General features: G+C 40.4%; 2 protein-coding genes across 5 annotated transcripts in view; one reads left to right on the top strand and one right to left on the bottom strand.

The window, feature by feature from the left end:
- Positions 1 to 29,483: 29,483 nt before the first annotated feature.
- tmem120b (transmembrane protein 120B) lies at positions 29,484 to 91,994 on the top strand. Of its 3 annotated transcripts, XM_069933287.1 has the most exons (12): positions 29,484 to 29,572; positions 45,656 to 45,774; positions 46,654 to 46,770; positions 55,774 to 55,833; positions 57,991 to 58,083; positions 67,096 to 67,185; positions 75,403 to 75,468; positions 76,548 to 76,609; positions 79,271 to 79,363; positions 79,766 to 79,830; positions 87,882 to 87,950; positions 89,505 to 91,994. In XM_069933287.1, the coding sequence occupies exons 1-12, from the start codon at positions 29,510 to 29,512 to the stop codon at positions 89,616 to 89,618; spliced, it is 1,011 nt and encodes a 336-aa protein (XP_069789388.1). In that variant the 5' UTR covers positions 29,484 to 29,509; the 3' UTR covers positions 89,619 to 91,994. The 3 variants fall into 3 exon arrangements, with proteins under 3 accessions (XP_069789388.1, XP_069789389.1, XP_069789390.1); XM_069933288.1 differs by lacking the exon at positions 55,774 to 55,833; XM_069933289.1 differs by lacking the exons at positions 87,882 to 87,950; positions 89,505 to 91,994 and adding an exon at positions 81,878 to 82,256.
- A 19,380-nt stretch (positions 91,995 to 111,374) lies between these two features.
- rhof (ras homolog family member F) overlaps positions 111,375 to 120,583 on the bottom strand; it is a 58,930-nt gene continuing 49,721 nt past the window's right edge. Inside the window, exons 6-7 of one of the 2 annotated variants that reach the window (XR_011356269.1) lie at positions 115,517 to 119,880; positions 114,626 to 114,707 (exon numbers count right to left, since the gene is read on the bottom strand). Coding sequence is in view for 1 of the 2 variants with exons in the window: in XM_069933286.1 (XP_069789387.1) it covers positions 114,537 to 114,707 (171 nt within the window). In the remaining variant the exon portion in view is untranslated. Of the gene's footprint in view, positions 114,708 to 115,516; positions 119,881 to 120,583 lie in introns of both variants that reach the window. The other variant, XM_069933286.1, reaches the window with a different exon arrangement.

Raw genomic sequence — 120,583 nt, 5'->3', positions numbered from 1 at the left:
AGTACCTTTAAAGAAATTGCTCGAGACAAAAATTGAGAACAAAGAACATTTATTACTACAACAATGCAAAGTTGGGTGCTTCCCCTTACCCTGGGAATACACACACATACTGGGGCTCACCCAACTTTTATACAGTCAATTTCAGTATCAGAATGCCCTCCCCCTTACATTCTTCTGCCCCCTGGATGGGTTTGGCATAGGTAATTCTTCCTGCCTACGTGCAGTTTCAGTACACTTGGAGGACCAGGGGGTATCCTGTGGGTGTCCCATCATGTCATTGTCCTTATTCACACCTTCCTGATTCTCTGGGCTACAGTCTCTTGATATGCAGAGTTGACTCATTCTATCTAGGGTTGGCTAATTTCATATGTATAAATCTGTGTATGGTTAGCTAATTAGAAATGTATGACTTGGTACTTCTGTCCAGGGCTAGGAGACCCTTATCTGATCCAGACTACCTCAACTTCCTACATTCTATTGTACCTTACCATTCCTTATCTTAGTCCTATGGTCTTGTCACAAAGGATAGAAGATTCTTATGTTAATCGTGCTGACTCTGCTTTCCTGCATCCTAAGCCCCAAACTTATCCTGTTTGAACTGGTTTCAGCCATTTTACTGATGAACTTTAGTTTCTTCCATGTTCATAATTTTAGGTCAATTTTCCCATCTCTCACAATCCTCACTTTTCTTTTAGATCAGTAATACTGATCTTTCACCATGATCAGTGTTACTGATCTTTGGTTACTAGTGTCAGTGTGACTGATCCCCCCCCCCCCCCCCTCCTCACTTTTCTTTTAGATCAGTAACACTGATCTTTCAAGTGTAAGGTGTAGTTTTACCCAGCTGGTCAATAACCGAATTGTAATGTCTGTGTAAAGTCTTTAGGTAGGGGAGCACCATGAAGGTCAGGGGAGTGAGTCCAGCTGCTTATTAGGGTTTGGAGTATCAGGCTCCAGTTCTCAGTAAAAAGTCTAGTCCATCCCATACGTTGAAATATTGAAGCAGTGTCTTTGAAGCACACGACCTTTGTAAGTGTTGTCCCGACGAAGTCTATGAGAAGCGCTGCCTTCAGCAGCGAACGAGTCGCAGTCTATGAGAAGCGCTGCCTTCAGCAGCGAACGAGTCGCAGTCTATGAGAAGCGCTGCCTTCAGCAGCGAACGAGTCGCAGTCTATGAGAAGCGCTGCCTTCAGCAGCGAACGAGTCGCAGTCTATGAGAAGCGCTGCCTTCAGCAGCGAACGAGTCGCAGTCTATGAGAAGCGCTGCCTTCAGCAGCGAACGAGTAGCAGTAGTCAGGCGGTTCCGTTTGATTGTGGCTAGTATCTGATGTCCTCTTCAGCCCCGAACCCTAGGGCCACCGATCTCCGAAGGCTGTTTGGAGCCTGATATTAAAGTGTCAAGCAGCTCACGTTGTTGGAAACTGGTGCTCCCTTTCATGGGGTGATGAAAAGAGACCAAGCTGGGGGGGGATTGTTTCTTGTGATTTAACTGTGTGTTGCAGCTTGTCTGCTAACATTAGCATATGTGTCAACTCTCTCTCTCTCTGCTACATGTACAATCCTGACTACCATTCTGTCTGTCTTTGTCCCACCATGTCCTTTGTGAGGATTTTGACACCCTGCACTCTACTTCGCTCCTTTCCACGTTATATAACCACCAGATGAGCAGCAGCTCCCTGAAAACAGGTGTTCCCCTTCAGGGATGATCAGAGAGAGAGAGCCAGGTGGGGGATTATGTGTCTCGTGGTTGTGTGAAGTGTCTGTTTGTTTTGCGGTTAGCTTGTTAGTTTCCCCCTTTGTGTGAAATGTACATTGTTTGTTTTGCGGTTAGTCTGTGTACACAGGTGCCTCACTGTGTGACTGCCTATCCCCACTGTGTTTCCCTGATCCGTATTCTAAATACCTTGCCTCTATGCCCTCTCTAGCCTGTAAAACAGTACAATCTGTAACCTCTGCTACCCCTTCTCCAGAAGTACTTAAAACATCGAGAGTACTCCACTAAAGCTGTTTAATTCCCCTGGTCCGTATTGGGATCCCTTATATCCCATTATGACTATACATTAAATCTATGCCCTGTCTACATTCTAAAGGAGCTGAATTGTAACCTCTGCTGCCCCTATTCCAGGGGGGCTTAAAACATTAACGAACAATATTCCAAAGAAATTAGTAAACAACAATGAAGAATACATGTAAGCTCATTAAAATACAATAAGAACTTAATAAAACACAAAAAATGTAAAGCTCATTGAAAACTGCAATAAAATGCAAGAAGAACTGAATAAAACCACAATAAATGTAAAGCTCATTGAAAACTGCAATAAAATGCAAGAAGAACTGAATAAAACCACAATAAATGTAAAGCTCATTGAAAACAGCAATAAAATACACAAAACTGAATAAACCACGATAAATGTAAAGCTCATTGAAAACAGCAATAAAATACACAAAACTGAATAAACCACGATAAATGTAAAGCTCATTGAAAACAGCAATAAAATACACAAAACTGAATAAACCACGATAAATGTAAAGCTCATTGAAAACAGCAATAAAATACACAAAACTGAATAAACCACGATAAATGTAAAGCTCATTGAAAACAGCAATAAAATACACAAAACTGAATAAACCACGATAAATGTAAAGCTCATTGAAAACAGCAATAAAATACACAAAACTGAATAAACCACGATAAATGTAAAGCTCATTGAAAACAGCAATAAAATACACAAAACTGAATAAACCATTAAAAAAAACGAATAAAATTGTAACATTATGGCACTTTGTCATTAATTCTTTGAATGTGGGTCCAGCCTTTCTCTCTTGTTCTTACTGCGGTGTCTGTAATTAAAAGTACACAGAAGGGACCATCCCAGGCAGGTTTTAGTTGATCCTCTTGCCATGCTTTTACATATAACCAATCACTAGATTTTAATAAAATGAATAACAATCTGACTTTCCTTTGTGTTAGTGTAAAAATTGTAAAATGAAACACAAACCATATTTGCATGGGTTTTGAATATGTTAGACCTTATTAAAATGCAGTTGGAGCTGCTTGTCTGTATGGGGCACAACCCTCCAATTTGTTAGAGTGAGTACATAACAGACATTGCAGCACAAGAGCCCCTGCAAGAGAACTTGAAACATATTCAACCTTTAGTTCTGCCTTAAGTAAAATGCCTTGTGCCACAGCTCACAGGAGCTGGCCTTATTTAAAACAGTCTGTAAAACAGGCACCAAAAAAAGTTAAAAGATGTTCTTATGAGGATTGCACACACAATAATTTAAGTACAGGCTAGTTTCTATTATATTCCACTTAAAAGTTCTGCTGCATGAATCCTGGAGCTTGTGGAGTCATTATTGAATCAAGAAATATTGGTACCATGCCAATCTCATTCTAACATGCCAATTTCTCCAGTCCTTAAGTCAAGATGTACTGAATAGCATCTGGTACAAGATCTGTGAGTTCTCAATGATATTATTATTCTTATGCACCCAATTGTTCTGAACTATGCCACCAATTTAAATCATATTCCACCTATTGCAGTACTCACACAGCACCATAGACCAGTTCGCAGGTTTATTTCTCCATTAAGCTGAATCCAGTTGCGCAGGGTTTACCTCCGTGATTATTTACAATGTAACTTCCGCACTACCGGATTTAAATATAAACCTGATGAATGGGGGAAAGTTATCATGAATTAAATAACAGCGGCAATACAGAGAAATTGTGCTGAGGCATTAATTTCACTCCGGAGGAAAATGCACCAGAGAAATGAATGATTAAACTTATAGGAATCCCCATAGGAATCCCCAGAGGTATCTTTATTCTCCAGAGGTGGGTGATCTTTAAACTCACGGACCTTGACTGCTGAATGTGTAGAAGAAATGTATTAAATGTGTTGATAGGGCTCCATACCTCTAACTGCAAGACAAGAGCCTGAAGCCTCAATTTCAAGTGCCACAGTGCACTTAAAGGGACATGCACACTCCCCCTTCAACTGGCTGATCCAGCCACTTTACACATCAGATCCTTTCTTTATCTCACATACACTTAAAGTTAAGATGTATAGAACTCACCCTATTGGCGCAAACATTTCTCCCTGTAAATGTTATAACATCACTCAACTCTCAGGTACTCCCTGTGCAAAATCACATTTAAATACAAATTTATTTTTCAAACAAATAAAAAAAAAAAAAAAAAAAAAGAAAAAAAATAACAAAAAATAAATTGGAATTAACTGGTAGTTAAATTCGCTAATTCTACAGTATTGAAAAACGATCATTTATGACATTTAATTTTTAGCATGAATTTTAATCAATATTGGTCAGTGACTGAAGTGGGAAGTCGTGATTTATGAAATTATCTCTGGTCTCTACTCTCCCACTCCCTGCACTTCTCCCAACATTCAGGAGCTGGCACACAGTCCCTGCCTTTTTTTTTTCATGTTACTCATCTACTATTCCTTTAACTGCTTGCATCAGAATGTTAGCCTTTGCTTTCTGCTTATCCTCAGATGTCTGGACAAATGCTTTTTGTGTGATCTGTAGAAGCTGGGTTATTCCCTGCTCATGCCAATTTTCTGTCTTTTGTAATTTTCTCTTAATGTCTGGGGCTGAGTTGGTAACAAAACCTGTTAGTACCAATTGTTCCCCTGCTGGGGATTCTATGTCGAGACCCCCATATTGTATATATATATATGGTCCCAAAAATTGGTCTAACTGTTCGGCACATCCCTGGGGATCTTCTATCAGGGAGGTCAGTTCTTTCTTAAAGTTACACACTTCAGTACTGGTCAGGGGCACATTTACGAAACCGAGACCCTCTCCCATGGGAACTTCCCGCAGTGGTCTCATCCAATTGGTTTCTGGCTTATTAGGTCTGGGTTCCTGCTCCCTGGGAAATGAATCAAAGGGTTCTGCCCTTTCTTCCTGAAGAGTCTCACGCTGTTCTGAATTAAAGTTACCTCTCTCTCCTGCCAACAGAGGTGGTAATCGAGTGCTTTGTGAGCAAGTTATCATACCACTCCTGCTCTCTTCTCTCTTCTCTAGTGGTGGGGGAGGTGGGGAAGGTGCAGAAGGGTAGGTCATAGGAGGGGAAGGAAAGATAGGAGCCGGCATAGGAGGAACATAGGGTGGAGGGAGGGAATGTAACACATCCCAACCCTGTGATTCAGGGACAAGAGGTTCCTCCTCTCTCTTATCCCTGGATTCTTTCTCATTCAAAACCAGCTGTTCAATGGATCCCTTGAGCCAGCAGGCTGCATATTCCCTGCTCTCAACATTGTCTGGCTGGTTTTGATAGAGCCATAAGTTCAAAGCTTCACACATCCATTCATCCTCGGATCCGAATTTTGGCCAGTACACGGAGCTCCCTTTAACCGGGTATCCCACCCATTCATTACAACAATATCTGACCGTCGTCAGTTTGTCTTTACCGCGGGTCTTTCCTGTGCCCCACTCAGATAACATCATCCCAAGCGGGCTGTACGTAGCTATCTGGTGGTCACGTCCTGTGTCAGGACTCTCATCTCTACTGCCCGCTAGTTTGTCTTTACCGCGGGTCTTTCCTGTGCCCCACTCAGATAACATCATCCCAAGCGGGCTGTACGTAGCTATCTGGTGGTCACGTCCTGTGTCAGGACTCTCATCTCTACTGCCCGCTATTCCCATACTTAGGAACAAGTAAAATACTCTTACCGAGTTCTGGCAGTACTGCTCTAGCGCGCGTCCTTCCGCCGTTTGTTCTCAATGCCTCTTCTCGGATATCACTCGCTTCTTCCACTGACCAGCCACCCGTCGCCCGTGAGTCCAGCTGAATCAGCCGGGGTGCACCTACTCTCGTCGTCGGGGTACTCTGTCAGTGGAGGGAGTGTGATCCCGGACGAGCCCCCATTTGTTAGGAATTAAAGTACCTTTAAAGAAATTGCTCGAGACAAAAATTGAGAACAAAGAACATTTATTACTACAACAATGCAAAGTTGGGTGCTTCCCCTTACCCTGGGAATACACACACATACTGGGGCTCACCCAACTTTTATACAGTCAATTTCAGTATCAGAATGCCCTCCCCCTTACATTCTTCTGCCCCCTGGATGGGTTTGGCATAGGTAATTCTTCCTGCCTACGTGCAGTTTCAGTACACTTGGAGGACCAGGGGGTATCCTGTGGGTGTCCCATCATGTCATTGTCCTTATTCACACCTTCCTGATTCTCTGGGCTACAGTCTCTTGATATGCAGAGTTGACTCATTCTATCTAGGGTTGGCTAATTTCATATGTATAAATCTGTGTATGGTTAGCTAATTAGAAATGTATGACTTGGTACTTCTGTCCAGGGCTAGGAGACCCTTATCTGATCCAGACTACCTCAACTTCCTACATTCTATTGTACCTTACCATTCCTTATCTTAGTCCTATGGTCTTGTCACAAAGGATAGAAGATTCTTATGTTAATCGTGCTGACTCTGCTTTCCTGCATCCTAAGCCCCAAACTTATCCTGTTTGAACTGGTTTCAGCCATTTTACTGATGAACTTTAGTTTCTTCCATGTTCATAATTTTAGGTCAATTTTCCCATCTCTCACAGTTACTAGTGTCAGTGTGACTGATCCCCCCCCCCCCCCCCCTTCCTCACTTTTCTTTTAGATCAGTAATACTGATCTTTCAAGTGTTAGGTGTAGTTTTACCCAGCTGGTCAATAACCGAAATGTAACACCTGTGTAAAGTCTTTAGGTAGGGGAGCACCATGAAGGTCAGAGTAGCAAGTCCAGCTGCTTATTAGGGTTGTGAGTATCAGGCTCCAGTTCTCAGTAAAGAGTCTAGTCCATCCCACATCAGTCCGAAGTTGCCACGTCTGAACATGGGCATGGGCAGATTCACGTTGAAACATTGAAGCAGTGTCTTTTAACCACCCGACTTTTGTAAGCATTGTCCTGACGAAGTCTGTGAGAGACGCTGCCTTCAGCAGCAACAAGTAGCAGTCTGTGAGAAACGCTGCCTTCAGCAGCGAACGAGTAGCAGTAGTCAGGCGGTTCCGTTGAATTGTGGCTAGTATCTGATGTCCTCTTCAGCCCCGAACCCTAGGGCCACCGATCTCCGAAGGCTGTTTGGAGCCTGATATTAAAGTGTCAAGCAGCTCACGTTGTTGGAAACTGGTGCTCCCCTTCACGGGGTGATGAAAAGTGACCAAGCTGGGGAAGGATTGTTTCTTGTGATTTAACTGTGTGTTGCAGCTTGTCTGCTAACATTAGCATATGTATCATTGAACTTGTGAGTTGCAGCCTGTCTGTGTACATTAGCATATGTATTAACTCTCTCTCTCTCTGCTACATGTACAATCCTGACTACCATTCTGTCTGTCTTTGTCCCACCATGTCCTTTGTGCTATCGCTTCAAAACTCCTGTCTTTAATACCTGTGTAGGCTAAGATACAAATTAGATGTACTCCACTAAAGCTGTTCAGTTCCCCTGGTCCGTATTGGAATCCCTTGTTAACCCATATTCCACTATGACTATACATTAAATCCATGCCCTGTCTACATTCTAAAGGAGCACAATTGTAACCTCTGCTGCCCCTATTCCAGGGGGACTTAAAACATAGCGAGTACTGAAGTGACATATCCATTTAACGAACAATATTCCAAAAAAATGAATAAACAACAATAAAAGTAAAACCCATTGAAAACAGCAATAAAATACAACAATAACTGAATAAACAACGATAAATGTAAAACCCATTAAAATACGGCAATAAAAATACAACAATAACTGTATAAACCATTAAAATACGACAATAAAAAATACAACAATAACTGTATAAACCATTAAAATACGACAATAAAAAATACAATAACTGTATAAACCATTAAAATACGACAATAAAAAATACAACAATAACTGTATAAACCATTAAAATACGACAATAAAAAATACAACAATAACTGTATAAACCATTAAAATACAACAATAAAAAATACAACAATAACTGTATAAACCATTAAAATAGGACAATAAATGTAACATTACGGCACTTTGTCACGGCGCAGTGTAAGTTTCAGGTCTGAAGGATGAGGGACTGCACGCCAGGTTGGGGGTTGAATCTGTGTGTCGTGATGTTGTGGTTCAGAAGCTGGTTTAATTCTTTGAATGTGGGTCCAGCCTTTCTCTCTTGTTCTTACTGCGGTGTCTGTAATTAAAAGTACACAGAAGGGACCATCCCAGGCAGGTTTTAGTTGATCCTCTTGCCATGCTTTTACATATAACCAATCACTAGATTTTAATAAAATGAATAACAATCTGACTTTCCTTTGTGTTAGTGTAAAAATTGTAAAATATAACACAAACCATATTTGCATGGGTTTTGAATATGTTAGACCTTATTAAAATGCAGTTGGAGCTGCTTGTCTGTATGGGGCACAACCCTCCAATTTGTTAGAGTGAGTACATAACAGACATTGCAGCACAAGAGCCCCTGCAAGAGAACTTGAAACATATTCAACCTTTAGTTCTGCCTTAAGTAAAATGCCTTGTGCCACAGCTCACAGGAGCTGGCCTTATTTAAAACAGTCTGTAAAACAGGCACCAAAAAAAGTTAAAAGATGTTCTTATGAAGATTGCACACACAATAATTTAAGTACAGGCTAGTTTCTATTATATTCCACTTAAAAGTTCTGCTGCATGAATCCTGGAGCTTGTGGAGTCATTACTGAATCAAGAAATATTGGTACCATGCCAATCTCATTCTAACATGCCAATTTCTCCAGTCCTTAAGTCAAGATGTACTGAATAGCATCTGGTACAAGATCTGTGAGTTCTTAATGATATTATTATTCTTATGCACCCAATTGTTCTGAACTATGCCACCAATTTAAATCATATTCCACCTATTGCAGTACTCACACAGCACCATAGACCAGTTCGCAGGTTTATTTCTCCATTAAGCTGAATCCAGTTGCGCAGGGTTTACCTCCGTGATTATTTACAATGTAACTTCCGCACTACCGGATTTAAATATAAACCTGATGAATGGGGGAAAGTTATCATGAATTAAATAACAGCGGCAATACAGAGAAATTGTGCTGAGGCATTAATTTCACTCCGGAGGAAAATGCACCAGAGAAATGAATGATTAAACTTATAGGAATCCCCATAGGAATCCCCAGAGGTTTCTTTATTCTTCAGAGGTGGGTGATCTTTAAACTCACGGACCTTGACTGCTGAATGTGTAGAAGAAATGTACTAAATGTATTGATAGGACTCCATACCTCTAACTGCAAGACAAGAGCCTGAAGCCTCAATTTCAAGTGCCACAGTGCACTTAAAAGGACATGCACACTCCCCCTTCAACTGGCTGATCCAGCCACTTTACACATCAGATCCTTTCTTTATCTCACATACACTTAAAGTTAAGATGTATAGAACTCACCCTATTTGCGCAAACATTTCTCCCTGCAAATGTTATAACATCACTCAACTCTCAGGTACTCCCTGTGCAAAATCACATTTGAATACAATTTATTTCATAAATTGGAATTAACTGGTAGTTAAATTCACTAATTCTACAGTATTGAAAAACGATCATTTATGACATTTAATTTTTAGCATGAATTTTAATCAATATTGGTCAGTGACTGAAGTGGGAAGTCGTGATTTATGAAATTATCTCTGGTCTCTACTCTCCCACTCCCGACGCTTCTCCCAACATTCAGGAGCTGGCACACAGTCCCTGCCTTTTTCATGTTACTCATCTACTATTACTTTAACTGCTTGCATCAAAATGTTAGCCTTTGCTTTCTGCTTATCCTCAGATGTCTGGACAAATGCTTTTTGTGTGATCTGTAGAAGCTGGGTTATTCCCTGCTCATGCCAATTTTCTGTCTTTTGTAATTTTCTCCTAATGTCTGGGGCTGAGTTGGTAACAAAACCTGTTAGTACCAATTGTTCCCCTGCTGGGGATTCTATGTCGAGACCCCCATATTGTATATATATTTGGTCCCAAAAATAGGTCTAACTGTTCGGCACATCCCTGGGGATCTTCTATCAGGGAGGTCAGTTCTTTCTTAAAGTTACGCACTTCAGTACTGGTCAGGGGCACATTTACGAAACCGAGACCCTCTCCCATGGGAACTTCCCGCAGTGGTCTCATCCAATTGGTTTCTAGCTTATTAGGTCTGGGTTCCTGCTCCCTGGGAAATGAATCAAAGGGTTCTGCCCTTTCTTCCTGAAGAGTCTCACGCTGTTCTGAATTAAAGTTACCTCTCCCTCCTGCCAACAGAGGTGGTAATCGAGTGCTTTGTGAGCAAGTTATCATACCACTCCTGCTCTCTTCTCTCTTCTCTAGTGGTGGGGGAGGTGGGGAAGGTGCAGAAGGGTAGGTCATAGGAGGGGAAGGAAAGATAGGAGCCGGCATAGGAGGAACATAGGGTGGAGCGAGGGAATGTAACACATCCCAACCCTGTGATTCAGGGACAAAAGGTTCCTCCTCTCTCTTATCCCTGAATTCTTTCTCATTCAAAACCAGCTGTTCAATGGATCCCTTGAGCCAGCAGGCTGCATATTCCCTGCTCTCAACATTGTCTTTCTGGTTTTGATAGAGCCATAGGTTCAAAGCTTTACACATCCATTCATCCTCGGATCCGAATTTTGGCCAGTACACGGAGCTCCCTTTAACCGGGTATTTAACCCATTCAATACAACAATACCTGACCATCGTCAGTTTCTCTTTACCACGGGTCTTTCCTGTGCCCCACTCAGATAACATCAACCCAAGCGGGCTGTACGTAGCTATCTGGTGTTCACATCCTGTACCAGGACTCTCCTCTTTGCTACCCATTATTCCCATGCTTATAAACAAGTAAAATACTCTTACCGAGTTCTAGTAGTACTGCTCTAGTGCGCTTCCTTCCGTCGTTTGTTCTCAATGCCTCTTCTCGGATATCACTCGCTTCTTCCACTGACCAGCCACCCGTCGCCCGTGAGTCCAGCTGAATCAGCCGGGGTGCACCTACTCTCGTCGTCGGGGTACTCTGTCAGTGGAGGGAGTGTGATCCCGGACGAGCCCCCATTTGTTAGAAATTAAAGTACCTTTAAAGAAATTGCTCGAGACAAAAATTGAGAACAAAAAACATTTATTACTACAACAATGCAAAGTTGGGTGCTTCCCCTTACCCTGGGAATACACACATACACTGGGGCTCACCCAACTTTTATACAGTCAATTTCAGTATCAGAGTGCCCTCCCCCTTACATTCTTCTGCCCCCTGGATGGGTTTGGCATAGGCAATCCTTCCTGCCTACGTGCAGTTTCAGTACACTTGGAGGACCAGGGGGTATCATGTCATTGTCCTTATTCACACCTTCCTGATTCTCGGGGCTACAGTCTCTTGATATGCAGAGTTGACTCATTCTATCTTGGGTTGGCTAATTTCATATGTATAAATCTGTGTATGGTTAGCTAATTAGAAATGTATGACTTGGTACTTCTGTCCAGGGCTAGGAGACCCTTATCTGATCCAGACTACCTCAACTTCCTACATTCTATTGTACCTTACCATTCCTTATCTTAGTCTTATGGTCTTGTCACAAAGACTAGAAGATTCTTATGTTAATCGTGCTGACTCTGCTTTCCTGTATCCTAAGCCCCAAGCTTATCCTGTTTGAACTGGTTACAGCCATTTACTGATGAACTTTAGTTTCTTCCATGTTCATAATTTTAGATCAATTTTCCCATCTCTCACAACCCTGTCCAAAGAAGGTCATCTGAAAACGACCCATGGTAGATACACCTTGATGAAGGGCTCCAGACAGAAAGGTCTCTTCAACTGTGCTACATAAAGGCACTGTTTGACCTGCTGAGTTTCTCCAGCATTTGTTTGTTGTTTTTTTTCACTTAACCACGATGTCAACAGAATCCTGTGTTTTACCTCCCATGGTAGGTATGTACAGGTAATTGAATGTGAAATATCGGATGGCAACTTTCAACTCATCTTTTGTACACTCACCGTAATTCCAAATGAAACATTTAAAGGTATGAGTAGCTATAGAGTTTAGATCCTTTAGATTTATGGTGTTATTTTTTAATGCTGAACTGTTTTCGTGGATAAAAGTTACGCTTCACTTATTAATCTCATTGAATTTTACATATGAAGCCAAGAAATTGTCAAATTTTTGGAGATTGACACAACAGCTAAATGAAGACTAGAAACATCTGAGATGTTAAATGTCCATGGATCATATAAATATTTGCATTGAAGAAAATAGAAGGTTGTGGGTGTGATAGATTATGTTATATTTTATATTGTTCATAGATATGTTTTAAAGGAGATAAATTGTGGCAGGGTTTTTTCCAGTTTAGGTCACATACAAACACTTCAAAACAGATCTCATTTAAAATGCTGGAGCTCTGCTCAAGTCAGAGAGTTCAGGCTTCAAGTGCCTTTGCACAAACTTTGAAGATTGCCTATAAGGACTTCACAATGCTGTGGAGTAATGGATTTTTGTTTTGGAAAGCCACAGATGAACGAACTCGGAAGATTGGGTCCGGATTGGGTCTGAGTGCAGTTGGCTGTACTAAGAGGGTCATGTGGTTTTCTCTGAGTGAGAGAGAGACACACATACAGAGGATTCAGTTCTACAGTTCAGCATCAGCAGCAGCTGGGACTGGAACAGGACAAGCTGGCAAGCTTGTGGAAAACCCCATTTTGAAGATGGGTTGTGAGTTTTTAGTTCAGCCTGGTCAAAGCCCTTGTGGTCTGTTATATAGAGAATTTAGGTTAAAATGACTTAAGTTAAAATGTGATGATTAATCATAAAAAGGGAAGCCAGAACGGACAGGGAGCTTACTAGCAGCCAAGGACAAAAGGTTCAGCTGGATATGTTTTTTTTAAACCTATCTTTTCATGGTCATAGTGAGAGACATGCAGGAGACAAAAGATTGATAAGAAGGGTGAGAAACAGAATTTAGTGTATGTAGAGTTCACAGCGTACGTAACGAACGTGATAATTAAAAATGCAGTTATACTTAGAATGCTTTTGCAATACTAACCAATTAAAACAGTATTAATAAGAAGGGGAAGGGCAAACAATAAGGGTATAAAAATCAATGCACTGTATGTATCGGGGCTTAACTGGTGAGAAGCCAGTTGAGTCCAACTCTGCAGACTTGTAAATAAAGCTTGTCGTGTCATCAGTTTTAAAGAGACTCATGTGTGAGAAGTTTTATTTCTGACAAATGGGGGCTCGTCCGGGATCTACACTCCGGCCGTGAGGGGAGGCGAGAAGAGGGACATCGGAGGCGGTGCACCCCGCTGAGTTCAGCGGCTCCTAGTCCCTTGCTCGTCGCTTCGGGCGGCTTGAGCGAGTGGTATCCGGACAAGGTGACACGACAAGACGGAGAGGAGAAGGGTGACGGTTCAATCCCCGGGAAGACACCGATAAATGACGACTTACGATTGTGGTGTGGGGATTGGGTAACAGGTGTAACGGGATACACCTGTTTGGATAAAAAACCTAACGTAATAGATCAGGTATAGAGCTTTTGTCGTGGCGTGAGGACCCTGTCGTGGGACTCTAGGATAGACCCCAGGGAAACCTCGGCGGTAACCGAAGGAGGGACAGCACCTCCGACGAAGTGCCGAGAAGAGAGGGGTCAACCCCAGGGAAACCTCAGCGGTAACCGAAGGAGGGACAGTACCTCCGACGAGGCGTCTGAGAAGAAGGGAATAGGGTCCAGAACGAGAGGGTCCTCAGCAACGATAAACAGATCTAGGTGGGAAAATGGGGGGATCAAAATCTAAGGGCTCATCTGAAAATTCAGGACAATTCCTGGGAGTTCCCCTTGACAGCCCTTTGGGGAGAATGTTTGAAAATTGGGATAGTAAAAGATATCGAGACAAAAACAAGAAAAAGATGGTCCAATATTGTCTCCTTTGGTCGAAACAACCTATTAAAGGTTCCTCGGTCTGGTGGCCGAAATTTGGATCTGATGAGGATTGGGTTAGACAAGCATTAAACATATATGTAAATTCGAGACCAAAGGTGAATCAAGAAGAGTCAGCATATGCATTTTGTTGGGTTCCCTGGCCAGGATCCTTAACAAAATGTTTTAAATTGAGGGTAGCGGGAGAAAAGAAATGGGAACCTCTGGACAACCTTCCCCCTCCTTATATTCCCCCGGTGCCTACTGCGCCCGAGGAAATCTCATTACCGGAGGGGAAAGGTGATGAATCTGATTGCCCCGAAAGGGGCTGGGAAAAAAAGGATGAATTAAGGGAGTCGGACCCTAAACTTCCACCGGTAAACCGACCCTGGACAAGATCCCAGACTGGTCCAGGACCATCAAAGTTTTCAATAAGCCTAAATCCCCTGAGGGAAGTTCCTATGGGAGGACCGGGAGGGGGAACGGGATATGTGAATGTTCCCCTAACTAGTACAGAGGTGCGGGGATTTAAGAAAGAAATGAAAAAGTTATTGGAAGATCCTATAGGACTGGCTGAACAGCTCGACCAATTCCTGGGACCAAACACATATACGTGGGAAGAGATGCAGGCAATAATGGGAACATTATTCTCACCCCAGGAGAGGCAGATGATTCGACGGGCTGCCCTCCTCATGTGGGAATATGAACAACCTGGGGACCCCAGACCCCATGAACAAAAATATCCCTTAAATAAACCCAGGTGGGACAAACGAACACCCGAGGGATTGGCAAGTATGAGACAATATAGAGAGTGGACAATTAAAGGGATACGGGAGGCTGTGCCAAAGGGTCACAATTTCACCAAGGCATTTGGGAACCACCAGGGGAAAGACGAGTCCCCTACTGATTTTTTGGAGAGGGTGAGAAAGAATGTCCAACAGTATGCGGGCGTGGACCCTAGTACATCAATGGGTGAACAGCTTATTCGAATTGAATTTGTTTCCAAATCATGGCAGGACATTAGAAAGAAACTAGAAAAGGAGGAGGACTGGAGCGAAAAACCCCTAAGTGACCTGTTAAAAAAGGCGCAAAAAGTATATGTGCAGAGAGAAGAAGAAGATCAAAAGAGGGCGACAAAGGTTATGGTACAGACTATCCGACAGATGAATGCTGAATCCAGAGGGGAAAGAAAACAAAACCTTCCTCTAAACAATCCAAGATATCCAAGAGAGGGAAGACCCCGGAGGTTCGTTAAGTGCTATTACTGCAATGAGGAAGGACACTTTAAGAGGGAATGCCCCCGATACAAGAGGGAATTGCGTGCCCTCGAACTTATGGAAGAAGATTAGGGGTGTCAGGGGTTCCAAATGTTAGGGACCAAGTATAAGAGGGAACCCCTGGTAAAACTAAAAATTGGTCCCAAGGGAGAAGAGGTGGTGTTTATGGTGGACACAGGAGCGGAACGAAGTAGTGTAATAACTGTGCCAATCGGAACTGAGCCTGTAAAAAGTAATTTGACAATTTCTGGGATAGAAGGGGCTCCCAGAATGGTATCAATAATTCCCCAAGTAACAGTGAAACTGGAAGAAAGAGAAGGGGTACAAGACCTCTTGTTGTTACCGTCAGCTGGATTTAACCTCCTAGGAAGGGACTTACAGGCTCTCCTAGGTTTGGGTGCTCTCCCTGTGGACGGAGAAGTGCGAGTCCACCTCTGCGCTTTAAAGGAAGAGGATGAACGGCAGATTGACGAGAGAGTCTGGTATAAGGAGGGAAATCGAGGAGGTCTGGACATCCCACCTTTACATGTCACATTAATACCAGGTCATCAGCCGGTAAGGAAACGTCAGTATCCTATTTCTTTGGAAGGGAGAAAAGGGCTACAGCCGGTAATTGAGACTCTAATACGAGACGGACTATTAGAAGAATGCATGTCACCTTATAACACCCCTATACTCCCAGTGAAAAAGTCAGATGGATCCTATCGCCTAGTTCAGGATCTAAGAAGTTTGAATGCTATTGTTCAGACCCGCCACCCAGTGGTGCCTAATCCCTATACTATTATGAGTCGGATTCCCCCAGACCATGAGTGGTTTAGTGTTATCGACTTGAAGGATGCCTTCTGGATGTGTCCATTAGAAGAGGAAAGTAGAGATATGTTTGCGTTTGAATGGGAAAATCCATGGACAGGTAGACGGAGACAGCTTCGGTGGACTGTATTGCCCCAAGGGTTCACTGAATCTCCGAACCTGTTTGGACAAATGCTAGAACAAATCCTGGCGGACTATCCACAATCTGATGATTCCCAACTAATGCAGTATGTGGACGATTTACTATTATCAGGACCCAAGGAACAAGAAATGAGGGGAGATACAATTAGACTCTTGAATTATCTGGGGAAAAAGGGTCTACGGGTGTCCAGCAACAAGTTACAGTTCGTTGAGAGAACTGTGGTATATCTGGGACACCAGATAAGTAAAGGACAGAAACGGATTACCCCTGAACGGATTGCGGGAATCACTAGAATGCCGTTACCCCGTAATAAGAAGGAAATAAGACAATTCCTGGGACTCTTAGGTTACTGTAGGTTATGGATAGAGGACTACTCAGCTTTGGTGAAGTTTATGTATGAAAAGCTGACAAATGAAAATGAATATCCATTGAAATGGACCCAGGAGGAGGAGGGATGGTTTGAGGACTTGAAGCATCGCCTGACACGAGCCCCAGTACTCACTCTGCCCTCTTTAAAACAGCCCTTCCAGCTATTTGTCACTTATAACCAAGGAACAGCTGTGGGAGTTTTAACACAGGAAAAAGGCGGTCAGCGACACCCAGTGGCTTTCCTTTCCAAAATGATGGACCCAGTGTCTCGCGGATGGCCGACGTGTATCCAGGGAGTAGCGGCTGCTGCTCTGTTGGTAGAGGAAGCACGTAAACTTACTTTTGGAGGAAAGATGACTGTGTACACCTCCCATTCTGTGAGTGTTTTATTAACACAAACTGCCCATCGATGGCTGACTGATTCTCGCATATTAAAGTATGAAACCATTTTAATGGTCGGAGAAGATCTACAGTTTGCAAAGATTAATAGCTGCAACCCAGCTCAGTTTTTATACGGCAGTGAAACAGAGAGAGGTGGAGCACGACTGTGTCGAGTTGACAGATCTTCAGACCAAGACCCGAGAAGACCTTTGCGATACTCCGCTGGGAGAAGGATATGAATTCTACATTGACGGCTCCGCCAGATGTGTTGACAGAATGAGAAGAAGTGGATATGCTATAATAGAAGGAAATACTTGGAAAGTAGTAGAATCCACGAGACTACCCGGAAGGTGGTCAGCACAATCCTGTGAACTATATGCCTTGCAGAGAGCCCTCAGAATACTGGCAAAGAAAATTGGAATGATTTACACTGATTCCAAATACGCATACGGGGTAGTGCATACCTTTGGTAAGATCTGGAAGGAGCGTGGTCTAATTACATCAAGAGGAAAGGAATTGGCACACGAACAGATGATTACTCTGACTTTAGAAGCCTTGACATTACCCCAGGAAATAGCAGTGGTCTACATACCAGGCCATCAGAGGGGAGATACCCCGACAGCAATTGGAAACAGACTGGCTGATGAAGAAGCCAAAAGGGCAGCCATGCAACAAGAAGTTCGTTTGCTGACCTTAATCCCAATAAGACAAGGCATAAAGAAGGCTCCCATTTTCACTGCTAAGGAAGAAAAGGACATGGCTCAGCTGGGCGCAAGCCAGCTGCCTGATGGAACATGGAAGACACCAGATGGAAGAATGGTTCTAAATAAAGAAATAACTCGCAATATTTTAAAACACCTGCATCATCAGAGCCACTGGGGCACCCAAGCCTTATGTGACACAGTGCTTCGAGAATATGTGTGTAAGGGAATCTACACCTTGGCCCAACAGGAGGTGCAGAATTGTCACCTATGCACAAAAATTAATAAGAAGGTAATGAGGACAGGGACCATGGGAGGTCAACCATTAGCCATACGCCCTTTTCAACGTATCCAGATCGACTTCACAGAGTTACCTCAAGTCCAAAGATGGAAATATCTGTTGGTGATAATAGATCACTTTACCCGATGGGTGGAAGCCTTCCCAACAATAAATACTACAGCCTCTACAGTAGCTCGCCTCCTCCTAGAGCAGATAATCCCCAGATATGGTATAATGGATTCTATAGACTCAGACAGGGGTCCACATTTTTCTTCAAAAATCCAGCAATTGATTTGTAATGCATTACAGGTTTCTTGGAAATTACATACCCCTTGGCATCCACAAAGCTCAGGGAGGGTTGAACGTATGAATGGAACCCTAAAAATGCAATTGACAAAATTAATGGTGGAAACTAAAATGCCTTGGATAAAGTGTCTGCCCCTGGCTTTATTGAGAATTCGTACTGCCCCACGAAAAGATGTAGGGTTGTCCCCTTATGAAATGATGTTTGGGCTTCCCTTCTGGAGTACAGTTGAGGGGTGTCCCACCTTGGGGGAAGGGGATATATTTGTTAGGAACTATTTACAGGCACTATCACGCTCTCTTGCAGATTTACGAAAGAGAGGACTATTGGCACAAACACCGCCTTTAGACTTTTCTTTACACAAAGTGGAACCAGGAGACTGGATTCTCATCAAGACCTGGAAAACTGAAAAACTCCAGCCCCAGTGGGAAGGTCCATACCAAGTTCTCTTAACTACAGAGGCTGCAGCACGAACAAGAGAGAAGGGGTGGACGCACGCATCCAGATTTAAGGGACCTGTAGAGGCGCCTCAGGACCCTGATACGAACTCAGATTGGACTTGTGTTCCTGGAGAAAAACCTCTTACCTTGCGATTTCGCAGAAAGACTTGATTCACAATGTTATTGTTATGTTCTTTGATTTTTCTTAGTTTGCCTATGTCTTTATCAGGTGTGAAATGTAAGAAATGCAGAGACACAGTGGTCCTGTTTCAGGACCACATTTGGGGAAGAAAGGAAGGTAATTTCATTTCCCATACCTCAGTTCCTGAGAAATGCTGGGCAGAAAATACCACCCAACATCCATATACCCCTTGTGTGGAAAAAGAAGGAAATAATATGGGTCATTATATACAGATTCCTAATACCACTCCTTTCCCTCTTAACGGTTGGAAGGGTGACTCAGGCCCACCATGCCCTGATGGACTCTGGTTTTGCATACACCAGCGTACTGTTCCAATGAAAAGTTCCACTCCACACTCGAAAGTGCCTGCCCCTTTAAGACAGCCGGACTTAGTTCGAGTCCATCCAAATAACCATGAAAGTTTCGGTAATGCAGTTGGGGGAGATAACCTTTTTGTAGATCTTGCAACTAAAATTGCAGGAACTTTTAATGTAACCAATCGTTGGGTCTGCGGGGGTCCACGGATGTCAGAGCAATGGCCTTGGTGGGGGGAGCCCCTCAATTCATTGACCATGATTTCCCGAATTTGGACAACTAACCGAACGAGATCAAGAGAAACTTGGTCTCTCTCTAACGTCCCCTCTGGTTTTTATTGTCTCTCACGAACCGGCAAATACCCAGTAGGAAAAAGTCCCTGCAAGGCTGTATGGATTCGCATTTCGCCTGGTATTTTCATTTGGTTTCCTAAACCCCTGACTTGGTTCTTATCCACTGTTTTTAAAACTAATTGCCTACCCCTGTCTAATAGCAGTATTCAGTTTTGGAATTGTACCAGTTCCACCATCACAGGACCATACCAATCAAACCCCGTTCTTAAAAGAGTTTAGGAAAGGGGGTATGGAGTATCCCCAAATGGATTATTCTGGATATGTGGTAATAAAGCTTATACTCGTCTTCCCTCACAGTGGAGTGGAACTTGTTTCCTAGGAATAATCCGCCCAGAATTTTTCCTCCTACCCCACGATCACGGTCATAAATTAGGCGTGAAGGTTTTTGATACATTACACCGTCAGCCCCGCTCTAGCACGGTACATTTGGGACAATGGGGAGATGATTGGCCTCCAGAACGCATAATTCAATATTATGGTCCCGCTACATGGGCTCAAGATGGATCCTGGGGTTATCGTACTCCTATTTATATGTTAAATCGCATTATTCGCTTACAAGCACTCCTTGAAATTGTTACAAATCAAACAGCTCTAGCCCTGCAATTACTTGCATCCCAGCAAGGTCAAATGCGCTCTGCTATATATCAGAACCGTCTGGCCCTAGACTATCTCCTAGCCACGGAAGGAGGTGTATGTGGAAAGCTTAATTTGACTAACTGCTGCTTACAGATTGATGATAATGGCCAAGCCATTCGAAAAATCGCTGATAATATTCGTACTTTGTCCCATGTACCGGTTCAAACCTGGCATCCTTTTGCACAATTAAATTGGATGGACAAATGGTTTGGGGGAACCTGGTGGCGTACCTTCTTGTGGGTCATCGGAGGTATTTTATTCCTCCTACTTATTTTGCCCTGTATTATTCCCTGTCTACGCAGCCTGGTGATTTCCATGGTCCAACAGGCTATGCAACCAGGGGGACTGGGAGACCCCGTTAGAATTTTACTTCAGCACGAGATTAATGTATCATGAAACGTTTCTCTTCCCCAGGTTAAAATCCCCATTCATATCTATATATATTACACACATTTTAAAGAGAGAAAGGGGTGGATTGTTATATAGAGAATTTAGGTTAAAATGACTTAAGTTAAAATGTGATGATTAATCATAAAAAGGGAAGCCAGAATGGACAGGGAGCTTACTAGCAGCCAAGGACAAAAGGTTCAGCTGGATATGTTTTTTTTAAACCTATCTTTTCATGGTCATAGTGAGAGACATGCAGGAGACAAAAGATTGATAAGAAGGGTGAGAAACAGAATTTAGTGTATGTAGAGTTCACAGCGTACGTAACGAACGTGATAATTAAAAATGCAGTTATACTTAGAATGCTTTTGCAATACTAACCAATTAAAACAGTATTAATAAGAAGGGGAAGGGCAAACAATAAGGGTATAAAAATCAATGCACTGTATGTATCGGGGCTTAACTGGTGAGAAGCCAGTTGAGTCCAACTCTGCAGACTTGTAAATAAAGCTTGTCGTGTCATCAGTTTTAAAGAGACTCATGTGTGAGAAGTTTTATTTCTGACATGGTCCATACAAGAGGAGATGGCTGGCTGCATAATGTTTCACTTGAAATAAGGGAAACAAAAAGGAACTCTGTGGTGACCTGAAAGAAAGAGGTTATCATTTGGAAAACCCTGATGGGGCAAGTTTCTTCATCAAGACACTGAAATGGCTGATCTAAAGGAATCAGTTGTGGGTGTCCAACAAGCAACAAATATCTCTCTGAAATCTGACAAAAAACCTTCCTAAGCAGTAATTATTTAATTTTCAAGCACCAAAGCCTGGTGAACTTTATAAATGTTAAATTCTGTGCACAGTGTAAGAATTGCCTGCAACCAGTGCTCTTGGAGGGATGAGAAGTGAGATTGGTCTGTGAATCAAATAACTTTTCTGAACTTAAACACACATTAGATGCACGTGCGCTTAGAATTGGATGGGGGTTAAGTTAATAGTAATAAATTAAAGTTGATCCTGTTTTTATGTTTAAAGAAAATTAAAAGTAACATTTGTTTAAATAAACATTTGTCTTGGTGAATTTCTATTGCTGCTGGGTTTTGGGGTCCTCTGGGCTCATAACATGGGTGAAACTGAATAACCTTTAAAATTCAAAAGCAGTAGATACCTTGGGTTAGAATAATTAAATTAAAAACAGAACCTAGGCCTTGACTGAAATTGTAGAGTCATACCAGTTACAAACATAACTGTGGACACAGCAGACAGTATAGAAGTGTATTACAAAATGACAGAATGGAAGGTTTTAGTATTCAAATACAAACTCAAAGAAAAGCTCAAATTGAGGAACACTTTAAGCAATATATCCTAGACTGCTTCCTAGTTTCTTCACCAACAATATAGAGCAGCATGCTCTGATTCGTCGTAAGAATTAAATTTAAGGAATTAACAAAATTGGATGGTAGAACTGTTGGAAAACAATGGCTACAACATTGTTAGATTTACTGCAAGAACTAGAAAGAATTGGAATAATGAAGGATGCTGGACTACAGAAAGAGTAAATTTAGAAAGTTAAGAAGGGAGTTGTTATGTACATAAGCCTGTGTACGTATAATGTCATCACATATATACTGTGTGCTGCAGGGAACCATTTTAGATTTATATTAAACAATGAAGCATCACATCTTCAAGTGCAGTGTATTTCTAAACCTAGAATACATAACAGATTGGTGACGATGATTGAAACAGACCTCCTCTGTGATCAAAACATTGGCGTGAAGATTTAAAGTGGCAATGCAAGGCTACCACAACAGTGAGCCCCAAAGGCTCAAACACAGAGAATGAAGAAAAAGTGGGAAAATCAACTCAAAAATGGCGGAGGGACAGTTTGTGAAATTCGTGGAGTCAGAAGAAGACTGGTATGACTGTAGAAAGATTTGATGAACATTGTCTTGCCTAAAATATTAGAGACACACCTGTTTTGAACAAAAAACTAGTGCTGTTTCTGAGCCAAGTGGGAACCAGGACATTAAAACTGATGAAATCTGTTAGCATCTGAAAGACCAAATATAAAAACGTATACTGAGTTCTATGCTGTAATTAGAGCACACCGAAACCCCAAACCACTAGTTAAGGCAGAAAAACAAAAAAAATTATCTCAAAAAGCAGAAAACAGGCAAATCTATAAGCAAATTTTGACTGAATTGCCTGGACTGTCAGAGAACTGTGAGTTTGGTGCATTCTTCAATGAGGCATTAAGAGACCGCCTAGTAATGGATTTAGCAGACTGCAGTGCCAGAGAGCGATTGCTAAGTACAAAAGAAGTGTAATAGTACAGACCTATCACCAATGTATATAGTTACAGTATCTAGAGTGTAATGACTGTGCTTACAGCGATTGGCTGAGAGCTTAGCCACGCCTACTGTCTGGGCCTTAAAGGGTTGTGTCCCTAGCCAGGTCGGATCATTCCGGACTGGTCGGCCATCTGTGAAGAGTTCCTGTCTTTTGCTAATAAAAGCTTTGGTTTGGATCAACAAGTCTTTGGTTCTTTCGACAAGCTCTACAAGAAGCCAAAAACAACTTGGACATTGGTCAAGGTGAATCAAAGGTGATGGGTAAATTTTCCCACCAAGAATGCTTCTGCTGCAGAAAAACCAACGACAGAAATTGTTATTTCAGAAAAAAATCCAGATGTACATCAGAGCCCAGACGTCCAAGAAAGAAAGACAGTGCCACCAAGGGAAAGAAGGAGAAAAAGCAATGACCTGCATACAGAAAACACCCCTCTGGAGTGAAGAGAAGGATGATGAGATTAAAAACTCTACCAATGAAACTAACGACTCAGAGAAAGACAAGGCACTGGAAATAATGTATCTTTGCGGATTAAAGGATAAGAAATCGTAAATATGTGTCCATGTGAAAATCAACAACGAACCTCTTCAAATGGAGTGGGACCAGAAGGCAGCAGTGTCGTGAATGCCAATGAAGTTAAAAACATGACTGCTACCTCACCTCGCCATTAAAGAGGCCAACATGGTGTTAAAAACATTCACGGGGAGAAAGTCAAGGTGTTTGGAAAATGCAAAGTAAACATGGAATATAATGGCAGACACCGAAAAAAAGATCCCTCTACATTGTTGACACCAAAGGGACAGCGTTGTTTAGAAGAAATTGGTTAATATGACCATGGTACAGGATTCCTATTGATTTCTCTGGTCCTTTTATGGGAGAAAACATCCTTATTGTTGATGCACATTCTAAATGACCAGTGGTATCACACATGAGGAAAAACAACAACAGACCAGACAATGGAAAGACTACAAAGTATATTTGTGATATATGGATTACCTATTGAACTGGTTTCTGATAATGGTGCACAGTTTGTTTCGGAGGGCTTTTAAGGTATTCCTACACAATAACAGTATACAACATGTCTTGTCAGCACCATACCACCCAAGCACTATTGGGGAAGCAGAACATTTTGTACAGACTTTCAAAAAACCCATGAAAACTAAAAAAAAATTCCTAAATGTATCATGGAGTCACAAAATGGCACATTTCCTATTAGGATATAGAAACACGCCACACTCTACAACCAAACAAACACCAGCTGAATTGATGTTTGGAGGTGACGTAAGAACAAGACTTTCCACAGTACACCCGAACATCAGCTGTGGGAAGCCATTTTAGATTTGCATTAAACAATGAATAAAGCATCACGCCTCCATGTGCAGTGTATTTCTAAACCTAGAATATATAACATGGGTAGGTTTAATTAACTAAATAGAAACCAAGCAAAAGTGCCATGATCAGGAGGAAATCTTTAATTGAGCATAATAGAATACAAAATTAAACGATAAAGCAAAAAAAAAATGCATCAAGCTCGTTTATTTTTAAGTTCATGTTTATTGCCTGCTTCAGTCTTCTCTGGAAGCGCAGTTGCTGTTGCGGATTCCTAACAAGTGAGGAGATGTTGTGAGTCCATGATAGGTCACTTTTTAAGTAGACTACAAGGAACTTGGTGCTCTCTATTCTCTCCATTACCAAGTTATTGATGTGTGGTGGAGGGTGGTTGTTCCTGGTCCTCCTATTGTCCACGATCATCTCCTTCGTCTTGTTTACATTGAGATTCTGGTTGTTTATTCTTGCACCATATCATGAGATTTTCCACCTCTTCGCTGTAATGATGAGACCAACTACTATTGCATCATCTGCAAACTTCATGATTCTATTGGAGCTGGAGCTGGCGATGCTGTCATGGGTCAGTGGCGTGAACAGGAGAGGGCTGAGCACACAGCCCTGTGGTGTGCTGGTACTCAGCGTTACAGTGCTCAATGTTCTGCTAGTGATCCGGACATACTGTCGTCTTTCCACTAAGAACTCCAGAATCCAGTTACAGAGAGGGGTGTAGAGTCCCAGCGAGGAAACCTTCTCCACCAGCCTCTGCGGAATGATCTCATTAAATGCTGAGCTTAAGTCGATGAACAGCCTGCCTGGAGTATGAGGCATCGTTCTCCAGGTGGGTAAGGATTGAGTGGAGGGATAAGGAAATAGCATCAGCAATGGAATGATTTCTTTTATAAGAGTATTGAAATGGGACCAGTGTCTCTGGGAGGTGTGCTTTGATGCTTGCTGTTATGTCTCTGTGTTTCTTGGAAGGCTTCTTAAATAACTTAGAGATGCAAGATTCAAATAATAAAAGAGACTTTACTTACTGATACCTTCGACCATCTCAGGAAACTGTTCACACACTCACATTTACATATACATACACTCCACAGAAGTACACTACAGTTGCTACAGTGAGAAGGGTGTATTCTTAGGTGGTTACAAAATAGTTCACATTATCATGACTTTATAAAATCCCTCCTTCTCAAGATAAAGAAAAATTTAGTGTTGTTTATCACTTTCTTTCCAGTACAACTTAAGTAACTGAACTTGTACACTAATTTATTTACACAACTATTTTTAAATAGTTCTTATCGATACCGCACTGGCGGCAGTATGTTCCATCACTATCTTGTGGATTTGGCTGCAACCGTTGGGCTCTGTGTTGTTGGTACACGAGTAGGTGATGTAGCTTATTGTGCTTCACCGGACAACTGGTGTGTTGATGTTTCTGTATTAGTGGTTGTGGTCTCTTCACTTGATACCTCACTTGTTATTGGTGTTGTAGGCTTTGCTGGTATTAAAGCTCTCTGCTTCATCACACCTTGTGTCAGCCAGATGTGAATTCTGTTCCTCCTCAGCTGATTGCCAGAGTCTTTCTTCATAATGTATGATCTTGGTATCTCAGCTTCTCTGATGACCTTTGCTGGTCCATGTTTTCATCATCGGCTCTTGAATATGCACATGCTGCCCTCTGAAGAGTTCTGGCAATGTTTGTGCATGTTTGTTATAATGCTGGCATCCTTCTTCTTGTGTGTCAGCCAGTCTTCTTCTGGTTTTCTCCTGGTCTTCTGGAGGCAGAGTTGTTTAGTATCTCCTGCCATTTAGAAGTTCTACCAGGGACTTCATGTCAGCCCTTAAAGGTGTAGCTAGGTATGGGTCTTCCTTTGTTTCGCGACACTTAACTAGTGTGCGTTTCACAGTTTGCACTTGTCTTTCAATGAACCCATGACCTTTGGGGTAGTATGGGGATGATGTAGTGATAACAAACCCATACTCTGCAGCCAGCTTTCTGATTCTTGTGACTTGAACTGTATTCCATTGTCACATATTACTTGCTCAGGTATTCCTTATTCAGCAAAGACTGCTCTCATTTCTGAGGTGATAGTTGATGCTCTCAGGTCTTTCACCTTTTTTGATGAATGGAAGCTCAGTGAACAAGTCTGCTCCCACTGTGTGCCATGTCCTGGAAGGTACTTCTGTGGAAATCGTTTCCTATTTTTGTTGTGTGTTTCTGTTGATGCTTTTCGATATCTTCTTTGTTTGGATCTCATAATTGACAGAGATAAATTGCAACTCCTGGCAACTATCCAGTCCTAGAATTGCTGGTCCATCTGCACCGACCACGTAGAATGTACAAAGGATGTTCTTTCCCTTATGGTAGCCATTGATCTTAGCTCTCCCTAGCTGCTTGATCATGGGTCCACCATAGGCCGTTAAAGTGACATTTGCTGTTTTCAATCCACCGTTTTTTGGATATCCTTTTATTATGTTCTCTGGGAACATTTCACAGTAGAGTTTGAGTGGAAGAACGTTGCTTTGTGATCCAGTATCCAGCTTCACCTTTAGGTTTAATATCGTAGGGTTGTTCTGGATTGTTCTATGTATTTGGATCCTTGTCTCCCACTTGCTTTCTTCTTTCATCTCACCTGACATTTCGTGAAGGTGTATGGATTTCATATCCAGAATCTGGGTGTCGGAGTCCTCATTGTTGTTTCCTTTTATGTGGTGGATCTTCTTGTCTTTTTTTTTTCTCCACTGGTATTACTGTTTTCTTCATACCAGACTTGTTTGCTTTACCACAGGCTCTACATTCAGAACCACATGTGGGTCATTTGTTTCGGTCATTGAAGGGGTGTTGTCTGCTCCACTTGCTGGGGGTCTTGGGGGTTTTCACTTTTCTGATTGTATTCTTTATAGCATCTTTGCTGTGGGTGGTTCTGCATAGATAGGGATTTCATTTCCATCCTTGTGGCTTCAAAGGCTCTGGCTGCGTCTATAGCTTCAACCAGCTTCAAGCTATACTTCCCTAAAAGAGACTTTTGCACTATGGGATGGGCACTCCCCCATATTAGTTGATCATCTAATCCTTCTATCCTTAAATCTGCATTTGCAGCAACAATTTTTGTCTAGTGAGGAAGTTATCAACAGTTTCATCAGTCTCTTGCATTAAGCCTTGAAATTCATAGCGTTTAATTTTATGATTAGACCTGGGTTGAAAGTGAGAAGAAAACTTTGCAGATATCTGTTCTGGATCATTAAATAAGTCAAGGGCTCACTCCCCTGTCCAGATGCTTGAAACATTTCATAATGATGGGGGTCAGTACCATGGGCAGTAGTTATTGAGACCTGTTATTGTTGCCCTCTTTGCTACTAGGATGATGGTCGCTGCCTTGAAACCCGTGGGGGAGCTGGAATGCTGCAGTGAGGTGTTGTAGATGTCAAACCCGCACACAGCATTTTTCAGTTGCTCCCATTGGGAAAGAGATACAGGAGCATCAGAGCCCACACCACCAGGCTGAGAAACAGGTTCTTCCTGTGGGCATTGAGAATGCTGAACGACCAAAGGAATTACTCACACTAACCATCTGAAACATATTTATGAAGCAATATTTATTTATTTATATGTATGCATGAATACTTGTCCTGTATATGTATTGTTTGTCTTTATGTATATATGTCTGGTTGTGTCTGCATGTTTTGCACTGAAGACCAGAGAACATTGTTTCATTGGGTTGTACTTGTGCAATTACTGTAGATAATAAATAAAATGGACTTGAAAATTAATTTCTCCTCATTTAGGTGTGCCAACATCCCAATGGCATAGAAACTGGGCACAACATTTGACAAAGGATTCAAGCCTGAAATGTTGGTTACAATTTATTTCCTATCGATGCAGTGTGACCTGCTGAGTTTCTCCAGCTCTTTTGTTTAATGCATATTTCCACTAGTAAGAGAATCTTGAACAAGGGGACATCATTACAAGATTAGGAAGCAGCCATTTAAAAGGTGAATAGGAAATCCTCAAAGAAGGCTGCAACTGTACAAGGTCCTGGTGAGGCCGCACCTGGTGGACTGTGTGCAGCTCTGGTCTCCATACTTGAGGAAGGATAGACTGGCCTTGGAGGCAGTCTAGAGGAGGTTCAACAGGGTGATCCCAAAGGTGAGGGGGTGACCTACAAAGAGAGACTAAATCACCTGGGTTTATACTCACTTGAATTCAGAAGAATGAGAGGAGATCTTATAGAAACATATAAAATTATGAAAAGGATAGATAAGATAGAGGCAGGAAAATTGTTTTCACTGGTGAGTGAGACCAGAACTAGGGGTCACAGCCTCAAGATTCAGGGTTGTAAATTAATAGAGGTCTATAAGATTGTGAGATCCATTGATAGGGTGGACAGTCAGCACCTGTTTCCCAGGGGAGGATTACCAAATACCAGAGAACTGATTCTTTATTCAAACACACAGAAGGGAGTTGTTCTAGTGAACTGGTGCGGACTCGAAAGGCCGACATGGCCTGTTTCCGCTCCGTAAATGGTTATATGGTTAAGGTGGTGAATCTCTGGAATTCTCTACCCAAAAGGATTGTGGAGGCTAGATGAGTTGGGGATATTTAAAGAGGAAATAGAAATATTTTTAAAAGATCACTAAATTGAACTCTATGAGGAACTGGCACAGAAGAAATGACTGTTTTGAGGGGGGCAAGTGACTTACTTGTGAACCTGCTGTGTTGTGTACTTATGTACACAATACTCAGTGTGGTCTCATTGAGGTCCTGTATAACTGTAGAAAGATATCAATTTTTTGCCGGAAATCTGAAAATACTTGAAAAACTAAACAATAAGGTATGGTCTGGCAAGAACCAGTTTTTTTTTAAAGTTCTGATGAAAGGTCATAACTCTTGCTTTGTGCAATACCGTCTGATAACCAGGCCTGCTGAGTTATTTCCGTTTTTATAATCAACAGTTCAATGCTGTTCGCATGTTGCTATTTCTGTTCAGCTAATTTCGGGTTTTTCGAATGAAATTATTAACTGAAACGTTCAACTACTTAAAAAAAATATAAATCTAATGTTATAGATCATATTTTAAAATCAAAGCACTGTGTCTACAATAGCATTTGATTAGGGTAACCCTAACCCTCAAGAGTTTGTTTATTTAGCCACTATTTTAAAGATGATTAAAATACAATTGGTCTTTTGCCAACGCTCAAGCTATCAGTCACAATCCACCGTCCTGCAGCCCCCCGATCTGCTTAGCCCGGCTCAAGCCAGGTCCTGGCTGGCACTGCTGCAGTGGGCTGGTTGACGTCACGGCGATTTCCCGGCAGCCCTCGTAGCAAGTGAATTAGACAATGTCACTGCAGCGCTTCCGCGCTGAATGGCAGGAGTTAGACAAAGAATTTAATCAGCTACAGGTAAATGGCACTGCATGCAATAACCAAGAGGGAAAAGGATAAAAATGTGAAGATCCAGTTCGTTCGGTGATATCGTTTCGCCGGAAGTTTTGAACGCGACTTTAGCTCTGTCATGCTACCCCAATCACATTGGCTTTGTCAAAGCCCCCTCTGGCTTTGTCTGTAGAAGGTTTCGGAAAGGTCTAGGCTGGAAGGCTCTTGTTCACCAGATTTGAAACTCTTGTAGTTCTAAAATTGTTTCGTGCTGTTCGGGAAAATTGTACTGTGCATTTCCACGTATTATTTGATTCTTAGTGGGATTATTAAATGGCAAATTAATTTGTTTACCGGAATTACATTTAAATCCAGTGCTCATAAATTCTTTGGTGTCAATGTATAGAAAGCGATTAATTTCATTGACTGTCAGGATACGGTGCTGGTCAGTAATGTTAAGTGATTTTTTTTAAAAAGCATTGGTTGTCACCAAAACGTTTTAAATCTGTTACGAGTTGAGAATATTTTATCTAGATTGTTGGGTGAACCGTGTAAGAGTGAGTATGTATTGTAAATCTGAACGTTCTTTGTACCCATAAAAGGATTCACGTAATGTATCAAATGTGAGTTTAATAATTAAATTTGTGAATATGTAATAACATCATAGGAGTTGGTGGTTGGGTATACAGATTTTAATACTACTGTTTAAAATAATGCACCTTATTAAGAAGACTGGAATCATGATTTATGAAAATAAATACCTTGATGAAGAGCTCAAGCCAGAAACATTGGTTGTGTATCTTTATCTTTGCTAAATTAAGTGCACTGTTTGACCTCCAGAGTTTCTCTAGCATTGTGCTTTTACACAGTGCAGACTTTAGTGTTTTTCTTTGAGAACAAGGTTGCTTTTCTTAATTGTACAATTTTAAAGTTCTACCCTAATATAACCTGAAATATCAAACAAAACTTCAAGTAGATTTGAAGAGGGTTAGGAATAGTAGGTGGAAACTGTAGGCCTTTTCACACCGCATTGTAAAATGGAGATTCCCAGGAAATTTTGTTGGGAACCCTCCCGTGGAACTGTGGTGTGAAAAGGTTGGCCCAGGAATTTTAAACAGCTCCATGACCCTGGGAAATTTCCACGGACCACCCTCTCCCTGTAGTGTGAAGAGCCAAATGGCCAAGCAGGGAAGTCTCATGATGTCAGCGCTTGCGTGCTGTGTCAAGTAGGTGATGAAAATTAAAAGTTACTTACCACCAGGGACCAGTAGGTCGCTTTGGCCTGTCGCGATGGCAGCATAATGCGGAATGAATGGCCGACCTCGTTAACCATAATCCCTCGTGCAGCTGTATTTCCCAGAGTGGTTCCAGCTGCGTGAAAGATTATGGGAAACGAAGTTGGCTATTCGTCCTGCATTGTGCCACTGTCACGACGTGCCAAAGTAGCCCTGAAGCACAGTGGGGTGGGTAGGTGATTGACCGACAGATGGCCGGGGTGGGAGGGACCGGGCAGGTGGGTGACCAACCTACTGATGGCCGGGAGGGAGAGAGCAGGAAGGCGAACGATCGACGGGCAGGCAATTGACGGATGGGATGGGATATCTTCTTTGGCTTGGTTTCGCGGACGAAGATTTATGGAGGGGGTAAATGTCCACGTCAGCTGCAGGCTCGTTTGTGGCTGACAAGTCCGATGCGGGACAGGCAGACACGGTTGCAGCGGTTGCAGGGGAAAATTGGTTGGTTGGGGTTGGGTGTTGGGTTTTTCCTCCTTTGCCTTTTGTCAGTGAGGTGGGCTCTGCGGTCTTCTTCAAAGGAAGTTGCTGCCCGCCGAACTGTGAGGCGCCAAGATGCACGGTTGGAGGCGATATCAGCCCACTGGCGGTGGTCAATGTGGCAGGCACCAAGAGATTTCTTTAGGCAGTCCTTGTACCTCTTCTTTGGTGCACCTCTGTCACGGTGGCCAGTGGAGAGCTCGCCATATAACACGATCTTGGGAAGGCGATGGTCCTCCATTCTGGAGATGTGATATAGGGGGGGGGGTACTTACTCTTACTGCATCCTCGGTTAGGGATGGGACTCTCCCTAAATTGCCGGGGAGGACAAATTCCCAGGAATTTGGACCGTGTGAAAGGCTGGGAGGTCCTGAATTCCTGGGAATGTTGAGGAGTGACATTTATATGCAACCTTTTTGGATGAGACTGTAGGAAGGATGAGCAAGTTAACTGTAAAACCATGATAAATACAATGGCTCGTTCAAGTTGCAAGTAAAAGAGAATGGTCTGCTATGCACCATGATTAAGGATCATTGTTGGTCCTGGAGGAATTTTAAGTGGGAGTGTAAATTTATTTTGGTGCTGAGCTCAACATCACTTTCAGTTACATGGGTAAAACTAAGAAAGCAATTCTGAGAAACTAAAGTCTAAATAAAAAAAAAATAAAACCATGAAGGTGATGATCTATGTATTATTGATCTGCTTGCAAGTTAACATAAAGTGAACAAGATCAGAGAGATTAAAGTATGGGTTACAGAATGTAATGGATTTAAATTCATAGTCATAGGATATCTCTCTCTTCTGTTCTTTCAGGAAGGTCTTCATTTGGGACTGTTGTCATGGTGAATCAAATAAACAGTTTTGTGCATAAATTACAAGTAGCTAGGGTGAGAGAATTTTTGGCAAATCATAGGAAGAACAAGATGATATGGGATAACAAAATTATGTCTCAAATTCTAAAGTAAGGAGTGGAGCTGACAAACATAAGCATGCTGCTGCAGATCAGAGCAGGTAAAAATACAAAATTCAAGGCTACTTTTCTGCACGAATAGAATTAGCATTATTGGACAGCATTTGCAAAGAAATGATGAGAAGATGACCAAGATATTTCAGAGAATTAGAAGAGGGGATAGGTAGACCTGATAATAAAGAATGACGTTTTTAGACTGCAGGCATGTAATGGCACAATCGAAGAATTTTGCTGCTACTCGGGCAGTCTAAAAAGGAATGGGCAGGAATTTTGAGTCAATTCCTGCACCATGATTTATCCTGCAGGAACCCTACAACCTTTTGGAGGAAGCCAGCAGTGTAAATCATACCAGAAAAATTTGTTGACGGTCATCCACTCTACTGCACGTCCAACCACCGGGACTGTTGCACTTGTAATCTAAAAAGGCGCACAGTGTGTGAACGACCACACGGGCAGTAATTATGTTAATTTTTTCCCACAATTTTCCTGACGTTGCAGTCTAAAAAACATAACTGTCTCAGAAGTGGCAATAATGATGATTGGGTGATCAAGGCAGAATCATTTTGGATGAAGAAAGGATAGAAATTACTGGTGATAGTTCACAGGTCCCTTAAGAATAATTGTATGTAGGACAATATAAATTGGGAAATGGTCAGAGAAGAAAATGAAAATATTGCATTAATAACATGCAATTATAATTTTAAACTGTTTGTTTTGCAAGCAGTACACCTTGTCATTCCATGCATAGTGGATTAATATAAACACAATACAGAGTGCACAGCTGAGGAGAGCAATCGTTTAGAACTGAGAAAAGGCATCATAATTTTCCAGTGAAGTTTGTTCATGAGTCTGATAACACTGGACAGCAATTTTTTTCAAAAGGTTTGCTTCCTGAATAAAAAAAAATGGGGATTATGATATATGGTTTTTAGACTGCAGGCATCTAATGGCACAATCAAGGATTTTTGCTGCTACATGGGCAGCCGAAAAAGGAATGTGCAGGAATTTTGAGTCAATTCCTGCACCACGATTTATCCTCCAGGACCCCTACAACATTTTGGAGGAAAGATTTGTTGATGGTCATTCACTCTACTGCACATCCAAACCCTCAGGTACTTGCAGTCTAAAAAGGCGCCCAGTGTGAACGACTACACAGGCAGTAATTATGTTAATTTTTTCCCACTATTTTCCCATCATTACAATCTAAAAACTATAATAGACAACTTCAAGCTGAACACAAAGATTATTTCAGATTTTCTGTATCACGTAGGAAGTTGGAAAAACATTAAATTAACTTTTATTGAATTTAGCATGTTTAATCACATAATGATGCTGACATGTTGAGTTAGTTCAGCTGACCTAAAAATGTTTCGCTGCTGATTTTTATTTGTGTTCAGCATCTGATGTGTCTTATATCAGTGTCCAACAAAAGTTGGCCAGCATTTTTTTTTTTTTTTTTTTTTTTAATTTTTTTATTTTTCACACCATAAATCACATTAGCCATGATATACACTATTTCTTTTCACACATATACAGTGACTTTTTCTCCCCCCCCCCCTTTCCTCCCAAACCACCCCCCCACCCCCCCCTCTCATCCATTTTAGGTATACAATCTAGGTTGCATTAATCCAGTCAGACAATGTTGTCATTCAACAAAATTACACCAGAAATTCTACTGAGTCCATTCTTTTCTTTCCTTCTCCTTCTATCAACTTAGGTAATGTTTGTCCCCGGTAGGTTTTCGCTATTGTATTTAATGTAAGGCTCCTATACTTGTTCGAATATTTCAATATTATTTCTTAACCAATATGTTATTTTTTTTTCTAATGGAATACATTTATTCATTTAAATTTGGTAGTTTCTTCCTTTTAATTTGGTTATGTATTCCATTAATATTTAAAGACATATAGTTCAGCGTAGCCCTTTTATATTTTGTTTATCTTCTCTTTCCGTTTTTCCATCATTACCTTTCCTCCTTTTCCATTTCTGTTTTCTTATTTTCAACTCTTCATAAGACAACATTCCTACAACATCTAACATTTTCCTTATTCTCCTATTTCTATCTTATTTATCCCCAATCTCCCCTTCACCTCCTGAGTTGTCCTTTATCCCTTGTCGGACAACCACATCTCCCCTCTCCATTTGGATTTGCGAATCCACTCGCAAGCGTCAACTGATTGTGCAGTGACCGCTATTTCCCCCCACCCCGCCTCCCCCAGAAAAGATTTCACTTTTCATATGTCACAAAGGTCCCTCTTTTAATTCCCTCCTTATTCTCTCTATTCCATTACCTTCCCTTATTAATTCTTGTCTATACTATCTATATTTTCCTCTAAGTACAGATACATTCATGTATGCTCATTGTCTCTATTCACTCTTATACCTCTTTACCTGCATACATATCAATCGTGATCATTTTTACTCTCATTACCCGTCTTCTTCCCTCAGTCTATTTTTGTCTTTACCCACATACATATCAGTCGTGATCATTTTAACTCTCATTACCCGTCTTCCTCCCTCAGTCTATTTTTGTAATTGTTCTGCAAATTTTCGTGCTTCTTCTGGATCCGAGAATAGTCTGTTTTGCTGTCCTGGAATAAATATTTTCAATACCGCTGGATGCTTTAGTATAAATTTATACCCTTTCTTCCATAAAATCGCCTTTGCTGTATTGAACTCTTTTCTCTTCTTTAGGAGTTCAAAACTTATATCTGGATAAATGAAGATTTTTTGCCCTTTATACTCCAGTGGTTTGTTGCCCTCTCTTACTTTTTCCATTGTCTTCTCCAGTACCTTTTCTCTTGTAGTATATCTTAGGAATTTTACTACAATAGATCTTGGTTTTTGTTGTGGTTGTGGTTTAGAGGCCAATACTCTATGTGCCCTTTCTATTTCCATTTCATGCTGTAGTTCTGGACATCCTAGGGTCTTAGGGATCCACTCTTTTATAAACTCCCTCATATTCTTGCCTTCTTCATCTTCCTTAAGGCCCACTATCTTTATGTTATTTCTTCTGTTATGGTTTTCCATTGTATCTATTTTTTGAGCTAGTAGTTCTTGTGTCTCTTTAGTTTTTTTATTAGATTTCTCCAATTTCTTTTTTAAGTCTTCTACCTCCATTTCTGCTGCTACTGCCCGCTCTTCCATCTTGTCCATTTTTTTTCCCATTTCTGTTAAGGTCATCTCCATTTTAATTATTTTCTCCTCTGTGTTGTTTATTCTTTTTCTTAAATCCTTAAATTCCTGTGTTTGCCATTCTTTAAATGATTCCATGTATCCTCTAATAAGAGCAAGTATATCCTTTACCTTGCCTCTCTTTTCTTCTTCTATTTCACCATACTCTTCCTCTTCTTCTTCCTCTGAGTTGACCATCTGTTGTTTCTTTGTTGCCCTTTCCTCCTCTTCTATCTTGTTTCTATTGTCTTCTGTGGTCTCTTCTTGCTGCAGGTGTTCTGCAGCTGTCGTTGCCGGCTGTGGAGATCGACTCCCCAGCTGGTCCCCCCTCCCGTCGGTGTGTTTTTTTTCATTCGCATTGCGCATGCGCGAAACTTCGCGCATGCGCGTTTGCGCACTTTTGTTCGGCTCTGCGAGCCATTTTTGTAGTCCATTATTTACCGACCTGAGGGAGCGGGTTTCTCTCTCCGCAGCGGGCCTCTTCGGACAGGTAAGGCCTTCACCTTTTTCCTCCTTTGTCTTCTCTTCCTCTCTTCTTACCGTTGCTTTCGATTTTTCTTTTTTTGTCGCCATCTTCTTTCCACCTTTATACTCACTTTTCTGTAACTTTTATTTCTGTGCCTTTGTGTTTTCTCTTGTTTTTCCCGACTTTTCTGGAGAGGGCTGGAGTTCACCGTCCGGCCACTACTCCATCGCGTGACTCCTCCCCAAAAGTTGGCCAGCATTGATGGATTCCAATTGCCCTGATGCTGCTTTTCCATGGTTGCAATGTCCTGGTGAAACCTTTCACCATGATTGTAACTGACTGCACCAAGATCAGCAGGGAAGACATCCAAGTGCAAATGCAGAGAATGATTTTCAATGACACGTTGCACTTCATGTTTTTGCTTGCTTGAAGCATGTTGTCAATCAGCTGAAGTGTTGTTTGATGCTCTGTCATTGCCAAGAAAATTCTCAACAACATTTTTAAATGCCTTCCATGCATGCTCAGGCCTAAGACACCTGCATTGAGTGCATGGACTGATCAAAACAGCTTGCTTTATGGGCAATATTCTGGTGGACTTAAAATATAACAGGTGTGACAGAATATAGATATTTTTTGTGAGATAAATTGGGCAGGTTTGTTAGTGTAGGTCACATACAAACACTTTAAAACAGATCTTATTTAAAATACTGGAGATCTCCTCATGCTAGACATGTTGGGGCTAATAGTCTTTGCAAAAGCTTTGGAGAGTGCCCAAGAGATTTCACTAATGGATTGTTGTTTACATAAAGGCAACAGATGAAAGAGCTTGTCAGAGCCACAACCTGGAGTGGAACTTGCTGTTCTAAGAGGGACATGTGGTTTTGCAAGCAGAGAGAGTCAAACAGGATTTCTCTCTGTGTGAGAGAGAGAGAGAGAGACAGAGATCTGTTTTACAGTCAGCAGCAGCAACTGGAACTAGAACAGGACAAGCTGGCAAGCTCATGGAAAACCCTATTTGGAAGACGGGTTGTGAGTGCTTAGTTCAGCCTGGTCAAAGCCCTTGTGGAGAAGACGAGCTGTCTAATGTTACACTTGGAATAAGAGAAACAAAAAGACACTCTGTGGTGACCTGAAAGAAAGAGGTTATCATCTGGAGAACCCTGAAGGGGGCAAGTTTCTTCAGCAAGACACTGAAGTGGCTGATGAAATAATCAGCGTACAACAATTCTCTCTCTGAAAACCAACAAGAACCTTCCTGAGCGGTAACCATTTACCTTTCAAGCACCAAAGCCTGGTGATCTTTATAAATGTTAAATTCTGTGCACAGTATAAGAATTTCCTGCAACCAGTGAACTTGGAGGAATGAGAAGTAAGATTGGACTGTGAATCAAAGAACATTTCTGAACTTACACACACATTACATACACATGTGCTTAGAATTAGAAGGGGGTTAAGTTAGGTTAGTTAAGTAAATAGTGATAAGTTAAAGTGTGATTCTGTTTTCATGTTTAAAGATAATTAAAAGCAACTTTTGTTTAAGTAACTATTTGTCTTAGTGAATATCTATTGCTGCTGGGTTTTGGGGTCCTCTGGGCTAGTAACACAGGAAACCACAAAAATAGGTTGTATCTAAAAAAGAATACAGTACGTGATGGGAAAGGTTTAAGGTGATTTTTGTAATATGCAGTTCAAAATCAATAAAATACTGCTAAAAGCGTTCAGGAAGAAAAATCTTCATTGTCCAGTGTAATAGTGAGACCAGAACTGTCCTTGAATCAGTTGATGCATGTTTTTGCATTTGTGAATGTTCTTCAATATGGGAGAATGGTGAAGAGAGTGCAGTCTTTTAATATGTTGGCTCCTTTTCAGAGCCAGTGGGAAGTATTGATGAAGGGGATATTTGTGTGATGGTCTGAGCTGTGTTCACAACTCTGCAGTTTCTTGTAGTTTTGGGCAGAGCAGTTCCTATACTACACAGTGGTGCATCTGACAGGATACTTTCAAGATGTTTTTTGAGGGATGCAGGTGACATGTTAAATTTCCTCTGGCTTCTGCCGAAGCACTTGTCGGACTCTGGCTTTACCCTACCCTCAATTTGGTCTATGTGTTGTCTGAGTCCAGCGTGCTCGTTGAATGAAGTGATAGGAGAAGGTATTCGGTTTCATAATCAATTTATTACATAGTACAAGAATAAAGCTTAACAGAGCTCTGGTTCAGTCGTTAGTTCATAGGTCACCTGCTCGGTGAGCTATTCTCCAAGACTGACTCCTACTGTCCAGTCTCTTCTGTTTATATAGATCAACATTGTTACATTGACCAAGAGTTGGCTTTCTTTGATAGACTCATTGCATAAAATTTATCTCAAGCAATTTCCTGCTCTGCAATTATCTATGGTGTAGACCTCCTATCTTAATCCCCAAGGCCAGAACATCCTGTTGTTTTGATCAGAAGTCAATTCATACCAGATATTTCTAATTATTTCTTTGTTCTCGTCTGGCCATAGTCTTCTGTTCTAATCAACATCTCCCGTGTACCCTTATGACTTATCATTCCTACTAAATTGGTTTATCCATTTTGTTTGTCTCTGACATTCTCAGTCATGGTACTCTTATCACTTATCCTTGCAATACACTTATCTTCCTGTCCTTGGCCTGTTTCAGAATAAATCACTGACCCTATGGTTCCTCCAACCTCATCTTGTCTAACTTCTCCTATCTGCTATCCTGTTATTCCCATGTGTGTTTTTGATGTTTTCTCTCCGGTCTTGTGCTTTACAATTAGCAGTGTAACCTTGGGGATGAAAGTATTTTCTCTCTTTGTATTTGGAGGCAGCAAATTCTACACATACTATAATCAGCCAACTTTTCTACATACTGTGACTGTTACTTAATTGCATTAATATTTCCCTTAAACAGTATAATTGAAGTAAATAGTAAATTGTTATATAGTAATGGATTAATGAATACATAATGAATAGTACATAGGCATATTTTCCATGATTACTTAACCCCTTGGTTCCAACACACTGGTGTGCTTTCTTGGCCATCACATCAGCATGGTTGGACCAGTACAGATCGGTGGAGATGGAGTTTACTCCTAGGATCCAAAAGCAGTCTACTACCTCCATCACAAAGCCGTTAATGTGGACAGAGGAGTGAGCTCCAACCCTCTTCATGAAGTCCATCATCAGCTCTTTGTTCTTACTGACGTTGAGGGAAAAGTTGTTGCCCTGACACCAACCCATTAGTCCCTTGATCTTCCTTCTACATTCCAATTCATCATTATTCTGGCTTATGAAAGTGGTTCCATCTGCAAATTTATAGATAGAGTATTAATAGAATTTGACATCATGGTTAAAGGGGATCAAAGAGAGAATGAATAATAGGAATTGTACTTTGCACAATGAAAGGTGGTTGTGGCTGTCAGTCCTAGCCCCAGAAAGGGCTTTCTTTAAAAATCAGTATTAATAGAAGTAATATCCAGTAATATAAAAAATCTGTAGGTCTGACACCAACAAAGTTCTGATGGTACCTGATTATTCCTGTTTTACTGTACAAGGCCCAACCATTTGAGGCTGTTTCATCAATGATGTCTGAACTAGGATGTTCACACAATGTACAAACCCATTTGCAATTCTTTAGAAAATGAAGCATACTACAAGACCTGGACAATATTCACTCATGGACTGATAAATAACATGCATACACAAGTGTCGAGCAATAACCATTTCTAATAAGAGAGAATCTACCTATCCATCTTTTGATATTATGTGGCCTAATCTTTGAGTCTCCTACAGTTAAACTGCTGGGGATCACCATTGAGCAGAAACTTGACTGGGCCAGCTGTTTGCCTATGAGAGTGACGACAAGAACAAGTTGAAGCATCCTGCAGTGAGAGACTTGAGAATCTAAATCCTCTCCACATGGGATAAACTCATCATAGTACTTACTCCATCTAGAGCAGCCATTCTCAACTAGGGTCATGCAGCCCCAATGGGGGGCTCATAGCACGCTTGAGTAGAAGCCTTGTTTTCTTTTTACCTCGCGTAACGTTTTAAAAAATGTTGTCAGTAGAAGAGAAGTACAGAAAAAAACAAAACTTGACTGCTTCACCGGGAAGGGAGGGTCCATAAACTTCGACCAGAGTCCAAAGAGGACCATAGCCAAAAAAAAGAATGAGGATGGCTGATCTAGAGAAGCATAGTTCTGATAGGGATTCCAGATTCCTTTATTGTCATCTACTGTAATAATACAAAATGTAAAATTACTTGAAATTGACAGAGTTGCAATAGTGTTGCCTGGTGCCACTTGCCATACAAGAGAAAGAGAAGCAAAAGAGTCACTGAGTGTCTATTGTTTTGCTCTTTTGCCTCCAGTGCACCTGAAGCCTCTGCAGCCACTCTGTTTAATCCATAGGCAACCTGAGCTCCAGATTCAAACCTCCCGACATAATCAGAATTTATTGCCATGAACAAGTCATGAAATTCAGAGTTTTGGAGCAGCACCAGAGTGTAAACATTCATATTATAAACATTTTACAATATTACCTTAAAAAAATTAAAATAATAGTGCATGAAAAGTAAGTTCATTTATTACCCAGGAATCTGACAACAGTGGGGAAGAAGCTGTTGTTACAGGGTATTTATATTTTATATTATATATTAATATGTCTTTAAAAGAGATTGTGGGGGTTTAGTGTAGGTCACTTCACAAACAGATACTTACAAAACACATCTGTAAAATGTAAGAGCTTTGTTGAAAGAGACATTTCATGTCCACAGTGACTTTACAGAAACTTAGAAGAATACCTATGGAGACTTCACAAGTAGGTGTTAATTGGACTGATGCTTTGGAGTAAATTGACTATTGTTTTTAAAGCAACAGATGGCCAGCCACAGGAAACTGATTCCAGTGCTGGAAATCTGGTTGCAGTTTGCTGTTCTAAGAGGGGTCTTGTGGTTTTGCAAGCAGAGAGAGAAAAGACCAAACAGGATTTCTCTTTTTGAGAGAGAGAGAGAATTGAGTTCTGCAGTGGCTTTTAAGGCTGCAACATGATAAGCTGGCAGGCTTGTTAAAACCCCATTTTTTAAAATCTTTATTTATTCACTCAAGATACAGGTAATAAAATAAGTAACATATCATGAACATTACATTTTATATTTTATATAAAAGAAAAAAGAGAAACCCGCCCCCCCTCCCCCCTTCAGCCAACTCTCCTGAGGAGAGCCATGGAAAAAAAAGAGAAAAAAAAAGAAAAATGAAGCATACATATTAAAATCTAATCAATGTAAATCAAAATGTAAATATTCTGAATATAACAACCACTTATGAAGAAAAAAAATTTAATGATCATGTGAAACGTAATTTTTTCCATTATTAAACAATATTTCATCTCATTATGCCACCTATTAATATCAATCATATTCATATCCTTCCACGTACTAGCAATACAGTTTTTCGCTACAGATAATGCTAAATATACAAAAGCAAGTTGAAATTTATCTAATCCCAAACCTTTCAAAGGTTGCAAACTACCCAATAAAAATCTTCTTTCTTCTTTGGCTTGGCTTCGCGGACGAAGATTTATGGAGGGGGTAAAAAGTCCACGTCAGCTGCAGGCTCGTTTGTGGCTGACAAGTCCGATGCGGGACAATAAAAATAAAAATACCGTCGGGTCTAAAGGTATTTTAATCTTATACAGGTATTCTAAAAACAATTGAATTTTTTTCCAAAAAGATTGTTTATTTATACATGACAAAACCACATGAAAAAAAGTTCCAACCGCATTACCACATCTAAAACACAAATCTGAGTCATAAAAAACATTTTTTTAGTTTTTCAGGTGTTAAGTATAGTTGATGTAAAAAAATTATAATTAATCATTGCATAACGTGCATTTATCAGTCTAGTTACACTATCATAACAAATATCTGACCAATCATCCTCGGAAAAAATAAAACCAATCTCCACTTCCCATTTACCTTTAGATTTATCCCAACCCTTTTTATCCATACCATCCTGTAATATTTGATACATAACTGAAATTTATCCCTTCTCTGGTACCTTCATAAGAAAAGTCTCAAATTTAGTCATTTCAGGTAAAATCATATCTCTACCAAACACATGCTTTACCAAAGATTGAATTTGATAATAAAGAAACAAAGAATTCTTATCAATACCATAACTATCCCTCATCTGATCAAAAGATAAAAATTTACCGTCTTTAAAATAATCTCCCAAATTTTCCACTCCTTTTAATCTCCAGTGTAATAAACTCTGATTATGTAATATACATGTCCTACCCAATCCCTTTTCAATTTCATACTTTCTTTGACATTCAAATGTGTTTCTTGTAAAAAAAGCGATATCAATTTTCATTTTCTTAATATACGCCAAAATACATTTACGCTTAATCGGACTGTTTAAACCTCGAACATTAAAAGTAGCAAACTTCAACTTTGACATACCTACTAATGTAACTGAGAACTAATAATATCAATATATAAAAACTCAGATCAACGTAAATAGGCCCTCCAATAGGAGAAAAAGAAACCACAAATTAAAGTCTAAAAAAAATAAAATAAAAAAAAAGAAAGAAAAAAAAACCCCAAAAAAACTACCAAAAGGTAGTAATCCCTAAACAACACTTGGGTGTGGATCACCCACCTATGGCTGATGACTAATAGAACATAGAGCAAATCTCTCCCTCCCCAGCCAAACAAAAACTAACAACAAGATATCATAATGACATAAAAAGAAAGTAAAAATAAAAAGGTTCTTCTATTCATCCAAAAGATTGCAGACTCGGTGACTTCATTTCAAGAGAAGTTGGACTCTTTCCATTCCCATTTCTTCTATTTCTACCATTTCTTCCATTTCCAGAGCAACCAGATTTTTCTTTAGGAGACAATGGTGGACTACGTCTTGATCCTCATACATCTGGCAACAAATCAGCAAAAATCATTGCTTCATGCTCATTCTCAAAAAACCGAGATTGAAAGTCTCCACAAAACACCTTCAACACTGCCGGATAACGTAAAGTAGACTTATAGCCTTTACGCCATAAAACTTCTTTAACTGGATTAAATCAACGCCGACGTTGAGTAACCTCTTGACTCAAATCGGGATAAAAAAAAACTCTACTATTCTGAATCATTAACGGAGCTTGTCGTTGTCTCGCATTTTGCACTGTTAGACGAAGTATCATTTCTCTGTCCAAATAATTCAAGCATCGAATTATCACGGGTCTCGGTGATTGATCAGGCGGAGGTCTTCTTCTTAAGGCTCTGTGAGCTCTTTCCAATACCAAGCCTCCAGAGAAAAATTCTTGTCTCAATATTTGTGGGATCCATTCCGTAAAAAAATGAAGAGGATCTTGATCTTCCATACCTTCCGGCAAACCTTAAAACCCCATTTTGAAGATGGGTTGTGAGTTCTGAGTTCAGCCTGTTGAAAAACCCTAGAGGTCCTTACAAGAGGAAATGGCTGGCGAGAGTGTTTCTCGTGAAATAAAGGAAACAAGAGGAACTCTGAGTTATCATTTGGAAAACCCATAATGGAGCAAGTTTCTTCAGCAAGATTGGAGGAAATCAGTTTGTGACGGTTCAACGAGCAACAAGTATCTCTCTGAATCCAACTAGAACCTTCCTGAGCAGTAACCATTTAAGCACCAAAGCCTGGTGAAGATTCAGAAATGTTAAATTCTGTGCACGTATTAGAATTGCTTGATACCAGTGAACTTGGAGGAGTGAGAAGTGAGATTGGACTGTGAATCAAAGAACTTTCCTGAACATATACACATAAGCTTAGAATTAGAAGGGTGTTAAGTTAATAGTAATGAGTTAAAGTTTGATCCTGTTTTTATATTTCAAGAAAATTAAAAGTAACTTTTGTTTAAGTAACCATTTGTCTTAGTGAATTTCTATTGCTGCTAGGTTTTGGGTTTTCTGGACTCGTAACACTGTCCTTGTGCTGTTGAGTGCTCATCTTTAGGATCCTGTACCTTTTCCCCGATGGTAGCAGAGTGAACAGGGCATAGCCTGGGTAGTGGGGATGTTTGAGGATAGAGGCTGCTTTTTTAAAACACCGCCTCATGTAGATGTTCTCAATGGAGTGAATTCTGGTGCCTGTGGTGTCACAGGTCATGTTAATAACCTTCTGGAGTTTAATCTTGTCCTGAGAGTTGGCACCTCCATACCATGCAGTGATGCAACCAGCCAGAATGCTATCCACGGTACACCTGTAGAAGTTTACGAGAATCTTCAGAGACATACCGAATCTCTCAGACACCTCACAAAGTACAGCCGCTGGCAAGCCTTCTTTGTAACTGCATCAACATGGAGGCTCCAGGATAAATTCTTGACCCTTCCCACTACTGAGCCCTCGATGAGGACTGTTCAAGTTCCCCTGACATCTTCCTGAAGTCCACAATAATTTCTTTGGTTTTGCTGACCAGGAATGAGGAAGGCTTTAGCGCTCGAGGTCCTTCGAAAACCCTTCTTGCCCTCATCATCCTCTCAAATTCCAGCTCCGATACCTGGCTCCAATCACCAGAATAAAGCAGATTGCTTTGGTACCCTCCAATCCTTCCACCTTTGGTGCAATGTGGCTGCAGTGTTTACCATCTAAAAAATACACTTTAGCTATTCACTACAGCACCTCCCTAACTTTGATTCCTGCCATTAAAAATAAGGGCAACATACAATAATGGGACCACCTGCAGCATCCCCTCCAAGTTGCCTGTCACCATGACTGCATATTAATTATATTTCTGTTTCTTTATTGTTCCTCCCTACCTCAATGCATTGTTGGAATACTTTAATTGGTGGAACTGCAGCAGTTCCCAAAGGGGCTGATTGCCACCTCTGGTTAATTTAGGAAACTACAATAAATGGTACATCTTGCCAGTTAAGCCCAGAGCCCCCAAAAATGTCCTCTAAAAAGTAAGAAATTTTATCTATGTTCTTGTTGCATCTCTCCTCCCAGCATTCAAAAAACAATCTAAAACCTGCTTTTGGCATTTTGATAATGACATCATGGATTGATCATGGAGTTTTTGCATTTATGATCTTCACCAAAATGTCTCTAATTTCAACCAAACAAGATTGTGGTAATATATCTTCAGAAGTAATTAGTATCTTGAAGGGTTATGCTTAATATCCAATTTTGATAAATGTAAAAGTAGTTTAGATGAATAAGGAGTTTCTTTAAACTTGAAGAAACCTATAAGCACCTCTGAGCTAAATCATTGGAAATGTGGAAGGAGTTTGGTTTTTCAGAGAGGGAAAAATGAGTAACAAATCTAATGATCCTCATCTAGTTCTATAGCAATTTACAGTTCAACACTTTAAAAAAAAATGCATTAAGTTGACCAAATAATTTAAAGACTAATGCATGGCTAATATTATTTCTTTCCCCACCCCCACCCCAAAGAAAAATCTTTGGTTTACTTGGTGTTGTCAATGAATATCTGATGACTGGGTAGAGCAAAGGAATTCAATTTGCACAGAAGATGAGAAAAACTCGAAAAGAATCGCTGAGTTTCCCCAAAAATAAACAGAAGATGAACTAAAGTTATGCACAAAAATTAATTTTGCTCACTTGCAACTGGTTGGTTTGTCAAATGATTTGCTTCAATGCCCTTATTTTGGCTGCCATTGTATTTGTTATATGCAACCTTGCCTTTTGTTTTCTAGATCAATTTGTAGATTTTTTTTTGGTCCATCATAGGAAACTCACAAATTGTATAGACAAAAACTTGACGAACTAACGAATCTTCAGACTAAATGTAGCAACTCCGTAAGTAAACAAAAACGAAGACTAAAAGACCTTGCGTGCAGTCTCCGAAGGTAAGAAAATTAATGACATGCATCTAAATCCCTAGTTCCCATTCCTACTTGTTTTTCTTGATAATTGATGGTATCAGGATTGATACCAGACTTGCTTATTTCTACTGTTATAAATCCTTACACTGCTTGTATTTTTTTAAAACTTGCTGGCTTTGCAGGATTATTTGGCCATAAAATGTTTGGTATGGCAATTAAGAACATAGTTTGCTTTTAATTATAGAATTAGTGAATGTTTTTTAAATTTTGGATTTGTCTTTTGATCCAATTGTTTCATTTTTTAAAAACTTTGTGTTGAACTTGTTATCATAATTCACCCACTGTGGGAATTTTCATCTAATCCTTTTAATCTTGTTGAATCAGGAGGTTTAAATTTATAGTAAATTAAATTTAGACATGTAGCAAGGTAACAGGCCCTTTCAGCCCACAAGTGCATGCTGCCCAATTATACCCAATTGATTTGCACTCCCAGTACATTTTGAAGGGTGGGAGGAAACCAAAACATTTGGAGGAAACCCACGTAGACTCGGGAAGAACATAGAATCTGCTACGCTAACCGTGCAGCCCCGATTATATATTGCAGATTCTGTTTGTTCAGAGGCTCAAGATACAGTTTCTCATGTCTTGTTACAAATTAGACTGCCAGCATATTTTATCACTTTTCCCCCCAAGTTAAAGGGTTCAGGGGAGAAAAAAAGTTTGTGGCATAATTGACAGAAATTGTCTATCATCAACACTCACTTAGCCCCACCCCTCTATTTATCCTTCAGAAAAAGTTTTGATATTTTAACAGATCTGAGTAATTTTTAAAAAAGTTGGAGTAAGGCCAAACATTGTCCACTTAATAACTCATAATCTTATGAATTTTGTTTTTCCACACAGATGTAAACTTTATGCTGATGCAGAAGAAATTGAAGCCATACAGAGAATTAATAATGATATCAAAGAGCGGCGCAATGTTTTCTTTGATATGGAAGCATTTTTACCGAAAAAAAATGGGTATGCTTTTTCCCACAACAAGAATCTTTAAAAGAATATATCTATAAATGTAGGTGACACAGTTAAGCAGCAGATAATGCAGTTCATATTTCCAGCAACCAGCTTTCAGTTTTGACCTCTGGTGGTGTGTGTGAGGAGTTTGCACGTCCTCCCTGTGACTACATGACTTACTCCCAAATGCGTGGTGATATGTTAATTGACTACTGTAAATTAGCCCATGGATAGGAAAGAGGGAGGAGAATCTGACACATTAATGGGAATGTGTAAGGGAAGTAAATGGGAGGGAAGATAGTCTAAGTGCTAACATAGACATAATTATATTTTATTTATGATTTTACAAACTTCAACTCAAGCAGTTATCAATATTATCGATGTTAATGTTGAAATTTTCAATATTGATCACAATTTATAATTATCAATTTTATGCAAGATTTTTTGTGACGTTCAAGCTTTCTCTGTCCCCTTCCCTCCCTCCACACCCCCCCCCCCCCCCCATGCCCTCCTCATTTAACATTCAACCAACCACAGTTACACACAACATTCAGGACATTCACAGCAAAGGTATGAAATATATATCAGAGGTTTATGGGTTTGTCACGTCATGGCGGCCAGTGCTCAGGCTGTTTTCTTTTTCTTGACTTTTCCTGGTTGGGATGGGGTGGACTCCCCTCTCCCTCTCCAATTGAGGGGTAGATGGGGAAGGTAGGGCAGTAAGGCACAATGGTCCACCCTATAATTGTGCTCCTATGGAATTTAGGTATGGTTGCCAAATTTTTATAAAAGTATCATATTTTTTCCTTAAGCTGTAAGTAATTTTTGCCAGGGAAACACAGCTTTGCATTTCTGTGTTCCAGCACACTATGCTCCAGCAGGAGTCGGCCTTCCAGGTAACCGCTATGCACTTCCTGGCCACTGCCAATACGATCATTCCAAATTGGATTTGAAATTTGGACAGATTCATCATAAGTCTTATGTTCATTACATTTCCCAACAGGAACAACTCTGGGTCCTATGGGAATTCTTTACCTATTTTTTTTTCCCAGGGATTGTCCCTGTTCTACCCAGAAGGGTCTCACCTTGGTACATGTCCATGTTGCGTGCACAAAGGTTCCTATCGCAATGGCACATCTGAAGCATTGGTCTGATAATCTGATTTATATCTGTTCAGTTTTTGCGGCATCAGGTATAGCTGATGTAGGAAATTGTATTGCACCAGCCTGTACTGAGCATTAATGATTGCAGTCATGCTGGTCCGACACAGGTCAGACTACCACCGCTCATCAATCACTATTCCTCATAACGACTTCTATCTCTGCCTTGATTTGTGAAGGCTTGGTTTAGGTCCTTCTGCTTGGAGCAAGAAATACATTAACGAGATGAATTTCCTTGTGTTCCCACTCCGAATCAAGGTCTCTACATCACTGCACGCTAGTAGGGCTATAGTTGGATCTAACTTGTCCTGCAGAAAAGATCTTATCTGAAGGTAGCAGTGGAACATCTTATTTAATAAATCATACTTATTCCTAAATTGTTCAAATGATATTAGCTGCCGCCGCTCGTAACAGTCCTCCACACACCTGACCCCATTATGACACCAGGTGTCCAGGATCTTGTTACCCTCCATCAATCGTATTAAGCTATTTGGAATTGGGTATATTGGGACAGGCGCACTTTGATTCCAAATGGAGATTTTGTTTTAGTATAGGGCTGCCTGTTTTTCCTGATAACAATTTGAGGTCCCATTTATAATTAATATCCTCTGCTACCTTCTCACTTGCAGGTCAATTTATGCCCAGGATGGTACACCTCCCCCCTCGAGTAATGAGGCGATATATCTTGACGGTAATTTTTCTTGAAGCCTGGCATTTGTAGTCTGCCCAGACTGTAAACCTAGGTCAATTTTTCCATAGAGACCCTGGCTACCTTTCTATTCCATAGAAATGTCCTTATTCGAGAAAGAAAACTTTGGAAGAATCCCCGGGGCAACGCCACGGGCAGTATTTGGAAGAGGTATTGAAGTCTCGGCAACACATTTATTTTAACACAGTTGAACCTTCCCACTAATGTTATGTGCAGGGATATCCACCTATTTAGGTCCTCCTCAATTCTCCCAAGCGAGGGGTGTATAATTTAGTTTCTACAAATTATTCAAGTTTGGTCTATTCTGACTCCTAGAAAAATGATTCCATTTTATGGCCAATTTAAATTACTATTTTCTTGATATTGACTATAAGTGGCATGATTTCACTCTTGTCCCAATTGACCTTATGCCCAGAGATCTCCCCATAGTCCTCCAAAGTAGAGCGCAGATTGGACTACGAGTTTATTTGGTTTGTCAGATATATCAGTATGTCATCAGCAAATAAATTGATTTTATGTTCTTACTGGCCTATTCTAAAACCCTTACTGTCTGGATACCAATGGCTTCAGCCAGTAGCTCTATGGCTAGAATGAACTGGGCAAGAGGTAATGGGCACCCTTGTTTACTTGATATCTTGTCAGTGGGAAAGCTGGAGAAATTTGTCCATTGGTCACAATGTTTGCCTTGGGCGCGTGGTAACTGTACCCTTATCCAATTTTTAAAAGTTGGCCTGAACCCCAACTTTTCCAGCACTTTGATTAGAAAATCCCACTTCAATTTGTCAAATGCCTTTTCCACATCAAGGACCACAGATAAACCTCACGTTTCTGGTTTGCGCCAGATGCATTATACTCAACAGTCTTCCAATGTTATCCACTGCCTGTCTTTTCTGCACAAAGCCCGCTTGATCTTTCTTTATTGGTTTTGGAAATGTCTTGCCAATCTATTTGCCAGGGTTTTGGCAAGTATCTTATAATCTGTGTTTAGCAGTGAAATGGGTCTATAAAAAGATGACGTTAAGGATTGTCGTAATGATTGCTGTCAAAAAAGATTCCAGGAGGGTATGGGTCTCCATTGCCTGGTCCACCACTTCCATATAGAGAGAAATCAATAAATCGTTAAGTTCCTTAGAAAACTCAGGTGAAAACTCATCCTTCCCTGGAGACTTGTTAGTCTGCAGTGAATTCAATGTTTTCCCTATCTTTTCTTCCGTGAAGGGAAGATCTAGCCTTTCCTGTTCTTCTGAGTGTAAATTTGGTAACTCTAATTTGGATAGGAACTCGCTGGCTTATCGGATCCCTGCCCCACCCCCTTGTAAATTCTGATTTATATAAACCCTTATAGAATTCCCTGAATGTCTCACTAATCTCTTTCTGGCTTGTGCAAGATCCTGCCATTCCCAGTTTGTATCACATTGATTGTCCTTGAGGTCTGTTCTGTCCTCAGCTCCCAAGAGATGACTTTATTGGCTCTCTCTCCCAATTCATAATATTTTTGTTTTGACTGTATTATGGCCTTTTCCATACTATATGTTTGGAGCATATTGTATTTCAATTTTTTTTATTTGCTAGAGCCTTATAATGGTCCTTGTGTTGTGAACCTTGTCTTGTGAACCAGATTTTTAAAAAAAAACTTTTCTAGTCGAGTATTTCCTGTTCTAATTCGTCCACCTCCCTCCATTTTTTTTTACTGTTTTGGTGTATCCAATTATTTGATCTCTCAAATATGATTTGAGGAGAAATTTATCTGGAGAAGTACAGTTGGTCTCACAGAACATATCTATCTGCGCTCTTTCAAAACTACAGAACTCTAGCTTCTTTAACAGCAACATATTAAGATGCCATCTGTATATTGTATTCTGCTTATCTGACATTTCTATTGTTAGCATCAGGGCGAATGGTATGAGAGAAGTCTTGCTGTGTACTCAGCCTCCATGATCCTACCCTCTAATGGGCTGAAGCCCATCGAAGTTGGGGGAATACACATTTACTAAGGTCCAGGATTCTGAATATATCTGACAGTGCACCATTACAAATCTTCCTGTTCTATCTGTAATCACATTCTGCACTCTCACTGGAACACTCTTCCCTATCAGAATTGCCACCCTCTTGCCTCTGACCCATCCCCTTTTTAGTTTTTGATGCTTCTGCTCTGTTAAAGAGAAAGGCCAGATCAACTCCCTTTTTTTTTAAATATGTGCCGAGACTCTTTTCCTCTTCACCTGTCCGTTCAAGCATTAACATTAAGACTAACGTAATTTATATTTCTTTGCCATTACTCCAGGGACTCCCAGATTTTTGTTTTTCCCAAACCTTCACTGCTCATATCCATCATTCATTCAACCTTTTTCATTCAGCCATCTGCTCCAGCCCGCCGGGCCCACGACAAACCCTGGAAAGATAAAACAAGAGCAAAGACAACAAAACCAAAAATGACAGATAAGAGAAAAAAATACCCGACAAAAAAAAAAGGGGTAAAGAAAAAAAACACATAATACTGCAACAAACCTCAACCCTTTGCCATATTTCCATCTCCATCCCCCTCATCCTCACACCCCCACCCCCAGCAATCACTTATCCAATGCCATTGCCATTTCCCTCTAATATTCGGCCTTTGTGATCCACACCTTTCCCTTTCATCTTTCTCCCCTACCCCCACCCCACTCCCAAATCCCTTTTTTTCCTTCTCGTTTCACATGCATTTTCATAAACCAAATATTTACACCAAAATGTTTTACATTTTACAGTGCCAGCTTACAGTGTCATACATTCATCTCCATTTTTACTTTAGCTTTTCTTCCTCCCTTTCCCCTCCCCCACGAGTACAGGTAATTCCTTAGTGAACTGCTGTGCCTTTCCCAACTCCTTTGCCCCCCCCTCCCGGCAGTACCACTTTCAGGATGGCTGGATATCTCAGGACACATTCACATCTTTTCTCTTTTACCAGCCTTTTGACTAGTTCAAACCCTTTTCTGCGCTTTAAAAGCACTGGGCTAATATCAGGGTAGAAGAATACCTTAAAACCCTCTATTTCCATCAACCACCCCTCCTTCTTGCACTGGCTGCTGGTGCTCCTAGAATTTTTTTCCCTGTCCCTGGTAACGTAGCAACTTTACCAGGACCGAACGAGGTTTCTGCCTGTGGCCCGGCTTTGGATGGGGTGACCAGTGTGCCCTCTCCACCTCCACCCTTTCTCTCAGTATATTTTTGCCCAGCTCTTTCAGGGATCCCGCTCTGAAAGAAGTTTGCAGGGATTTTCCCCTCTGAGTCCTCCTTCCCACTATTTTTATGTTGTTTTTATGTCTATAGTTGTCTAGGGCATCCAATTTTCCCCAGACATGCTCCCTCTCCCTTACCAGCACGTCCAGCTTGTCTTCTATCCTGTTTATCCTGTCGCACTTGCTCCCACTTTGTCTTTAACTTCTATCATTCTCCCTATTAGACCTAAGAGGGCACCTTGCATTTTGTATTTTTTTTGGTCATGTCCTGGGCTCTTTTATCTACTGCTTGAAACAGTCTATCTTCCATGAGGCCCAAGGCCTCCAGTACATCTTGCAAGGAGGGCTCCCAACCCTCCTTCTCCTTTCCCTCACTAGCAAGTCTTTTCCCGGCCTTGTGGCACTCCCCTCCATTGTTGCTGCTGCCACCTCTGTTGCAGTACCCATCCTCATCGCTCTCGCCGCTAATGCTCATCGTGTCCCCCGACCCGATGCTGGACCTTCTTGGACTCACCGCCTCCCAACTCGACTCCTCTCCTGCACTTCCCAGCCTCTCCATCACTGTTCTCACCAACTGTAGCGCAAGCATTGTGCTCGACACGAAAACGCCGGATCTGGTGCTCTCGCTACGGGAAGGGGGTCCTGAGCCTCCCCCCTCCCCAAGCCACTTCATGCTGCTCCTGCTGTCTGTTTGCTGGTCCAGGGAAGTGTTACCTCCTCAGCCTCGGCTCTCTTGCAGGGCGGACTCCACAGGCTGGGTGACATCTTCTAAGGCGGGCCTCAAAGCGGCCCCGCCATTTTCTCCACCATGAGCCACCTCAATTCAGTCTCAGAACTGTTCTTGCTTGTAGTTTTATTTTTCTTTGTCATTCTGTTGTTCTTGGTGTCTTCCCATGTCACCAGTAAGTATTTTGGTTGTTATTTTGATATTTTTCTTATTTTCCTGTAGATCTGGGATCTCCGGAGTTCTGCTTCCTCTCACTCCCTTTGCATCACTTGACCCCTCCTTCTGTTGTATGGCTGCCTTTTATGTCATAAGGAAACATGAATATATGTCAAGAATTAGCAGTGTGGATTAAATCAGTGGTTCCCAAACTTTTTTGGACTGCTGCCCCCTTTGCTCTCAGGCCACACCCACACCCCTCTTTCTTGGTATTAGGACTACTGCAAATTTAAACACAACTAATCTAACACTATAAACAAGCGTACATATTTCACAAGTAATTTATTTATCAATATAAAAGGGTAAATTTACATGTCGCCTGTAACTACATTGTCTTCACACTATATTATATTGCCTACACTTTCTTTGTTTGTTGTGGTGCATCCATATTTTATTCTGAAAAACCACTCAGGTTTTGATATAACGCAGTCAGTCCCCGCCCCAAGCACTTGGTCATCCCAGCGGTCCTGACATGGGCAGTCCTCATCCAGAGAGGTTGGTCACGGTCCCATCCAGGCAATCCCCGACCCGAATGGTTGGTCACCATCCCAGTGGACCCACCCCAGGCAGTCACCGTCCTGAGCAGTCACCCCAACCCCCTCCTCACCTGACAGCTCATGATGAGTGTTGCAGGCTGAGTTTGCCAGAAACATTTGGACCGCCTTCTTTTTCCTCACCACCCCTGACTGCCTCCTTTTTCATTACTGCCTCCAGGAGGGCAGCACCGCCCATTTTGGGAATGACTGGATGCATGCGTGCATTCTCCACAGGAAGTGCCCATGGTTTTAATTAAGCAAGCAAGAGGAAAGAATGCACTTCCCCTCAAGGAAGGAGGCTCCTTAGCGGAAGAAATCTTTCTGTCCATACCTGCTCAGACTCGCATTGTCTCATAGCTACTGACATGCAAACCATTCAATTTGAAGGCATTTGTGGTGATGCAATACATGTTGGATTTTCAGTAATGACAGTGTTCTCTAAATAAATGACATTTTAAATTTTTTTTGGTCACTCTAAAGACTGATGTGATAGTACTTAATTGTGTGGCTAACATTTTGCTCTAAACCAAAATCATTTAAAGTATTCATCCTCTGTTGTTGTAGGGATTTTTTTTTTGTTTTTTTTTAATTTTTTTTATTTTTCACACCATAAATCACATTAGCCATGATATACACTTTTTCTTTTTCACACATATACAGTGTAGGGATGTTAAAGTGAGCAGTCATGACTCCCTATATGACAACCATTGCTTCACTTAAAAATATTTTAATTAACAGTGAACACATTGGGGTTTCCTGCAGTTATGAAAAGTACTTATGCCAAAGAACTTCTTTCACATTTAACCACAGAGGCAAAAAAAAAACAGTGATAATTGGTGGATTGTAAGTTAATATTTGAAGGGATCAAGTGGTACAGGACTTAATACTTGAGAAAAGGTATCATTTGATCAAAATGAGAATTTGACCAAATGTGACACCGAAGATCCCTTGGTAAAACTCTCCTGACACCTATGTACAGAACGGGTCCTCAGGAATGTGATAGAATACTTTGCGCTTGCCTGAATGGAGCTCCAATAATTCTCAAAAAAAAAGCTATTTTAAATAATCAAAGGCAGAGCAGACTTTGATTAATACCCTATTCATCATCTAAACATTAATTTCCTCTATGTGGTTACCATGTGTGTTGGGCTTTTTTTTAAAAAAAGCATTGCAGTGGCTTACTTACCAGGCTACTCCCTAGTACTTTGAAAATCAACAATGTTTGATGCAATCACAAAGCCAGCAGCTCTACTTTGTGAGGTGCTTGAGGAGATTCGGTCTGTCACCGAAGACTCTCGAAAACTTCTACAGGTGGGCCGTGGAGAGCATTCTGGCTGGTTGCATCTCTGCCTGGTATGGAGGCTCCAAATCTCAGCACAAGGAAAACTCCAGAGGGTAACTTGGCCTGCGACATCATAGGCACCAGACTCCACTCCATCAAGGACATCCACATGAGGCGGTGTCTTAAAAAAGCAGCCTCTGTCCTCAAAGATCCTCACCTACCAGGTCATGGCCTCTTCACTCTGCTACCATCAGGAAGGAGGTATAGGAGCCTAAAGACGAGCACTCAGCGGCACAAGGTCAGCTTCTTCCCCACTGCCATCAGATTCCTGAATAATCAATGAACAAAAGACACTGCCTTACTTTTCATGCACTATTATTTTTATTTTTTATATTATTGTTGTAATATGATTCATAATATGAATGCTTGGACTATGACGCTGCCGCAAAACACTGAATTTCATGACTTGTTCATGACAATAAATTCTGATTATACCTGTGATCTCCACTACCAAGGATGGCTTCATGCACAAAGCCCCCCCAAATCACATGCAAATTCTCTTCAAATTGGACTTATTGCATGTCATCTTGACTTGGTCCCTTATCCTTCATTGTCACTGGGTCTATCTTCTGGAACTTCCTACAGAACAGCTTTATAGAGATACCTTCACCAGGAGGACTGCAGCAGTTTGGGGAAAGTGGCTCAAAAGGTATATTGAAGACTGACAATTCCCAAATCCTGTTTTTTTCTTTAATATAAAACTGGAAGTGTTAATGTTGGCTGGCAAGGAGCCTTGAAAAATAGTTTGGTGAGCTTGAGTTATCTTGCAATTGGAGTTTTTACTCTAGATATCTTCCATGTGCACCTAGTTTGTGTGCTTGTCATAAGGAAAACTGCAAGCATGTTTAATTTAAACTGAAAATAATGCTAAACTTCCACTAAGATATCTAAAGAAAAACAGTCTGTAGCTTTACTGTACTTTAGTGATACTGTGACCAGTCTGTAGCTGTACTGTACTTTAGTGATACTGTGACCAGTATCCATCACTTTTGTGAATTGCTCACAGAGCTTTTGCGACGAAACCACCTTTTATGATTGTGATGCTAAATATTCAGCGACTGGGAATCTTTGGAAAATTTCATTTTTTTTTTTCTCTTTTTTTAGGCTGTACTTAAACCTGGTGCTTGGAAATGTGAATGTAACTCTTTTCAGCAAGCAGGCTAAGTAATACCGCTTTTAAGTTTGATCTGTGTTTGGCAACTCTAGCATGTTCTCCAAAGATTTTGATCACTTGTTTCTGTCCGGCAAAATGTAGTTTCTTTACATTTTTTTTAAAGCATTGATCAGTGGCTGCAAACAGCCAATTTTATGTATCTTGTATAAGAATCTATTTTTGATTTGGTCTGTCAGTGAAATACTTAACTAGAGTTTCACAAAGGTCTCCAATCCTGCATTTGTACTTTACAACACTGGACAATGAAGATTTTGCTTCCTGAACACTTTTGGGTGTATTTTGGGCGGCTGAACATGAAAAATTACCTTAAATTTTTCCCATCAGATTTTTTAGATATAACCTACTTTTGTGATTTCCTATCATATTTTAATTCTACTCATACATTGCCCATGAAGCAAGCTGTTTTTGTCAGTCCAAACAAGCTCTCAGTGCAGGTACTATGCAAATGTTGTCTTTGGCCTGGGCATGCATGGAAGGCATTTAAAGATGTGGTTGAGAATTTTCTTGGCCACTACAGAGGTACCAAACTACATCCAGCTGATTGACAACCTGCATCAAGCAGGCAAAACCATGAATCAATGAAAATACATTTTTGAATTCAGACTTGGACTTCTTCCCTGCTGATCTTGGTGCAGTCAGTGATGAATATGGTGAAAGGTTTCTCCAGGATATTGTGAAAGGTTTCACCAGGATATTGCAACCATGGAAAAGCGTTATCAGGGCAACTGGAATCCATCAATGCTGGCTGACTCTTGTTGGTCACTGACACGAGATGCATCAGATGCTGAGTACAAATGACAATCAAGGGCAAAACATTTTTGGTTCAGTTGAACTAACGCAATGTGTCAGCATCATTATGCGATTAAAAATGCTAAATTTAGTAAGAGTTAATTTAATGTTTTTCCAACTTCCTACGTGATACAGCGAATCTGAAATTCTCTTTGTGTTCCACTTATCTATCGTAATCCCCAATTTATTATTCAGGAGGTGAACCTTTTGCTGGGGTGGGGGGGAAAGAAAATTTGTTGTTCAGTGTAATTGTTAGTCCAGAGTTCAAGCTTCTTTACCAATTTATCCAATTCCTCTGACAAGGAATTTCTTGAGCATGGACATTGATTTTTTTTAGGTGATGAGTTTATTACAGTTATTCATTTATTACATCGATGAGATTGGATCATTCTACACAGACTGAGAATCAAACCTAGAAATTTTTAATATATTTTCCTCAAATTCTATTAGACCAAATAAAAAATTATTTCATACCAAAACCATGTTTAGTTAGTTCTATACAGTTTAGAGATTACAGGATGCACTCTGTAACATCTTTTGCTGGTCAATTTATGATATTGGAGTCTTATTTTATGAATGTTACAAGCTCTCATAATTTACAATGCCATTCATTGCTATTCTTTTGCTTGAAATTCCACTGGCTCTGTTGAGAGACAGAAATACAATTTTTTTTCTTGATTTTTCATCACTTGGTTCCTGTTCTTTTGCAGATGTCATAAACTAAATCTACCAAAGAAATTTTGACTTGATCACAAGTTCCCTATTTAATGATGTCTCCTGATCAATTTCTCTGGCAGTAAATATGAAACTGTTCTAAATGTATTTTTATTCAGGTTTCAATGGTTGTAGATTTTAAATATTTAATTACAAGAAAACGCACGCTCCTGTGCCTTGACATTTAACTTGCTGATTCCAATTATTTTTTCTTCTTAATTCTTGTTATTAAATTCAAAATCCTTCAGTTTGGTTGATGAATAGTTATTTGCCATACTCATCTGTTCCTGTTGCTGCAGAAAAAAAGTTTTATTTCAGCAGCTTGCAGTGCAAAAATAATTTAAAACTTTAAAATCCAAGAGCAGGCCTAATTTAAATTCTTAAAACTTGCCACAATTGCTTCCAAGACCTTCCTAACAAAATTATATATATGTCAAAGATCTGAAATATTGCTGATTAGATTTTTGCAATTGAATGTATGTTCGCTTTTGTCATTTAAAACTCTTTAATTTATACAAAACCTATATCTGAGGCCTTAAATTTGAAAACTGTTTATTTATCAGATTTGAAGGAGAATACTAAAATTAAAATATTTTCTTTTCCTTCCAAATAGTGGCAATCTTAATCATTTTGTTTTTCCACAGATTTGCTTACAAAGATGAATATGAAAAATTTAAACTTTATCTGACAATTATCTTGTTGCTTGGTGCAATATCTTGCATGTTTCTGCTGAATAGGTAAGGCTTTTTTTGGTCCATCATTGATTTGAGGGCAACTGCAAATTAAATTTTTAATTTGGTCCAAACTTTCTGCATTGACGAGATGCACTCAAAGTTTCCTTATGCCCTAGTAATCAGCTTTACTTGCAATTGGGAAAAATAAATTCCATGTTACTGTGCAGAATGTTTTCAGTTCTGGGATCGCTTGTTTTTGATCATAATCTCCTACTTGTACAAAGCTGAATTGTGTCCACTCAAACCTATTCAATTCTTTGCATTTGCTACGTGGAGAAGAAATTCTTTTCTACCATTCTGGGCAAAATGAGGCTGAGGAAATGTTAAAGGAATAAGTTTCCAATCTAGTGCATGGAAAAAGACTGGCCATTTCTGATTTAAATTTTTTGCTGAGTGCATACACTTACCAACAAAAACTTGCTTTTAATTGAATTGTTTTTTTTTAATAGAAGATCCTCTGGATATATAAGTAACTCGATAAATGCAAAAAGCAATGTTTATGTTGTAAAACATGATTTTTTAAAATTAAAGTCCATAATAAAAACATTGGACAGGTATAAAAGAGGTGGCTAGTTTTCAAGTATCAGCTGTTTATGATCTGTAATGAATTGCATGTTTCTGCACACTAACTAATTGACGTGATATGAAGTTCCAATGGAGTCAGTAAAATTGATCTTAGAATTCTGGGCCAAGGAAGCTGACTAGGCTGCCATCCACATTCCTGCAGGAAAATTCATGGTATGAAAGGGATTGGGCCTGGTTGTATCTTGGTTCATTTGTATAAAATGGCCACTTAAAAGGTGCCAGAGGGCTGTTGCTATCCTTTGAATTTTTACTTGATGGATATAAACTTGATCCATAAGTGGTTTGGAGTTTTAGTGAACCATTCAATAAATACGGTTGCAACTGTGTCTGCCTGTCCCGCATCGGACTTGTCAGCCACAAATGAGCCTGCAGCTGACGTGGACATTACCCCTCCATAAATCTTCGTCCGCGAAGCCAAGCCAAAGCAATAAATAAGTTTTTTTAATGCCACATCCCCAAGGGGTGAGGGAGGAAAAAATGCAAAACTAGACACCAAGGAATGCATGATTTGCACCTGTGCTAATTATCATTTTTTTTCTCCAAAGCTTCTACAAGCCAGATCCTTGTGATGATGTAGTCACAAGATATCACAACCTTGTCTTCGGAAGAGAGGAATATTGTGGCATAAGAAATTAAAATATGATTTCATAAGATTTTAGAAAGATAAATCACAAACTTGTTTTTTTAAGATGCCCATGCCTTTAGTTGGAATCCCTTACACTTTCCCTTTTTGTCCTTGGAAAATTTTCCACTTCAAATGATTGCCCAGTTCTTTGTTTTAAAGTTACCGTTGCATTCATATCCATGTTGAAATGGCCTGCTACATAATCTTATTTTCTTTGTATGCCTTGTTTTCTTTCTGCCATGAGAAAAAACTTTACTTATTTGGCCTATTAAAGTTGATGGACACCCTTATTCGACCCTCCCATAAATTGCTCCAAAGTAAAATATAAACATTCTAGTCTACCCTATAACTGAAGTCTCTGAACCTTAATATAATTTTTCTAATTCTCTCTTAAAGGTTCACTATCTCTGATAATCTTCTGCTGTTTCTAAAGAGGATTTAGTAATGTGTCATTGATACTGTCTTGTCAATGGTGTCCATATCATCACAGTTTTCCTAAGCATCCTTTTGAATCAAGGAGGAATGTCTTCCATTCTGATTTTATTGGTACAGCGATAACTAATGAGGTCATTGTAGGAACTATAGACACCCATAGGTGGGTAGTTTGTTTTGTTGGTCCACGTCTTCTGGCACTTACTCAGGGCCTCTGTGTCTTCCCTGTGCATGGACTTTGTTTTCAATATCATCCTTTAAAGTGACTATTTCACTTTGATCAGAGACTCCCAGGAATTGGTAGGGATGCTTTATTTCTTCAAGGAGGCTTTGTGCTTATACTTAAACCTTTTCCTCTGTCCATCCAATGAATTTTCTCTGTGACCAAGCTTGAACTAGATTGATTTGGGAGTCTGGTGTCAAGCTTGCAAATGACTTGGCCTGCCAAGCTATCATGGAATAAGTCCAAGATAGGGTTGAATTCTTAGATTTCGAAGGGCTATGTGTAGTAGTTCCGTACATTTTTTTTTGGAGTTGTTATTCACTGCAGATCACATCCTCAATGCTTCTGGTTGGACTGAATCACACTTTTGTGAATTTAGCAGCAGCTGTTCAACCACTGGGAGATGTTGAAGGAGGACCCTGATGATGACCTTCTCTCTAGTGCACAGCAGGCAGCCCCTCTGGCTATCACTTTCAGGATTGTCTCTTTTATTGGAGGTGGTCACAATTACAATATCTGTCTTTTTGATAAGGAAGATGGGAGCTTTAGATTTTTGATTAAATCTTTTCATTGCTGAGTTTTGGGATTTCATTGGAACTTCCACTGCACCTAAGGCTTCTCACCCCTGTTTTGTCCACACTCCTCTATGCTCAGAACACCATTTCTGAGCCCAGATGCAGATCTACCTCATTCTTCTGTTTCTATTGGAAGAGGAAGCTGATTGAAGCAGAAAGATCAGGATTGGAGGAAGAAGCTGATTGGAGTAAGAGAGGTCTGGTGACCTGAGGAGCTGCAGCAGTTAGAATTTAAAAAGGGGCGAGGCAGCAGAAAGAAGCTGATCAGAGGAAGAAGTTGAGTATCACTATAAAAGTGAGGGCCTATAGTGGGCTGAGTCAGAGTGCTAAAGCTTTGGCTCAACAGGTGAGGGGCGAAGGATAGTAGGAATTGAAGTAAGAAAGGGCCACCCTATTCGAAGAACAAAAAGGATTCAGCAGGGAGGCACAAGTAAGGGCAGGTTTTGGTTAGTTTTTTTTCCTATAGTCATAAACAGTGGGAATGGCAGGCAAGGCAGGGGAACGCTCCTTTTGCAGAATGTGGGTCATCAGGGAAGCCAGATCATGTAGAAATTGGAGGGGCTCTGGCAGAAATACTTAAAATGCTCTTAGCCATGGGCGTGGTGTCGTAGCATTGGAGGGAAGCTCATGTTGTTCTGTTGTTTAAAAATTGCTCCAAAAGTAACCCTGGAAATTATAGGCTAGTGACCCCTATTTCAGTAATAGGTAACTTATTAGAAGGTGTTCCAAGAGATCAGATTTACAAGTATTTGGATAGCCAGTAACTGATAAGGGATGGTCAAAATGGCCTTGTGCATGGTAGGTCGTATTTAACCAATCTTATAGTTTTTGGATGAAGTTACCAGGAAAGGCTGTGGATGTTGTCTACATGGACTTTAGTAAGGCCTTTGACAAGGTCCAACATAGGAGGTTAGTTAGGAAAGTTCAGATGCTAGGTATTCATGGTGAAATAGTGATCTGGATCCAACAATGGCTGGATGGGAGAAGCCAGAGAATAGTAGTGGATAATTGCTTCTCAAACCAGACTGGAGGCCTGTGACTAATGGTGTGCCTCAGGGATCGGTGCTGGGACCATTGCAGGTTAGTCATCTCTTTCAATGAATTGGATGATAATGTGGTAAATTGGATCAGCAAGTTTGCAGATGACACTAAGATTGGAAGCGTTGTGGATAGTGAATAAAGTTTTCAAAGCTTGCAGAGGGATCTGGACCAGCTGGAATAATGGGCTAAAAATGGCAGATGGAATTTCATGCAGACATGTATGAAGTGTTACATTTTGGAAGGACAAACAAAGGACATACACCGTAAATGGTTGGGCACTGAGGAGTGTGGTAGAACAGAGGGATCTGTGAATACAGATACATAATTCCCTGAAAGTGGCATCATAGGTGGGTAGGGTTGCAAAGAGATCTTTTGGTATATTGACCTTCATAAATCAAAAAATTGAGTACAGGAGTTCAGATGTTATGGTAAAGTTGTACAAGACATTGGTGAGGCCAAATTTGGAGTATTGGGTGTAGTTTTGGTCACCTAACTACAAGAAAGATAATAAGATAGAAAGAGTGCAATGATTTACTAGGATGTTGCCTAGACTTCAGGAACTGAGTTGCAGAGAAAGGTTAAATGGGTTAGGGCTTTGTTCCCTGGAGTGTAGAAGAATGAGGGGAGATTTGATAGAGATATTTAATATTTTGAGGGGGATAGACAGAATAAATGTAGATAGGCACTATCTACTGGCAGAGCTAAGGAGTCAGGACAAGAACTAAGTGTGATCCTGGAGAAAATAGAAAACCTGAGCAACTGATTTGTTGGCATCAAAAATGTAATGAGAGACATGACTGAAAGGATGACTGAAATTAAAGAAATTGTTGAAGACTTAATGTCAAGAATGGCCCAAGCAGAAGTTGACTTGGTAAAAATAAAATAAGCTAAGGTTTTGGAGAAAGCAATGGGGCTCGGACAGGCATGGTCTGCTGGACAAGATTGACCACATGGAGAATTTTAGCAGGCGAAATAATGTCCGAATTATCGGACTGAAAGAAGGAATTGAGGAAAGAGATTCATTGAACTACTTTGGAACATGGATCCTGCGAATGCTGGGAGAAGACAAATTCAGAGAAAATCTGCATATTGAAACAGCTCATCATACTCTAAGCAAAATAATGGCTCCCCCCCCCCCCCCCAAGATTGACCATGAAAAGGTGCCATTTTTTCAAGATTTTAGTCTTACTTTGATTAAGCAAAGGAAGAAGTTTGATGATGTAAAAAGACAATTGTGTTCCAAAAACCTGAAATATTCGATGATACAACCTGAGGGTCGAAGTAGCAGAAGGTTATCAGCGATTTTTCAAGACTAAGAATGAGGTGGAAGACTTCCTGCGAGGTTTATGGAAAAGCTACAGATGCCTAAGAGGAAAACAGTGAAGAATGTTTATAATGGGTCTAAGTAAAAGTTTTTTTTAAAAAAACCACCCTTGTGTTTATTGTTGAAAAGTAAATTTTATTGAAATTTTCACGGAGAGCTCAGAAAAAAGAGAAAACTTGGGAAAAGTAGTAGGAAGGAGGAAACTCTGGTCTAGGGGGAGAATGGCACCCGGAGAGGAGTATCTATAAAAGATGGTGGGGGGGGGGGGGGTTCTTCTTCCTTAAGAAATTCCTCAGGCTTTTTTTGCAAGCTTTCAGGGTTTCCTGCTTACGTCACCATTAGGACAGGGACATTGTATATGTTTTTTTTTAAATGGGAAAGATCACTTATTTAAACAATCAAAAAGGTTTTATTGTTAAACAATAATTGTTTAAAAAATCAATATGGGCAGAATGATAAAATTTATTAGTTTTAATGTTAATGGGATAAACGGAATGGTGAAAAGGAGAAGAGTTGTCTTGGCACAAATTAAAAAAAATTATAGGCAGATATAGTATTTCTATAAGAAATGCAGCTTACCAAAGTGGAACATGCTAAATTAAAAAGAGAGTGGGTTCAAAAGCAAGAGGAGTAGTGATTCTAATTAACAAAAATATACCAATTCAATAGAAGAGACACTGACTGAAAAAGCTGGAAGATTTGTAATGAAACCTTTATGAAAGATATCTTTTTAAAAACAGCAGAGGGAAGACATACTATACTGGTTGGAGGATACTTCAATTTCTGTGTAGATCCAATACTGGATTAATCAGCCAGAACAGAAACAAGGGCAAAAGCTGCAAAAACATCACCATCATTTATGAAGGATTTAAATTTGATTGATATATGGAGGCAGTTTAACCCCATAGAAAGAGACTATTCATTCTACTCAAGAGTACATGATTCACATACAAGGATTGATTTGTTTTTAATGTCTGCCCAGTTTAAAAAATAGTGGTGAAAATAGAATATTTGACGAGATTTTTATTAGAGCATTTGCCATTAACTTTAACTATTGCAATAATAGAAAAACAAGAGTGTATAGATGGTATCTCAAGGCCACACTGTTGAAAAGGAAGGACTTCAACAATGTGGCCTTGAGATACCATCTAGACATTCTTGTGAGTTTATTAAGAGACAGATAGAACTATATTGTGAAACTAATCTTTTCATGTACTGATAATAGCTTTTTAAATATGGGATACACTTAAAGCTTATCTAAGAAGACAAATTATTTCTTATCCAAAAAATCTTAAGTGAGAATATGCTACATAGTTGGATGGTCTAGAGAAAGATATAATTAAATTAGAATTAATATCAGAGAACAGGGTCACAAGAAAAATATAGATATTGGAGAATAAAAAATTGAAATATAACATTACAGACATGTAGAACAGAAAAAAATTAAAAACGAAACAAAAATATTTTGAATTAGGAGAACAGATGCATAAAGTTATATCTTGGCAGTTAAAGGCAGAAGTGTCATCTAGAATGATAAATGCAATGAAAACAGAGGCTGATATTATAACATTTAATCAAAAAGAAAGAAATAATATTTTAGACAATATTATGAAACTATATAAATCAGAATTATTAGGAGATAAAAATAAGATTGATGAATTTTTAACAAATGTTGAACTTCCAAAATTAGAAGATAGAGAACAACTTGATTTAGATGCCTCTTTCACAAGAGAAGAAATCGAGAAAGCCTTGGGTACTTTACAAGCTAACAAATCTCTGGAGGAGGATGGGTTTCCTCCTGAGTTCTACAAATAATTCAAAACTTTATTGATACTTCTAATGATGGATGTATTGGACTGGGAAATGGAGACCCAAATCCTGAAATCTTTATCATCTGCTATTAATTGCAGTGCTACCGAAAAAAGTAGAGACCCATTAAAAGCTTCATCCTATAGACCTATATCACTCCTTAATGCTGATTATAAAATATTTGCAAAGGCATTAGCTAATATATTGAGATAATATCTACCAAAATTAATACATACAGATCAGGTGGGATTTGTCAAAGGAAGATATTCTTAGCAAATAGTCTAAGTACACAATTTAATATAATACATATGGCAAAATTGGAGTTAAATCCAATTATAACCATCTCTCTAGATGGAGAAAAAAACATTTGATCAATAGATTGGTATTTCTTATTTAAAACATGGGAAATTTTGGATAGGCAGAAAATTTATAAACTGGATAAGAATTCTTTATCATAAACCACAAGCCAAAATTATAACTAATCATCAGACATTAGCAGTTTTTCCCTTGAGTAGATCAGGTGACAGGGGTGTCCTCTGTCTCTGGTGCTTTTTGTCCTAACTATTGAACCTCTGGCGGAGATTATAAGGAGAGATTCGGATATTAAAGGCATCAATGTTAGACAGGAAGAACATAAAATTATCTTATTCGCTGATTATGTGCTATATATATGCCTGACCCAGCTGAATCCTTGATAAAATTACAATCAACATTAGAAAAATATGGAAGAATATCAGGTTATATAATAAATATGGACAAGAGTGATATAATGCCATTGAAAAATTTTGATTATGATAAAAGATGGTAGATTTAAATGGAAGACAGAAGGAATCAAATATTTAGGAATAATGATAGATAATAATTTACAGAACTTGTATAAATTTAATTACACTCTTTGTTTAGAAAAAATAGAGAAAGATTTACAGAAATAGAAAGACCTGCCGATTACTCTAGTGGGAAGAGTAAATTGTATTAAAATGAACGTGATGCCAAGATTACAGTATATTTTTCAATCGTTGCCTATTGCACTACTTAAAAAATTCTTTAAATTATTGAATAATTACATACGGCAATTCCTATAGAATAACAAAGTGCTGAGAATTTCATTGGAAAAACTAACATGGGACGATAAATTGGGAGGACTTAGACTTCCGGACTTTAAGAAATACTATTTATCAGCACAAGCAAGATTTTTTATCATTCTCTTTTGAAGAAGACAGTCCCCCTTCTTGGATCCGAATGGGACTGAATTCAATAGAAGAAGACCCAGCGAAGGACTTTATTTGCAAGTGAGTGTTAAGTTAATAACAAAAAAGATGGATAACTCTATATAAATACATATTAGAATATGGCAAGAAATAATTTAGTGTATTGGGAATAAAAGCAGGTACAGTAGCTAGCTGCTACAAGCTATGGTTCTGTGGCGCCTATAGCGCAGGAGAGGTTATAGCTGAATGAAGGTTAGCTCAGAAAGAACACGCTATTCCCAGAAAGAACGACACGAACCCCATTTGAGTGTAGTTAACACTGAACTTTATTGGGCTTGCAGCACTGCTTTTATTCTCAAGCTGAGGGGCATGGTCAAAGCCCCCTCAGCGCTGATTGGTGCATTTGCGATCTGCTTTCCTTGATAGGCCAGTTAAGTTGCTTTAGTAACAGCCAATTGGAGGGCAGCGCTGTGTGCCTCATGCAGCCTGCTGGATCGTCGTGCTCGTCCTTCATTTTGTGAGGCACCCTGAGGGGGCTGTGAGGGGCCGCCACAGTATATTATTAAGAACACCATTATGTAAAAATGTATCTCTGCCTATGAATCTGGGTAATAAAATATTGAATTCATGGTATTATAAAGGAATAAGATATGTTGATGGTTGTTAAATGGAGGGATCTCGTGTCTTTTGAACAACTGAGAAATAAATATGAAGTGGCTAATGGGAATTTGTTTTCTCCAGCTAGACATTACAGGAATAAACCAAATAAAATAAATTCTTCCATGTTTCTGAAACCAATCATTATATGCATATTTTAGTAAATAAATGTTTTCTGATGCGTTTCTTTTTTTTTTAAGGTGATATCTAATTGATAATAAACACTAAGAGGCTACAGGTAGAATATTGAGGCTCCAATATTTTGTTACCAGAAAGTAAATGTATTCTAGCTCTATTTGCAATTGAATTGAAATTCAAGATAAGATTGGTAGTAAGGTACCATGCACTCTGGTACCATGCTTGATGGAAAACTAGACTATGTGGATTTCCATATTTATTTGTGTTGGTTTTAAAAATCAGAATGTTTTTCTGTTGTGATTTTGAAGGTATACTCTTAATCTAATATTCTAAGCTTTATTTTGGTAGGAATTATACTACAATAAACTTGTGGTAACAATTACATTTTTTTTCCCTAGGGTAATCGATGAAATATTTAACTTCCTCTTGGTTTGGTATTATTGCACCTTAACAATAAGAGAGAGTGTCCTTATCAGCAATGGATCAAGGTAAGAAAGAACATAGAAATCTACAGTCGAGTACAGACCCTTTGGCCCACAGTGTGGTGCCAACCTAATAAACTACTCTAACATCTATCTAGAATTTCCCTACAGCATAACCCTCCATTTCTCTCAGTTCCATGTACAGTAAAAATCCCCAGAATTTGGCACCTATGAGATTGCAGATGCTGGATATGCAAATCTTCCGGTTGCCAGAGGCACATTCTTATAATTCCGAACTGATACACCTGCATTAAGAATAAACAGTTGTAAAACAAAAGATAGTGCAAAATGTAAAATAATTTGAAAAAAAATCAGTATTATAGTCCTTAACAATGTAAAGTTCACTTTAATCAGGTAATTCCTGTAACTTACAAAATTTAAATTGGAATTCGATCCTCTGTCATTGATGTTGTAGCAGCACAGCGGTTAGTGCAATGCTCACTGTGCTGCTGTCATATTTAACCCCCTCTCCTCCAAGTTTACAGATAAAGCTTTACTAATATACTACTAATAAAGATTTTTAAACTCTCACTAGGCAGGGATAGGGAGACATTGGGAAAGTTACCCAGCGACAAGCAGCATTGGCTGGATCTTCATCCTGGGCGCTGCCATTTTATTCAAACACAACTTTATTCAAATATCTGCTACAGGCGGGGTGCTCTGCTGGCTGAATGTTGCTTCGGAAAAAATTTACAATTTTAAAACTTTCGTCCTTTTTAAAAATATATATATTTATTTAATTGATAGCCCTTTTCCAGTTGCTTAAATTCCGGATACTGGGAATTTTACTGTACCTATCTAATAGTCTCTTAAAAGATCCTACTGTACCTGCCTCCACCGCTGCAGCTGGGAGCGCATCCCATGCACCCACCACTCTCTCTGTGAAGAAGAGATTTTGAGTTTTTGATATTTTAAATACATATAAAATAGAATTCTACATACCACAGAATTCTATTTCTTCTGTAATATGTATTTTAATAATCCTGCTGTGTAGACTGAAAGCAATAAATTAACAACACTTTCTTGTTTTAAAATTGTTGACATGATTAGAAAACCTGTATTTAATACAATATTTAAACATACTGGCAGCCTTGATACTTTATCTGCAAATTGCTTCAAAAGCTTGTCTAACATTTATGCTTGAATAGGATACTTGAACTACCTGACTCTCAATATATGCGAATATTATTTTCAGGACTGATTATGTCGCACTACTAAGATACTTTACTGATTTTTTTTTCTTCTATTTGCTCTAATTCTTGATGTAAGCCTAGACAATGATTGCATTGATACAACAGGCCCTCTCTCTTGAAAAAAATGGATTAAAAGTGTTTAAACACACAAGTGCCAGGATTTGCTCAGCTAGGATTTATCAAACTGTTTAATATGAAACACTGGAAGTTTGCTTTGTGTTTCTGATGAAACAAATTGTGCAATGTTCAATAATGTTATTTTGTATTCCTGCAATTGAAAGCTCTGAATCAACACTTCTGCTGATCCACCCTGACATCGACATCGCCAGTAATTCAGCATAATAATTGCAAAGATACTCAACTGACAATTATTACAGGAAAATCTACTCTACCCACCCCATTACCACCTCCTCTGATACTCAGAAAATGATGTGCACTTGTTCACCTTTCTCAACTTTTCATTCCAGGATGTAGCACTGTCTTGGGTAAACTTATACCTCTCATTTTGTTCGTTTTAGATTGGTCACAGTGTTTGAGCTACCGAAAGGAAATAGACACACACCGAGAGCAGTTCAGTTTATACAAGGCTTTATTTCTAAATCTGAAGCTGAATTCACACTACAATATGCAAGCCCTTCCCAATTATACCATCACAGGATCCCACTTAGCCCGACCTATCACTAATCTTTTTGTAATAGTCTGAATTCCAAATGCAAATCCCCCTTGGCTAGTATTAAGGGCCGTACCAGCCAACATATTAATACCCAGGATACACTCGTCAGTGGCAGCCACCAGGGCATGTAACCATATAGGGGAAGGGCCATCACCCACCGTGGCACGGACTTTTATTTCCTTCGCCAGGGTGATCGCTCCTCCCATCCCCTCTATTCGAAATGTTGGTCCAGTCCAGAGGTCGGGGTTACCTGGAATCACCGAGTGCTCCGCACTGGAATCAACCAGGGCCAAATATTGGCGGTCATTACCCCCACCCCAATGGACTGTTAACGGTATGTAGGGCCGTGAGTCCCCGTGTATCCGCTGTATCTCAATGGAGTAGACACGGGGGTCCTGCCCACACGCTCATGCTTTAGTAGGGTTCGGGGGCTTCCAGGCCCACATGCCCCTATTATTCATAAGAGTCTTTTTAAGCATTTGTTGTATCTCATCATGGGTAACTGGAGCAAGAGAAGCTGGCTCGATAAGAGCAGCAGTGGGAGCAGAAGGCACAGCTGGGCCAGGAGGACTCAACAGCTGGGGATGATGTTCCCCTGCTTTCCTCTTATAAAGGGCATAAATGACCGCAGTAGGTTTCCCATCAATATCACTTTTAGGTACGCCTAACCTTAACAAGGTTAGAAAAAGGTCCTTTCTTGTCGGTCCGTTATTACCAGCAGACCCTCTCTTTTCATCCTGCTTGTCTAATGTAACCTGGGCTGTACGTGAGTGGATTTTACCTCCCAATTCTAATTCTCTAAGCCCAGATAAGGCGTGCACCGCCTCAGACACAGGGTGCCCAATTAGCGGACTAGTTACGGACAGAACCAGTCCCCGTACAGTGGGTTGGGCGGAACGAACTAATCTGGTATGCATTCCGGCCGTGAATATCTCTTCATCAGGGCTCTCCTCGTGTACCCACAGCCTCAAACGCCCTGCATACAAGGCAGAGGCCAGGGCCTGCTGACGAATTACTGCTATACCCTCCTCTGGGGTGCCATAATTGTTCTGTAAATGTAAATCCCAATCTACTGGTGATGGGTATACTCGTAGCAGGGCATCCCCTAGAGTGGCAAGTAAGTAATCCCTCTCTCTTCCTCTACTCCGCAGCTCAGCAGTGACCCGGATATCAGTAGTCAATGTTCCTAATCCCAACAATTCCTCAGGGGTTAAATATACATTACCCCCTCCTTGCTCCCAAACATGCAGGAGCCAGGCCGCCAGAGTTTCTCCCGCCTTTTGCCTATATCGATCTCCAATGGCAGCCAGCTCTTTTATAGAGAAGTCACGTATCATTGACTGCTCTTGGCCTCTGCTCCCACTTTGGCCCACAGGGTCCTTTGCCCAGTGGACAGGATGAGGCCTAGGCCATCCCGTAGAGGGGGTGGGCCATTGAGCATAAGCAGGGGTTCGGGTATTTTCCCCTGGGTCCTCTTGGGAGATCGGGGTATCTATCCCTTCAATCTCTTCCCTTACATCATCCCCCCCTTTCGACTGGGAAGTCTGTTGCCTTATGAGGCGGGGGTGAACAGCAGGTGGGGCGGGCAGTATGTTAGGCACATGCTGAGGAATATCTGCATTATTACCATGGTCATCTTTCCAGATATTCCCGTCCCATTCATCAATTAAATCAGGATTGTCGCCATTCCTGATCATGGCTCGAATACGATGTGGATCAGGTTCTACTCCATGCTTTTCTTTATCTGCACAGAGCTGCTGCCGGAGTTTAATATTATGGCAGATCGTTTGGACATGCTTATCCTCCCATTCTTTGGCTCGGTCCTGACTGGTGCAAACAATCTCACTCATCATGGAAGAGCATTGTCACAGAGCTTCTACCTCCTCCTCTAGTTGCTCTCTCTTACACTGAGATTCTACTTCTCGCTGAACTGATTCTGCTTCAAGCTGAACAGAGTGGCGTAAGGCTGTGTGGCCAGCAGCCAAAAACAATCCGTCAGCGTCCCCTTTTTAACAGGAAATTTACTTTCTCGAAGGAGTGGCAACCTGCTCTCCCAGAGGCGCACTTGATGGATCTAACTTCTCATCCCAACTGAGGGGTGGTCCCAACAAAGACAGGGTATTGGCCAACATGCCAAACCCATTGTCTTTGGAAGTTCATCCCGGAATCAATAACTGTTCAGGGCTCACCTCTTTCTTTCGGCGAAAGATCTTGAGACCAACCCTGCTCGCTGCGCCAATTGTCTTGGGTAAACTTATACCTCTCATTTTGTTCGTTTTAGATTGGTCACAGTGTTTGAGCTACCGAAAGAAAATAGACACACACACCGAGAGCAGTTCAGTTTATACAAGTCTTTATTACTAAATCTAAAGCTGAATTCACACTACAATATGCAAGCTCTTCCCAATTATACATATCAATGCCTGGACTGGTCCCAACTGCCGAAGCGAGGCAACGACCGCACACTTGTAGTAGGTTGTCTGGTTGCTGGTAGCAGCTTCTCCATATCCCCGGACCGGGACATCGGTTTGGAATCTTGAAGTTCTTCTTCTTGCTGAGAGATGTTGCCACGTCTTGGAGAGTCTCAACTTCAGCAGTGGGACCATGGCTTATATTACCCAAAAGTTGGTTTACTTCAGATCTTATCTCTTTTAACAAATGATTTAATTATCTTCAAGGTCTCCTGACAGTCTGCGACCAACAAAAGACAACTGCATCTCTGGGCCTCATGGTGGAAGTTGGATAATGTCTACTGATTCATATGCATCCCTGGGCCCCATAGTGGAATTTCGGTGTGTCTACTAAATATGCATCTTGGGCCTCATAGTGGAATTGAGATTATGTCTTCTGATGCAACTGCATCCCTTCTTGCATAAGCTGGTCTAAATCCTCCATTACAAACACCCAGGAGATGGTTATACTGTTCTTTTTTATGGAAGGGCAAGAGTGATCTCCATATATACTATTCCAACCACAGCTTCATAGTAATTGCACCTGATGTTGATTTCCCCCAACTCTAATTTGTATTGATCTGGCAGAAACTCCAAAATTGCTTTTTGTTTACTTTTGTCTCTGATTTTCTAACAGTTGCACTGTCACACTTAGCCACCTGCAAGTTTCTGAAGCATTGTAAATTCCCAAACTTCTGCTGTCCACTATGCTCTGTTCTCTCCACTGTCAGCAGTAGAATATTGATTTAGGTGGACAGACATGCTGGAGCACATTTCACACCTACCTTTTTGCCTGAGAGGAAAATAACACATTAGCTGGCAGACTTTCCTCTCACCTAACATCTTGCCATTAGTGAAAAAAATCAATAAATGCCTGCCATCATTTGTCTTGAACTCTGAGGACATGACTCCATTTTCCTCAATAGTATCAGTTTTTATGGGCTTATCAAGCTTGAGCAACTTTTAGAAAGCTGAGATGAGAGTCCTGAAGATTTGATTCACATGTTTTTAAAAAAAAAACATTTTAAATTTAATACTATGCCAGTGTTGGTAATGATGGCCGTAACATAAATTGTGAAATGTAATGAGCTGGTACATTAGATTTCCTAAAGAGCGCATCTTCCATTATTGATGGTATCAGCCAGACCATCTTCTTACCCACTGGGGTATGTAAAATGGAACTTAGAGGGAAAAAGTGTTGTGATTTGTTTTAATTTATCTCAGCTAAAATGAAATAATACAACTTTTGTGTTACCATCTTAATACTTAGCAAGTTAATAAAGTGAAATGTAGAGGGAGCGTGGGCTGAGAATACCTTAGGTTTGTTACCAGCTCATCTGAGACACAGAGGCAGAGTCTGTCAACAATCAGCAAGCTCTATGAATTAAAGAAGTGAAATAGGATCCCTGCTTTGTGTTTTCTCCTCAGGACACTGATTTTTCTATAGTGCTCCAAGTCCTCCAGTATTCATTGACAGGTACAAACTCCCATGTGCTTGCATATAAATAAAGGACTTCTGCTTGGGCTGTGCGCTATTATTCTCAGTACCTGGACCTTGCCATCTCCTGGTGTTTTTATTTTCTCCAACAATGGAAATATTGGCTGTGAGTGTTGGTGTTGAGTGAGGTGGAGCAAGTGATTTAACCGCTAGTACTGAGATGTGCTTTAGTGACCTTCCCTGACTAATGCTGAATGTGGGCCATTTTTGGAGATTGTCAAACCTATTCCTGGTGTTGATAGATCACCCGATTCTAGTGACTTCCTTGTTGCCACTTGCTAGATGTGATGGAAACGGCTGTCTCGCTATCTTTCCTAGTGCAGCTCTTCCCCATTCCAGAGATTTCTACATGGTATTAAGATGAACAGGTAATCTCTTTGCATCATGCCATGGGAAATTTGTGTTAGATTCTTGGCAGTGCAATGTGCAGTAGATGGAAGGCTGAGTGTCCATGCCAGGTTCCTGACACACTAGTGCTGTCAAAAATACATTTTTCTCTATACAATACTAAAATTATCCCATCTCATTTCCAGTAGTACAGTATTCCTGGGAACACATCCTGCAATTAAGTGAGGCAAGCTATAAATACATGTGTATTGGAGAAATGTTAGCTGAAGAATTATTCCAATTGCCTGAGATTTGAAAAAAAAACATTTTTTTTCCTGTCAAAATGTTCACAAATAATGCTTGAATTTAATATGAGGAAAAATTGTGGAACACCTGTGAAATTTTACCCTCAGCAAAAAGATGATGCCTTCAGGAACAGAAGATGTTTTTAAATAAAGAACTTGGCTAATTCTGACTTGTTTCTCATGCGAATTTACAGAATAAAACTCTATAAATTGAGCTAGATTCATTTAAGCCTCCAGATAGCTGCAGTAGAAAGATCAATAAATACTACAGATACTACAGTAGAGGGTGCTGTACTGAAGCTTTAATTTACTGGATCACATCAGAGAGAATTTGTAGGTTATATGTATAATGTACTTTTTAAAATGCTTAATACCAATAGAAAGTGCAGAAGATGTTATTTCCACCATACAAATTCTATTGATCATATTGAGTGAAATAATTTCTTCAGGATTTTTTTCTCTTTACGCTATTGTTTTTTGAAGAGGAATTCAAAATTTTTGCTTGTGTTGTATTAAATCAGACAGCAATGAGTTGGTTTATGAGCCAAAAGTTCTTTTGCTTTTACCTTTATGTCCTATTCTTAATTATTTGGCTTTTGTACTGTTTTGTTCTCTTTGTAAACCATCTACCTTTTTTCCTTATGGTTGTTTTCTTTTGCCATTTGCTAAAATGTCACTTCCTCTTGCAGCTCTCTAATTTTCCTTAATGAGTGCATTATTTTTTTTAAAAAAACAAACTCCTAATTCACAGCAAGAGAAAGTAACTCACCCTGGCATAGTTTGTATCAGTCCTGAACTAATTTTTCTACTTTGATCGAAATTTGCATTGGAATCCAAAGTACAAATTACTTGTTAAATTACAGAGAAATAGACAAAGGAGCAACTGTAAGTTGGAATTCTGTGGTATCTGGAAGGAAGTTAGGAATTCCATTTTCAATACCAGATTGTAAATGTTTGCCCATGTGTGATGATAGTTTGCCTTGCTTTCATTTTTGTGACTAGAATGTTCTGTAGCTATTTTGTAATGTTGGAGGAGAATTGAGATTGGAATGAAAACTAAAAAGATTTTCAATGTTAGTTTTAGCCACCAAGTCCATTTTTTAATTAGTCGCAGCCAAAAAGCAATTGGAAAGTAACGTAAATTATGTAACAGAATTATGTAAATTATTACAGATGGCAAGATGCTGTCCCGCCCACTCATAATCAATGGTTACGATATGATGTCATATCTAACTTTGGAAAAAAATAGATGTTCAACAAGTGTTTTAAATTTAAAATTTTCTAATCCTTGGGACTCCTTTTCGAATTACTTTCATAACCTTTAATGGGAATGATAATTATGTAACGTGATTCTTGTGGATTTGCATTTCTTCTTATTTTTACTAGTAGTGTACTCTCTATATTGCCATGCAAACTTTGGAAGGGTTATAAAATGATTATATAATCATTTTAAATTTTTTTTCTCTCTTTTTTTAATATATCCTTGAATTAATAATGTTGTATAAGGTTAAAAAAAATTCTGTTAACGGTTTGCTTACTTTGTTACAGCTGTATCAGTGTTATGCATCAATTTTTTTCTGTATGTATGTATTTTAGTAAAAACTTAATAAAAATATTGAAAAAGGAAATTATTAAAACTTGCATTCATGCAGTACCGGAGAAAGGTTTTAAAGTTTTTTTTGCTGTTTTGTATTAGTATAGTGCATTCAAGTGATTTTATTAATTTGAGTTTAAGCATTAATGTTTTACCTTCTTATTTCTTTCTTTTGTCTGATAGAATCAAGGGCTGGTGGGTATCTCATCATTATGTGTCTACGTTTCTCTCTGGGGTAATGTTAACATGGTAAGTTTCAAACTTTCGTGCAGCAAAGTTAGAAGTAAATATTTAAAATATTCTATTTTTATGGGGGGGGGGGTAAATAGCAATTGACACAGTAAACTTCAAAATAATTAACTTGGTTCCCTCTCAGTTATTCAGTGGATAAACATGGTATTTGTCCATAGCACCTGAATGGCTCAAAATTCTACTCCCTGGTCTACCTTATGTGAACTACTTTGGCATTACGATTAGCAGCAGTGCACCTAACTTAAAAAGCAAGATGAATTTGTATGCTTGATTATGATGCGAATATGGAATTGCATATGTGCAATTTTAGCACTTGTGTAAATGGTTTTAGAATACTGAGAGTTGGATGTTGTGCCACAGATGTGCAAAGGTCCAGTAGAATTACAACCTGAGAACTGCAACTTGAGAACTACATTCTATTCTAAAGGATTTTTGTCCTTGAAATTGCAATACAGCTTTGTCTGATTGATACCATTACAAATTAGTGCAGCCCTTTGATATTTTAACCTTAAAATTAAAGATGAGTTATTCATAATGATGGCAGGAAGCACCTAAAGCAATTTGAAATGTAGCACTTTTTTAAGTTGAGGCTTGGTCGATTAAAAGTTTCAAACTAAAACTTGTAGATTTTTATTGTACTGAAATATTAATGAATGTTGGATCAAAAGTGTAAATAATAAGATGCACTGCAGCAAAGCAGGATTACATTACTGAGTGCTTATTCCAGTTTGAATGGCAAGATTACCTCTGTAATCTAAATTCTACCTCTGTAATCTAAAAATATTAGTCATTCATTGTCAAACCTCACTTTCAAGATGTACTTAAAAGTCATTATACAAGCCACAATACCATGAGTATTAAATACTAAAGAGCGTGTGGATTTGCTGAGGCAACAATATAATGTTAAATGAAGCAAAAACAGGATGCGATGCTTTTTGTTTGTACTGTATTTTTAAACTTCTGTATTAATCTCCTAATTGTAAACATTACTTGAATATTAGTATGATTAAATGTGTTGTTTGATAACTTTAATACACATTTTTCTGAATCTCTTCTACTATTTGTTTGTTTTTAAGGCCCAATGGGTTGATGTATCAAATGTTTCGCAGTCAATTTCTAGCATTTTCTATTTATCAGAGTGAGTAGATTTTTATATCTATTTTAAAATTTTGTTTCTGTGAATTTGTGCCACTTTTCATAATGGGGAAAAAAATTAGAGTAGTGAGAAATCCATTAAGAAATAATTACTTTGCATCAAAGCAGAGATTTTGTGTCTCCTTATTGAAGAGTTTAATGTGGATGAAACTATATACAGGTACACAATCCTTTATCCGGAACCTTTGGGGGACAGTGTGTTCCGAATTTCGGATTTTTCTGGATTTCAGAACAAAAGCCTGCTGCCCCAGTGTTACAAGATCAAACCAGCAACCACAAAGAAGGCATATCACACAGGGGTAAAGGTGAACAATTACTTTATTAACAAAAATTCACCTTCAAACTTTAATTCAAATTCCCCCCCCCCCCCCCCCTTTTATAATAATGCCCACTGGTTACTATGCAAATTTCTATAATAGTGTAAAACTAATAAATTCCCCATCTTAAATATAACATATGTAATTAAAGTCTAAGTTATATTTCCAACCAGCCCACAGAAAAACTTAGACACAAGACTCACAAAACTTCGATCACAACCAAAGCAAAGATCATAAACAAAATTCAGTTTGTTTGGTAAACTGAAGCCAAAAGATCTTTGAGAGAGAGAGAGAGAGAGAGAGGGAGAGCACAAAATTCAAAGTTGTCTTCTTGTGTTGGTTGCAAAGAGAGGAACAATGGTTTGGTCCAGATCCTTCTGGCTGCCTTAGGAATGTTCATCTCTTTTAAAATGCTCAACATTCTAAACTGTCTTCCAGACAATGACTCATGTTTTTGGGCCTTCTTCTACTCCACAGCCACACCCATTGGTGGTTTGTCTTCCAAGTCCAGAAATTTTTAGATCATTTTTGCATATATCCAGTTCGTCTCCCACTCTCTCAGCAGTCTCTGTAACACCAGATTTAAGCCCACCCGAATTATGCTGCCGTATCCACCCCCTTCCAGTCGTGCTGGTGCCTCTATCCCACCACCCCCCCACCTATCCAAGGCGCGCTGCCATCTCTCCCCCCACCCATCTGAGTCGCAATGCCATTTCTCCCCCCCCGCCCTGTCGCACTGCCGTCTTTCTTCTTCCTGCCTACCTGAGTCGCACTGCCGTCTCTCTTTCCCCTCGCCCACCCAAGTCATGCTGCCGTCTCTCCCCACCCACCCCGCCCAACCTAGTCACACTGCTGTCTCTCTCTCTCTCTCTCTCTCTCTCTCTCACTCTCTCTCTCCCCCTCTCCCCCTCTCTCTCTCTCCCTCTCTCTCCCTCCCGCTGTAGCAGCACCAGGAAAAAAAATGCCGGCTTTTGGAGCTTTTGGATTTTAGATGTCTGGATAAAGGATTGTGTACCTGTACAAGGAGAATTAAATGATTGGAAAACAACTGGAAATGCTCAATGTTGAATGGCATCTGTGGAGACAAAATTGATGTTTCAGATCATCAACCTTTTTATCAGAACTGAGATTGGTCACTCTTTAATTTCTAGAGATGCCACCTGACTTGTTGAGTTTCTGCTAGAACAGCAACTTCTCCAATTTTTGTTAACCCCCCTTCTCCAAGTCTATCTCTTTCCCTTTTCCTCTGTCTACTATCCTTCAGCTCTACACCTCCTGCCCTTCCTCTCCTTTCAGAGAGTTACCCTCTTTCCCCTATCATTTTTTTCTCTTCTACCCTATCCCTGTATCCAGATTTGACCTCTTACCAGTTGGCCCATGCCCCTCCCCCTGCCCCTTCCTCCCTCCTCTCCCCCTCCCCAACCCCCACCTTTTTATTCAGATGCCTGTCTGTTTTTTTGATCATACCTGGAAGAAGGGCTTCAGCTCAAAATCTTGATTACCCTTCACTTTGTATAGATGCTGTGTGATCTGCTGATTTTATCCAGCACATTTGTATATTGCACTTGCCCCCACTGTCCTATTTAACTCAAAGAATAGAGTTCTCTCTTGTAAATGCAATTTACCCTTTAACCAGATCTCTACCTTTCCCATCCCCTTTCCGTATTCAGAAAGGACTACTCCCTACTGGATGCTCTGGTTTCCATCTCCATCATCACCCACTCGCCTCTCCTCACAGTGCTATCCTATGCATATCCTATGAAATGCAGCAATTGCCATTTTACTACCTCCCTCCAAACAGGGCCCAACCTTTGTTTTTAGATGAAGTAATAAGTTGTGTATTATTTATTTGGTACTCGTGCTATGGTCGCCTCTGCAGCAAATATGCATGACGTATATTCTCTGGATGGTGGACTTCCTTGAGATCTTGACAGATAGCCCACTTGAAAATTAGGCATTTTTTCATTGTCAAAACTTCCCCACATATTCTATATCTGCAGGCAAAGTCTTTTTGCCTTGGCTGGAAATGAGAGATAACTTGCTACTCATTTCAAGGCTTTTTTTATTTGGAGGGGAGGGAGGGAGCAGTTTTCACATTGGAACAGAGTCAAACAATATTATCTAAGGAGAGTATGTAATGTAGAACAAATGAAGTTGAGTAACATGGTCTATTGGTGGGCAAAGAATTTGGAAAACGGTAAACTGCTAACAGTATTGAAAACCATATGGAATATTTTGGAGGATCAAGAACCATTGCCATTAATTATATTGTCTCCTGACAATGTGCACTTTAGGATTTTTCTTGATCATAAATACATTTCTTTTAGGTTGTGTGCAGTTCTTGCAGTATTATTACCAAAGTGGCTGCCTTTATAGATTGCGAGCACTGGGAGAAAGGGATCACATGGATCTTACAGTAGGTATGTGATGTAGCTAAAGACCTTAAATGTCTATAATCTAATCTAATTTATCAGTGTCAGTTGTTACAGTGTGCATTTTCATATTGAGTGGATGAGAATCACAGCTAACTTTTTAATTATTGCTCATTCTCTAGATCTGCATGTTGCCTGTGCAGCTGATGATTAGTTGTCCTTGAATACAGTCAGTGTGGTGAAGATAATCTGACCATAATGTTTGCTGTATTTGAGGATTTTGACACTTAAAGCATTTATGAAATATTTTCAATTTTCAATTTGTTGGCTTTGTACATTTAATGTAGAAAACTGGATATGATTTTATTTATAGCAAACTCTGATCTTAATAAGTTTCCATCAACCATCTTGGATTAATTTCTGCATGTTGATTATTTTTATTAATTGCAGAAGGATTTCAGTCGTGGATGTGGAGGGGTTTGACTTTTCTCCTTCCATTTCTTTTCTTTGGCCATGTAAGTGAAACAATATTGATTTTTTTTCTAATAACTTTGAAAATGCTTTCAAATGTTTTAATTGAAACCAACAATGGTTAGATCAATGGTTCTCAACCTTTTTCTTTTCATTCACATACCACTTTAAATATTCCCTATGCCAGAGGTGCTCTGTAAGGGATTGCTTAAGGTGGTATGTGGGTGGAAAGAAAAAGTTTGAAGCCCACTGTTTTAATCATACATAATTGACTCGTTATTTGCACGGTTTCACAACTCCAAAAGAAATGGGCCAATGACGATTTTTCCCAAGCAAAATATTTAATTGGGTCTAGAGCAGTGATTCTCAACTTTCCCTTCCGACTCACTCCTTCCTAATCACAGAGTACTGATAGCATAGGGATTACTTAAATTGGTATGTGAGTGGAAAGAAAAAGGTTGAGAACCACTGGATTAGATTGAGAGTTAACCCCTTCAAACCCAAGCCCCCCACAATCTTACTCTAAATGTAAGATCGCTGGGGAAGAAAATAGATTACCTGAGGTTGCCTCTGAACCAGAAAAAACTGCAGGGCTGCTGTGCTCTTGTGGCTCCAGGACATTATTCCAGACTTAGCAATGCAGCAGTATGGCCTTATCTCCATCAGGGAAGACAGAGACATTACTGCTTCTCTCTGGCAAGTCTCGAGGAGAGTGGCTGTGCATTTACATTAATGAGAATTGATGCACCAATGTGTCTGTTGTGAATATCTTCTGCTCATCAGAGATGGAGTGTCTCCTGGTGAAATGCAGACCCTTCTACTGGCGCAGAGAAATTTCGGCCGTGCTGATTGCCACAGTCTATGTTCCACCTTCAGTTAATGGTGGTGATGCCACGAAGGAGCTTTATGGTGCCGTCTGCGAAATCCAGTCTTCCAACCCTGACGTTGCCATGATTGTTCCTGGTGACTTCAATCACACCAACCTGAAAACACGGCTTTAACAATATGTCAATTTCATCACCAGAGGAGAGAACATCCTAAATCGGGTATACACCAACATTCCTGGTGCGTACAAGGCTGGACCTCGCCCCCATCTTGGTTACTCAGAGCACATATCTGTAATGCTAACCCCAACATACAGACCGCTGGTAAAGTAAACTTGTTCACTTCTCAGGGAGATCAGCCAGGGCTGAACTCTCCTGTACAATCTGGGAGACAAAGCAGGGGTACGTACAGAAGATGTGCGACACTGGTGACACGAGGCACATATGGCAAGGCTGCAAGTCAACCTTGCAAGTTGAGGACAATGACACCTCCCTTCTGGACAAACTGAACAACTATGCATGGTTTGATGAGAAGAACAGGATGACACCAAATAAAGCTCTGTGTTCCCCTGATAAATGGCCCCCAATCATATCTGCCACCGAGATAAGGAGAACCCTATCCAAGGTGAACCCACACAAGGCGGCGGGACCAGACAACATAACTGGTCAGGAACTGAAGGACTGTACAGACCAATTGACAGAAGTCTTCATGAACATCTACAACAGAAGTCCATTGTTCCCGCATGGTTCAAGTCAGCTACCATCATCCCGGTACCCCAAGGTGACAATAGCAGGCCTCAATGACTAATGGCCTGTGGCACTGACCTCCACCATCGTGAAATGCTTCGAGCGTCTGATGATGGAATGCATCAAAGCACAGGCCCATTTCAATTTGCCTATAGAAGAAACTGTTCCATAGACAATGCTATAGCCTTGACGCTTTACTCCTTCCTGGCCCATCTGGAGAAAGATGCCTCATAAGCTAGGCTTCTGTTCATTGACATCAGCTTGGCGTTAAATACAATCATTCCCCAGATGCTGGTGGAAAAGCTGTCCTCATTGGGACTGAACACCCCTCTCTGTAACTGGATCCTGGACTTCCTACCAGAAAGACCACAGTCTGTCCAGGTCAGTTGCAGAACATCGAGCACCGTCACGATGAGCACTGGTGCATCTCAGGGCTGTGTGGTCAGCCAGCTCCTATTCATGTTACTGACCCACGACTGCATTGCCAGATCCAGCTCCAACAGTGTCATTATGTTTGCAGATAACGCAACAGGAGTCGGCCTCATCAGCAACAACGCTGAGTCACACTGCATAGAAGAGGTGGAAAATCTCATGAAATATTATGAGAGTCTCAACATGGACAAGACAAAGGAGATGATAGAGGACTTCAGGAGAACCACTGAAATACTGACACATCTGACTTTATTTTCTCCTTGTTAAATCTCAAATTGAACTCAATCATATTATGATCTCTGGCCCCTAATGATTCCTTTACTCTAAACTCTCTATCACCTCGGGTGCATTATACAACATCCATTCTTCCCACAGGCGATGAGAATGCTGAACAACCAAAGAAACTGCTCACACTAACTATCTGAGTCTCTCATATGTACAAAACAATTTTAAAAAATTTGTATAGATAAAATACTTGTCCTACATATATATGGTTTGTCTGTATGCGTGTTTATGTCTGGTTGTGTGTCTGTATTCCTTGCACTGAGGACCAGAGAATGCTCTTTCCTTGGGTTGTACTTGTACAATCAGATAACAATAAACTTGACTACAACATGGAAGAAGGTTATTTGACCCATTGAGCCTTTGCCAGCTCTGGACAACCACAATTTTAGCCACCTTTTCCCATATCCCTGAAAATATTTTTGAATACTTGTGCAATGCCACTTTTAAATATTTAAATGTAACGAGTTTACTATCCCTTGTCACTTGCTATGGATTTTTTTATTTAAAAACTAAATTTCTTTTCATCGCTTTTTTTTCTTGCTAATTGCCATTTTTGTGTGTCCTAATTCATGACTGCTGTGTTGGAAAACAATTACTCTTTGCCTATTCTGTCTACATTGAATCCAAATTCAAGGTGAATAATCCAAATTCATTGTAAAGAGTTAAATCTGAATATTTAAAAAGGGCATGGAATAAGTGTTCAAAAGGAAAGTATTTGTAGGGATATAGTGAAAGAGTAGGGGAGTGAGACAAGTTGAATTGTGGTGATATAGAGCTGATGCAAGCTCAACAAGTCAAATAATCTTCAATTTTCCGGTGCTTCCAAGTTTTGAGTCATCTCTAATTTTAGAAGTTCTGCCCAGAAATACTTTCTCTGAAAGTAATTTCAAAGGTATGTGGTAGTTAGAGTCCCATGGAGATGGTCATTGCTTGTCATTCCTGTGGTATGAATGCTACTTGCCACTTGTGCTGAATGTGTTCAGGGTCTCGCTGCTTTGTTTGTTGAAGAGCCGTGAATAGAAGTGAGAATTGTGCGATCATCAGTGAACATCCCCACTGCTGATCTGAGATGAAGCAGCTGAAGATGTTAGTCCTAGGATGCTCCCAAGGAACCTTTGCAGTTATTTCATTAGGCTTGGATAATTGACCCCAAACAACCACAACCAACTTCCATTTTGCAAGGTTTGAGCAAATTGACTTTAGATTAATGGTCAAACTAACTTTTACTTTTGGCCAAATGCTTTCTTGATGTCTGAGGGTGCTACTTTTAGCTGTATGGCTAATGTTTAGCTTTAGTCCAAGGCAATGAGGAGGCTGAAACTTAATTAGTCATGCAACACAGAAGAAGGCCTTCAGCTCACCATGGCCATCAATCCTATTCACCAGCACGTGACCCAGAGCTCCCTATGCCTCGGAAAGTACTCATCTGGATACTTAAATGTAACCAATTCTACCATCCACTTTGGCAGAACATTCCAGATTCCAATCACATTCTGGAAAAAAAGTCTTCCTAAGATTTCTTCTAATATTAAAAGTAAACCACTTTTAAACCTCTTCGTGGGTTACCAGGTTGAAGTAAAAACACAAATGCTGGAGGAACTCAGCTGGTCAAATGGTGTCCTTTATGTAGCAAAGGTAAAAAATACATAACCGACGTTTCGGGCTTGAGCCCTTCATCAAGGTATGGAAGAATGTCAGCAGGCGACTGAACAAAAAGATGGGGGGGGGAAGGGGGGGTGCAGGAGATGATAGGTGGAGAAGGGAGGGAGGGGACAGCAGCGATCAGGGGGGGAGGAATGGCTTGGTGGGTGGATGGGGAAGGGAGGATAAACTAGAAAGAGGGAGGGGAAAAAGGTGATCAGGTTAGCAGAAAGCAGAAAATTTGATGTTAATGCCATCTGGTTGGAGAGTGCCCAGATGGAAAGTGAGGTGTTGTTTCTCCAATCTTTGGGTGATCTGGGTGGGACAGTACATGGGAGTATGACCAGAATTGAAATGGTTGGCTCCTGGGCAGGAAACGCTCAGCAAAGCAAACTCCTAATCTGCGACCGGACTCTCTGATGTAGAGAAGACCACAAAGGGAGCACTGATGCAGTAAATCAGTCTTGTAGATATACAAGTGTTGCTTCATTGAAAGGCCTATTTGTGGCATTGGACTGTGGTGAGGGAGGAAGTATGGACACAAGTGTTGCACCTTGTGCAGCCACAAGGGAAGTGCCAGGGGTCGATAGGTGGGGAGGGATGAGTGCACGAGGGAATCACGGAGGAAGCGGTCCCTATGGAAGGCAGAGAGGGGAGGAGAAGAGAAAATGTGTCTGGTGGTGGAATTGTCAAAATTAAAGGATTAGCTGTGGATCAGGCTGTGGCTTTGTAGAGTAATCCATGGTATAAGCTTACATAGGCAAGACCCCTCAACTCTTCCTCTGGTATATTGACAACCACATCAGGGCTGCCTCATGCACCCACAATGAGCTTGTCAATTTTGTGGCCAATTTCCACCCTGATCTCAAACTCACCTGGAACAACACTCTTCCTTTTCTGGGTATCTCTGTCCCCATCTCAGGAGACAAGCTTTCCACTGACATATACTACAAACCCTCTAAATCCCATAACTGCCTTGACTATATTTCCTTACACTCTGCAAAGATTCCATCCCCTTCTCTCAATTTCTCTGTCTCTGCTGCATCTGTTCCCAAGATGAGGTCTTCCAGTCCAGAGCTTCTGAAATGTCTGCCACTTTCCACAAATGTGGCTTCCCCTCCACCACCATCAACTCAGCCCTCACCCACATCTCCTACATTTGCCACTCATCTGCCCTGAGCCCCTCTACCCCCCAGACTCAACAAACATAGAATTGCCCTCATCCTCACTTACCACCCCATCAGCCTCTGCATCCAACACATTATTCACCGGAATCTCTGGCACTTACTACAGGATCCCACCCCAGACACATTTCTCCTCCCCTCTTTGCCTTCTAAGGGACTGCTCTCTCCATGATTCCCTCATGCACTTATCTCTCCCCACCTATTTCCCCCCCCCCCCCTCCCTACCACACCTTCCCCTGTGGCTGCAGGATGTGCAATACTTGCGCCCACACCTCCTCCCTCACAACGGTCCAGAGCCCCAAATAGGCTTTTCAAGTGAAGCAACACACCTCACTTGTGTATCCGCTGGGCTGATTTACTGCATCCAGTGCTCCCTTTGTGGCATTCCCAACATCGGAGAGACCAGTCACAAATTGGGAGTTCGCTTCACTGAGCACCTCTGCTACAACAGAGACCTCCCTGCAGCTAACCATTTCAATTCAGAGTTACCCTCCCATACTCACATGTTTGTCCATGGCCTTGTGTACTTTCCCACCCAGACCACCCGCAGATTGGAGAAACAACACCTTATTTTCTGTCTGGGTACTCTCCAGCCAGATGGTATTAACATGGACTTCTCTGCTTTCTGCTAACCTGCTTGCCTTTTTATCCCCTCCTCTTTCTAGTTCTCCCACTACTCCCTTCCCTGTCCACCCTCCTCCCCCTGATCGCTACTGTCCCCTCCCTCCCTCCCTTCTCTACCTATCATCTCCTGCCTTTACCCCCCCCCTCCCCTTTCTCCCCCAATCTTTTGTTCAGACGCCTGCCGACATTCTTCCATTCCTTGATGAAGGGCTCAAGCCCAAAACATCAGGCATGTATTTTTACTTTTGCATCATAAAGGACATTGTTTGACCAGCTGAGTTTCTCCAATATTCCTTTTAACATTATACTGCAACTGATGGTCCATGCCTCTTCATGGGTTACCAGGTTTGTTCTGCCACAATTCTGTTTGCTGTGAAGGTACAACTTTGTCTCCAAAAAGATCATACTGTGTCTATCACAGGTAGATTGGAGAGGATGAGGTTGAGGAGCTTTATCTCTTGCAACCTTCTGCTAACAGCCATGTCTTCAGGATCAGGCCAACTTGGTCAGTTGTGGTTCGACCAGAATCTCAATTACATTTTTCTTTCTTAGTGAGACTCCAGGAGCAGCATTTTCCTTCCCAAAATCTATTTCTCACCTTTGCCATGACCACTGGCTCCAACTCTCCTATTACACTTTTCCTATTCAAATGTGCATAATATTTTTGAATTTCATTTTCCTTTTGCAGTTAATCACTTTGCTCTCTCTTTGACTCTTATCTCCTTTACTTCCCCTCTGCATTATCTGTATTTAGACTGGTTGTTGTATTAATAACCTAGCATCTGTCTCATGCTTTCTTTTCTTGCTTGATTGTCCATGAAGCAGACTTTAATTTTCCCATCCATCTTTCTTATGAGAATGTACCTTAAAAACATCTTAAAGGCTTCCTATTTTTCAATTAGTTTAGCATGCCACACTTTGGATAATCTGAGTGGAATGAGAACAGTGAATAGGAACTATTCCCTATTATGTTCTTCACTGAAATGTGACCCTCTGTCGGCCTTTTTCTAGTGGTTTTTAAAAAAAGCAAATGTAAAGACAGATATTCTCCGCCTTGACATCGCTGCACCTACCTTTATAAAAACGCCAAGAACGGATGCTCGATATGGACTCTGATTCCGAGGGGTAGTTCCAGAGGTGGAGCGAGTCATTTCGCCTCTCTGCATAAAGACAATGCCATGAAGGCAGCTGCTTAGGGCCAGACTGACGGCGTTGCGATTATGTCGTCAGCTCGGGACCCAGAAGCCACCACCAGGGCTCCCACGGTGATTATGCTGGGGTTAGGGCTCCCTCCTGCGGAAATGTCCTATTCCTTTTGCCCCCCCCTCCCTCCTTCACCAAGCCAGCTGGAAGGAGGCAGACAAGGGCATGGCATAGCCCAGCGGGGTGAGCCTCTTATTGTTTTAATGCGGGATCGTTTACCGTCTTTATTACCCATAATCCCCCATGCAGCTGGAACTGCTCTGTGTTTCCCAGAGCGGTTGGAGCTGCATGGGGGATTATGGGTAACAAAGGCGGCCATTGTTCCGTGTGTATGCTCGACCTCATGTCAATGGGTGGCACTACTGCACCACTCACCCAACTTCCCTCAGCTCCGGATGCCGCTCTCCATAAAGCAATGCTGGAGAGGCCTTGTAGACCTTTTCCATAAAAGGTAAGTCTGCCTTTTTTTAGCTCATTAAGACGGCTGCAAAGCGGCGTCGCTCCATAAAAAGGCCCTGTGAGATAAAACACTGCAGGAGGGCTGGTTAAAGTTACCAGCATTATTACTGTCCTACAATAAGTTCCCCTTAAAAGCTGCCTTTTGGTGATTGTAATCCCATGATGCTTAGTCTTATCCAACAAATAAATAAGCTTTGGGAAGTTAAAACAATGACATTTTTAGCCTTCAACTAGATCAAAGGAAAATAATTAGAGTAAAACCTCTAGAATTCAGCATGTATGGGGATTAGTAGATGCCAGATTAGTGAATTTTCCAGTCACTTGAGAGAGTGTGTTGCATGATTGGCGAACTAACAGTGAGGCACGCCAATATTAAACTTCCATATTTTTTACCTATATATTATGCACTACTTTTTTTTGGCCTGTTGCTTGATGCTGCCGGTTGCTTGAATTGCAGATAACAAGGGTTTTACTGTATTATCCTTGGTTCCCACTAAGGTTTTCACATAATTGGATTCAGAAGAAGTCCCCTTTCATTTAGCCATTGATAGTTGTTAGATACATCTGGAGTTGTGCCAGAGAAAGGAACTTTTGTTTTCAGGAGGAATGAGGACATTATTGCAGAGAGAAAATGACCAAAAATTCAAGTGTATTTATGTCTATTAAATTTTTTTTTTTGTAAAATCTCTTTTGCAGTTTTGGCAATTGTACAATTCACTCACACTTTTTGGACTTTCACAACATGAAAGATGCAAAGAATGGCAAGTGAGTACATCAACAGAATTGTGTTGTTATGAAATTATTCCAACATTGACCTCCTCTTGACCTGCAGCAGATTTTATATGTGGTCCAAACCTTGCTTCAAATTTTGATACTTTGCTTGGTTCTTTATCTTGTGTTATCACAAAGCAAACCCATCCACTCATATGGATATACACATTTGGAGCAGGAATAGACATTCAATCCCACAAGTTTGCTGTACCATTTAATAAGATCACAGTTGATCTGATTGTAACCCCAAGCCTGCTTTCCTCCCAAGCCTGGTAACCATTCATCCCCACTTATCAATAACATATCTACCATTGCTTTAAAATGTTTACAGATTCTACTTCCAATACCTTTTGAGGAAGAGTTCCAAAAAACTCGACTCAGAAATTTCAATTCACCTCTCTTAAATAGCTGACCCCTTATTCTAAACCAGATTGTCTCAAAAAAAAACCATTCTCAACACAACCTCCCTGTCAAGACCACTCAGAACTTTTGTGCTTCAATCAAATCCCCCTTATCATGGCTAATGTGATTTATGGTGTGAAAAATAAAAAATTAAAAAAAAATCAAATCCCCCTGTTGCTTTTCAAATGGCAATCTGTCCAAACTTTTGTTGTAAGTTCACAATTTAATTCCTCGAAAGGATGTTATTGACCAGCTTTTTTCTTGTCGCAACGATTATTGGCTTTCTACTTCCAGAACTGGAATTCCACCTCAGGTTTTCGGGTCACCAAAGCAGGCTATTTATCTGGTTGGTTCACTGTGCAACTGGACCTATGAATCCATACTATGCATGCTGAAATATTCTTTTCATTTTCAGCCAAAATATAACTTTGACTCTCAGTATGTAAACAGGGGAAGTGGGCCAGAAAGCCTTGAACTTATACTGCTATCTATAAGATCCCTATTTTTAAAACCATAGTACCTTTCCTGTTTGATCCCTATTGATTGATTCATCTAAATCCAAAAATCTTTCATTTCAAATCCACAATTTGCTTACTCCCTGAGAAGGAATTGCATGTCTTAAGTAAGTGTACCTTTACCTTGGGACTCAACCCCTGAATTTTCCAGGTAGGAAATCCATTGAGCAACCTGACAGTTTTTATACTTCAACAAAATCCTCTCATTCTTCTGAGCTTGAGAGTCACAAATGTGTGAAGCAAAGCTTCTTGAAGCAGTTGTTTAAAATGAGATTCTTCAGAAGTTCTGCCAGAGGATTTTCATGATTAGGTCATTTAAAAACATGGTTACTTGAAAAATGCCAACCCTCAGTCTTATTAGAGGGTAATAATCTGTCTGACTGGTATGCTTCGTTTGCCTGCAGCTTTGCATTTTCCCAAGTGATAATGAAGGCTTCAACAAGTGTACTTTATAAACTGTTTCAAAGTGCTTATTTTTCTGGGAAGCAATTTATTTTCTTTGTATTTAGAAGTTGATGGTGGTTGTCACATTTGTGAACAATCTAGCAAAAGACTTGTCAGCAGTGCAAAAGCTGTAGCTTGTTTCTTTTACCAGTTTGTTTGACCCATTTTATTTTTCTCTGCGTCCCAGGTTTTTGTCTTGGCTCTCACATTCCTGGTGCTATTTCTTGGGAACTTCCTGACCACTCTTAAAGTTGTTCATCAAAAATTTCAGAAGAACAAAGACAAATTGAAAAATCTGTGACTGACTGAATCCTGCCCTGATGAAACAACATTGCAGGGGAAATGACAATCTATTCCAAATCCTAATACTTTTGCTGCTGGATTTGAGTCGCACATTAGGGAGGCAGAATTTGCAACTGCCACACAAATATTTAGAAAAATCCTGTTGGTGACTTCATTCTCAAGTTCATTCTGAGAGAAATTGACTAAATGAAATTATATACTTACAATCCATACATTAATATGATTCAGTATACTTGACCAGCTTCTTACATTTCACCTCACTACCATGTTATAGGATGTCACTGCCATGGAGTGCTTGGTGGAAACAAAGTGGGGTGAGACTGTTGGCTAAACCTTTTCTCATAATTTGACTTGTTAGGTAGCTTATGGGCTGTCTGTAAACATTAGAATTTTGAAGTATAATGTTAGTGTCAATTGGCCAATGCAAAGGGCCATTATCCAAGTGAAAGTTTGATACTTTGCAAAGTATAACATTCTCTTTATTTATGCATGCATATTCTATGTCCAGCCCTTGTGAATGTAATGTTAATATCAAGTGAATGTACATTGAATTTTAGATTATATATCAAGTTACTTGTTCTGCTATGTGGATAACATTGTTTATCAAAATTTACTCTTTCATTTGGCCTTTTTCCCTTGGATTCTGTTTTGAGGATATCCCCCCCCCCCCCGCCTAAACAAGTACCACTATTTGCAAACTACCTCCTTTCATGTGTTTATTAATGCCACTCTTAATCTAGTTGGAGGTATTCAGAGTGACTCAGGGTAACAGATCTTTCTTTTTAGAAAAGAAATGACCTCTGGCAAAGTGCCTAGGATTGATAATTATGCTGACTGTTGATCAAGTAACTCCTGAAGGAATTACCATTTAAAATTGTCAAAGAACCTTCACTGTTGGTTTTTCTTTTGCAATAAGTACAGTGGCATTTTTTTCTTTCCTTGTAGCGTGAACAAAATGTTTTTTTTTCATGTGAATTTAAATATTTTCAAAGCAAAATAACACTAACAATAAACAATCGAAGAAAGTTTTGTCTCACTAGAGGATACACAAATTATGTAGTAAGCAAAAATTGAGGGCATTAAAGTGAAAATGTTTCATACACACAGCATTTATTAATAAGGACGTGTCCACTCCGCAACTTGTAATTTCTCAAGAAAGGTATTCTATTTCTTCAAAGTCAAGGCATAATTGACTTTGAGTGTCATACATGACAACTGCCTCACGAATGCTGAATTTGACTTGATTTAGGATTTCTTTAAAGTGCATTACTTTAAAATAGATTATTTCAATTGATATAAAAAATCAAGAGGTTTTGTGACCAAACAAATTTTGGGTCTGGTTCTCTTCAGATGATACTTGAAATGAATTATTATGATACATATCATTCAAAGTTTTACAAATCTGTACAGCATAGGCATCGTTTATGAGCAAAGAGGATTTGTAATCATTAAAACGTGAAATTGCCTCTATCACTACATCTTTATAATTATAATTTTGTTAGAAAGAGGAGTCCATACATTCCTCTTGAGCTTCCCAGAGCTGAATAGAATTAGCCCACTGAAAGTTTCTACACTTTCAAACAATGTCATGTCCTGTGGTCACTCTGATTTCTGCAAACTGAAACCCACCTCCAACTAGGAAGTCTTGTCCTTTTTTTTGTTTTGCAGATAAATTGATATTTTGATAATGGGAAAATACATTGCTTCATTGAAATTTTGTATTTAACCTTTTTTTTGCTGAATAGAATAGAATCTTGTCACAAAATAGTAACAAATGAATGTCTGCCTGCTCTTTGACACAATAAAATGTGATTTAAATTATTTTTTTTACCAAAGTGCAATACAATATCCAATAGTTTACTTCAATTGCATTCCAAGAGAATAACAGCTTAGAGGTAGTCACATGTAACACGTGCTTTAAGGAAGATGCAATTCAGCAATATTAGGGTGATGCCTTATTATTTTACAGAAAGAAAAAAAAACAAATGTAGAAATAAACTCCTCAGTGAAGTAATTGGACTTGTGAAAAATCAGAAATGAACATTTTAAGAAAACATCTATGAAATAAGGGTGTTAGAAGTTTTTAAACAGACAGAATGGTTGCAGACATGTTTAAAAAGTTTCTCAATCTTTTATCTCCCAGTAGAAATGTTCTTTAACCAAATGCTAATTGTGAATATCTAATTGGTTATTTAATCTAGGGATTTTCAGCCTTGTAAAATTTACTTTGAAATAGAATTGAAAGAAACAACCTGGACTTTTATGGTTAATCTGTCCACCTCAGTGAGAAGGTTTGGTCTTCAATGTGAGATGTTAATGACAACATTGTCAATTGTGTAGAAAGGCCATTTACAATAAACCACTAAGGAAAACATTTTCTGGCTATGAATTGATGAATATTATCATAGATCTGCTGTATCTTGTAAGATTTTGTCATTATAGCAACTAAAATGCTGCATTATTGCATCTAAAGTAGTCACTTGCATTTCTTATTGTTTGTTATTGTACCGAATAAGCAGACAACACAAGCGGTAACCTTAGTTAATGCTTTACTGTTAAACTCAAACAACACTATCTACAACAGGAGCTTTGTGTAACTGCCTCGCGGGGACTCATGCACACGCAGTATCTCTGTGGCGGGTACGGTGACAGCGGGTGCAGAGTAGCCGATGGGAGTGACTGTCGACATCCACTTTCTTGAGCAACCTCCCCACATACCACAATCCATGTTGATGCTGTACTTCACAATAGTTACAGTTCAGCAATGAACAGCCAGTCCAATTTAATCCCAGTGTTTTGAGTTGGGCTTACAAATATACCCAGCGTGTGTTATGCAGTAGCCACTGGTGGAAGTGGATGCTTGGGTGCTTCAGCTTGAGAGGATGCACTATCTGTGGTTTCAGGGGTGCCACCATTTGTTTCATGGGTTGTTCCTGAGAGAATTCCACCTACCCCAAATTCACATTTCAGATCCTGGTATATAGTCTCATCAGGAATGGTTTGGGATGGGGTGACTCCCTTACAGATAGGATGTCTCGATGGTTTCTCCAATACACCCTTCTGATTTTACCAGGTATGACCTGGGTTGTTGGCAGCTCCTTTCGACTATGCCCCTGCAGTCGTAACTTTGTGGAGTCTGCATCCTTATGACTTGCCCTTCTGCTAATGTCTTGAGTGGTTGGCTGCTCCTGTCGTAGCACCTTTTCTGTGTTAGTCTCCTGCTTAGTTGCTTGGACTTAATTTCTTGTAGGTCATTTAGCTGGAGCTCCAGGAGCCTCCTTGCCACCGGCAGGGTTGTCTGCGTCTACTTAGACATGAGTCTTTGCCCCGGAGATGAAGGTATAGTAGGTCTTGGTTGGCTTCATTGTCTTCTGGCTTCTGGCCACTGCCTATTCATAGGTCCTGCCTGGACTGTGTCTACGCTCACGCCTTGCTGCTGTGGATGGGCTAGCTTCCTGCTGTTCTCCTCTGTGGCTTTGTAGGCCAGACATGTGGAGGTGGCCTTTGTGAGCATTAGTTCACTATCACGCAACAGTGGCTTTTTCATGTCTTTGTTGCAGATGCCGCAGACTATCTTGTCTTTAATCAACTCTTCACAGAGTGCTCCGAAGTCTCAAGCCTTTGCTCTGGTTTTAGGTTGCTGATGTACGAGTGAATCATCTCGCCAGGCCTCTGGTTTCTGGTATTAAATCTTTACCTTTCCATTGTTAGATTCTTTTGTGGATTGCACATTTCTCAAAACTTTCTTTTAAAACACTTGGGGCCCTCTCTCGATTCAGCCAGGCTGATAATGATACCCACTTCATGCACCTCGTTTGTGTAATGAATGACCTTTCCCTTTCGATGGCCTCGGGGCCCACCAAATTTAGTAAAATGTATGCTCTGACTCAGGAAGACTTATCGTTATGCGCTACACGATGAAAATGTTGTATTCTCATTTGAATACACACCAATTCTTAGCCTCATTGCCCTCAAACACGAATGGGTCAGGCCTTCTAAATCCCTCCGCCCTTATGTCGCAGTTACAAATGTGTTACGAGTGTGGCGTTGATTACTCACTTTTCACTTGAAGACTTCGGGCTTAAGATGCATGCAATCCCATTTCTGATACCATGTTTGTTATCACACCAAATAAACAGACAGCACGAGTGGTAACCTTAGTCAACGCTTTACTGCTAAGCTCAAGCAACACTATCTACAGTGGGAGCTATGTGAAATGGCATATGGTATCAGCCAAGCTCAGTTTTCAACTGCCTCGCGGGGACTTGCGCATGCGCAGTAGTGCTGTGGTGAGAATGGCAGCTGCAACACAATTGCAGTGGGTGCAGAGCAGCTGTCTACACTTAACAAGTTCAATTTTTAAAAAAATCAGATTGTACAAATTTGGTCAGAAATCTCGTCCACAAAATGGACATATTTTGTTAAAACTAATACTGAAAAATCATACAGCTTGGTCAATGTGTGATGGAGATGGGTTGGTAATGTCTTGCATTTGAAGGTGACCTCTTCCTGACTAGAATAGGTCACCAAAATAGTTCTTTTCCTCCTTTTGTATGTTTCTGTATTTGAACCTTTTTGACTATTGGGTAAATTTCTAATGTTTCTATTGATTCTTTTGGGAGGTAGTTTCTGTCTGATGAAAGGCACCACCTTAAATATTTCCACCTTCCAGCTAAATGCACAGATTGCAACACCATTTATCGATATCAGCATTCCATTGTTGTGTCTTTACACATAGTTTATTTCTCTTAAGTTTTATTAATGGGAGTGGTAAAACCTTTTTCATCTTTTGGGTAGTTTCATGAATTTTATAAACAATAGCTTCAACATCAGTATCCCTTTTTCCAAACTCAACAGGAGGCAGTTGAACTTGTAGGATATTGTTTCCTCTTCTTCCAAGTGTAATATTGGTTGAAGTACAGTTGCATTCCCCCTCTGAAATGGCTGCTGCATTTTTAAAAAAATATGTTTGTGGTTTTATATTAAATAAAATATTGTAGTGCTGGACACAGCCAAGAAAGACTCAGCCACCACATTGAAAGCTGTTAATTATTATTTTTATTCAAATTCAGCGCGTGCCCTTTTAAGGGCAGCATGATGTCACCTCGTGCATTGTGACATCATAATCACTGCCGCAGGCGTGCACTGGGCAGGAGACTTGAGGCAGAGAGAAAACTCTGACAGCGCCATCTTCCCATGGCTGCCCTGCCACGTGGCGTTACATGTGGGGCTGGCTCGCCATGAGAGAGTGTGCTGCCACAATATCGCAATATTTCAAACTTAATCCAACTGCATGTGGTATTTTATATAAAAAGAGAGTAAAGAATACAAAAGAAAGAAAAACCTACTCTAAAATCCCTCCCAACCCCCTACAAACTTTAAAAAAAAAAGGGACAAGAAAACCACAACAGGAGCACTTCGCTTTCCAACATACATGCATAGAGACCATAAGAGAAAGGGAATTTTCGAGAATCATTTAAGTTTTAATACCAACAGTTTGTAAATATAGGCTTCATATTTCACAAAATGTATGATTTTTATCTCTTAAATAGGAAGTAATTTTCTCAAGTGGAATACAGCTCCAAACTTCTGCATGCTGTCTATCCAATCCCAAATCAGTGTCCGACTTCCAAGTTGTAGCAATACATTTTCTAGCTATTGCCAAAGCAATGTGAACAAATTTCACTTGATAAATATTCAATTTTAATTTAGGTTTAACTCCTCTAATATCCCACAGTAAAAATAACATTGGATCCTGTGGGAATCTTACTCCAGTTATTCTTTCAGGCTGCTACATATATGAAAGTTATGAATAGAAATTCAATTTGGCTTGTCCTCTTTTTAGAATGACCCGTGATAGTGATAATGCACACAAATATTTCTTAGATTGTTGCTGAAGGAAGGAAATGGGTAAAACCATACAAGGGAGGGATGGTGGCCTGACAGGAACAGTGAAAGAACCGATTAAATGGGAGGGTTATGTGGGTAGTGGGGAGAGTGAAAGGGATTGGATAATGGGGCTCGAGAAGAAAGAGCTGTGTTGACATTGGAAGGCTCAAATTCCCTAGCTGCAAGCCTAATGTTGCATCTTCCCCATGATGAGATTTGCAATACACATCTAAATCTTCTTTGGGATCACCCTCCACTTTCTCGGTTCTGACTGCGTCAACTCAAGTTTTACTGAAACTTTCATTTCCTCTTGATTATTCCAATCAAATCCTGGTTGGCTTCCTTCCTTATACCCTCCATAAGGCTAAACAACACTCCTAACAGTACATTAACTTGCATCAGATTCTTGATAACTCACTCTAACTCAGGGGTCCCCAAACTTTTTAGACCATCGACTCCTTCATGGAATCCTTGATCCTTCATAGACCCCCAGGCATTTTCAAAAATAAATAAGTAGGTGTGCCGTTTCCATATTCATTAGTGAGGGAAATGGCACACCATATGTATGGTGTCTGGGCCTCCCAGCAACACCCAAAACTTTGTTAACAACACCCCAATTGCCAAGTAGCAAATCTGTAAATGAATCAAGGAAGTGATTACAATAACAGTTTAAAAAAAACCTTTGCTTCTGGCTGAGAAGATGCCAAACATAGCTGGGTCCAAGTCTTCAGCATGAGCGACAGCGACTCCATTCTCAACATCGGGTGCAGTGCCATCTGCATCGAAGAAGTCACCTTGGGCTTCTGGGCAGGAGTGGGGATGCTGGGCTCTACAATTCTTTCAACTGCAAAAGTTCAATTGACTCACTCCCTCTCTCCCCCCTCCCCCAAGTGTTTATCGACCCCCTGGCATTTTGTGACCCCTTGGATAGTCCCATCGAACCCTAGGGGTCAATATTGACCACTTTGGAGACTCTAACTCCTCTGAACAATGGGTTGATTTCAAAATTTCCATTTTATTTTCAGATCTCTCCATGTTCTCACTCATTTTGTGCTTCTACTCCAATCTTATTTATCACCTTTGTTCATCCATTTCTAGCCTTAAGCAGTTCTTGACCTTAAATACAAAACTTTTGTTAGTCGTCCTTTAGAGCTCAAGAACCCAAGGTTGCCTTCTGAAATTTCACTGTCTAAAACTATCTTAAAGCTTCCACAATTAAGCTTTTGTTATTACCAACGTGACCCGAAAAAAGCCTTGTTAGCTCTAAACCTTATGAACGTTTACCATGTTAAAGGTACATAATTACAAACTTTATTGAGAAGTGTTGCAGGAATAATTTAAAACAAATTGTCATTTTATGACATGTTTATCTACTCATCCAAATGTATTTGTGTTGCATGTGTATGAATGGCTTTCAAATGTGTGCATTCTTTTCATATTTGACATTTTGACACAGACTCAAGTTGATTTCCAGGAACCACCACACTGGAACTAATATCTGCTGCGAAGTTACCATATGCTGAACTGTTGCTATAAAAATATACTGATCTCAGTAGTAATTAAACTTAACTGCATTAACCTGAACAATTTAACTTTTTGTATTTTCTTTAAAAGAAATTACTTTGTTAGAACTCTCACTTTTTCCCCCCGATACTCGATCATCGGTACTTAATATGTTAACATTAATTGACCCACATTGGAACAGAGGTTGCCTTGTTTGGAAAATGTTGCTTCAGGTGCCCATGATTCATGAACTATTGACCCTATCGTCTAATAAATTTGAATAAAAGTCAAAGTTATAAAAAGTCTGAGCACTTGGGCAAACCTCGTTCTGCTGGTTCAGGAAATCTAACAAGTATGTTTGCCCAAAGCTTTTTAATCTATTTGTGACACCAAACTTCTCCCTGTCTACAGACCACAGAAGCTAACTTCCATAACTTTAAACACTTTCCATCCTCTAATCCAAGAAGATTACCAGATTATTTTGCTGTAGAGATTATTTCAACCCCATTTGAGGTTGCATATTGAATAGCCTTGATCAAAAATGGAAACAATGCTTATCTGTTCTGCACACCCACCCCTTTACTTCCCTGAGCCTAATTGTGCTTAATTGTAGTGGCCGGCTTGCCACATCAGATGAGGTTGGATTGCTCACCACAGAGGAATCAAACCTGACCTTCTGGATAAAGAATATTGACTGTATCATCAATGACATAATCCCTGAAGTATTCCTCACAGGAACATCTGTTTCGAAACAATCAACACTTGACCAAGGCTCTTTTTTTTTTGTTCTTACTTTGCATTTTGATAAAGAAATATTGAAGCACGTGCCTGTGACAACATAAGTATGGAAATAATAGAAAATGTTCATGTTCTAAATTTATTTTAATGCTAGGGTGATCATCCATCCATGTAAAGGTTGCTTATTTTTAGTGGTTATAATTCTTTGATTTAAATCAGCTCATTTTTTTGTTAGATCCAATGATTTTGTTAACATGGTCCTCTCAACGGCGTCCTCTGTAAAACTGCATGAACAGTGCATTTTCAAATTATTTTGTTAAAATTTCCACAGATTCTGAGTTATTTTTTTGTTAGATTTTATTTTAGTAATTATTAAAAGAATTATCACAAATACACTTATCTTAAAATAACTGAACAATTTTCAGATCAACCTTGGTAATATTTTTATGAAATTTGGATGTCTTTTTGAGTCATTGGTGTTCTGATGTGGCTTTTTCACCCTCCAAAGGTAACTGAAGGTGCCTTTCCGTAACTCTGCCACTAATGTTGTGCACTCAGGGTTTCAGTTTCGGCAGCTGTTAGCTCAACCTGCTGATCCAGTTTTTCTTCCTTTTCCACTTGTCTATATTGCTGCATTCCTAAAAAAAAGTGATTAGATTATAAAATGTCTTGGAATGCCTACTTCCTGATTCAAATGGATAGGCACTTTGAACCCCATTGATGATTGAGCAATTTCCAGATCACTACTGCAAAGGGTTTATTGTTACCTTCAAGGAGCTGCACCCAAATTTCAGCTTTCAACAGCAGTGGAATGGCTGGCTGCCTAGATGGGAAAGGCTTGTGACAAATTCCTGCTTAGCGAACATTAATTCTAAATACCTCATGTCTGTAATAGTTATTGGCAATTGCTGTAAACCAGGGCTTCCTAAACTTTTTAGCTCACGGAACCCTTTTGGGAAGCACTTGGAAATCGCGGTACCCCAATCATCAATTACAGTTTAAAGGACCTGGTATAGTAAGAAGGGGTAAAATGCAGGATCCTGTTGACACCATGGTTAAGTGAAAAAACACATCAAAGCTGGAGAAATTCAGCAGGTCAAACAGTGCCTTTATGTAGCAAAGGTAAAGATTCATCACCAATGTTTCAGGCTTGAGCCCTTCATCAAGATAAGAAAGTAAATAAACTTACCATTCTCCACGTTGAAATCATTTGTTGCCTGTTAGACAGAATTTTACCACATAAAAAACATTGTGCATCTGGTGCCTTTTCACTCTTGGCTGAGGTGAACCCAAGCAATAAATAATTTTTGTTGTATCTTCGTTTCTTTATAACACTTGATTTTTCTGATATCAGCAAAATCGAAGAATCTTCATGAAAAACGGTGGCACCTCAGTAGTTTCTTCAGTTGAATTATCTTGTCTCCTAGTTTCTTTTTTAATCCAATGATCCATAGTTCTAAATATTGCACACATGGAATATCAGTAAAATAAGGCCAGCTTTGCACCGACAGAAATTGGATTCTCATTGGTTGAGAGTGATGCACAGGCCTGACGTCTGCACTGCTGACATCAGGCCTCCTGATGCTATTTTGTTTTCTTAGGGCGGAGTGTGCTGCCTGCTGCCATCCCAGAACCAAATTGAATTAAAGACTGAGGTAATAAGTGACTTAAAGATAAACAGGTAGATCGTTAACACTCCCTGTCATTTCTTCCACGGAACCCCATGCCTTTCCACGGAGCCCAGTTTGGGAAACCCTGATCTGAACTAGTTTTCCTTTTAAGAGTTTATTAAATTATAGAAATCTGTAGTGAGTGAAGCAAAGTTGAAGTTCTAAGTTAATGGCCTTTCCTCAGAACAAGAAAAGTGGGTATAAGTAGACGCTAAAATGGAAAAAGTGGGATCTGTGTTGGAGAAATTCAGCAGGCCACGCAGCATCCATGGAAAGCAAAAGGCATTGGATTGTTTGGGCTTGAGACATTCTGAACATGTTCTGTACACGTGTAGAAGGGCTCAGGCCCGAGAAGCTGACTGTCTTTTGCTTTCTATGTTATGTTGCCTGATTGTTCAATGTGGAGGAACACATGGCCTCCCTGCCTGTCTGGGATATTGTGGGCGGTCACCTGTCCTCCCAAATTGAATTGTTGAAACACCAGCGCAGGTCCCTGCAGAAGGCACTGGACGCGGCCAGGGCGCGCACCAGCAGTTTGGAGGCTAGATATGCTGAATCTGCCTGCCAGCTGGTCAAAGAGTGGCACCTGCCAATCCGGCTGGCAGGTCAATCCTATCAAGATCAGAACCATCATCGTGGGCGGGGAAGTATGGCTGGACAATGACGACTGAGGAAGCTGGCACCGATTAAGCACACATCTCCCCCCACCCCCCGCAACCCAGAGACCTTGCAAGCCCGGCTGGTAACCACACGATCCCAGACCTGAAACCAGGACCCCTCATTGGCCTTCCACAATGAGGAGATTGCCGAGAACGGCGAGGGTCCGAGCGGATGGGTGAGGGGCCAGTACAAGGTCGTAGAGACCCGGGAATACTCAGCCAAGGATTGGTCGGGCTAGTGGACAGATACTGCAAGCGGTCAGGCAAGCATTTAGCTGCATGACTACTCCAGCTGGGGGTTGAGAGGGCCCTCCATATTTGCCTCTGTAATGGAGGATTTAGACCAGCTTATGCAAGAAGGGATGCAGTTGCATCAGAAAACATAATCTAAATTCCACCATGGGGCCCAGGATGCAGTTGTCTTTTGTTGGTCGCAGACTGTCAGGAGACCTTGAAGATAATTAAATCATTTGTTCAAAGAGATAAGATTTGAAGTAAACCAACTTTTGGGTAATATAAGCCATGGTCCCACTGCTGAAGTTTGAGACTCTCCAAGAGGTGGCAACATCTCTCAGCAAGAAGAAGAACTTCAAGATTCCAAACCAACGTCCCGGTCCGGGGAGGTGGAGAAGCTGCTACTGGCGCCCAGACAACCTACTACAAGTGTGCAGTCGTCATCTCGCTTTGGCAGTTGGGACCAATCCAGGCATTGATAAGTATAATTGGGAAGGGCTTGCATATTGTAGTGGGAATTCAGCTTTAGATTTAGTAATAAAGATTTGTATAAACTGAACTGCTCTCGGGGAGGAGTCACGTGATGGAGTAGTGGCCGGACGGTGAACTCCAGCCCTCTCCAGAAAAGTCGGGAAAAACAAAGGAAAACACAAAGGCACAGAAATAAAAGTTACAGAAAAGTGAGTATAAAGGTGGAAAGAAGATGGCGACAAAAAAAGAAAAATCGAAAGCAACGGTAAGAAGAGAGGAAGAGAAGACAAAAGAGGAAAAAGGTGAAGGCCTTACCTGTCCGAAGAGGCCCGCTGCGGAGAGAGAAACCCGCTCCCTCAGGTCGGTAAATAATGGACTACAAAAATGGCTCGCAGAGCCGAGTAAAAGCATGCGCGATGCGAATGAAAAAGAACACACCGACGGGAGGGGGGACCAGCTGGGGAGTCGATCTCCACAGCCGGCAACGACAGCTGCAGAACACCTGCAGCAAGAAGAGACCACAGAAGACAATAGAAACAAGAAAGAAGAGGAGGAAAGGGCACCAAAGAAACAACAGATGGTCAACCCAGAGGAAGAAGAAGAGGAAGAGGAAGAGTACAGTGAAATAGAAGAAGAAAAGAAAGGCAAGATAAAGGATATACTTGCTCTTATTAAAGGATACATGGAGTCATTTAAAGAATGGCAAACACAGGAATTTAAGGATTTAAGAAAAAGAATAAACAACACAGAAGAGAAAATAAATAAAATAGAGATGACCTTAACAGAAATGGGAAAGAAAATGGACAAGATGGAAGTGCGGGCAGTAGCAGCAGAAATGGAGGTAGAAGACTTAAAAAAGAAATTGGAGGAATCTAATAAAAAAACTAAAGAGACACAAGAACTACTAGCTCAAAAAATAGATACAATGGAAAACCATAACAGAAGAAATAACATAAAGATAGTGGGCCTTAAGGAAGATGAAGAAGGCAAGAATATGAGGGAGTTTATAAAAGAGTGGATCCCTAAGACCCTAGGATGTCCAGAACTACAGCAAGAAATGGAAATAGAAAGGGCACATAGAGTATTGGCCTCTAAACCACAACCACAACAAAAACCAAGATCTATTGTAGTAAAATTCCTAAGATATACTACAAGAGAAAAGGTACTGGAGAAGACAATGGAAAAAGTAAGAGAGGGCAACAAACCACTGGAGTATAAAGGGCAAAAAATCTTCATTTATCCAGATATAAGTTTTGAACTCCTAAAGAAGAGAAAAGAGTTCAATACAGCAAAGGCGATTTTATGGAAGAAAGGGTATAAATTTATACTAAAGCATCCAGCGGCATTGAAAATATTTATTCCAGGACAACAAAACAGACTATTCTCGGATCCAGAAGAAGCACGAAAATTTGCAGAACAATTACAAAAATAGACTGAGGGAGGAAGACGGGTAATGAGAGTTAAAATGATCACGATTGATATGTATGTGGGTAAAGACAAAAATAGACTGAGGGATGAAGACGGGTAATGAGAGTAAAAATGATCACGATTGATATGTAAGCGGGTAAAGAGGTATAAGAGTGAATAGAGACAATGAGCATACGTGAATGTATCTGTACTTAGAGGAAAATATAGATAGTATAGACAAGAATTAATAAGGGAAGGTAATGGAATAGAGAGAATAAGGAGGGAATTAAAAGAGTGACCTTTGTGACATATGAAAAGTGAAATCTTTTCTGGGGGGGCGGGGTGGGGGGAAATAGCGGTCACTGCAAAATCAGTTGACGCTTGCGAGTGGATTCGCAAATCCAAATGGAGAGGGGAGATGTGGTTGTCCGACAAGGGATAAAGGACAACTCAGGAGGTGAAGGGGAGATTGGGGATAAATAAGATAGAAATAGGAGAATAAGGAAAATGTTGGATGTTGTAGGAATGTTGTCTTATAAAGAGTTGAAAATAAGAAAACAGAAATGGAAAAGGAGGAAAGGTAATGATGGAAAAATGGAAAGAGAAGATAAACAAAATATAAAAGGGCTACGCTGAACTATATGACTTTAAATATTAATGGAATACATAACCAAATTAAAAGGAAGAAACTACTAAATTTAAATGAATAAATGTATTCCATTAGAAAAAATAACATATAGGTTAAGAAATAATATTGAAATATTCGAACAAGTATAGGAGCCTTACATTAAATACAATAGCGAAAACCTACCGGGGACAAACATTACCTAAGTTGATGGAAGGAGAAGGAAAGAAAAGAATGGACTCAGTAGAATTTCTGGTGTAATTTTGTTGAATGACAACATTGTCTGACTGGCTTAATGCAACCTAGATTGTATACCTAAAATGGATGAGAGTGGGGGGTGGGGGGTGGCTTGGGAGGAAGGAGGGGGGGGAGAAAAAGTCACTGTATATGTGTGAAAAAGAAATAGTGTATATCATGGATAATGTGATTTATGGTGTGAAAAATAAAAAATTAAAAAAAAAACAAAAACTGAACTGCTCTCGGTGTGTGTGTGTCTATTTTCTTTTGGTAGCTCAAACACTGTGACCAATCTAAAATGAACAAAATGAGAGGTATAAGTTTACCCAAGACAATTGGCGCTGCGAGCAGGGTTGGTCTCAAGATGTTTCGCTGAAAGAAAGAGGTGAGCCCTGAGCAGTTCTTGATTCCGGGATGGACTTCCAAAGACGATGGGTTTGGCACGTTGGCCAATACCCTGTCTTTGTTGGGACCACCCATTAGTTGGGATGAGAAGTTAGACCCATCGAGTGCACCTCTAGGAGAGTGAGTTGCTACTCTCCTTCGAGAAAGTAAATTTCCTGGTAAAAAGGGGATGCTGACAGACAGTTTTTGGCTGCTGGCCACAGCCTTACGCCACTCCGTTCAGCGTGAAGCAGAATTAATTCAAAGAGAAGTAGAATCTCAGCACAAGAGAGAGCAATTAGAGGAGGAGCTAGAAGCCATGCGACAACGCTGTTCCACGATGAGCGAGATTGTTCGCAATAGTCAGGACCGAGCCAAAGAATGGGAAGATAAGCATGTCCAAACGATCTGCTGTAATATTAAACTCCGGCAGCAGCTCTGTGCAGATAAAGAAAGGCATGGAGTAGAACCCGATCCACATTGTATTCGTGCCATGATAAAGAATGGCGACGATCCTGATGTAATTGATGAATGGGACGGGAATATCTGGAAAGATGACCATGGTAATAATGCAGATACTCCTCAGCATGTGCCTAACATACTGCCCTCTCCACCTGCTGTTCACCCCCGCCTCATGATCCAAGGGGCCACGGAAGAGATGGTACAGGAAGCAGAACAAGAGGACGCCTGGTTTACTGATGGTAGCAGCGATGGGTGCAAGGAAAGCAGAAGTGGAAGGCGGTGGCTTACCATCTCAGGTCAGGAACTCACTTATTAGAGGAGGGGGATGGTGGCTCCAGTCAGTATGCTGAGTTGAAGGCGGTCACTTTACCACTAGACCCCCATGATCACCCTCTTCGCTTGTTTACTGATTCCTGGGCTGTGACTAATGGACTCATGGTATGGATGCCTGATTGGCAAAAGAATGACTGGCTGATACATGACCGCCCAGTATGGGGCAAACAGTTGTGGCAGCTGTTGTGGGATGCTTCCCATCATCGTGAGATAACCATATATCATGTTGACGCCCATACCAATGCGACGACAAACATGGCACAACATAATGCAGTCACAGATCAGCTTGCCACTATCAGCCGTGCCGATACCGTCCCCCTGGCTCGATGGGCACACAAACAGAGTGGCTATTTGGGGGAGAAGGGATCAGCTATGTGGGCCCGTACACATGCCTTCCCCATCCATCAGAACAATGCCTGCATGGTTGTGCGGACATGCCCAGCATGCCAGCTTGTGAAACATAGAAACATAGAAGATAGGAGCAGGAGAAGGTCATTCGACCCTTCGAGCCTGCTCCGCCATTCAACGAGATCATGGCTGATCTTAAAGTTCAGTACCCCGTCCCCGCCTTCTCTCCGTAACCCTTAATACCCTTATACTGAAGAAATAGATCTAATTCCCTCTTAAATATATTTAATGATCCTGCCTCTACTGCCCTCTGTGGCAATGAATTCCACAGATTCACCACCCTCTGGGTAAAGAAATTCCTCCTCATCTCGGTCCTAAATGGTTTGCCTATTATCCTCAAACCATGGCCCCGGGTTCTGGATTTTCCCATCATTGGAAACATCCCATCTGTATCCGTTCTGTCCAGTCCTGCCAGAATTTTATGTCTCTATGTGATCCCCTCTCAATCTTCTAAAATCCAGCGAGTACAATCCCAACTGGCGCAATCTTTCCTCATAAGTCATTCCTGCCATTCCAGGTATCAACCTGATGAATCACCTCTGCACTCCCTCCATTGCAAGAACATCCTTCCTTAGATAAGGTGACCAAAACTGCACACAATACTCTAGGTGGGGTCTCACCAAGGCCCTGTACAGCTGCAGTAAGGTATCCTTGTTCCTATACTCAAACCCTTTTGATATGAAGGCCAACATACCATTTGCCTTTTTAACCACCTGCTGTACCTGCATGCTCACCTTCAGAGACTGGTGTACAAGTACCCCTCTCTGCACTTCCCCATCTCTTAATCTATTGCCATTCAAATAGTAATCTGCCTTCCGGTTTGTATTACCAAAGTGGATAACCTCACATTTATTCACATTGTAGTGCATTTGCCATGTATTTCCCCAGTCCCTCAATTTATCCAAATCACACTGGAGCTTCCTGACCCCTTCTTCCATGAGCCTTGATTTTGGAAGCCAGTTGTTTATGCGGGACCTTATCGAAGGCCTTTTGGAAGTCCAGGTACACCACATCCACTGGCTCTCCCCCATCTATTTTACCTGTCACCATCTCAAAGAATTCCAATAGATTTGTCAAGCACGATTTACCTTTTGTAAATCCATGTTGACTCCGTCCGATCCCTTCTCTGCTAGTCATATGCTCTGCAATTACATCCTTAATAATGGATTCCATCATTTTGCCCACTACTGATGTAAGGCTCACCGGCCTATAATTCCCCGCACCGTTCCACCTGGTCCACATGGCCAAATAAGACGGGGTGCTCACTCAGCTGCAGTCTGGCAAATTGATTACATAGGCCCTATGCCAGACTGTATGGGTAAACATTACATTCTAGTAATGGTTGACACCTTTTCGGGCCTGGTTTTTGCTTTTCCCACCAAGACGGCTGACGGCTGACAAGGACTAAACCATTTAATTTCTCGTTATGATGTACCAGAGGAAATTCAGTCTGATAATGGCTCACACTTCTCCCGGAAGGCAATCTGTGATTGAGCAGCTGACAACAGTATTTTATGGGTCCACCATATTCCTTATTACCCGCAGGCTGCCAGGTTAGTTGAACGAATGAACGGCTTACTGAAGGAACAAATTCATTTGTTAACACCACTGGGGACTCTGAAGGGGTGGTGCCATGTGCTGCAGCAGGCAGTCGACAATTTGAATCATTGCCCTTTGAAGGGAGGTACTCCTTTCCACCGACTTCTTCACGCTTCTGAACTACAGCCTATTCCAGAGGAAAAACAGTCATTGCCCCCCCATTCCCGAGCCAGAGAATCCTGGACAAAAGATATGGGTGGCACCATCAGGTAGTGGCCCTCCTGTAAAAGGGGAAATAGTGACACCTGCACAGGGTAATACTCGGTGGGTAGCTATTGAGGGACAGGATGATTTAGTATGTTTAAATACTGAGCGCTTACGGCATCGTGAGTGACAAATGTCAGGTTTCTTTGTTCCAGGTCCTCCATCTTGTGCTCCTGTTGATCTGGCTTAACAGCTGCTTTGATGCCAGCAATTGAATTTGTAATGTCGAGGGCATTCCGAGGGAGTTGCCCGTGGAGAATATGGCCCAATGTATCCACTAATATATCTGATATTGTTAAGCATGTTTCAAAATCTGTTCATGAGCTTCAGTGTCTGGGTATTGTGGCCCACAAGGATAGTTTGAGCCTTGATTGGAATCCTTTTTCATGGTTAGCTGGTACATTTGGGGGATTGGGCCACAATATTCTCCGTTGGGTGGTCGCATTATTGCTTATTTTTGTGCTTATTATAGATTTAGTTTCTCTTTTTTGCTCCTTCTGTACTCAAATGCTTGTAAGGTCTCGTAAGTGACAGGCTGTGACCAAGGGGTGGAATGTAATGGAGGATTTAGACCAGCTTATGCAAGAAGGGACGCAGTTGCATCAGAAGACATAATCTAAATTCCACCATGAGGCCCAGGATGCAGTTCAATAGGAAGACATTACCTAAATTTACACTATGGGGCCCAGGGATGCATATGAATCAGTAGACATTATCCAACTTCCACCATGAGGCCCAGAGATGCAGTTGTCTTTTGTTGGTCGCAGACTGTCAGGAGGCCTGAAGATAATTAAATCATTTGTTCAAAGAGATAAGATTTGAAGTAAACCAACTTTTGGGTAATATAAGCCATGGTCCCACTGCTGAAATTTGAGACTCTCCAAGAGGTGGCAACATCTCTTAGCAAGAAGAAGAACTTCAAGATTCCAAACCAACGTCCCAGTCCGGGGAGGTGGAGAAGCTGCTACTGGCGCCCAGACAACCTACTACAAGTGTGCAGTTGTCGCCTCGCTTTGGCAGTTGTCGCCTCGCTTTGGCAGTTGGGACCAGTCCAGGCATTGATAAGTATAATTGGGAAGGGCTTGAATGTTGTAGTGTGAATTCAGCTTTAAATTTAGTAATAAAGACTTGTATAAACTGAACTGCTCTCGGTGTGTGTGTGTCTATTTTCTTTCGGTAGCTCAAACACTGACCAATCTAAAACGAAGAAAATGAAAGGTATAAGTTTACCCGAGACACCCTCTCCCACCAACACGCTAGCACTCTGGGCAGTCTGTCCATGCAGCATTCGGTTAACAACTCCCTGTAAGTGATAAGGGAAATCACACTGTGAGATTGGGTAGTGAATACAGGACAGGCCTGGTTCCCCTCACTTTTAGAATGGGACCTGATGTACAGACCACAGTGCCATACAGTTAGTGAGGGCATGAGAATGGGCCCTTATCACTTGTCTCTACAGCCGGAGTCCCGGACACAACCTCCCTGGGGATGTCAGAGTGACCCCTGCCTTGGCAGGGCACTTAGTTACCACTGTCTGTCCTGACCTCAGAGGGATGGTTTTTCTCTTTATGGGACTGGTGTCGGACTCTGGCTTTACCTTACTCTTAATTTAGTCTATGTGTAGTCTGAGTCCAGCGTGTTCTTTGAATGAAGTGATAGGAGAAGGTATTCGGTTCAACAGTCAATTTATTACACAGCACAAGAATAAAACTTAACAGAGTTCTGGGTCAATCGTTAGTTCATAGGTCACCTGCACAGTGAGCTACTCCCCAAGACTGACCCCGATTGTCCAGTTGGCTCAGTTTATATAGATCAACCTTATCATACAGAACAAAAGTTGGCTTCCTTTGCTAGATTTCATTATCATACAGAACAAAAGTTGTCTTCCTTTGCTAGATCTTTTTGCATAAGGGTTATCACAAGTCATCTCCTGTTTTGCAGATATCTGGGGTGTAGCACTCCCAACTTAATCCTCCAGGCCAGACTATCCTGTTGTTTTGATCAGAAATTAATTCATCCCCAGATATTTCTAATCACCATTCTGTTCCTGTCTGGCCAATTTCTGCTGTTCTCTTTAACACCTCCTCCTGCCTTAATCTTCCTCCTAGACTGGTTTTCCATTCCCTTTGTTTCTTGCAGGCCATTCTTTGTTCTGGTCTGGCCTGTGTCTCCTGTGCTACTCACCACCTCCTTCAGTTTGAGCATTCCTCCTAAATCATTTTATGCATTTCCTCTCCCTGTATTTGGGAGCAGACCATTTTGCTCGGCCAACTTTGCTCCATGCTGTGATTGCCACTTAATCACATTTTTCTTTTCCCCTGAACCATGCAGTAAATATACACTTATTAATTAATCATTTATTTCATAATGTTTTAACCCCTAGATTCCAACACTGGTGACCATCAAAATGGTCCGTGAAACAATTGTCCTTCTGGAGTGGCTAGAATATCTGGAATGGGGAGCAGGCACACAGGGATATCCGCACAGGCTCACCATATGGAGACAAAGCACGGTGAAGGCAGGAATGGTGATGGCACATGCTCTTTGTTCTGCAGGGTCATGTACTATGCCCGCATACATGGCATCTCTACCCCTGCCATGTTCCCAATGTGGCAGGTGTACTGGGGAGAAAAAGCCACGCAAACCCACACCCCCTATCGCACTGCCCTAGGCACCCCCCTCTTTGCAGCATTCAGCTCCTCCCTCACCTTGAGATGACCCCTGCTGTCTTCAAGGCAAAGATTATCTCCCTGGTGCAACAGGAAATGGCCAACCAAGGCACACCATCACACCAGACCACCCCCCCCCCCCCCACCACTGCATGGAACAATGCCATTCCTGCTGCATAGGATGGAGGCCCGGGACCTCAGCAGATCCACTCAGCGGACCTGTCCAACCCGAGGCCATTTATCCCAGTGGCCATCCGCTGGGAAAAGGGAAATACCCAGCACAAGGTGACACGGGGGCAGAGCATTCAGTTATTCCTGGTTTTAATGGACCCTGGAAGTTGTGTGCGGTAAAACGTTTTAATGGACCCTGGAAGGTGTGTGCGGTAAAAGGTTTTAATGGACCCTGGAAGGTGTGTGCGGTAAAAGGTTTTAATGGACCCTGGAAGGTGGGTGCGGTAAAAGGTTTTAATGGACCCTGGAAGGTGTGTGAGGTTAAAGGTTTTAATGGATGCTGGAAGGTGTGTGCGGTAAAAGATTTTAATGGACACTGGAAGGTGTGTGTAGTTAAAGGTTTTAATGTTGCACTGCCCTTGGTGGATGTCTGCATTCTACTGAGTGCTCTTTAGTTCAAAATGATTTGTGTGCCAAAATAGTTTCCTTTGTATTTGAGAAAGATAATCAAAGACTAATGTAATACTTACTCTCGCAATTTAAAATAAATTTACCAGTTTCAAGTTTTGTACTTTTTATTTTTCCTAAAATGGATGTTTTATAGAAAAATCAAAATTGGCAATTTTTTTCCAAGGGGTGGGGTGCAAGCAGTTGACCTTGCCTAGAGTGCAAAATAGTCTGGCACTGGCCCTGACAAGAACCAAAAAAAAAAGTTAAACTTGCAAACAGACTTTAACCTTTTGCCTTAAAATAAGGAACGATCCCAAGGCTACCAGATGGTGTTACTGTATCACAGCTCCAATGATCCAGATTGAGTACTGTCTGTACAGTTTCATCGTTCCCGGTGACTACAAAAGGGTTTCACAAACTTTTTAACTCTTGGAACCCCTTTGGGGAGCACTTGGAAAAGCCAGAACCCTAATCTTCATGTACAGTTTGCAATACCTGGTCATATAAATAGGAAGGAAGTAAATAAACTTGCCATTCTCCAAGTTGAAATTATGTGTTCCCTCTAATTTACATTTAGTAGGCAGCATTAAATTGTTTCATCATGAAAAGTGGTGACACTTCAGTAATTCCTTCAGGAGAATTTATCCTCTCTCCCTTTATCTTTTTAATCCAACAGTCCATGATTCATAATATTGGACACGTGGAGTATTGGTAAAATATGACCAGGTCCTTTGCACCAGAAGAATTTGGATTCTCATTAGTTAAAAATGAAGCGCCAAGTGCTGTCTGCGCTCCTGATGCCTTTTCCCCCCCCCTTGAGGTGAAGTGCAGTTTGCGGCCATCCCAGAAACAAATTAAGGACAGAAGTAACAAGAAAAGCACATATCACATCATTACTCCCTATCACTTCTTCCACAGAACCCAGTTTGGGAAACCCTGGACTACAGGACTCACCCCCCCCACCCCCCACCGTGCTCCGTGCTCTGGTTTCCTTCCACATCTGAAAGATTGGATGGATAATTGGCCACTGTTAACTACCTTTGTCGAAGTGGGTGGAGAAGAATCAGTTCGTGATAGAGACACCTGAGAGAATAGGTTGTAAGGGAAGTAGCATTTCACCATTTGCTTGGAATTACGATCCTTAAAAACAAAATGTCTGTCCTCCCAACTTCAAATATAGTTGAATACAGGGCAAGTCCTATTGGTCCATACTACAGCTATCCCTGGAACTCTTGTTTAAAGAGATGTTTTGTATTACTTGCATGTTCTATCAATTATTATTTATTGATTACTTTGTGATAAAATGAGTTGAATTTTTAGAAGTGCGATCAGCTGACAATGGTTGGATAATTACAATGAAGACAGAGAGGGGGGGGTGGGGGGGTGGCTTGGGAGGAGGGAGGGGGGAGGGAGAAAAAGTCACTGTAAATGTGTGGAAAAGAAAAAGTGTATATCATGGCTATTGTGATTTATGGTGTAAAAAAAAATTTAAAAAAAAAAAAATGAAGACAGTAGCCTAAATTAATTAATCAAAATATGTCTTGAACTGCAACCAACAAAAGATCACCTTATGTTCACAGAAGTTATTGATGTATGTAACTTAGATAAAATAAAGTTAGAAAATGCAAGAAACAAGTCAAGTAGTTTTAAATACTTCATTAAAATATATTTTTCTTCTTGTTGGCAGACCAGTTTAAATTCAAGCTTGTATAATTTTTCTTTCATTTCTACAGGTTCATTGCTAAAACGAGCTCTCCTAATGTTTCAGAAGTCATAAAGGGATGAAGAAAAATGGTACTGAAGGGAAAGATCTGCCATGATCATCCTGAGCAAGTAAAAGGGACCAGATGCCATACCTTGTTCCTTTGTTTTTACAAATACAAGATACATTCTGGATGAAAGTAGCCCACACAGTGAGAGGAAGGTCAGCAACAGATGATTTTCCTTCCACGCCCAATTTTCTTTCCCTTTGAAATGATTATTTTTACAAAGGTGTCATATTCTGAGTAATACAGTTTCTTGTCAGGCACAAATCAATTGTTTTTTTTTAAAAAGAACTTTTTTATATCAGTTCATATAAAATACATCAATACTAGATGGCATAGTTCGTGAAATTCAGGATTCAGATGGTCAAACAGATGCTTTCTAAACCATACACATTTCGCTCAGTGCAGCATTTCAACAGCAAATGTGCATGGGGATAAAATTGGATTATGAATTCCAAAATTTAGCAAAATTTAATCAAACTAGAATTTATATATTACCAATAACACTGAATTATTTCCTAAACAATTTTGCGTGAATTTTATGGATTTTGGCTGCAGTTCACAAAACAAAATCACTAAAATTTTCCTATAATGTACTTTTTTTTAAGATATAACTTATTTTTGTGATTTCCTGTCATATTTTAAGTCTACCTCAAGAATACAAAACCGTGATGTGCAACATGACATTGCAAATTCATTTTCTGCATTTGCACTTGGACTTCTTCCCTGCTGATCTTGGCACAGTCAGTGACGAACACGGTGAAAGGTTTCACCAGGAAATTGCGATCATGGAAAAGCACTATTTGGGCAACTGGGATCTAAAGATGCTGGCCGACTATTGTTGGACACTGACATGAGAGGCATCAGATCCTGAGTACAAATGAAAATCAGCGGCAAAACATTTTTAGGTCAGATGAACTAATGCAATGTGTCAACATCATTATGCAATTAAACATGCTAAATTAAAGTTAATTCAATGTTTCTCCAACTTCCCACATGATACAGCAAATCTGAAATGATCTTTGTGTTCAGCTTGAATTGTCTGTTAGAATACCCCATTTTTTTCCCCAGGAAAAAAAAAAGTTGTCTAATGTAATCTTTGGTATATCACTATAAATTCCACATGAAGTAATAGGTTTCAGGTGCAGATCTCCAACATTTTATCTCAAAGATTCAATCGACAACATAGTTTAGGGGTGGGGTGGGAGAAAGATGCTCCCATGTCCACTGCCTGAATGCAATAAAGAAGCAGTTTTAGCAAAACAGTATAATGGTGGGAAGGATCACAGGGAAATAAAAGTTATTTGGAGGAAAAATTCCTGAAGTATTGCTCACAGAGGAAGATTGCCTCCATCTTGCAGTGTATATAATAAAGACAGAAAATCCAGGGAATAGCATTACGTTTTAGATTTATATTGTGCCAAGTAACAGTCCCGACTACTGCTGTTGAAACAGGCTGCATCAGTCCTTCATTAAATTTCAGATATTGTAAGCCGATTAGCAAGGCTCTTTAAATCCTTCATTAATTAGATTCCTTGCTTTTGCACTATTGTGCTACAACATTAACCTTTCCTATAATTTGCATAAATACACTGGGAAACTTTTAATGAAAACCTTAAACTTTGTAAAGTTGAAGGAACACTGTAAATCCAAAATATTGAACAGATTTTCCCTCAGGACATTGTATTAATAAAAAGCAGTGGAAACATTTGAGAAACAAATTATTGAATTAATCTATGTTAACCACGTGGATTAAGGAACTGTCTAAAGTAATTCCATCCATAATTTTTTGTACTTGTGTGTATACAGATGACTTGTTATGGGTTTTCCTTAAAATTTTGTATGCAAGTTTATATGTTAAACTCAATGAAAATATTAATTAAAAAAAGCAATGGTGTCTTTTTCAATGGAAAGTGTTGCAATGGAAACAAAACTAAGCATAATTAATCTCAGTCTGGCTTCTTCCTAGCAGACAGGCTTTGCAGTTAATTAAAATAAATCTCACTGATCAACAAAATGCCCTTAAAATTTTAACCTTCATATGTGATTTATTTTTGGAAATCATGGAGATGGGCTCAGTTTTAAGGGCATTGTGCGTGTTTAAGAGGTCCCTGACTTAATTTCCAATGTTGTTGAATTAGCTGTTTTCATTTGGTGCAGGGGTAGAGATGCTAACATTGGCATTCCTCTTCCCAGAACCCGCAGAGGAAAATTAATTATAGAGATAAGGTTTGTGGATCTCCACATTTGAAAAAACTGGCTGTTAATCAAGTCCTGGACTCGTACACTTGGGAAATGGGTAACTTGGGAAAAGTTCGAGAGAGAGTTGTTCCTCTGGAGAGGAGGGACAGTGCTGACAAAACAATTTTGGTGAAAGTGCTTTTGCGCTGATAAGCTGACGCTCAAAGTGGCACAAGTAATCATTATTCTGGCAATGTTAAACATTGCTGAAACTAAAAAACAATTGCTAGTTACCTTTACATTTACTGATAATTTAGAAAAAAAACATTTGCACTTCTGAGAAGTATGAAACAAATCAACACTAAATACAACACTCTACGAGTGACATGAGTGATGGTTGGAGAGATGTTGAATGACATCCTTGCAGAAGTATTTTCTGGAACTACACAACACCATGCAAGGTTTCAGGCTGAGGGTTACTTCACCCTTGAAGACATTCTTTCAAGATACGGTCTTTGTTTTCTTTCTCTGGCTGACAATCGAATTCTTATTCTTTTCGTTTCAGGTAATTCGGCACTTTTTCGTTACTGGGATTTTAAAAAAATGTTGTTGGAATATCTGGGCATCAGAGAAGTGTGCATATGATTTAGATGTCACTGCAAATGCATCTCCAACCTGACGAGTCAGCAATATACGGCTAAACCTTTTCGCAAATATGAGGAAAACTAAATCCCTAACGGGAACTGAGGCCATTGAAAAAGTAGTACAAACGTGCGTAATTGATGACAGCTTTGACAAATTTACAATGTAAGACAGGGCACACAGTCTTGACCAGTAACATTACAGGTACAAACTGTCAAAGTAGCAGGCATTGCTTCTGCTTCCTCTTGCTTTTGCTCTTTTTCTTCTTCAAGGCACTTAAAGCCACGGTGGAAGCTTCTTTAAAGATGTCCTCAATATTCTCACGGAATTTGGCCGAGCATTCCAGGTACATGACAGCGTTAATCTGATGAGCAGTTTCTTCACCCTAGAACAAAATAAAAAGTTACAATCTCCAAACGTTCCCTTTGATTTTATTTCCCCATTCCACCCTTTTAGATTGTGATTCTGTCATTCGCCGCTCTCTGATGTCCTGGTTCGTGAATTTAATTCTACGTTCTCCTCCACTGGATGGGCTTCTATTGGGTCCATGACAAGTTTACCCTTGCTACCAGGGAGAGACAGCGATCCCATTTCATTGGCGTCTGAACAACCTGTGTTTGAAGCCAGGTCGGGCCGCTCACACTGAACCAAGAAAAGCTGGGTCTGTGCGACCTTTTACATGGGGACCCGGCATCTGGGTGCAAAAGGAGGTGGGACCTACAGCATGACAACAATGTCGGCGTCCCGAGAAGGTGGGTAAGCCTTTTACACAGGAGCCAGTGTGAAACACATCAGCTCTGATACTACCTACCTTGCCAAGAAAATTACCGGAATGAAAATGACCCCCATCCCACGTTCGTTGCATTCACACAGGTAAGTGAAGCGGTTAAAAGGAGTTAAACCCCCTTTTTTTTTTTAAAAAAAAGGGCAGTGTAAAAGGGCCAAGAGTCTTCTGACTAAAGAGAGGAGAGCAGAGGAGGCTAGTCACGTGATGGAGTAGTGGCTGGTCGGGTGGAACCAGCCCTCTCCAGAGAAAAGAAAAAAAAGTGAAAAAAACAGAGCTCAATAAACATAAAATACAGGAAGAGAAAGATAAAGTTACAGAGAGAGACAGAAGATGGCACCCAAAAGAGAAAAAGTAAGAACAGTGAAAAGGGAAGAAGAAAAATCACTGGAGAAGAAAGAAGGTCTTACCTGCAAATCGGAGCAGAGAGCCACCATGGAGAGGAGCGGCCAATCTCTGATGTTGGTGAGTCCCCAGAGGAACGGTGTCCTCCTGACTTGCGGACTTCAAAAATGGCTCTCGGAGCCAAGAAGAGGTGCGCAAATAAAATAAAAGGTTAATGCCAGCAGGAGGGGGATTCAGCTGAGGAGCGGCCAGCTGAGAGACGTCCAGTATCGGGCCATTCGGCTGGGGAAACCAAGCAAGAAAGAGTGATAAGAAAGAGAATGAAGGGCTGGAAGAGGGTGAGTGGCAACGGGGTGATTGGCAGGAGGATGATCTGCAGCAGGGGGCCAACGAAGGGTCAGCCTGCAGCAGGGGGCCCAACAGCAGGAGACACAGCACCTGGAGGCCCAGCAAGGATACAGAAGCAGCTCACTAGAGAAGGATGAAGGTACAAAGATACAGAGAAGAGAAGATGACACAGACATAGATATAGACACAGAAGAAGAGGAAGAAGACCAAGAATTTCAAAGAAGAAGGTAAAATAGAAGGACAAAGTTTAGATAAAGCCTTTTTCGAAGGACAAATGAGGTCATTAAAAGAATGGCTATCATTAGAATTTAGTTCAATCAAAAGAAAAATGAAAAGAGCTGAAGACAGAATGCAAAGCTTAGAGTTGGTCATGACTGAAAAAGGGAAGAGTATAAAATGTGGAGGAACGAGAAGCTGCTGTAGAAATGAAGATAAATGATTTAAGAGGAAAGTTGGAAGAGAGCGAAAAAAATTAGAGACACAAGATTTATTGTCACAAAAAATTGACGTATTGGAAAACTACAGTAGGTGAAACAACATAAAAATAGTGGGCCTAAAAGTAGGCAAAGAAGGGTCAGATACGAAGGAATTTATAAAAGGATGGATCCCGAAGGTGCTGGGAACGACAGATTCACATGAAGAAATAGAAATCAAAAGGGCGCATAGAGCACTAGTACCAAAACTGCCACCACATCAAAAACCGAGATCCATATTGGTAAAATTTCTAAGATATACGACAAGAGAAAACATACTGGAGCAGGCAAGAAAAAAGGTTAGAGAAGACTATAAGCCACTGGAATATAAGGGACAAAAAATTTTTTTTTACCCGGACATAAGCTTTGAACTTTTAAAGAAGAAGAAGGAATTCAACATGGCAAAAACAATCTATTGAAGAAAGGGTATAACTTTATATTAAAATATCCAGCAGTACTCAAAGTATTCATTCCTGGGGAACGGAATAGACTGTTCTGGGATCCAAAGAAAGCCCAAGAATTTGCTGAACATTTGCAGGACAGGAGAAGAGAGGAGGAGGAGTGACAAGAAAGATGACCGGCAAGAAAATAAAATATACAGTAAAGATAATGTATATATAAAGATTTAAAGATGGATAAGAGAAGGGGAAGAAGGGAAAGAGAGCTTTGTTATAAGTATAGGAAAATAGTTTTCTCTGGGGGGGGCTGGGGGTGGGAGAATAATGGTCACTGCGAAATCGGTTGACGCTTGCGAGTAAGTTCACAACCGAATGGAAAGGGGAGTTGTGGTTGCCGTCAAGGGACAAGGGGCAATCTAAGGAGGGAATGTTCATTTGGGGTTAAAGGGTTATTGCTTGTGGGGATTGTTGGGGTATTTCATGTCTTAAGTGCGTTGACATATATTGAGATTAAAAAGGAAAACTTAAAAAATAGTAATGGGGAAAAAAGGGGATGGAGGTGGTGAAGAGGTGGGAAAGAAGTGAAAATAAAGATATAAGATGGCCACGTTGGACTAAATGACTATAAATATTAATTGAATATATAACCAAGTTTAAGTGTATCACATATAATTTAAAAGACAAGGATACAATGTTTGAAAAAACCTGTGAGCCATGTATGGAGCATAACAGGGGGAGCAGGCCTGGGGCCGCCACCGCCTAAAATGATAAGAAGGTAAACACGATCAGATTTAATGCGAATAAGTAGATGATGTGTCTTTTTTGTTTGTATTCCTTTTGTAGAAAGATATTGTTTTATTGTATTTTATATGCCCAATATTTACTGTTTTTGGAGGGGGGTGGGAAGGGGGAAAAGAGAAAATGTCACTGTGAATATTTAAAGGGATGCATCTGTAAATAAATTGGTTGATATGGTTCATAGTGAGATAAATAAAGAATTACACAAAAGAGGAGAGCAGAGAAGTTACACTAGTTGGCTTCTTTTCTTCAAGGAGTTACCAACAACATGGAACCCATTAGTAAAAGAAGATGTTGCCTTGCACTGTTAACCTATGCTTTTCTCTTTATCACAATGCCTGCACATTTCGCTTTATTTTTTCACGACCTCTTATACCATGTATAGACTGGCTTTGCGGACAGTACACAAAACTAAGGTTTTAACTGTGTCTCGGCACACATTGGTATGTAATGGAAGATTTAAACCGTGTTTCTTACTTTTGCAGCCTTTGCTCCTGCAAGGCTGAGAACCTGCTTGTTGCATATGAATTAGTAGACACACCTAAATTCCACCATGGGGCCCAGGATGCAGTTGAAAGAAGACATTATCTAAATTTACACTATATGGGGCCCAGGGACTGGGCATATGAACATATGAATCAGTAGACATTATCCAACTTCTACCATGAGACCCAGAAGATGCAGTTGTCTTTTGTTGGTCGCAGACTGTCAGGAGACCTTGAAGATAATTAAATCATTTGTTCAAAGAGATAAGATCTGAAGTAAACCAACTTTTGGGTAATATAAGCCATGGTCCCACTGCTGAAGTTTGAGACTCTCCAAGAGCTGGCAACATCTCTCAGCAAGAAGAACTTCAAGAGTCCAGCTAACATCCAGGTCGAGGGAGGTGGAGAAGCTACTACCGGCGCCCCAACAACCTACTACAAGTGTGCAGTCGTTGCCTCGCTTCAGCAGTTTGGACCAGTCCAGGCGTTGATAAGTATAATTGGGAAGGGCTTGCATATTGTAATGTGAATTCAGCTTTAAATTTAGTAATAAAGCTTTGTATAAACTGAACTGCTCTCAGTGTGTGTGTCTTATTTTCTTTCGGTAGCTCAAACACTGTGACCAATCTAAACGATCAAAATGAGAGGTATAAGTTTACCCAAGACAATTTTTACCTGTGCTTTTCTCTTTATCACAATGCCTGCACATTTCGCTTTATTTTTTCACGACCTCTTATACCATGGCTTTGCGGACAGTACACAAAACTAAGGTTTTAGCTATCTCGGCACACATTGGTAACAAACAGTACAATTTATTTCAAAAAGAATTTGTGTTTTTAACATTCCACACATTCAGAGTTGGCCAAATCACATCTGATAAAGTCAGCGAAGTGTACATATTATTCCTGATTAAAATTATATGTCAAGCTCCCTGGTTAAGAGCCGAATGCTCCTCCATAATTACACAGATATGTTGTTTAATCCATTGAGAAATATTATTTTTGTCAGGAAGGCAAACAATTGAAATGTGACTATGATCATTTTCTAGTGAAGAATGATTGGAATAGTTTTGATTTGTTGGACCATGGGTAAAACAAAATGTTAAGCAGAGCCTTGTATTCAGTTATTGTGGTAAATTCTTAGGTTTGCTTGTGTACTGAGAAAGGCTGAGAAACTGGAGCGTCAGAAATAGCTTGCTCTGAAAATACCATCTAATTAAATTTAGGCAGAACACAGATTTACTTCTATCGAGTATTGCTCTTGGTTCTGTGACAATAATCTTGCTTTGGAGTCAGAAGGACAAGGGCTTTTGCCGCACCACGTAGACTTGAGTGTAAATGTAGCTGAACTCTGGAGGTCCCTCAGAGGAAAAGTAATGAATCAATACCATTATTTACTGATGGTCAGGGGTTTTCTTTGACTCAGCACAATGTTCTCCTCTGTCAACATCAGAAAACATTAATGGTCAATAATCATTGTTTTTGTGCCTGATGTGTTTATGGATTCATCAGCTCCTGCATGTGGCCATCCCAAAGCTATGAAAGATGGCCACGTGTAGGAGCTTCACAAATGTTTTAATTAAAAGGTTGCAAATGCAATATTTTTAATCTAACCTGTTTTAAAGTTTCTGTGACTTTAAAAAAAATCTTTCAGTTTCATAAAAGTACTTCAAATAATACAAAATCCTGGAAAAAATCATGCAACAGATGTAGAGAAGGGAACAGTTAATGTTAGAGACCAGTGGCTTTTAGAATGGGGAGAGGTTAGAGGAAAATATCTTGAAATGCATAGATAATAGATAGGTAGAAAACAAGGAGAGGGGGAAAGGGGAGGTCAGGTGAAGGCAGGAGATGCTAGTGACAAAGAGATGATAAGACAAATGAAGGTTGATCTAGAAAGTTGCTCATGGAAGAAATTGAATTGTAATCTGCAGTTGCAAAAAAAAGAGAATATGGTTAATGTTTGAAACACGAGATGAAAATACCTTTATCTTTTTAAAATTCATCTTCATTTTATGTCTTATATTTATTATCTATTTATTATTGCTTTCCATATGTGTACGATTGGAGATGCTTTTTGTTGCAGCAAGTCAGGATTTTGGGCAAGCGAACGTTGTACTTAGGTGTATGACAATAAACCCACCATCAACAGTTGTAAATTATATAAAACTGTTGGAAATGAGAAGTTTTGGAGATTCTTCAGTTGTTTTGGAACTGTATCATAAGTAGAAGATGGTTCAAAGAAGGAGCAGAGCAGGGAATTAGTGGCAATTTTTCTGCCTCGTGGAAGTAAAGCAGTCATGCAATGTGCATTTCTCCTTCCCAGTAGGAAAGGGCAATGACTGATAAATACAAAACATCACTTGCTTCACACTCAGAATATATTCCCAGGAATTAAAAACATAAATACGTCATGTATGTTGCATTTTTGCGTATTATTACGTGACAATAAAAGGAACCCTGATTATTGGAATCAACACAAAGGTATCATTTCATAAAACGATGAGTCAATAACAACACTGCTGTTCTGGGAAAATGACGTAAACCTCTGTTCTTCCCTCTGTCTGCTGGAACTTGGATGAGGGCTTGTCCCTCGCTGGTCCTCCTGGTTACAGTGATCGTATTGCCATT

This window comes from Narcine bancroftii, chromosome 4 (assembly GCF_036971445.1).
Source record: "Narcine bancroftii isolate sNarBan1 chromosome 4, sNarBan1.hap1, whole genome shotgun sequence".
Lineage (NCBI taxonomy): Eukaryota > Metazoa > Chordata > Chondrichthyes > Torpediniformes > Narcinidae > Narcine > Narcine bancroftii.
Note: the sequence above shows the minus strand (reverse complement) of the source record. Positions and strands in the feature narration are given on the sequence as shown.

Coding starts and splice junctions, on each gene's coding strand:
- tmem120b (XM_069933287.1), top strand. CDS start 29,510: ATGTCACTGCAGCGCTTCCGCGCTGAATGGCAGGAGTTAGACAAAGAA. Junction 55,834..57,990: donor CTTTTCAGCAAGCAGGCTAA/GTAATACCGCTT, acceptor GTTTTTCCACAG/ATTTGCTTACAAAGATGAAT. Junction 75,469..76,547: donor TCTGGGGTAATGTTAACATG/GTAAGTTTCAAA, acceptor TTTGTTTTTAAG/GCCCAATGGGTTGATGTATC.